The 144,179-nt window shown below is 44.5% G+C and overlaps 3 protein-coding genes and 1 pseudogene across 3 annotated transcripts in view; 2 read left to right on the top strand and 2 right to left on the bottom strand.

The window, feature by feature from the left end:
- Positions 1–15,236, bottom strand: part of COIL (coilin) — a 22,576-nt gene extending 7,340 nt beyond the window's left edge. Inside the window, exons 1-4 of the mRNA XM_070357275.1 lie at positions 14,952–15,236; positions 2,792–3,902; positions 2,587–2,673; positions 2,049–2,096 (exon numbers count right to left, since the gene is read on the bottom strand). Of these exons, the coding sequence (XP_070213376.1) occupies positions 2,049–2,096; positions 2,587–2,673; positions 2,792–3,902; positions 14,952–15,196 (1,491 nt within the window). The 5' untranslated portion in view covers positions 15,197–15,236. The remainder of the gene's footprint in view (positions 1–2,048; positions 2,097–2,586; positions 2,674–2,791; positions 3,903–14,951) is intronic.
- Positions 15,237–26,963: 11,727 nt separating this feature from the next.
- Positions 26,964–27,341, top strand: LOC102277056 (histone H2B type 1-H). The gene has a single exon (XM_005886938.3). It carries the CDS (start codon positions 26,964–26,966, stop codon positions 27,339–27,341), a length of 378 nt encoding a protein of 125 aa, XP_005887000.2.
- A 13,944-nt stretch (positions 27,342–41,285) lies between these two features.
- On the top strand, positions 41,286–75,352 carry SCPEP1 (serine carboxypeptidase 1). Its single transcript, XM_005886937.3, has 13 exons — positions 41,286–41,414; positions 44,331–44,479; positions 55,329–55,418; positions 57,394–57,549; positions 57,901–57,975; positions 62,200–62,272; positions 67,657–67,694; positions 68,199–68,327; positions 68,934–69,027; positions 69,771–69,884; positions 71,858–71,995; positions 73,656–73,819; positions 74,754–75,352. The coding sequence occupies exons 1-13, from the start codon at positions 41,351–41,353 to the stop codon at positions 74,814–74,816; spliced, it is 1,347 nt and encodes a 448-aa protein (XP_005886999.2). The 5' UTR covers positions 41,286–41,350; the 3' UTR covers positions 74,817–75,352.
- Positions 75,353–92,618: 17,266 nt separating this feature from the next.
- Positions 92,619–135,733, bottom strand: LOC102278193 (eukaryotic translation initiation factor 3 subunit F-like; annotated as a pseudogene).
- Positions 135,734–144,179: the final 8,446 nt, after the last annotated feature.

Here is a 144,179-nt window from a genome sequence, read left to right as displayed (position 1 = left end):
TAATCATCTGTAGTAGGGTGAAAAAACATCCTGGTCTGCCCAAGACAGGTCCATTTATGTTTCCCTTCAGTATAAATTGTCAATACAATAGTAATCCTTTTCATTTGCAAGTGTTCTGATGTAGATGATAAGTTATGTGGTCACCTATATTAAGGGACTAAGATGAAAAGACGGAAATACACAAATTACCCAGAACTAACCAACCAAATCTCTCCGTGAACTGATTCTTCTTCTAGCCTGCTTTTGAACAAAGATTCTTAACACGATTTTAAAAGACTTCCAAGGTATCAATTCAGATTGATTCACCGTTGTACCTTATCTATATTACTATGTTAACATTATCGATTATTTCCTTTAAAAATGGACTTACATTCTGAATCGCACATCAAAATAAGAAAGTATGCATTTTAACAAGATTTTAACAAAATTTTGAATGGGTAAGAAAGGGAAGAAAACATGTAATTCTATAATCCCACTGAGTCACACTTTTGCTGAACTGTGATGAAGTTCATATGACAGTATGAAGTCCCACACAAATATTAAATGAGGAAATTCCAAGGATAATATGTGTGAATTACCTGTGGTCAACTGGTAAGGCAAAAGAAACCATATTAGATCATAGGAACCAATAGGAATGCTGGGCTGGATGAAGCACAAGCTGGAATCAAGACTGCCAGGAGAAATATCAATAACCTCATATACGCAGATGACACCACCCTTATGGCAGAAAGTAAAGAGGAACTAAAGAGCCTCCTGATGAAAGTGAAAGAGGAGAGTGAAAAAGTTGGCTTAAACTCAACATTCAGAAAACGAAGATCATGGCATCTGGTCTCATCACTTCATGGCAAATAGATGGGGAAACAATGGCCAATAGATAGGGAAACAATGTTTTCTTGGGCTCCAAAATCACTGCAGATGGTGACTGCAGCCATGAAATTAAAAGACGCTTGCTCCTTGGAAGAAAAGCTATGACCAACCTAGACAGCATATTAAAAAGCAGAGACATTACTTTGCTGTCAAAGGTCCATCTAGTCAAAGCTGTGGTTTTTCCAGTAGTCACGTATGGATGTGAGAGTTAGACTATAAAGAAAGCTGAGCACCAAAGAATTGATGCTTTTGAACTGTGGTGTTGGAGAAGACTCTTTCTTGAGAGTCCCTTGGACTGTAAGATCCAACCACTCCATCCTAAAGGAAATCAGTCCTAAATATTTATTGCAACTCCAATACTTTGGCCACCTGATGCGAAGAACTGACTCATTGGAAAAGACCCTGATGCTGGGAAAGATTGAAGGCAGAAGAAGGGGACAAGAGAGGATGAAATGGTTGGATGGCATCACCGACTCAAGGGACATGAGTTTGAGCAAGATCCAGGAGCTGATGATGGACAGGGAAGCCCTGGCATGCTGCAGTCCATGCATGGGATTGCAGAGTCGGACACGACTGAGGCATTGAACTGACTGAACCAATAGGAATTCATAAATATACGAAATAGATTCCCATGCCGAAAATAATCAAATTTTCTGGCTGAGTCTGTGCGTGCGTGCTCACCCGGCAGGCTCCGCTGTCCACAGGATTCTCCAGGCAAGAATACCGGAGTGGATTTCCATTTCCTACTCCAGGGGATCTTCCCGACCCAGGGATTGAACCCATATTACCTGCATCTCCTACACTGGCAGATAGATTCTTTACCACTGAGCCATCTGGGAAGCCCTTTCTGACTAAGAGCTATTTTATTTCCTTTCAAAGATGAGGATCATGGGGAGGGATACTCAAATAACTTTGTGTATCTAAGCTGATTAGAAAAAACTGAGTAAAAAAAAAAATTTGTTATTCTCATTCTATATTCCTCCTGGGTATTAAGAAAAGTAACACTGGGAGACTTCAAAGTGATATTATTAAAAAGTTTACATTTTGATAATATTTTTATTTTCTACTTTATGGCACTGTTTACTCCGTAAAAATCTGTTATCTGTAATTAGCAGTATCAAACATGATTTTAGCTTCTTTAATGTACTGACATTTGATTATTTGTAAATAAAGACCCTTACCTTGTAGTCAGAGACATCAGGAGAATAATTGGATGTTAGTTCCAAAAGCTAAAAAAGAAGAAAAAAACTCACAAATACAGATACCCCGTGTTTCCTTTTCCTTACTCCTGAGAAAACAAAGCATGCCATGTTTGGGTGCTTACTCCACCACTCAGGAAGCCCTACCAAGGGCCTGTAGCAAAGCAGGGGTTCAAGTAGGAAAGGTTCTTTGGGGGGTTTTGGGAGGTTTGGAGGTGACATGTAGAGCCTTTTTTTATTGAGCACTTGCTGTGTTCCAGACATCAGGCTGAGCCATTTTTATTCACTCGGAAAATAATTACTGGGCACCTACTACATGCTTGGCAAGAGAACATGAAAGATAATGATTCAGGAAGAGTTTTTATAAATATAAATTAGTTTAATAATTCATTAAATTTTATTAACATAAATTATATTAATTTATAAATACAAATGTAATCTAATGTGCTAATGAATAAGTTTATTGGGAAGACGAATAAACTCTTTTGTTGTTAACTGTTGTTGTTTTTTAAATATATACCTTAAATGCAATCTTTTCTCCGACTTGAGGGGCAGCTGCTAACAGTGGTAAGAGACTGTAGTCCTTCTTTTGTGTCTCTATGGGATTCTGAAAAACAGTATTAGTCATGAGATTTTGTTACTGGTGAGAAAACGTGAACCCCGACATCAACTCCAGACACACAACACGAGGAAAGGGGAAGACATGAGCTCACAGTAATACTTACCTGGATGATGGTAGATGAGTTTGTCACCATTTCATTCAACTGCTGTTGCTTCTGATAGTCGGCGTTTCTATTTAAAACATAGGGAACAGCATGCCCTCGTCCTCGACCTCTCCCCCGCATACCCCGGCCCCTCGCTCCCTTCCAGGAAAGAAGGTCCTCTCCTCTACCCCAACCTCTTCCCAAACTGGCGGGGAGAGTCACGTTGGGAGGAGGACAGAGGACTGTTTGGGTCCGACTGCCACTGTTTGGGTCCGACTGCTTCCATCCAGCGGTGTTTGGAGCCTGTGATGATGGCCCTGGACAATTTCTTCCCACAAAAAGGCCTACAGTTTTTAAGAACTCTGCAGTACACTCTGGGGTGCTTTTTGGCATCACGCATTGATCGTCTGACTCTGAACTAGAGTCTGAACTAGATGATGATGTTCTGGAGGTCTTGCCCTTGACAGGGACAGAAGTAAAACCAGTTTTTGGAGCCACTTTGTTTGCAGCTGTGGTTTTCACAGAGGATCCCTCCTTTGACACGTCAGTCGAGATTTTCTCTGAGGAATGTCTGACCTCCAAGATGACGTTGCTGAGACCATCACTGGTTGATTCGTGGTAAGACTCAGACTCTGAGGAGGAATCAGGACTGTCTTTTGTACGGACGACCATGCCACCTTTCCTTTTGGCTTTCACAAGGCTGTTTCTAGCAGGAAGAGCTTTAGGGCTGCACTTCTGGATGGTCCACTCTTTCACAGACTGTGCTTTAGAAGACTTGGGAGTCTTGGCATGTTTTTTATATTCACGTTTCTCCTTTTTCTTTGGCAGTTTTTTTTCAGTCTCTCCATCATCAACCTCCACTGCATCACACATGGCTTTGTTTTTCCTCTTGTTTTTTTTACTCACACTCTGGTCTGTGGTGGCTTTCGGTTCTAAATCCAAGGTCTTCTCACTGTTATTGTTCTCATGCCTCTTCCAATGCTTCTTTGAATTTCTGTAATCTAGTTCAGTTTCTTCATCTTCGTCCAACTTAAATGCCCGCTTCTTTGCTTTTCTAGGTGATAAACGAATACTATCCCCATTACTAACTGTTACAGGACTCTCAGCAATTCCTCTCTCTTCTAATTTAACTCTGTTAAAAGAACAAGAGAGAAAGCTTTAGTAATTCATAAGCATGTCTCCAGGACATAGTTATACTCTAACATGACTACATCAGGCAATGAAAAAAAGGTCAAATCACTTCAAGATAAAAGGCTCTTTTTAACAAAATGATCTATGGTGTCACTTATGGTCAACTTTCAAATAACTAGTTTTATTTATTGATCATCTACTGCATCCTAACATTAGATTTTCTTTCATCTAAACACCATCATGAAGTAGGTTTCTTTTCATTTTAAAACTGATCACAAAATTACAGTTCATACAAGTAACTGCCCAGGATCCACAGCCAGTAAGTCACAGAAATGTAACTCAAGCTTGTTTGTCTAATCCCAAAGTTCACAACCTTTCCACTATGTTATGTGCCTACCCTAAATGGTGACAATGCTGATTACCCGTTGTGTTTTTAGTTGTAAGCTATTTTTTTAAATCAGATTTCATTCTTATTTTGTTTGAATTTAGGAAAACACTGAACATGTTTTAAACTGTACTGACAGCCATTATAAAATTCTATAACATTTGGTGATTATTAATTTCATGTATCAACCTGGCTTCCCTGGATAGCTCAGTCAGTAAAGAATCTGCCTGCAATGCAGGAGACCCCGATTCAATTCCTGGGTCAGGAAGATCCCCTAGAGAAGGGATAGGCTACCCACTCCAGTATTCCTGGGGTTCCCTCTTGGCTCAGCTGGTAAAGTATCCACCTGCAATGTGGGAGAACTGGGTTCAATCCCTGGGTTGGAAAGATCTGCTGGAGAAGGGAACAGGTATCCACTTCAGTATTCTGGCCTAGAGAATTACATGAACTATATATAGTCCATGGGGTTGCAAAGAGTCAGACATGACTGAGTGACTTTCACTTTCAATCTGACCCTATTGACCCCAGATTGGTCAATAGGCCCTGGGGTACCCAGATATTTGGTTAAACACTGTTCTGGGTGTGTGTGGAGGGGTGTTTCAGAATGAGATTAACATCTGAATTTGTACACTAAATAGACTGACTGCCTTTGTGAGCATGTGTGTGTGCTAAGTCGCTTCAGTCGTGCCCAACCCTTCGTGACCCTACAGACTGTAGCCCACCAGGCTGCTATGTCCATGGGATTCTCCAGGCAAGAATACTGGAATGGGTTGCTGTGCCCTCCTCCAGGGGATCTTCCCAGCCTAGGGATCGAACTCCCATCTCTAAGTCTCCTGCACTGGGAGGCGGATTCTTCACCACCAGTGCCACTGGGAAGCCCGCCTTTGTGAGCAGACGCTCCCAATATGAATGGGACTCAGAATAAAAGGCTGAGCAAGAGGAATTGCCACCCCCTGCCTATCTTTCAGCTGGGACATCAGAAGAATGTCTCTTCGTTTAGACTAGGAATCAGACTGAAATATACCATCAGCTTTCCTGGTTCTCAGGCCTTTGCACTTGGGCTGGAACTTTATCATCAGCTTTCCCCGGTTTCCAGATTGCCAACTGCAGATCTTGGGACTTCTCAGTTTCCATAATCTCATGAGCCAAGTCCTTACTGAAAACCTCATTTCTACATCTACAGCTCATGTCTGTGTCAGCTCGTATTGTTTCTGTTTCTCTGGAGAACTCTAATACACAGTTCACCCAACAGCACTTTACTGTAGTAAAGGAATTCTGTTCCTCCATGGACTGGCGACAGTTAATTCTAATATGCACAGCCAGAGTGACAGAAACCTCAGTGAGCGTCACCAATGTCAAGCACACAGTGGGTGTTTAAAAATGCCTGCTAAAAACAAACATTATTCTTTCAATATATTTACATACAGCTATACCTTTCATCAAGTACTTTTAGTGACCAGGGAACAATGCAGACAATCATATTTGAAAATAAAGTACAACCAGTGAGTAATAAAATAGATTATAAGCATTCTTTATATTTTTGAAGGTACATTAATCCTATGGATTTATCTCAATGTGGTAGTTGAAAAAAATCCTCCGTTATTCTTCAGAATGCACAAATATACAGACACATACACATAAAGATAAAATAAAAGCTACTGACACCAGAAGGAGGACACAGAGAGAAATAAAACTCTGAAATAGCAGGGACTTACATAATAAAAACTCATTGCCTGCTGTTCTCAGCTGTGGACGTCAGCACCTAGCAGCAAGGAAGTAACCCTTAAACTGGCAAAAGCTAGTCTGGCATACTGTGAATCTAAGAACAACTGAGGAACTTGACGGATACGGAACTTTCCATCACATCTTTGATCGATTTGTTTTCACTTGTAGCAATGCAATGATTCAGGTTTGAATTCTGAGATGATAATTAGTACCAAACTTTTCATCACACTTTGAAAATAGATGAAGTCCACGCACCTATGGACACCTTATCTTTGACAAAGGAGGCAAAAAAACATATCATGGAGAAAACACAATCTCGTCAACAAGTGGTGCTGGGAAAGTGGTCAACTACATGTAAAAGAGTGAAACGAGAACACTTTCTGACACCACACACAAAAATAAGCTCAAAATGGATTAAGGACCTAAATGTAAGACCAGAAACTATAAAACTCTTACAGGAAAACATAGGCAGAACGCTCTATGACATAAATCACAGCAAGATGCTACATGACCCACCTCCTGGAGTAATGGAAAGAAAAACAAAAATGAACACATGGGACCCAGTTGAACTTAAAAGCTTTTGCACAACGAAGGAAACTATAAGCAAGGTGAAAAGACAGACCTCAGAGTGGGAGAAAATAACAGCAAATGAAACAACTGACAAAGAATTAATCTCCAAAATATACACGCAGCTCATGCAGCTCAATACCAGAAAAACAAACAACCCAATCAAAAAGTGGGCAGAAGACCTAAACAGACATCTCTCCAAAGAAGCCACACAGATGGCCAAAGGACACGTGAAAAGGTACTCAGCATCGCTCATTATCAGAGAAATGCGAATCAAAACCACAGTGAGGTATCATCTCAGACCGGTCAGAATGGCCATCATCACAAAGTCTACAAACAATAAACGCTGGAGAGGCTACAGAGAAAAGGGAATGCTCTTACATCACTGGTGGGAATGCAAACTGGTACAGCCACTATGGAGAACAGTGTGGAGATTCCTTAAAAAAAAACTGGGAATACAACTGCCATACGACCCAGTAATCCCACTGCTGAGGATACAACCCGAGGAAACCAGAAGTGAAAGAGACACGTGTATCCCAGTGTTCATCGCAGCACCATTTACAATAGCCAGGACATGGAAAAACCTAGATGTCCACTGGCAGATGAGTGGATAAGGAAGCTGTCATACATACCGCAGTGGAATATCACTCAGCTATAAAAAGGAACACATCTGAGTCAGTTCAAATGAGGTGGATGAACTCGGAGCCTATTATACAAAGTGAAGTAAGTCAGAAAGAGAAAGACAAATACCGTATATTAACGTATATATATGGAATTTAGAAAGACGCTACCAACGATCCTACATGCAGGGCAGCAAAGGAGACACAGATGTAAAGAACAGACTTTTGGACTCAGTGGGAGAAAGAGAGGGTGGGATATTTGAGAGAACAGCACTGAAACATATACATTACCGTATGTAAAATAGATGCCCAGTGCAAGTTCGATGCGTGAAGCAGGGCACGCAAAGCCGGTGCTCTGGGACAACCCAGAGGGTAGGGTGGGGAGAGAGGTGGGAGGGGGGTTCAAGGTGGAGGGGGACAAATGTACGGGACACATGTATGGGACACATGTATACCTGTGGCCAATTTAAACTGATGTATGGCAAAAACCGTCATAATACTGTAACTATCCTCCAATTAAAATAAATAAGTAAATGAAAAGAAAACAGATGTAAGACTTTCTGTTCAGTCACTGCGGCTCATTAATTCACTGAAACTCCACACGTGCTGTATCCACTGCAGGCAGGACCCCTGGCTTTCAGAGGAGCCTTCCAGAGCAGCTTGAGCGTCCCCTCACCCATTCCCAAGACCAAGGATCTGTGGGTACTCAACCTGTGACTGCTGCAGACTTGCTATCTGCTGCTACTGAAGATAATTTCAGTTTGGAACAAAGATTGAGAAACTAAATGCCAGCCAGGGAACGAGAAACGGCTCACTTGCCTGCTACCCTTCTTATTAGGGTGGGCACTTTTCTGGCAATGCTCTTCATTTCTCCACTTGGATCACAGACAACAAATGTAACTGTCCGCTTACAAACAGAAGTGAATGAAGCTGTCCTTTTACAAAGAAAAGTGAACGACCTGTATAATTACCAGTGAAAACAGACTACCTGTATAGTTACCTGTCTTTGATTCCAAGAAATTTTTAAGACAGACTCCCTGTTCACTAAACTCTTTGCCAGGCAAACTGGGTAAAACGTATTAAAATGTAAGGGATTCCCTTTAAATCTGCAAGTTCACTCTGAGGATTCTATCATATATAAATAAAGACATGACCATGTGTACTGCCCGACACCTCCCCACTCCCCCCAGTCATTGCCTGCCAAGGCCAAAGGGACTGAATTCAAATCTTCTTCTGCCTTCGGTTAAGTTTAAAATATCATTATTTCAACTTTTCTCATCTGTGAAAATGAGGGTAATAACTATAGTACTCAATGAGCTACCATATATGTTTACAGCAGTGCTGGGCTAAGAGCAAGAGCTATCTAAATGTCAGCTTTAATTTTTGTTAATACAATGAATGTATTAATAAAATGAATGTCTTCTGGGGACAGGAGTTGGTGGGTTTTTAGTGAACTTGTCCCATCAAATGGAGGTGAATTCAAAAAAGTGGGTGTACGCAGGAATCTGCAATCTCTTGGGGTTCCATCTGTCCCCGGCATCACCACCTACAGAGAAGTCTGTCATCTGAGCAAGGGCACACAGTTAATGAGTCGTAGAGCCAAAATTCGAATCCAGAGCTCTGAATCCAGACCCTGATCTCTTAATCACTCTGCTGTCTTATCTTTCACACAATATTGAACAGAGGTAATCCACATATTCTTGGCATAAATACAGACCTGTACAACTTTTTCGGAGGCCAACCTGACAGTACTCATCAAATTTTAACATTTGACCAAACAGCACCCCTTCTAGGAATGATCTTACTGAGTCATTGCTCACGTACACAAAGATACAGAAGAACATCCACCACAGCAGTATGTCCAGGGAAAACCCGAGGGCATTAGACAAGCACGCGCCTCGATATGACAGACAAGAGCACCCGGCGTTCTATACTCCTCGAACCATCAGCATGCCACAAAATGAGATTTGGCATCAAGAGACCCAGAGCTGCACAAGGAGCAGCAGCCTTAATGGCAAGGGCCTTCTCTGGCATCCAAGATTTCCGGAAACCAGACTGCTCTCAGTCTGGCTCAAACACTGTCTTCTTCACGCTCACTGCCAGCCTCACAGACATGTCAGAGGGGCTTGGCTGGCCATCCAAGGAGCTACTGATCACAGCAATATGAAATGAGAACTCGTCTCTAACGTTCTGTATTTAATAATAAGCATCAAATGTCACAGGGTCAAAGAGTGACAGAGGAGAGAAGGCACTTTGTTTCCTCACAGAATGACTCTTCAACAGAGAGATCTCACCTCACCTGGTCACAGGCAGGTGCCTGTGAAGCTCTCTTCAGGGAGTATAATAGGCTAAATCGTGTCCCCTTAAAATTCTTCTGTGAAGCCCTAACCCAGAGTACTCTAAAGTGACTGTATTTAGAGACAGAGCCTTTGAAGAGGTAATAAAATTAAGGTAAGGCCGTTAGAGTGGGCCCTAGTCCACTGTGACTGGTGTCCTGATGAGAGAGAAAATTTGGACACATAAGGAGACATCAGGTCATGTGCCTTTTTGTGACAACAGAGAAAAGGTCATGTGAAGACACAGCAAGAGAAATACCCACAAGCCAAGGACAGGGGCCTCAGTAAAAACCAAAACTTGCCAACATCTTAATCTTTTCAGGCTCCAGAATAGTGAGAGAGAACTTTCGGTTGCTTAAGCCTGTGGTATTTCATCAGAGCGGCCCTCGCAGACTAACGGGGCTCCAGGCCAACGGGAGTGCATCCTCTTCCCAGGGGAGATGGAGACCGCCTTCAGGAGGCCACTGTCAGCAGCCTGGGGGCAGAGGAGTCAGCTTCTGGGGGTTCAAAAGAAAGGGCTGTGAGGAAGTGACCGCAGCAGACAAGTGTGGAGATGCTCTTGAGCCTCCAGGCTTATTTCTCATGATTCCCACAACCAGGCCCCATGTTCCCTCATGAGAATTCTCTAAGCACTCCTGGCAATCCCAACAAAGCCCTTCTGCTGGTCAAATTCACCAAGTTAATATTGCTTCCGTCTCCACAGCTATACAGGGCCATCCAACATTTCCCCACCTACCCTTCAGTTACTGCTGAATTCCCTGATCATTCGTGTTCCATAATGATCTCTCCTTTCTCAACCATCTGCACTTAGCAGCAAAACGTGGAATAATTATCCAGTCCACATGACACAAGATAATATACAGAAACATAAAACTAGTTCGCTCTACTCCAAAAATATTAGGTACCGTTGAGAAAAGAGATTGTTTTCTTCTGTAGCTCTGAAGAAAAGTGAGTCTGTCTGAGGAAGATAAGCAAATGACTGGGGACATGAAACCACAAAAACATACAGGACTTTTCCAAATTCAACTTTTTCCTAAGGTCTGCCCCATTTACCACTGAAGCCAGCTGCAGAGATATTTCTTGACACATGCAACTGTGCATTTGGTGTTTAGGAAGAATTCTGCCTGCCATTGGTGCTGTACTTATTTCCTACAGGAGCTTTCATAGTTTGCTTTTGACATTGCTAACTTCATTATAAAGAGTTTAATTTTCAGATGCTTCATTAAATGAAGTACAACCGCAATTAGCTATCAGCAAGTTATTAATTCATGAAGCAGGAGAGAGATCAGAAAGTAAACGTAACAGGAGAGGATGCATTATTTGTAATAAACAGTCCCTGAATTGCAAAGAGAATAGAATTAATAAAAAAGAAAAACACTTTTTTTGAAACCTGGACTATTTCAAATTGTCATTGGAAATAAACATTATTAGTAAATCATAGTATTCCTGCTTTTATAAGAAAGACAGAAAGATACAAACATGCACTCAAAGATACAGCAACTATTCCAAATTACATTCCCTGATGCTATGAAAAAATCGTATGAATCTGACATACTCTGGGAAAACAAATATTCAACATTCAACAAAGAGCAAGCACAAGGAAGTAGCCTGGTTCACAACTCTAATTTTTTTTCACTGTAAATGAAGCTTTTAATAAGAAGCCTTGATTTTGTACATACAAAATTAATACACAGAAATCACTTGCATTCCTATATACTAACAATGAAAAATCAGAAAGAGAAATTAAGGAATCAATTCCATTTACTACTGCAACAAAAATAATGAAATACCTAGGAATATACCTGCCTAAGGAGATAAAAGAAAACTGCAAGACACCGATGAAGAAATCGAAGATGACACAGACAGATGGCGAGACGCTCCGTGCCCCTAGACTGGGGGGTGAGCACTGCGAAAGCGCCTGCACTACAAATGCAACCTACAGACGCAGTGTGGGCCCTAGTAAACTACAAATGGCAATCTCCACAGAACTAGAACAAAAGTCTCACAATTCACACGGAAACACAGACGATCCCAGGTAACCAAACAATCTTGAGAAGAAGAATGGAGCTGGAGGAATCAACCTTCCCGACTTCAGACTATCCTACAAATTTACAGTCATCAAGACAGTTTGGAACTGGCACAAAAACAGGAATATAGACCAATGGAACAACATAGAAAGCCCAGAAACAAACCCAGGCACCTATGGGTACCTTGTTTTTGACAAAAGAGGCAAGAATATACAATGGGGCAAAGATAGTCTTTTCAATAAGTGCTGCTGGGAAAACTGGACAGCTACATGTAAAAGAGTGAAATTACAACACCATACACAAAGATAAACTCAAAACAGATTAAAAACCTAAATGTAAGACCAGAAACTATAAAACCCTTAGAGGAAAACACAGGCAGAATACTCTATGACATATATCACAGCAAGATCCTATATGACCAACCTCTTGGAGTAATGGAAAGAAAAACAAAAATAAACAAATGGGACCTAATTAAACTTAAATGTTTTTTCACAGCAAAGGAAACTATAAACAGGGTGAAAACTCAATGCTCAGAATGGGAGAAAATAATAGCAAATGAAACAACAAAGGATTAATTTCTAAAATATACAAGCAACTCATAAATCAATACCAGAAAAACAAACAACCCAATCAAAAAGTGGGCAAAAGACCTAAACAGACATCTCTCCAAAGAAGCCACACATAAACATGTGAAAAGATGCTCAGCATCGCTCATTATTAGAGAAATGCAAATCAAAACTACAATGAGGTATCATCTCACACTGGTCAGAATGGCCATCATCAAAAAATCTACAAACAATAAATGCTGGAGAGGGTGTGGAGAAGAGAGAAACCTCTTGAACTGTTGGTGGGAATATAAACTGATACAGCCACTATGGAAGATGGTATGGAGAGTCCTTTAAAAACTAGGAATAAAACCACCATATGACCCAGCAATCCCATCACTAGGCATATACCCTGAGGAAACCAAAACTGAAACAGACCCATGTATCCCGATATTCACTGCAGCACTATTTACAAGAGCTAGGACATGGAAGCTCCCTAGATGTTCATCTGCATACACACAATGGACTATTACTCAGCCATAGAAAGGAACGCATTTGAGTCAGTTCTAAAGAGGTGGATGAACTAGAGCCTATTATACAGAGTGAAGTAAGTCAGAAAGAGAAAAACAAATATATATGAACGCAAATATATGGAATCTAGAAAGATGCTACTGATGAACCTATCTGCAGGGCAGCAGTGAAGATGCAGATATAAAGAGCAGACTTACGGACACGTCGGGTTGGGGAAGAAGGAGAGGGTGGGAGGCACGAAGAGAGGAGCATGGAAACATACACTCTACCATATGTAACACACCCAGCCAGGGGGAATTTGCTGTATGACAGGGAACTCAAACTGGGGCTCTGTAACAACCTAGAGGGGTAAGATGGGAGAGTGAGGTGGAGGAGGATTCAAGAGGGAGGGGACATAGGTATACCTATTGCCGATTCATGTTGATGTTTGGCAGAAAGCAACATAATATTGTAAAGCAATCATCCTTCAAAATAAATAAATCTAACATTAAAAAAAAAGAAGCCCTAAATAAATCATTCCAATATATGAATCCAAACTGAAACTGTTAGGGGAAGAACACTGATTGAAACCGCCCACCCTGGCCAGGCACCATAGTAACTATTTGCATGAGTTGTTTTAGGACAGGAGGTCCTGGTAAGGAACATGGAACTAATAAGCCTCCTGATGAAAGTGAAAGAGGAGAGTGGAAAAGTTAGCTTAAAGCTCAACATTCAGAAAACGAAGATCATAGCTTCTGGTCCCATCACTTCATGGGAAATAGATGGGTAAACAGTGGAAATAGTGTCAGACTTTATTTTGGGGCTCCAAAATCACTGCAGATGGTGACTGCAGCCATGAAATTAAGACGCTTACTCCTTGGAAGGAAAGTTATGACCAACCTAGACAGCATATTCAAAAGCAGAGATATTACTTTGCCAACAAAGGTCCATTTAGTCAAGGCTATGGTTTTTCCAGTGGTCATGTATGGATGTGAGTGTTGGACTGTGAAGAAAGCTGAGCGCCGAAGAATTGATGCTCTTGAACTGTGGTGTTGGAGAAGACTCTTGAGAGTCCCTTAGACTGCAAGGAGATCCAACCAGTCCATCCTAAGGGAGATCAGTCCTGGGTGTTCATTGGAAGGACTGATGCTGAAGCTGAAACTCCAATACTTTGGCCACCTCATGCGAAGAGTTGACTCAATGGAAAAGACCCTGATGCTGGGAGGGATTGTAGGCAGGAGGAGAAGGGGACAACAGAGGATGAGATGGCTGGATGGCATCACCAACTCGATGGACATGAGTTTAAGTGAACTCCGGGAGTTGATGATGGACAGGAAGGCCTGGTGTGCTGTGATTCATGGGGTCGCAAAGAGTTAGACACGACTGAGCAACTAAACTGAACCAGAAGAGTTTGGGAAAGGTCAAAAGGAGACACTACCTGTCCGCCCACCTCCCAGAATCCTCTCTGGCACCCTTCTTGGCTGAACAAGCCTGCACCACCAGGAAGGACTCTGAATGATTGGCTAAGGACAACCCAGAAACTAATCCCATCACCATAGAACTGCAAGCCCTGAGACAGAAATGTTCTCCTGGGTTCCCTTACCCTACTGCTCTCCACCGGGTGCCCTTTCCCAATAAAATCTCTTGCTTTGTCAGCACAAGTGTCTCCTTGGACAATTCATTTCCTACTGTTAGACAACAGCCCAGTTTCGGGCCCTGGAAGGGGGTCCTTCTTCCTGTAACAAAACGACTGTCTTACCATTTTACTGAGACATATGAGCCACAAGTGAGCAATTTACACGACTGCACCTTCACACTCATCTCAGTGCCGTTTTTTTTTTAAATTTCCAAAAGAATATTTAAAACTTTGGTTTCCCAATTCAAAGCCAAAAGATCCCAAACACCTATTTAACTGAACCCAAATGAGACAGAGAACTAGGCCCGCAGGCGGTATGGCAGGCGCTCCGAGACCGGAGAAACCGCACCTGGGGAAGAAGACACGCCTGTTGGTGTCTGCTCGGGGCCGCGAGCCGCCAGGGCAAGGCCGAGTCCGAGGCAGGCCCGCGCCGCGCACCTAACAACGGTGCCCGGCGGAGCAAGCGCTCGGCAAACCGAGGCTGGAAGAGACGCGGGCCCTGCCCAGACAGCAGGCCGGGGCTTTTCCACGTTCGGTCCCCCACCCTGACTAGACCGGCCAGAGGCCCCCGGGTTCACAGAAGAGCCGCTCGTCAGCCCCCCGCCAGCCGGCCCCTCAGCCCCGCGGCCTCCGGAGCCGGCGGCGCCCCGGCGTGCGCAGGCGCGCGCCCGGCCCCGCCGCGCCGCCCCGCCCGCGCACCTGAGGCAGTCGTTGTCTCGTACCAGGCGCGCGCTCTCGGCGGGGGGCAAGAGCGCCCCCTCCAAGTAGAGGCCCAGGAGGGCCCCAGAACTGAAGCCGAAGCGCTGGCGGATCAGACTGATGAGGTCTGTGACGACTCGGCATCCGTTCAGGTCGATGAGAAGCCAGAAAGACGTGCAGTGCGGGGCGCCGGGCGGCGGGTAATCGAATTGAAGCCGTAGCCTAACCGTCTCGGAGGCTGCCATCTTGCTCGATGCGCAACGGAAGCCGAGAGACTCGACCGGGCGAGCGAAAGGCGTGCTCGGGGCCCGCCCCCGGGAGCCTGTGAACGAGTGCCCCCTATTGGTGGGAGTGGCTGCGACAGAACTCTGAAGGGCAACGCGGAGCGGAGTAGATTCCATTCAGTTCAGGGCAGGACGGCGGAAGAGGATAACAGATAGGCGTTTATTCCTTTTCTCCTGAGCACTAGGTAGGGTCCGAATTTAGTCAACTGTCTAGACAAACACTGCTGAGCAGTGCTGTTTTTCTAAGATATTTGCTCATATACGTAAAATAACACAATCTGTTCTGGATTGAGTTGTTGTTATTTCTAGTGGGACATCGTTGATCAAAATAGCATGAAACACCACACATTTTGTCACATAATTATTAAACAGGAAAAATAAAATGGACATGGCAATATAGCTATTAATAAATGCAGCCATGTGTGTTTTTTTTTTTAATCTGAATCTTTGTGAATGAATATTACTAAATAAGACAGGGCTCGCCATCAATTTTGGACCTATGTTTTTGGTTTGTTTTTATAGATGTCAATCCCTGAGAAAACTTGCTGACTTATGTAAGTAGATAAGTATGGAGGGACTTATGTTACTGGCAGTATCAGTCAATTCCTTAAACTCCTTCCAAGGTACATGCTAAACTCAACTACAAATCATTCTTTAAAAACTATTTCCAGTATTCCATTAGCCCATCAACAGAAAGTTGGATTAAAGATTTACTGAGCATGGCCCTGCCCATCAGAACAATACCCAGGTTTCCCCTCAGTCAGCCTTTCCCATCAGGAAGCTTCCAATAAGCTCTCCATCAGAGGTAAGACAGAATGACAACCACAATCACAGAAAACTAATCAAACTGATCACATGGATCACAGCCTTGTCTAACTCAATGAAAGTATGAGCCATGGTGTGCAGGGCCACCCAAGACAGATGGGTCATGGTGGAGAATTCTGACAAAACGTGGCCCACTGGAGAAGGGAATAGAAAAACACTTCAGTATTCTTGCTTGGAGAACTCCATGAACAGTATGAAAAGGCAAAAAGATAGGACACTGAAAGATGAACAACCCAGGTCGGTAGGTGCCCAATATGCTACTGGAGATCAGTGGAGAAATAAGTCCAGAAAGAGTGAAGAGACAGAGCCAAAGCAAAAACAACACTCAGTGGTGGATGTGACTGGTGATGGAAGTAAAGTCCAATGCTGTAAAGAGCAGTATTGCACAGGAACCTGGAATTTTAGGTCCATGAATCAAGACAAATTCAATCAGTTCAGTCACTCAGTCATGTCCGACTCTTTGCCACCCCATGAATCGCAGCACGCCAGGCCTTCCTGTCCATCACCATCTCCCAGAGTTCACTCAGACTCACGTCCATCGAGTCGGTGATGCCATCCAGCCCTCTCATCCTCTGTCATCCCCTTTTCCTCCTGTCCCCAATCCCTCCCAGCATCAGAGTCTTTTCCAATGAGTCAATTCTTTGCATGAGGTGGTCAAAGTACTGGAGTTTCAGCTTCAGCACCAGTCCTTCCAATGAACACCCAGGACTGATCTCCCTTAGGATGGACTGACTGGATCTCCTTGCAGTCCAAGGGACTCTCAAGAGTTCTCCAACACCACAGTTCAAATGCATCAATTCTTGGGCACTCAGGTTTCTTCACCGTCCAACTCTCACATCCGTACATGACCACTGGAAAAACCATAGCCTTGACTAAATGGACCTTTGTTGGCAAAGTAATGTCTCTGCTTTTCAATATCCTATCTAGGTTGGACATAACTTTTCTTCCAAGGAGTAAGCGTCTTTTAATTTCATGGCTGCAATCACCATCTGCAGTGATTTTGGAGCCCAAAAAGATAAAGTCTGACACTGTTTCCACTGTTTCCCCATCTATTTCCCATGAAGTGATGGGACCAGATGCCATGATCTTCATTTTCTGAATGTTGAGCTTTAAGGCAAATTTTTCACTCTCCTCTTTCACTTTCATCAAGAGGCTTTTAAGTTCCTCTTCACTTTCTGCCATAAGGGTGGTGTCATCTGTATATCTGAGGTTGTTGATATTTCTCCTGGCAATCTTGATTCCAGCTTGTGCTTCTTCCAGCCCAGCGTTTCTCATGATGTACTCTGCATAGAAGTTAAATAAGCAGGGTGACAATACACAACCTTGACGTACTCCTTTTCCTATTTGGAACCAGTCTGTTGTTCCATGTCCAGTTCTAACTGTTGCTTCCTGACCTGCATACAGGTTTCTCAAGAGGCAGGTCAGGTGGTCTGGTATTCCCATCTCTTGAAGAATTTTCCACAGTTTATTGTGATCCACACAGTCAACGGCTTTGGCATAGTCAATAAAGCAGAAATAGATGTTTTTCTGGAACTCTCTTGCTTTTTCCATGATCCAGCGGATGTTGGCAATTTGGTCTCTGGTTCCTCTGCCTTTTCTAAAACCAGCTTGAACATCTGGAAGTTCACGGTTCATGTATTGCTGAAGCCTGGCTTGGAGAATTTTGAGCATTACTTTACTAGCATGTGAGATGAGTGCAATTGTGCAGTAGTTTGAGCATTCTTTGGCATTGCCTTTCTTTGGGATTGGAATGAAAACTGACCTTTTCCAGTTCTGTGGCCATTGCTGAGTTTTCCAAATTTGCTGGCATATTAAGTGCAGCACTTTCACAGCATCATCTTTAAGGATTTGAAATAGCTCAACTGTTATCCTTTCCTTTTCGCTTCTCTTCTTTTCATAGCTATTTGTAAAGCCTCCCCATACAGCCATACAGCCATTTTGCTTTTTTGCATTTCTTTCCATGGGGATGGTCTTGATCCCTGTCTCCTGTACAATGTCACGAACCTCAGTCCATAATTCATCAGGCACTCTATCAGACCTAGTCCCTTAAATCTGTTTCTCACTTCCACTGTATAATCATAAGTGATTTGATTTAGGTCATACCTGAGTGGTCTAGTGGTTTTCCCTACTTTCTTCAATTTAAGTCTGAATTTGGCAATAAGGAGCTCATGATCTGAGCCACAGTCAGCTCCCGGTCTTGTTTTTGCTGACTGTATAGAGCTTCTCCATCTTTGGCTGCAAAGAATATAATCAATCTGATTTTGGTGTTGACCGTCTGGTGATGTCCATGTGTAGAGTCTTCTCTTGTGTTGTTGGAAGAGGGTGTTTGCTATGACCAGTATGTTCTCTTGGCAAAACTCTATTAGCCTTTGCCCTGCTTCATTCCATATTCCAAGGCCAAATTTGCCTGTTACTCCAGGTGTTTCTTGACTTCCTACTTTTGCATTCCAGTCCCCTATAATGAAAAGGACATCTTTTTTGGGTGTTAGTTCTAAAAGTCTTGTAGGTCTTCATAGAACCGTTCAACTTCAGCTTCTTCAGCGTTACTGGTTGGGGCATAGACTTGGATTACTATGATATTGAATGGTTTGCCTTGGAAACGAACAGAGATCATTCTGTCGTTTTTGATATTGCATCCAAGTACTGCATTTGACTCTTTTGTTGACCATGATGGCTACTCCATTTCTTCTGAGGGATCCCTGCCCGCAGTAGTAGATATAATGGTCATCTGAGTTAAATTCACCCATTCCAGTCCATTTTAGTTCACTGATTCCTAGAATGTCCACATTCACTCTTGCCATCTCTTGTTTGGCCACTTCCAATTTGCCTTGATTCATGGACCTGACATTCCAGGTTCCTATGTAATATTGCTCTTTACAGCATTGGACCTTGCTTCTATCACCAGTCACATCCACAACTGGGTATTGTTTTTGCTTTGGCTCCATCCCTTCATTCTTTCTGGAGTTATTTCTCCACTGATCTCCAGTAGCATATTGGGCACCTACTGACCTGGGGAGTTTCTCTTTCAGTATCCTATCATTTTGCCTTTTCATACTGTTCATGGGATTCTCAATGCAAGAATACTGAAGTGGTTTGCCATTCCCTTCTCCAGTGGACCACATTCTGTCGGATCTCTCCACCAAGACCTGCCCATCTTGGGTTGCCCCACGGGCATGGCTTAGTTTCACTGAGTCAGACAAGGCTGTGGTCCTAGTGTGATTAGATTGACTAGTTTTCTGTGAGTATGGTTTCAGTGTGTCTGCCCTCTGATGCCGTCTTGCAACACCTACCGTCTTACTTGGGTTTCTCTTACCCTGGACGTGGGTTATCTCTTCACAGCTGCTCCAGCAAAGTGCAGCCGCTGCTCCTTACCTTGGACGAGGGGTATCTCCTCACCGCTGCCCCTCCTGACCTTGAACGTGGAGTAGCTCCTCTCGGCCCTCCTGCACCCACACAGCCACCGCTCTTTGGACGTGGAGTAGCTCCTCTCGGCCGCTGCCCTGACTTCAGGCGGGAGGTAGCTCCCCTTGGCCACCGCCCCTTGGGGCTGGGGTCCTCCTGGCTTCTGCCCCTGACCTCGGACGTGGGGTAGCTACTCTCGGCCGCACTTGTGCGCCATCGCAGCTGCCCGCGCCCAAGGCAAATTAGAAGTGGTCAAACAGGAGATGGCAAGAGCAAACATTGACATTTTAGGAATCAGTGGACTAAAATAGACTGGAATAGGCAAATTTAATTCAGATGACCATTATATTCAGGTATAACTTAAGTCAAATCCCTTATGACTATGTTAGGTAGTTAGAATAGGAAACGGGAGTCCAAAATGGCGGTGGCTAAAAGACAAGGAAGAGAAAAGCCTGAGAAAATAGAGCAAAGGAAGGTCAAAGGAAGGTCTGAGGATCGGAGTGAGGACATCAGGTAGAACAAACAGGACTCCTGGCTAGCCCAATTTACATAGGGCAGGCCCAGGAGGGGAGAAAAGAAACACAAAAAGAGGAGCCCTTGCACTCTTCAGGGTCTGGGCCATTGCTGAGGGCAAGGGCTCCGGCCAAGGAATGCAGCCTGGCTAGGTTTTGCCTTCGGGGTGAATTCCTATGCTGATGAGGGGGAGGCTCATCCCAACCACTGGGGAACCACCCACTCCTCCATCTTTTGACAGTGCCTGATGAACTATAGAATGAGGTTCGTGACATTGTACAGGAGACAGGGATCAAGACCATCCCCATGGAAAAGAAATGCAAAAAAGCAAAATGGCTGTCTGGGGAGGCCTTACAAATAGCTGTGAAAAGAAGAGAAGCAAAAAGCAAAGGAGAAAAAGAAAGATATAAACATCTGAATGCAGAGTTCCAAACAACAGACTGGTTCCAAATAGGAAAAGGAGTATGTCAAGGCTGTATATTGTCACCCTGCTTATTTAACTTATACGCAGAGTACATCATGAGAAACACTGGACTGGAAGAAACACAAGCTGGAATCAAGATTGCCAGGAGAAATATCAACAACCTCAGATATGCAGATGACACCACCCTTATGGCAGAAAGTGAAGAGGAACTAAAAAGCCTCTTGATGAAAGTGAAAGAGGAGAGTGAAAAATTTGCCTTAAAGCTCAACATTCAGAAAACGAATGGCATCCGGTCCCATCACTTCATGGGAAATAGATGGGGAAACAGTGAAACAGTGTCAGACTTTATTTTTGGGGGCTCCAAAATCACTGCAGATGGTGACTGCAGCCATGAAATTAAAAGATGCTTACTCCTTGGAAGGAAAGTTATGACCAAGCTAGATAGCATATTGAAAAGCAGAGACATTACTTTGCCAACAAAGGTCCGTCTAGTCAAGACTATGGTTTTTCCTGTGGTCATGTAATGATGTGAGAGTTGGACTGTGAAGGAGGCTGAGCACCGAAGAATTGATGCTTTTGAACTGTGGTGTTGGAGAAGACTCTTGAGAGTCCCTTGGACTGCAAGGAGATCCAACCAGTCCATTCTGAAGGAGATCAGCCCTGGGATTTCTTTGGAGGGAATGATGCGGAAGCTGAAGCTCCAGTACTTTGGCCACCTCATGCGAAGAGATGACTCATTGGAAAAGACTCTGATGCTGGGAGGGATTGGGGGCAGGAGGAGAAGGGGACGAAAGAGGATGAGATGGCTGGATGGCATCACCGACTCGATGGACGTGAGTCTGAGTGAACTCCGGGAGTTGGTGATGGACAGGGAGGCCTGGCATGCTGTGATTCATGGGGTGGCAAAGAGTCAGACACGACTGAGCGACTGAACTGAACTCAACTGAACTAGAGCTGTCCTGCCACTTCTGGGTGTGTCTTTTGGCTTATAGATTGAGGGTTAAGGTTTACTTGAATTTGACTTGTCATCCTGGACCCAACTGATTTTAATCGGTTTATGTTATGCCCTTGTGCTATGTCATTCTGTCAAAGGTTGTGCTCTGCCCCCTTCCCTCCTGTTTCATGCTCTTTTCCTCAGCCCCATCCGGGCCCACAATGTTGCCTCTACAATTTTCTTGAGGGACAACCAGAAAATAGATGGCCCTTGGGAGGGAAATACTGTATAATATCCAATCCCTCTAGATAGTCAAGCCTTCATCTTCTATGTTTCCTACAACATGTACAGCATCTCCCATCTCCCAGTGAACCCACTAGGGCGGGCGACAGGCATACAATGCTGGCTAGAAGTCCATCAGTTGGGCTTCCAGGGATAATGTTTGCCACTTTGGGAGTTAGCCCTGCAGGCTGTTTGGGCCCAAACCCTTACCACCCTTCTCCTAAAGTTACATACCCCTGGATCAAATCTCCACTCCACTTTTATGGAACATTTGGTCTGTTGCCTCTTAACAATTTGTTCTTAAGCCAATTACTAATTCCTACAATCAGGACCCTGGGCCCTTTTAGGCTCCACGGAGACTATTATTAACATACCTTAATGCCAGATAACCCACTCCTTGGTCATTACCTCTGTTATTACCTAAAGTGGGTCTATGACAATGAAACGTTTACCAGTGGAGACACCCTAACCTGCTCTTATGAAGGACTAGGGGAAGAAATCAATGACTTGCAATCCCTTAGAGCAGTAAGAGGACAAGGCTTATGACTGTTTCACCGTTTCCCAGCCTTAGGGCACAAGCTTGGATTGCTTTACATCATGATATCTATTCCCATCCACAGTGGACAAACCAGCAATGAGTTAAGATTACAACCTCTTAATCCTACCCAGCACTGGTCATGCTGGAGACCTTGGGGATGCCCAACTCCAGTCCGAGGGTCCCAGGAGGTCAACCTGCCTTGACCTGCCTAGGGATCTGGTCCTCAAAAGGTTGTCACGCCTCAACCTGCTTGGGGATTCCATCTTTAGGAGGCTGTCACGCCTCAGCCTGCCTGGAGATCTGCGCCCTGACCCGGGGACGCCTGGCTCTCAGGTTGCAACAGTACTGGGTAGGATAAGCTTCAGAAAGACTCACCCCTAAGGAAGTCCACCCGTGGAAATAGAAGGAAGCCTATTACTTATGGGACTGTGCCTAGTCTCAGCAATAACTCAGGAGCCCAACGAGAACCCCATTGCCTTTCTGGAAAGGCTAAAAGAGGCCCTCCTAAAGTTTACCAATCTGGACTTAGACTCTTACGAGGGACAGGTGATTTTAAAGGACAAATTCCTGTCCCAATGTGCATCAGATATCAGAATTAAGTTACAACAGCTACAGCAGCCGGACCCTGCTTCCTCTTTAGATGAGATGATCCAGACAGCCACCAATACCTTTTATAACAGAGAACAGGAGAAGGAGGCCAAGGCCCAGGAAAGGGAGAAAAGGAAAGAGACAAGGCATGCCCAGATGCTGGCCACCCTCCAGGGGAGCCCTATGGCAAACCCCGAGTCCTTAAAGGACAAGGCACAAGGCAAATGCCTAATCTGTAGACAGGGAGGGCATTGAGCCAAAGAGTGTCCAAACCATGACAAGTCTCCTAAAACAGCTTGCTACAAATGCCATCAACTGGGACATTGGGTGGCACTCTGCCCTTGGGACCCAAGAGCCTCAAGGTCAAGCGCCAAGCCTTCCCTCACGATGGTTCAACAGGACTGCAGCAGCCTGCTCCAGCCAGCCCGCCTGTCACAGATAACCATCATGGGGCTGGAGCCAAGGGTGCAATCTGGATGTGGCAGGTAGGTCCGAATTTCTTGGTTGACACGGGGGCTACCTACTCTGTCTTGATCTCCTACTCCGGAGCCTTCTCCTCCCACACCTGTACCATTTTGGGTGCTACAGGAAAAATAACAACTAAAAGATTGACCCAAGCACTTCTTTGTTGCTGGGATGGACAAATATTTTCCCACCAGCTTCTGGTGGTCCCTGAGTGTCCCTACTCCCTTACTGGGAAGAGACATACTTACTAAACTGGGGACCACCCTTGTGATGGGAAGCTTTTCAGCCCCAGAGCCCTATAGCTTCTGGTTACTACTGAAGAACCCATTACACCTTCTCTAATAGAGAGGGATCAAAAACTATAGGAGGACAAAATTAACCCCCAGGTGTGGGACCAGGGAATTCCTGGATGAGCCCACCAAGCTGAACTGGTCACCACTGTCCTCCAAGATCCCACTCGGTTTCCTAACGGGAAACAGTATCTCAGAAGAGAGGCTCGGGAGGGACTACAGCCTTTAATAAATAAATTCCTTGCTTGTAGGCTTTGGTCCCCACCAATTCACCATGTAACACCCCAATCCTCTCAGTAAAGAAAAAGTAAAGAAAAATTATTAATGGTTAATGGTTCAAGATTTCCAGATCATAAACAAAGCTGTAGTTCCCCTCCATCCCACAGTACCCAATCCCTATGTAATCTTGGGAGAAACTCCACCCAGTACCAAGTGGTTTACAGTCTTGAACCTCAAAGATGCTTTTTTTTTTTTTTTTGCATGCCACTGGCTAAAGAATCCCAATATCTTTTTGCCTTTGAGTGGGAGGCCCCAGGAGAAAAACACAAACAGATGACAGTATTACCTCAGGGGTTCAGAGATAGCCCCCACCTGTTTGGACAGGCCCTTAGCCGGGATCTCCTATATCTGGACGTAGATAACCTACTAATTTGCTCTCCAGATGAGAAAAATGCCCAACAACATGCAATTCAGGTTCTAAACCTTTTGGCAAAAAGGGGATATAAAGTCTCCCGTGCTAAGGCACAGATGGTTGAGACAAAGGTCACTCTCACCTGGGAGTTCAGATTACACACGGGTCTAGGAGGCTGTCCTCTGATCGGGTACAAGGAATCCTCCAGGTGCCCTCCCCCACGACTCAAAAACAATTGCAAGCTTTCCTGGGGCTAACTGGGTATTGTAGAATCTGGATACCCAATTGCCCAGCCCTGATATGAAAGTTTAAAGGGACGGGATGATTTGATCCCACTGATGTGGGGAACTCCTCAAAAGAAGGCAGAGACTACACTAAAACAGGCCTGAACTCAGGCACCTGCCTTGAGGTTGCCAGACCCATTCCAACTTTACATCCATGAAAGAGAGGGAAAATAGCCTTGGGAGTGTTAACTCAAAGGTGGGGTCTGGGCCCAGCCTGTAGTTTACTTATCTAAGAGGCTCGATCCAATGAACCGAGGCTGGCCCCACTGCCTTCGAAATCTTGCGGCTACTGCAATCATGGTAAAAGATACTTTAAAACTCTCCTTTGGGGGCAAACTATTTTTACCAGCCACCAAGTGAAACAATGCCTAAATGGGAGAAGCCATTTATGGATGTCTGATCAAAGAATCCTCAGATATCAAGTAGTACTGATGGAAAATCCAGGCCTCACTACATTCCCTTGTGAGGTTCTTAACCCAGCCACCCTCCTACCTACCCCCAAGGGCTCTGTCCCCTTTCACTCTTGCCTAGAAACCTTGGACCACTGGACAAAACCCTGAGAGGGATTGTCAGAAGATCCTCTGAACAATCCTGAGGAAATCTGGTACACTGATGGGAGCAGCTTTGTCTTAGATGGGAAAAGAAGAGCTGGGTATGCAGTAGTTTCCAATTTTGAGACCATAGAGGCTAAGCCTCTGCCACCAGGCACTTCAGCCCAATTAGCTGAGCTCATAGCCCTGACTCGAGCTTTAGAGCTGGGAAAAGGAAAAAGAATAGCCATTTACACTGACTCCAAGTATGCCTTTCTGGTGCTACATGCACATGCGGCTATCTGAAAAGAAAGGGGCCGCTTGACCACCCGAGGGTCCCCAATCAAATATGGTGATCAGATTCTTCGACTCTTGGAGGCAGTCCATCTGCCCACTGAGGTTTCAGTCTCCCACTGTAAAGGACACCAAAAAGGGAGCACGGAAGTGGCACGAGGGAACCAAGCAGCTGATCAGGCAGCTAGGGGAGCAGCATTACAGAACCATGAACTAATAGGGATTGCCACCCTAGTTCCACAGACTAATTTGCCAAAAGCTCCTTCATATACTGAAGGTGAGACTCTTAAAGCTAAGAGTGAGGGCTTTCAAGAAGATCATATGGGGTGGTTGCAAAAGGAGGGACTCCTTTTTCTGCCTGGGACCCTCCAATGGAAGCTGGTTAAGTCCTTACATGCCACTACTCATTTAGGAGAAAAGGCCCTCCAAAGAGTACTAGAAAGGTCCTTCAGAGGAACAGGCCTCCAAACAACTATAAGACAGGTTGTCTCCTCTTGTCGCACTTGCCAATTAAACAACCCCCAAGGAGCTCGAAGACCCCAGCTGGCCCAGCCCGTCCAACGACGTGAGACCTACCCAGGAGAGGACTGGCAGATGGACTTCACCCAGATGTCAGTTTCTCAAGGGTATAAATACCTATTAGTCATGATAGATACATTCACAGGATGCATTGAAGGCTTTCCCACCTGAACTGAGAAGGCTAAGGAGGTGGTAAAAAAACTGCTCCATGAAATCATCCCAAGACTTGGTCTGCCCGGGTCATTACAAAGTGACAATGGGACATCATTTACTTCTAAGGTCAACCAAGGGGTCTCTAAAGCATTGGGCATTACTTATTATCTCCATTGTGCCTGGAGGCCTCAGTCTTCAGGAAAAGTAGAAAGAGCCAACCAATTCTTAAAATCAGCGATAAAAAAGATAACCCAGGAGACCTCCATGGGGTGGAAGGAGGCTTTACCAATAGCTCTCCTCCACACCCATATTGCCCCTAAGGAACAGGTTGGTCTTGGTCCTTATGAGATGCTATATGGGAAACCTTTGGTTTATGTCAATGACCTCTTCCTAGATCCAGAGGCTCAGACGCTCCAGTCTTATACCATGGCCATTGGGCAACTCCAACAGGATATATGCTTTTGGGGTATGAACCAGGACCCAAAAGATTCTAAGGAGTCATCACTATATGCTCCAGGGACTCAAGTCCTAATTAAAGTCTGGAAAAATGGGTCCCCAAAGGCTCAACTCCAGCCCTCATGGAAGGGCCCCTACCCTGTAATACTTTCTACCCCCACAGCAGTTAAGGTACCAGAATGTGACTCCTGGATTCACTACTCACGAGTCAAGCCGTGGAAGAAAACAGAAGAGGACACTCAATACACCTGTGAGCCCCTGGGAGATCTCAGATACCTATTGAGGACTACAGATGAGTGCCATTCTAATGAACACCCCCAAAATCAATACACCTGTGAGCCCCTGGGAGATCTCAGATACCTATTCAGGACTACAGATGAGTGCCAGCCTAATGAACACCCCCAAAATCTAGTTTCTGGGGATAAGATTTCTCAGGACAGCTCTAAAGAGCCAACACAGCTTGGTAGGGACCGTACTCCAGAACAGGCAGGAAATAAATCTTCTGATCCCTGAACAAGGAGGGACTTGAGCCATCCTGGAGATGGGAATTTGGAATTGGCTAATGCCCCTACTGTGTTGTTGGGTGTCGTCATTATAGACATGCCTGATCCGGCCAAGTCTGCTCCTGCCCCTAAAAAGGGCTCTGAAAAAACTGTGACCAAGGCCCAGAAGAAGGACGGCAAGAAGCGCAAGCACAGCCCGAAGGAGAGCTGCTCCGTGTATGTGTACAAGGTGCTGAAGCGAGTCCATCCGGACACCGGCATCTCATCCAAGGCCATGGCAATCATGAACTCCTTCATCAACGACATTTTCGAGCGCAACGCTGGTGAGGCATCGCGCCTGGCGCATTACAAGTGCTCAACTATCACGTCCTGGGAGATCCAGACCGCTGTGCGCTTGCTGCTACTTGGGGAGCTGGCCAAGCACGCCGTATCCCAGGGCACTAAGGCTGTCACCAAGTATACCGGCTCCAAGTAAATATAATATGCCTAGCCGCTGTTAACGGAGAAGGCAATGGCACCCCACTCCAGTACTCTTGCCTGGAAAATCCCATGAATGGAGGGCTGTAGTCCATGCAGTCGCTAAGAGTCGGACACGACTGAGCGAGTTCTCTTCACTTTCACTTTCAATGCCCCTACTAGTCCTTGTTATACCATATTGATGCTGCTTATGATTGTTCCATGTATTATCAATTGTCTAACCTGTTTTGTCTCTGCCCAGGTCGACAAGCTACAACATGCAGTGCCAGTTCAACAAAGATATAAAACTACAGCTGACCATGGAAAATATCACTCACCCTTAAATGGACACCGCTATAAGGACTCTGAGGTCTGAGACTAGCAAGAAAGGGAGGCCCAATACCACTTGCCATCCCAGTTCAGCAGGAAGTAGGCAGAAAGACCTCAACACCCCTATTCCCAAAGAATTGTGCCTCCCATCTCTTGAGGGGGGAATGCTAGGTAGTTAGAATAGGAAACAGGAGTCCAGAATGGCAGTGGCTAAAAGACAAGGAAGGGAAAAGCCCACAAAAATAGAACAAAGAAAGGTCAAAGGAAGGTCCGAGGACCAGAGTGAGGACCTCAGGTAGAACAAACAGCACTCCTGGCCAGCCAAGGGGAGGAAAAAATATATAAAAGGAAGGGCCAAACGGCCAGGGCTCTCTCTCCCGCGTGCTAGCATGATCTCCCACTCTCTTCTCTTCACGTCTTTGGGTCCGCATGTCCTCACGCCTCGAGAATGGATTCTCCTGTTATTTTCTAAATAAAATAGAGCTGTAACATGGAGCTGTAACTCTGATTTGTCTGAGAGCTGTAAAACCATCTGTCCAAGACCTGAGAGCTGTGACGCGCCGAGGGCTTTAACGTCCGTCACTCCAAATCTTTGTTGTGATGAGACAAAACCGAGGAGCATACACTCGCCTGACAGTTATACACTGGAAGTGACAGATTCAAGGAATTAGATCTGATAGAGTGCCTGAAGAATTACAGACAGAGGTTCATGACCTTGTACAGGAGGCAGTGATCAAGACTGTCCCCAAGAAAAAGACATGCAAAAAGGCAAAATGGTTGACTGAGAAGGCCTTACAAATAGCTGAGAAAAAAAGAGAAGTGAAAGGCAAAGGAGAAAAGGAAAGATATACTCATTTGAATTCAGAGATCCAAAGAATAGCAAGGAGAGGTAAGAAAGCATTCCTCGGTGATCAATGCAAAGAAATAGAGGAAAACAATAGAATGGGAAACACTAGAGATCTCTTCAAGAAAACTAGAGATACCAAGTGAACATTTCATGCAAAGATGGGCTCGATAAAGGACAGAAACAGTATGGACCTAACAGAACCAGAAGATATTAAAAAAAGAAGTGGCAAAAATACACAGAACTATACAAAAAAGATTTTCATGACCCAGATAACCACGATGGTGTGATCACTCACCTAGAGCCAGACATCCTGGAAGGCAAAGTCAAGTGGGCCTTAGGAAGCATCACTATGAACAAGGCTAGAGGAGGCAATGGAATTCCAGTTGAGCTATTTCAAATCCTAAATGATGATGTTGTTAAAATGCTGCACTCAGTGTGCCAGCAAATTTGGAAAACTCAGCAGTGGCCACAGGACTGAAAAAGGCCCTTTTCATTCTAGTCCCAAAGGAAGCAAATACCAAAGAATGTTCAAACTACCGCACAATTGTACTTATCTCACACACTAGCAAAGTAATACTCAAAATTTTCCAAGCCAGGCTTCAACAGTAGGTGAACCATGAACTTTCAGATGTTCAAACTGGATTTAGAAAAGGCAGAGGAATCAGAGATCAAATTGCTGACATCCACTGGATCATTGAAAAAGCAAGAAAATTCCAGAAAAACATCTACTTGTGCTTTATTGATTCCACCAAAGCCTGTGACTGCGTAGATCACAACAAACTGTGGAAAATTCTTAAAGAGATGGGAATATCAGACCACCTTACCTGCCTCCTGAGAAATCTGTGTGCAGATCAAAAAGCAACAGTTAGAACTGGACATGGAGCAACAAACTGTTTCCAAATTGGGAAAGGAGTTCGCCAAGGCTGTATATTGTCACCCTCCTTATTTAACTCATATGCAGAATACATCATGTGAAATACCAGGCTGGATGAAGCTGAAGCTGAAATCAAGATTGCCAGGAGAAATATCAATAAACTCAGATATGTAGATGACATCACCCTAATGGCAGAAAGTGAAGAGGAACTGAAAAACCTCTTGATGAAGGTGAAAGAGGGGAGTGAAAAAGCTGGCTTAAAACTCAACATTCAGAAAACTAAGATCATGGCATCTGGTCCCATCACTTCATGGCAAACAGATGGGGAAACAGTGGAAACAGTGACAGACGTTATTTTCTTGAGCTCCAAAATCACTGCACATGATGACTGGAGCCATGAAATTAAAAGACACTTGTTCCTTGGAAGAAAAGCTATGACCAACCTAGACAGCATATTAAATAAAATGCAGAGACATTACTTTGGCAACAAAGGTCCGTCTAGTCAAAGCTATGGTTTTTCCAGTAGTCACGTATGGATGTGAGAGTTGGATCATAAAGAAAGCTGAGCACAAAAGAATTGATGCTTTTGAACTGTGGTGTTGGAGAAGACTCTTGAGAGTCCCTTGGACTGCAAGGAGATCCAATCAGTCCATTCTGAAGGAGATCAGCCCTGGGATTTCTTTGGAAGGACTGATGCTGAAACTGAAACTCCAACACTTTGGCCACCTGATGTGAAGTACTGACTCACTGGAAAGGACCCTGATGCTGGGAAAGATTGAAGGCAGGAGAAGAAGAGGACAACAGAGGATGAGATGGTTGGATGGCATCAGTGACTCAATGGACATGAGTTTGAGCAAGCTCCAGGAGTTAGTGATGGACAGGGAAGCCTGGCGTGCTGCCGTCCATAGGGTTACTTAGAGTCAGACACGACTGAGCGACTGAACTGGACTCCATCAGTCAACAATTCAGTTAGGTTAAATAACGTTAAGAACACAGAATTGGGAATTACCTGACTTGCAAAGAAAGTGTTTACCCAGTCATTAGAATTGCTCGCTTTCTCAACATCTGGGAAGGCACTACTAAGAGTTGAGTGATTATTATACCACTTGCTCTTGCATTTAGAGAGTACCTGGTCTATGGAGTTAAGATGAAGGGTAAAAATGACAATTCCATAAAAATAAAGATATGATCAAAGACCCGTGTATTGATGACAGGTGAAGAGAGAGATAAATGATTCTGAAATATTATATATAGGTTTGTTAGTAATTTAATCTTATATATGGATATGCATTTTACTTCTGAATATTTTTTGCTATAAATTGTGTAAAAATACATGCTCTAGATATTTTTTCCACTTTTTTCAACGAAATGTACTTCAATATATTAAGCAAAAGAAGACTTGAGTAGCCAAACAAAATTTATCATCTCTCTGGGGCTTCCCTGGTGGCTCAGATGGTAAAGAATCTACCTGCAATGCAGGAGACAACCTAGGTTCCATCCCTGGGTCAGAAGGATCCCCTGGAGAAGGGGATGACTACCCACTCCATTATTCTTGCCTGAAAAATCCCATGGACAGAGGAGCCTGATGGGCTACAGTTCATAGGATCGCAAACAGTTGGACATGACTGAGCAACTAAGCACTTATAATTTCAAATTGTATAGAAACACTGCATTCCAATTATGTTTATAAACATTGCACTGTTTCCCCATCTATTTCCCATGAAGTGATGGGACCAGATGCCATGATCTTCGTTTTCTGAAGGTTGAGCTTTAAGCCGATTTTTCCACTCTCCTCTTTCACTTTCATCAAGAGGCTTTTAGTTCCTCTTCACTTTCTGCCATAAGGGTGGTGTCATCTGCATATCTGAGGTTGTTGATATTTCTCCTGGCAATCTTGATTCCAGCTTGTGCTTCTTCCAGCCCAGCGTTTCTCATGATGTATTCTGCATAGAAGTTAAATAAGCAGGGTGACAATATACAGCCTTGACATACTCCTTTTCCTATTTGGAACCAGTCTGTTGTTCCATGTCCAGTTCTAACTGTTGCTTCCTGACCTGCATACAGATTTCTCAAGAGGCAGGTCAGGTGGTCTGGTATTCCCATTTCTTTCAGAATTTTCCACAGTTTATTGTGATCCACACAGTCAAAGGCTTTGGCATACTCAATAAAGCAGAAATAGATGTTTTTCTGGAACTCTCTTGCTTTTTCCATGATCCAGCAGATGTTGGCAATTTGATCTCTGGTTCTTCTGCCTTTTCTAAAACCAGCTTGAACATCTGGAAGTTCACGGTTTACATATTGCTGAAGCCTGGCTTGGAGAATTTTGAGCATTACTTTACTAGCATGTGAGATGAGTGCAATTGTGTGGTAGTTTGAGCATTCTTTGGCATTTCCTTTCTTTGGGATTGGAATGAAAACTGACCTTTCCCATCACTTCATGGGAAATAGATGGGGAAACAGTGGAAACAGTGTCAAACTTAATCTTTTTGGGCTCCAAAATCACTGCAGATGGTGACTGCAGCCATGAAATTAAAAGACGCTTACTCCTTGGAAGGAAAGTTATGACCAACCTAGATAGGATATTCAAAAGCAGAGACATTACTTTGCCAACAAAGGTCTGTCTAGTCAAGGCTATGGTTTTTCCAGTGGTCATGTATGGATGTGAGAGTTGTACTGTGAAGAAAGCTGAGTGCCGAAGAACTGATGCTTTTGACCTGTGGTGTTGGAGAAGACTCTTGAGAGTCCCTTGGACTGCAAAGAGATCCAACCAGTCCATTCTAAAGGAGATCAGTCCTGGGTGTTCTTTGGAAGGACTGATGCTAAAGCTGAAACTCCAATACTTTGGCCACCTCCTGCGAAGAGTTGATTCATTGGAAAAGACTTTGATGCTGGGAGGGATTGGGGGCATGAGGAGAAGGGGACGACAGAGCATGAGATGGCTGGATGGCATCACCAACTCGATGGACGTGAGTTTGAGTGAACTCCGGGAGCTGGTGATGGACAGGGAAGCCTGGCGTGCTGCGATTCATGGGGTCGCAAAGAGTCGGACAGGACTGAGTGACTGAACTGAACTGAACTGAAACATTCATTTGATAGACTTGGAATAGTATATCAACATCTCAGAAAGAAGAGTTACTCCCAACACAGTGAAGCTGTTTTCTCAAATTCAGGCATTACTATCTTTCACGTATCAATGCTGTTATGTGCTTGATTTACAGCAGAATCCACTACATGTTTTCCTAAAGTTAATCTACGTTTAATATTAGATGGTGAAAAAAGAAAACAAATATAGTATGTGCCATAAGGCTATGTAGATGGGGTCAGGAGGGAGAAAGATACTTTTCTGTGGGGAGAAAGAAAACAGTGCACAGGCTCATTGTCAGGGAATTGTATTTAGGAAGGTGTCCCAGTGAAAAAGGGAGATGAACTGAATTTTCTTAAAAGCACGCATCCTTTTAGGGGAAGAACACTGACTGAAACCGCCCACCCTGGTCAGGCACCATAGTAACCGTTTGCATGAGTTGTTTTAGGACAAAAGATCCTGGTAAAGAACATGGAGCTAACAAGCCACCACCATCCAGAAGAGATCAGGAAAGGTCAAAAAATCCTCCTTGCTGGCATCCATCTTGGCTGAGCAATGCGTGCACCACCAGGAAGGGCTCTGAGTCAGAATGATTGGTCAGAGACAACCTGGAAACTAATCCCACCACCATAAAATCCGAGACTGCGAACCACGTGGCAGAGCTGTTCTCCTGGATTCCCTTACCCTGCTGCTCTCCACCAAGGCACTCCTTCCTAATAAAATCTCTCGCTTTGTCAGCCCAAGTGTCTCCTTGGATAATTCATTTCCGAGTGTTAAAGCCCACTTTCGGGCCCTGGAAGGGGTCCCCTTTCCTGCAACATACCTACCTCTTAGTGTGTTATACCCCTTAGGACACTCCTCAGGACTCCAGTCTGAAAACTTGAGGCATTTTTCAGCCATGATTTCTTTGGGTACTTTTCCAGTCTCTCTTTCTAGGACTCTAATGGCTTAAATGTTAGAACTCTTTATTATAGTCCAGCAGATCTTTGTGGCCCTTTTTTTTTTTTCCCCTCAGTTCAGATTGGGTACTTTATATTGTTCTTTTAATCCACTGATTATTTCCTCTGTGACCTCCATTCTGCTGTGGAATCCTTCCACTGAGCTTCTTATTTTGCTAATTGTGTTTTTCAGTTCTAAAATTTCCTTTTAGTGACAACCTAGAGCAAATGAACAACTTTTTAGAAACAAAAAGCCCACCAAAACTGAATCAAGAAGAAACAGATGATTTGAACAGACCAGTCCCTAGAAGTGAAAGTGAATCTGTAATAATAATAATTTTTTTTTAAACTCCTAACAAAAGTCCAGACCAGGTGGTTTCACAGGCCAATTCTACCAAACAAACAAAAAAGAACTTACACCAATTCTTCTCAAACTTTTCCAAAAGACTGAAGAGGAGGGAATACTCTCAAAGACAGTCTGTGAAGCCACCATCAAACTGATACCAAAACTAGAACAAAGATACCACCAAAAAAAAAGAAAATTATAGGTTAATATCTTTGATGAATATAGATGTAAAAATTCTCAACAAAATACTAGCAAATCAAATCCAACAAGTCACAAAAAAGATCATATACTATGAACAAGTGGAATTCATCCCAAATCCACAAGGGTGGTTCAACATTTGCAAATCAATCAGTGTCACACACCACATTAACAAAAGTCAAAAACCACATGATCATCTCAATAGATGCAGAAAAAGCATTTGACTAAATTCAACATCCATTCACAATAAAAACAAAACAAACAAAAACAAAAAAAACACCTCTTACCAAAGTGGGACTAGAGGGAACATATCTCAACATAATAAAAACTATTTATGATAAACCCACAACTGGTATATTACTCAACTATGAAAAGCTAAAAACCTTCCTGCTAAAATCTGGAACAAGACTAGAATGTCCACTCTCACCACTTCTATTCAACATGGTATTGGAAGTCCTAGTCATAGCAATCAGAGAAGAAAAAGCAAGAAATGTATCCAAATTGGAAGAGAAGTAAAATTGTCACTATATGCAGTTGACATGATACTATATATAGAAAACCCCAAGAACTCCACACAAAACCTACTATATCTAATAAACGAATCCAGCAAAGTAGGAGGATACAAGATTAACATTCAAAAAATTGGTTGCATTTCTTTATAGTAACAGTGAAATATCAGAAAGGGAATGTTAAAAATTAATACCTTTTAAAAATAACACCAAGAAACAAAATCCTAGGAGTAAACCTGACCAAGGAGGTGAGAGATTTATGTGCTGAGACCTATAAAACAGTAAAGAAAATTAAAGAGGATTCAAAGAAACTGAAAGATATCCCATGCTCTTGGATTGGAAGAACTAACACTGTTAAAATGGCACTACTGCCCAAAGCAATCTACAGAGTGAATGTGATCCCTAACAAAACATCTATGATAATTTTCACAGAACTAGAACAAATAATCCAAATATTTATATGAAACCATAAAAGACCCAGAATTACCAAAGCAATCCTGGGGTAGCCGGGGGGAAAACAAAGCAGGAGGCATAACTCTCCCAGACATCAGAAAATACTGCAAAGCTAAGGTAATCCAAATTCAGACTTAAATTGAAGAAAGTAGGGAAAACCACTAGACCATTCAGGTATGACCTAAATCAAATCCCTTATGATTATACAGTGGAAGTGAGAAATAGATTTAAGTGACTAGGTCTGATAGATAGAGTGCCTGATGAACTACGGAATGAGGTTCGTGACATTGTACAGAAGGCAGGGATCAAGACCATTCCCATGGAAAAGAAATGCAAAAAAGCAAAATGGCTGTCTGGGGAGGCCTTACAAATAGCTGTGAAAAGAAGAGAAATGAAAAGCAAAGGAGAAAAGGAAAGATATAAGCATCTGAATGCAGAGTTCCAAAGAATAGCAAGAAGAGATAAGAAAGCCTTCCTCAGCGGTCAATGCAAAGAAATAGAGGAAAACAATAGAATGGGAAAGACTAGAGATCTCTTCAAGAAAATTAGAGATACCAAGGGAACATTTCATGCAAAGATGGGCTCAATAAAGGACAGAAATGGTATGGACCTAACAGAAGCAGAAGATATTAAGAAGAGGTGGTAAGAATAAACAGAAAACTGTACAAAAAAGATCTTCATGACCCAGATAATCACGATGGTGTGATCACTCACCTAGAGCCAGATATCCTGGAATGTGAAGTCAAGTGGGCCTTAGAAAGCATCACTACGAACAAAGCTGGTGGAGGTGATGGAATTCCAGTTGAGCTCTTTAAAATCCTGAAAGATGATGCTGTGAAAGTGCTGCACGCCATATGCCAGCAAATTTGGAAAACTCAGCAGTGTCCACAGGACTGGAAAAGGTCAGTTTTCATTCCCATCCCAAAGAAAGGCAGTGCCAAAGAATGCTCAAACTACTGCACAATTGCACTCATCTCACATGCTAGTAAAGTAATGCTCAAAATTCTCCAAGCCAGGCTTCAGCAATACATGAACCGTGAACTTCCTGATGTTCAAGCTGGTTTTAGAAAAGGCAGAAGAACCAGAGATCAAATTGCCAACATCCGCTGGATCATGGAAAAAGCAAGAGAGTTCCAGAAAAACATCTATTTCTTTTATTGACTGTGCCAAAGCCTTTGAGTGTGTGAATCACAATACACTGTGGAAAATTCTGAAAGAGATGGGAATACCAGACCACCTGACCTGCCTCTTGAGAAATCTGTATGCAGGTCAGGAAGCAACAGTTAGAACTGGACATGGAACAACAGACTGGTTCCAAATAGGAAAAGGAATACGTCAAGGCTGTATATTGTCACCCTGCTTATTTAACTTATATGCAGAGTACATCATGAGAAACGCTGGACTGGAAGAAACACAAGCTGGAATCAAGATTGCCAGGAGAAATATCAACAACCTCAGATATGCAGATGACACCACCCTTATGGCAGAAAGTGAAGAGGAACTTAAAAGCCTCTTGATGAAAGTGAAAGTGGAGAGTGAAAAAGTTGGCTTAAAGCTCAACATTCAGAAAACGAAGATCATGGCATCCGGTCCCATCACTTCATGGGAAATAGCTGGGTAAACAGTGGAAACAGTGTCAGACTTTATCTTTTTGGGCTCCAAAATCATTGCAGATGGTGACTGAAGCCATGAAATTAAAAGACGCTTACTCCTTGGAAGGAAAGTTATGACCAACCTAGATAGGATATTCAAAAGCAGAGACATTACTTTGCCAACAAAGGTCCGTCTAGTCAAGGCTATGGTTTTTCCTGTGGTCATGTATGGATGTGAGAGTTGGACTGTGAAGAAGGCTGAGCGCCGAAGAATTGATGCTTTTGAACTGTGGTGTTGGAGAAGCCTCTTGAGAGTCCCTTGGACTGCAAGGAGATCCAACCAGTCCATTCTGAAGGAGATCAGCCCTGGGATTTCTCTGGAAGGAATGATGCTAAAGCTGAAACTCCAGTACTTTGGCCACCTCATGAGAAGAGTTGACTCGTTGGAAAAGACTCTGATGCTGGGAGGGATTGGGGGCAGGAGGAAAAGGGGATGACAGAGGATGAGATGGTTGGATGGCATCACTGACTCGATGGACGTGAGTCTGGGTGAACTCCGGGAGTTGGTGATGGACAGGGAGGCCTGGCGTGCTGCGATTCATGGGGTCACAAAGAGTCGGACACGACTGAGCGACTGAACTGCATTGATGTATAACTGAGTCACTTTGCTGTACAGCAGAGATTGGCACAATATTGTAAATCAATTATACTTCAACAAAAAAATTTTTTTAAAGAAACAAAAATAAACACGAGAAAATTTCCTTTTGGTTTTTCTTTGCATCTTCTATTCCTTTGCTGGGACTTTCTATTTCCTTGCTGAGTCTTTCTATCCTTTCTTTCATCTCAAATGTGATAATCCTGTCTGCTTTAAAATGCTTGTCAGATAATTCTAACATCTCCCTTATCTTACTGTCAGCATTTATTAATGTTTTTTTTCAGTCTGATGTCTTACTGGTTCTGGGTATAAAATTGAAGAAGTTGGAATCTGCACATTTTCACATTACGGTCAGACATTCCAGATCTTATCCTGCTGGCTCTCTCTGATTCCGCTCTGGTGGGGAGGGGAGATACTGCCAGGTGGGGACTGAAGTCCAAGTTCCTTACTTGGGCTCTGTTAACACAGGTGGGGTGGCAGGGAGGCTTCATTGCTGCTGCCAATGGTGGGACTTCCTTATATAAGGCCCTGTCCTGGCTGACAAGTATAAATGGATTTAAGCTAGCTCATTTGTCTCTGGCTCCTAATTTATTTTTATATGAGTTTGGAAATTTGAAAAACAAGCTGCATTCTGATACATCCCACGTATAGAGGTAGCACCTACCGGACTTAAACTTAGAAACTGAAGCTGAAAATAGGGAGCATGAAAAATAGCTTTGGCTTCTCTGGGTTTTCCTCACTCCTAAGAATTATTTCCAATCCATTTCTTTTCCTATATTTTCCTGTCCTCATTCAGCTTTGTCATGCCCTCTATATATTCGCTCCTCCTTGACTTGTGGGCTTTGTTCTGGTTCCCTGCCTGCTATGATCCTGTTTGAGTTTTGGAAATCAGTTGCTGTGCCCTTCAGCCCTATTCCTTCAGGAAATTAGCCCTGAAGAAGAGAAAATACACTTTTGTTGCAATTATGCAACCAAATTGCATACAACACAGATCCAGTAATGAGACTGCCTGCCTACACCTCTTTCCAGATTCACACCACCGGCAGTGAATTGGTAGCTTGTCAGGGGCTTCCCTGGTGGCTCAGTGGTAAAGAATTCATCTGCCAACACCTGCCAATGCAGGAGATGCAGGTTTGATCCCTGGGTTGGAAAGATCCTCTGGAGAAGGAAATAGCAACCCACTCCAGTATTATTGCCTGCAAAGTCCCAGGGACAGAGGAGCCAGGAGGGCTAAATAACAGCAGCAGTAGTCAGGATTCCACCTTCTGATCCAGACTTACCCAAATCCCCTTATACTTTATTCTCCAACATTCCCCCCCATGACTGTGTGTGTTGTTGTATGCTTAGTTGCTCAGTTGTGTCCAACTGTTTTCGACCCCATAGACTGTAGCATGCCAGGCTCCTCTGTCCGTGGAGATTCTCCAGGTGAGAATACTGGAGTGGGTTGCATGCCCTCCTCCAGGGGATCTTCCCGACCCAGGGATCAAACCCAGGTCTCCCGCATTGCAGGCAGATTCTTTACCATCTGAGCCACCAGGGAGGCCCAGACTGTAGCTCCCTGAATATGCTGTGGCCTCTGAGGCCCTACATACAGTAAAAGTATAATTTATCCTAAACTTGGAAAAAGGAAAAATGCTGTTTGCCTCCCTGACATCATGGCAGAGTAGTTTCAATAGGCCCACGTGGCTCTCACAGGGTACTCTCAAATCTGACCTTGTGGTCCTATTTGGCCAACCACCCAGTACGGCCTGATCCCCAGTCTCATGGAGTCCACAGATTAGCGAGGAAAAGAAAATTAAAATAAATAACTGCACAAATGATTATTTTAAAACAATTACTATGAGTATCAGAAGGTAGTCAGTCAGTCCAGTCACTCAGTCGTGTCTGACTCTTTGTGACCCCATGGACTGCAGTACACCAGGCCTCCATGTCCGTTACCAACTCCCAGAGCGTACTCAAACTCACTTCCATTGAGTCGGTGATGCCATCCAACCATCTCACCCTCTGTCATCCCCTTCTCCTCCCACCTTCAATCTTTCCCAGCATCAGGGTCTTTTCCAATGAGTCCGTTCTTTGAATCAGGTGGCCAAAGTATTGGAGCTTCAGCTTCAGCATCAGTCCTTCCGATGAATATTCAGGGCTGATTTCCTTTAGGACTGACTCATTTGATCTCCTTGCAATCCAAGGGACTCTCAAGAGTCTTCTCCAACACCACATTTCAAAAGCATCAACTCTTCGGCGCTTACTTTTCTTTATGGTCCAAATCTCACATCCATACATGACTACTGGAAAAACCATAGCCTTGACGAGACAGACCTTTGTTGGCAAACTAATGTCTCTGCTTTTTAATATGTTGTCTAGGTTGGTCATAGCTTTCCTTCCAAGTAGCAAGCGTCTTTTAATTTCATGGCTGCAGTCACCATCTGCAGTGATTTTGGAGCCCCCCAAAATAAAGTCTGTCACTGTTTCCATTATTTAATTGCAGGGACAAATATCAATAACTTCAGATATGCAGATGACACCACCCTTAATGGCAGAAAGAAAAGAAGCACTAAAGAGCCTCTTGATGAAAGTGAAAGAGGAGAGTGAAAAATTTGGTTTAAAACAACATTCAGAAAACAAAGATCATGGCATCCAGTTCCATAACTTCATGGCAAATAGATGGGGAAACAATGGAAACAGTGACAGACTTTATTTTCCTGGGCTCCAAAATCACTGTAGATGGTGACTGCAGCCATGAAATTAAAAAACGCTTACTCCCTGGAAGAAAAGTTATGACCAACCTAGACAAAGAAAAGTAAACCGATGGGACAGCATATTAAAAAGCAGGGACATTACTTTGCCAACAAAGGTCCGTCTAGTCAAAGCTATGGTCTTTCCAGTGGTCATGTGTGGATGTGAGAGTTGGACCATAAAGAAAGGTGAGCACCAAAGAGTTGATGCTTTTGAACTGTGGTGTTGGAGAAGAGTCCCTTGGTCTGCAAGGAGATCCAACTAGTCCATCCTAAAGGAAATCAGTCCTGAATATTCATTGGAAGGACTGATGCTGAAGCTGAAACTCCAATACTTTGGCCACTTGATGCGAAGTACTGACTCATTGGAAAAGACCCAGATGCTGGGAAAGATTGAAGGCAGAAGAAAGGGATGACAAAGGATGAGATGGTTAGATGGCATCACTGACTCTATGGACATGAGTTTGAGCAAGCTCCAGGAATTGGCGATGGACAGGGAAGCCTGGCGTGCTGCAGTCCATGGGGTCACAAAGAGTTGGACAGGACTGAGCAACTGAACTGAACTGATTTAGGAGTAACCTGACCCTCACACAGCCCTGCAGTTTTGTTTCCTAGCTGTAAGAGGAGTTATTCAGTACACCCTAAGATAAAAATGACCTACACACACACACACACTTGCATCCATTTTTCCCTTCCCTTTCCCAAACCTCTAATTGCCTGTTTGAAACGACTGTTCTCATGTTAACAACACAGAATTAAGCTGATGACAAATTACCAAGAAAAAAAACAAAATAAAAAACATTTACTATTGTATTTTAAAGGATGACGTAAAGCGCTAGAGGGGGGAAAAATCTCAAATGCTAACAATATTTACGCAGTGTCTAAATTTTTTCCAAATTTCCAATATGTCTATAATATACGTAATTTTAAAGGAAAAATAATTTTAAGAACAAATCTGTGAAAATGGAAGCCCACAGCTTCCAATGACCATCTGACCGTTCTTAATCTGATTTGGGGCAGATGCAGCAGTCTGAAAGGCAAGGTCTTTTGTTGGGGAAGGAAGAGATGGGCGGGGCAGGAAGAGCAGTCCTCTGGTTATTTCTCTGTAGCGTCTCAGTCCTGTCGTACAATCCAAGTCAAATCAATGCATTAAGCGCCTCTTCCTTTCTGCTTGTCCCCAAAACGGAAAGACAGGCGTAGCGGGGCGAAACGGAACACCCCGGACGCGGCTCCAGGGATGCCGCTGGGGCCGATCTGCAGAGGGCGCCCGGAATGCTGCCAGCCGCTCAGCCCGCCCAAGCTTCTCCTCAAGCCCCGCCCTAGCTTCTCACAAGCCCCGCCCACCCGAATCCCCGCTCCGCCCCCGCTCAGACCCCCGCCCCCTCCCCCGCCCGGCTTTGCTCCGCCCGCCCCAGTCACGTGGTGAGGCGCCGAGACCAGCCGGTAGCTGATGCAGTCGCAGGGTATTCATCATGGAGCTGGCCCCGCGAAACTGTTCTGTGCCGCTGCTGCTGCTGCTTTTGGGCCTGAGCACGGGTAGGTTCGGGCAAAAGATGCTTCAGCGCCCGGTGCCTCCTTCTGTCCTCCAGGGATGAGAATCAGTTAGTGGGTTTGTGCTTTTTAAACCGTATTCCTTTCCCCCTGTTTCTACCTTGTGGAATTATTTTGCTTTTGAAACTCACTCAGTTTTTTAAATTCAGAGTTATTTTTCTACTTTTTTTCTGACTCTGGGTATTCTGATGCTTCCTTTCTTCCCTGCGCATAGTTAGAAGCAGTTTTGCAACATGTAAGGTTTGGAGAAGCTGATGATCAATGAAGTTTCCACTATCTAAGGGCCACCTCCCTCTTCCTGCCGTGATTGGCTGCAAAATGAGATTATAAATTGTTGTTGTTGTTGTTTTAAGCTGAAACACTGTCCAGAAGACTCTAAAAAATAATACCACAAATGGGACACTTTATTGAGAGTAAGACTTTCTCCCTGTACCTAATCAGAACAGGCAAGATAATATCTTCCCTCATTGCAGTCCTTTTTGACAAAAACCAGTTCGTGTTTAATATGATGACTTGCAAGTTGATTTTCAGTCTTTTCTTCAAGCAAAATGACTCCTGATCTGAATCAAGAACTGAGAATTACAACTGGCCACAGACTTGTCTTGTGATCTGAGTTGCTTAACTTGTTTGCCCTTCTGTAAAATGGGGATCATATGACCCTTCTGCTTGTGCCTGGGAACTGTCCAATAGGTTGCCCACCAGATTTTAAGTGGTCACTGGCAGGGAGGCTTCCCTGGTGGCTCAGCAGTAAAGGATCTGCCTGCAATGCAGGAGATGCGGGTTCGATCCCTGGGTTGAGAAAATTCCTGGAAAAGGAAATGGGAACCCACTCCAGTATTCTGGCGATGGCACCCCACTCCAGTACTCTTGCCTAGAAAATCCCACAGACAGAGGAGCCTGGAAGGCTGCAGTCCATGGGGTCGCTGAGGGTCCGACACAACTGAGCAACTTCACTTTCACTTTTCACTTTCATGCATTGGAGAAGAAAATGGCCACCCACTCCAGTGTTCCTGCCTGGAGAATCCCAGGGATGGGGAGCCTGTGGGCTGCTGTCTATGGGGTGGCACAGAGTCGGACACGACTGAAGTGACCTAGCAGCAGCAGCCAGTATTCTTGCCTGGGAAGTTCCGTGGACAGAGGAGCCTGGTGGGCTATAGTCCATGGGGTCCCAAAAGAGTTGGACCCAACTTAGGGTCTAAACAGCAACAACCAACACTATCAGGAAAGGGAGGAGTGCCAGAGTGTAAGTTAAAACAGACCAAGCCTTATCTGCCATTTTCAAGGAGACTGGAATTTTGTGTTACTTGGTGTGTACTATCTTACAGCTGAATCTATAATAAACATTCCAGCCTTTCTGTTTTGCTCATCAGACCACTTTCTGGTTGCCTTAATCTCCATCCTTATTAAGTTTCAAAACAACATTGTCTCCTCACCTACTCTTCTTATCTTGGGGACCAGTTTTTGTCCTTTTACTTGCCACAGAGGCATGAAATTCAAAAAAGAGGAAGTAGAGGCAGAAAACTCTGGTAACCCAGGATCATGCTTTCGTCACGGTTTAACATTAGCCTTTTTTACCCACAGAGTGGTATTTGAGAAAAGAAAAGGTGTCACAGCTTGGAAGTTGTTACGTTAGCAAAGGTGACATAGTTAATGTATTTAACCTACTCTTTTCTGATACATATTTTGCAAATGCTAAAAAAGTTAACTTTGGTTAACTCTAAATTGGAGGAAAATGGGAGTTGTGGGATTAAATAATATATGTATAGCTTCTATAAATTTTCTGCCAAGTTGCCTCCTCAGAAAATTTTGTGCCAGTACGCACTTTTGCGCACAGTGGTGAGGCCAGTCTCCTGACTCGTGCAAATAGAGCTGCTGCCATCTGTCAAATAAGCAAAGGTTTTTTAGTGACCTCATTATTGCTTTAATTTTCATATCTTTGAATATTAGTGATTTTTTTCATGTATTTATGACATTCGTATTTCTGTTTTCATGAATTATTTTCTTGTGGCATTTATCCATTTAATTATTAGGATCTTTTTTGTTGTTGTTATGACTACTGTTATTTATTGAATGCCTACTAAGTGCTAGGAATTGTCAACTATCTTGATTGTTGCAAAGATCATATTTTTTAATTGATCTAATGATTAAGGAAGTACCCTTCTTCATATTTATTTCTGATCTTTATTTGTTGTTTTGCCTTTTATTTTCATTGTATGGAAATGTAACAAGTTTCTGTCCTCAACGCTCGCTAATTTGCTCTATAGTCCCTGGGAGTCTGCTTAAATCGTTTCCCCATCCAGAGGTCAAAAAAACATTCAACTCTATTTTCATATTTTTTTCACATCTAAATTTTAAAAATGAAATATTTGATCCACTGGGAATTCATTTTAGTTAATAGTGTTAAGAGAGGATCTATATTTTTTTTTTTTTTTTTGCTTCAAGAAAGCTAACAGTTGCCCTGGCATAATATACTGAGTAATTTTGCCCCACTAACTTGTCGATGCCTCTTTAATTGTATACTAAATGAGAAACCAAAATCAATGTGATGCATTTTGAGATGTTTTTTCTTTTTTCCCCTAAATGTAAATCTCTCTCTCTCTTTTAAACAATTATGAGCATGTTTCATGCCTTCCTGTTAAAAATCCAAACATTACAGAGGGTGTAGAGGAAAATGTGAAAGCTTTCAGCCCCCTGGGCCTCTGTTAAGTTGGGTTTGTTTTTTCATAAGCTGAAAGTTTATTCAATCTAAGTTGATTTTTTTTTTTTTTTATCTCCACAATGTATTGAAGTAAATACATAAACATAAACCAAATGACCTGCAGCCTAGCCCAGCCATCCCTTCTAGGCTTGGCATTTACCTGGACATGGACATTCTTCAGGAAAACCATGTTTGTGTTTCAGGAGCTGTCATCAGCCAGCCCCCGGAAGACAGCAAGGAAGTCTGGGGTTATGTGACTGTCCGGAAGGATGCCCACATGTTCTGGTGGCTCTATTATGCCACCAGCTCCCACAAGAACTTCTCAGAGCTGCCCTTGATCATGTGGCTTCAGGTAAAAGTAGTTTTACTGCCTGACCTGAGGTTGAGGCCAGGTTTCCCCAACTTACCATCTTGCTCACCTTTAAAGGCTCACAGCTCAGCAGCGAAGAACTGATGTGGTTTAGCAGTGAGGTAGGGGTCTCCTAGACTTGAGGATTCAGCATCCTTCTGAGGCAGACAAAGGCAGTGTTATTGCCAAGGAAGCCAAATCAGAGAGTGAGAGGTTCTGGCCTTTTTCTGGGGTCCTTTTGTACTAAGCCCAAACCAGACAGGGGCAGGAACCCTTACCGGATGCTCTTAAAGTCACATTTGACAATATGTTGATACAAAGTGTTTCTGGAAGGTTCCAAAGCAAAAACTGAGCTACCCTGACCAGCCTTTCATCTCCCTACCTACCTAGTCCTTTCCTCGACCTGAATTCCTTGCCCTAGAAAAATTGATATTTTGAAAGAACTTAGCCTTTTGTATCAGTGTTGAGTGTTGGGCCCTCTCCTCCGTAAAGTGCATTTGCATTTTAATCTTGAGCTCTGGTGGTAGGATTGAAGACTAGAAACTGGTTGAAAGTTCTTTGAGGGGCAGGCAAAGGATCCTTCCTTCCATTTCTAAAATATCTCTCAGAAGTTGGCCTACACCCACCTGGAATCCACAATCTAGGGAGGGGTTGAGGAACGAAGTCTTGCTTCAACTTCTGGAAACTACAGGCTCGTCCTGGCTGGGATAACGGGTTGCTTACCAGTATGTGGGGGTGCCCTGGTACTCATCCCCATGAGATGTAAATGTCAATTCATCCCAAAATGTTGTTATTCCTAAGCAGCTTCCCAGTTCTCCCAGCTTTGCCAATGGATACAGACTTTTTTTTTAAATTGATTGATGATTCCTTTACAGTATTGTAAAGGTTTGATTTCTGTCATACCTAATATGAATTAACCATCAGTGTACATATGTCCCCTCTCTCATGAATCTCCCTCCCACCTCCTACCCATTCCCACCTCTCTAGGCTGCTACAGAGCCCCCGTTTGAGTTCTCTGAGTCTTATAGCAAATTCCCATTGGCCGCCTATTTACATACGTTAGCGTGTACGCATCCACGCTACTCTGTCCATTCATCTCACCCTCTCCCTCTTCTCCCCACCCTTGTCCATAAGTCTGTTCTCTATGTCTGCATCTCCATTCCTGCTCTGCAGACAGATTCGTCAGTGCCATCCTTCTAGATTCCATGTATATGCATTAATATATGATATTTGTCTTTCTCTTTCTGACTCACTTCACTCTGTATAATAGGCTCTAGGTTCATCCACCTCATTAGAACTGACTCAGATGTGTTCCCTTTTCTGGCAGAGTAGTATTCCGTTGCGGAGAAGGCAATGGCACCCCACTCCAGTACTCTTGCCTGGAAAATCCCATGGACAGAGGAGCCTGGTGGGCTGCAGTCCATGGGGTCGCTGAGAGTCGGACACGACTGAGCGACTTGACTTTCACTTTTCACTTTCATGCATTGGAGAAGGAAATGGCAACCCACTCCAGTGTTCTTGCCTGGAGAATCCCAGGGACGGAGGAGCCTAGTGGGCTGCCGTCTACGGGGTCGCACAGAGTCGGACACCACTGAAGCGACTTAGCAGCAGCAGCAGCAGTATTCCGTTGTGTATATGTAACACGGCTTCTTTATCCATCTTTATCCATCTGGCGACCAGGTCGCTTCCATGTCTTGGCTATTGTACACAGTGCTGCAGTGGACACTGGGGTACATGCGTCTTTTTCAGGTTTGGTTTCCTCAGGGTATATGCCCAGGAATGGTATTGCTGGGTCATATGGTGGTTTTATTCCTAGTTTTTTAAGGACTCTCCCTACTGTCTTCCATAGTGGTTTTATCAGTTTACATTCCCACCAGGAGTGCCGGAGGGTTCCCTTTTCTCCACACCCTCTCCAGCACTTGAGGTTTGTGAATTTTTTGTTGATGGCCATTCTGTCTGGAGTGAGGTGATATCTCATGGTAGTTTTGCTTTGCATTTCTCTGACAATGAGCGATGCTGAGCATCTCTTCATGTGTTTATTAGCCCTCTGGGATACACAGTTATTGATGAGATACTGAAGATGAACAGTTTGCAGGGAGGGGCCTTTCTCTCTTAGGATTATGGCAAGTATTCTCTCTGGGAGCTCAGCTGAGGGTGCAGGTAGAAAAATACCTCCAAAGAAGAAGGCATCTGTGTGGCCCGGGGGACTTCTGCGCCTCCCGGGGGGCTGGAGATGGAGACACGGCAGGGCTGTCAGCGAAGTCCATGCAGTGGGCACATCCAGGTCTGCCTTACTGCCCCTCATAGCCAAGGCAAAACACTTCCCTTTTTCTGGGCTTTGGTTTTCTAATCTGGGAGATTTCAGTGGTTTTCAAACGTTTTATTAATCAGCAGAACTGTTTCCACTCCAAGTGAAAGCTTACAGACCAGCCAAAGCAGAAGGAAGCAGTGCTGGGTGGAGGTGGGGGGCGGAGCGCCAAGCCCACCCACTCAGCCTCCCCTGGTCCTGCAGCCCCTCAGGCACTTTCTGGGCTTCCGGGAGCAGCGTGAAAACCACTGAATTTCAGAAACTGCAGACCTTTTCCTTTTGGTTGAGCGCAGAGTAGGGCAATTGTTTTATTTGAATGAGTTGCCAACATTTAAAAATCAGGACATTTCCTCCTTTTTTCCAAAAATGTAATGACCCGGGGGCTGAACTTGCCTTCCCAAAGCTGAGTGGTGGGGACCCCCCTTGCCGACCAGCAGGAGCTCCTGACGAGCGGCCACACCTGACCTCTCTGCTCCCTGAGGTGCGCCTCTGGCCCCTGGAAACCATCCGGTTTGTGACCTTTGATTACTGTGAGCTGAGATGCTATTTGATGGTTTTCAGCTGGCTAATGAACTGGCTCTCCATCCCCCAGAAACCCAAGGGAAGTCAAAAAGAGTAGGGATAAGAAAGAGATAATTAATGCAGGTTCAAAGAGGCTCTGTTTCAGCAGCCTGCTGAGAACGTGGACACTGGCTTCTCTGGGCGGGCCTTTGAGAACTGAGGTCGTGTCTTCTGAGTGGAGTAGCTCTGAGTGATGTCGGGCGCTGCTTTAAACACACTTTCAAGTCATTTAAAGTGTTTCAGTTTGTCCCCTGACACATTCGCCACAGAGTCATTGCACAGCCCTGGGCCGTGACAGTGCCCCATCGCAAAGTTCTAGGCAGAAACGATTTTGCAGTAGTACAGTCTTGAGTAAAACAAAACAGGAAAATGGGATTTCTCCCACAAAGACCACACCCCTAAGGTTCCAGCCTCCCTCCCTTTCACTATGGTTCTATCCCAGCCTAGCAAGTCCACCGGAGAAGGCGATGGCACCCCACTCCAGTACTCTTGCCTGGAAAGTCCCATGGATGGAGGAGCCTGGAAGGCTGCAGTCCATGGGGTCGCGAAAAGTTGGACACGACTGAGCGACTTCACTTTCACTTTTCACTTTCATGCATTGGAGAAGGAAATGGCAAACCACTCCAGTGTTCTTGCCTGGAGAATCCCAGGGATGGGGGAGCCTGGTGGGCTGCCGTCTATGGGGTCACACAGAGTTGGACACAACTGAAGCGACTTAGCAGAAGCAGCAGCAGCAGCAAGTCCACTAGGGAAAAGGGGCCCAGCTTTCACTCAAAGGACCCTTACTCTTTTTTTCCTGTGTGTGTGTAAATTGAAGTATAGTTGGTGTACAATATTATATAAGTTACAGGTATCAGTTCAGTTCAGTTCAGTCACGTCCGAGTCTTTGCGACCCCATGAATTGCAGCATGCCAGGCCTCCCTGTCCGTCACCAACTCCCAGAGTTCACTCAGACTCACGTCCATCGAGTCGGTGATGCCATCCAGCCATCTCATCCTCTGTCGTCCCCTTCTCCTCCTGCCCCCAATCCCTCCCAGCATCAGAGTCTTTTCCAATGAGTCAACTCTTCACATGAGGTAGCCAAAATACTGGAGTTTCAGCTTTAGCATCATTCCTTCCAAAGAACACCCAGGACTGATCTCCTTTAGAATGGACTGGTTGGATCTCTTTGCAGTCCAAGGGACTCTCAAGAGTCTTCTCCAACACCACAGGTCAAAAGCATCAGTTCTTCGGTACTCAGCTTTCTTCACAGTCCAACTCTCACATCCATACATGACCACAGGAAAAACCATAGCCTTGACTAAGACGGACCTTTGTTGGCAAAGTAATGTCTCTGCTTTTGAATATGCTCTCTAGGTTGGTCATAACTTTCCTTCCAAGGAGTAAGCGTCTTTTAATTTCATGGCTGCAGTCACCATCTGTAGTGATTTTGGAGCCCAGAAAAATAAAGTCTGACACTGTTTCCACTGTTTCCCCATCTATTTCCCATGAGGTGGTGGGACCGGATGCCATGATCTTCGTTTTCTGAATGTTGAGCTTTAAGCCAACTTTTTCACTCACTCACTTATACAATATCATAATTCACAACTTTTAAAGATTATGCTCGATTTATGGTTCTAGAAAATATTGGCTGCGTTCCCTATGTTCCACAGTGTATCCTTGTAACTTACTTATTTCACACGTGTCGTTTGTACCTCTTAATCCCCTTCCCCTGCATTGCCCCTCCCCTCTCCTCTTTCCCTACTGATAACCACTGGTTTGTCATCCATAGCTGTGAGTCTGGTTCTTTTTGTTATGTTCAGTAGTTTGTTGTATTATTTAGATTCCCCATTAAAGTGACATCATGCAGTATTTGTCTTTCTCTTTCTAACTTACTTCACTTAGCATAATACCCTCCAAGCCCATTCATGTTGCAGCAGATGGCAAATGTTTGTTCTTTTTGTGGCTGAGTAGTATTCCGTTGTATATATGTACCACATCTTCTTTATCCGTTCATCTGCTGATGGACACTTAGGCTGCTTCCATATCTTGGCTATTTATAAATAAGGCTGCCATGAACATTGGGTTGCATGTATTTTTTTGGATTCGTGTCTTTGTTGTTTTTAGATGTATACCTAGGAGTGGAATTGCTGGATCATGTGGTAGCTGTAGCTTTAGTTTTCTTGAGAAACCTCCATACTCTTTTCCACAGTGGCTGAACCCATTTATATTGCCACCAACAGAGTACAAGGACCCCTTTTTTCCATATTTGTTCTTTTTGCTCTTTTTGATGATTGCCATTGTGGCAGGTATGAAGTAATTTCTCATGAGGGTTTTGATTGGCATTGCCATGATTGTTAGCAATGCTGAGCATCTTTTCATGTGCCTACTGGCCATCTGCGTTTCCTCTTTGGAAAAATGTCTGTAACGTTCTTTTGCCCATTTTTAAATCAGTGTCGTTTTTGATATTGAGCTGCCATGAGCTGTTTATATATGTTGGGTATTAACCCCTTTTTGGTTATATCATTCACACGTATTTTCTCCCGTGCAGTAGTCTTTTCATTCTGTCAGTCGTGAGGACCCTCGCTCATTTCACTGTGTGTCGCATTCATTTTTCAATGCTGTCACATAGTTTCTCATGGTTTATGACCCTAGTGTCACATTCCATCGTTAGGTGATCGTGGTTTACTAACCCATTGCCCTGCTGGGGGACATTGGAGTTCCACCCTTTTGCTGTTCTAGATATGACTTTAATGAACAGCTCCCTCTGACTTGCGAGCTTTTTACTGCTGCATTAGGAAATCTTAAGATATAGAGTGCGTATAATTAGAGAGATTTATAGCCTCTCAGTTTTGTAATCGTTAGCTTGGCATAGTTTCAGCACATTAGGTAGTTTCATAACATCTTTCCCTGTCGGGGTCCTTTACATACCCCTGAGCCCTGACTCTGTGTTGTTCCTTTTTCTCCTTTCGATTTCCCTCTGTAGACTGGCCTGGCTTCTGTTTTGCTGAGCTGTTTCCTTCCATCTTTGCGTATCTCCCTTTCCTATCCATCTTGCACAGGGAGACAGTATCCTTTTACTTGAGGCTGGTTGTTGGGCCTCCCAGCCTCTGAGGTTTTATCCAGAAAAGCACCAACCATCCTTTTCCCCTCACTGTCTCCTGAAGGACCTCCTCCCTTCTCTTAGACCTGAGAACCTCTGCCTCTTATATTCTGAGGCTCTAGCCCTGAGCTTCTGCCCGGAATCCTGCCTCACCCCGGCCACCCAGGGGACTGAGTGCTTCCTGCCCTGGGACTTCTGTGTTTGCTGCATTGTATCCTGGGGATCATCCTGATCAAACTGCCCCTTGGTCTGGGTCCCTTGTAAATCCTCAGGGTCACAAGGCCAGTCCCAGTGGCAGCCCTAATTACATGTCCCCTCCACGGGCCCTACTGCTCATCTTCAACGGGAGAGTGTTTGGATGAGATGTCTTGAACTCAGCGAACCCCACATCAGGCCGTGGCTCAAGCTCAGAGAATCAAAGATAGGAAAGCACCCTCTGGGAACGCTTGACCTGGGCACTTCCTATCAGCAAAACTTCCAGCAGTTACCAGGGGGCTCAGTGAGTCCAGATGTCCCTGGTGACCCTGTGAGGGCCCTGTCGGGCTCCTGGGCACAAGGCTTTCCTGTGTTCCTCATTTCTTTGATTATAGGAAACTGCTTTCATTCAGCCTCCATACTCTGAGTTCCAGTGGGCAGATTCAAGCAGTTGATAGTTAGGGAAGGGAAGGGGTGCGAGACCAGGGAGAAACAAACCATCAAGAGCAGCCTTGGGGTAACACCCTGTTTCATCATCAAAGGATGTTGTTATATTTCAGTCACTAAGTCCTGTCCCACTCTTTGCGACCCCACGGGCTGCAGCACACTAGGCTCCTCTGTCCTTCACTATCTCCCGGAGTGTACTCCAATTCACGTCCATTGAGTCACTCATGCTATCAAACCATCTCATCCTCTGCTACCCCCTTCTCCTTTTGCCTTCAGTCTTTCCCAGCATCAGGGTCTTTTCCAATGAAATGCATCTTCACTTCAAGTGCCAAAGTATTGGAGCTTCAGCTCAGCATCAGTCCTTCCAGTGAATATTCAGGAGTGATTTCTTTTAGGATTGACTGGTTTGACTCCTTGCTGTCCAAGGGACTCTCAAGAGTCTTCTCCAGACCACAGTTTGAAAGCATCGATTCTTCAGTGCTCAGCCTTCTTTATGGTCCTGTTCTTACACTGTACATGACTACAAGAAAAACCATGGCTTTGAATCTACAGACCTTTGTTGGCGAAGTGATGTCTCTGCTTTTTAATACGCTGTCTGGGTTTGTCATAGCTTTTCTTTCAAGGAGTAAGCATCTTTTAATTTCATGGCTGCAGTCACCATCTGCAGTGATTTTGGAGTACAGGAAAATAAAATCTGTCACTGCTTCCATCTTTTCCCCTTCTATTTGCCATGAAGTGATGGGACAAAATGCCATGATCTTAGATTTTTTTAATACTGAGTTTTAAGCCTGGTTTTTCACTCTCTTCTTTCACCCTCATTAAGAGGTTCTTTAGTTCCTCTTTACTTTCTGCCATTGGAGTGGTATCATCTGCATTTCTGAGGTTGTTGATATTTTTCCCAGCAGTGTTAATTCCAGTTTGTGATTCATTCACCCTGGCATTTTGCGTAATGTACTCTGCATAGAAGTTAAATGAACAGGGTGACAGTATACAGCCTTGTCATACTCCTTTCCTAATTTTGAACAAGTCAGTTGTTCCGTGTCCAATTCTAACTGTTGCTTCTTGACCTGTGTACAGATTTCTCAGGAGACAGATAGTATGGTCTGGTATTCCCATCTCTTTAAGAATTTTCAACAGGTGGTTGTGATCCCCATAGTCAAAGGCTTTAGCATAGTCAATGAGGTAGAAGTAGATGTTTTTCTGAAACTCCCTTGCTTTCTCTGTGATCCAGTGAATGTTGGCAGTTAATCTCTGGTTCCTCTGCCTTTTCTAAATCCAACTTGTACATGTGGAAGTTCTTGATTGATGTACTGCTGAAGCCTAGCTTGAAGGATTTTGAGTATAACCTTGGTAGCATGTGAAATGAGTGCAATTGTGCAGTAGTTTGAACATTCTTTGGCATTGCCCTTCTTTGGGATTGGAATGAAAATTGACCTTTTCCAATCTTCTGGCCACTGCTGAGTTTTCCAAATTTGTTGATATATTGCATCATCTTTTAGGATTTCAAATAGCTCAGCTGAAATTCCATCTCCTCCACTAGCTTTGTTTGTAGTAATGCTTCCTGAGGCCCACTTGACTTCACACTCCAGGATGTCTGGCTCTAGGTTAGTGACCATACCATCATGGTTGTCTGGGTCATTAAGACCTTTTTTGCATTGTTCTTCTATGTATTCTTGACCTCTCTTCTTAATCTCTTTTGCTTCTGTTAGGTCCTTACTGTTTCTGTCCTTTATTGTGCCCAAACCTTGCACGAAATGTTCCCTGGATATCTCCAGTTTTCTGAAAGAGATCTCCAGTCTTTCCCATTCTGCTGTTTTCCTCTCTCTTTGCATTGATTGCCTAGGAAGGCTTTCTTCTCTCTCCTTGCTGCTCTTTGGAACTCTGCATTCAAATGGATATATCTTTCCTTTTCTCCTTTGCCTTTAGCTTCTCTTCTTTTCTCAGCTGTTTGTAAGGCCTCCTCAGACAACCACTTTGCCTTGTTGCATTTCTTCTTCTTGGGGATGATTTTGATCACTGCTTCCTGTACAATGTTATGAACCTCCATCTATAGTTCTTCAGGCACTCTGTTTACCAGATACAATCCCTTGAATCTATTCATTGCCTTCACTGTATAATCATAATGGATTTGATCTAGATCATTCCTGAATGGCCTAGTGGTTTTGCCTGCTTTCTTCAATTTAAGTCTGAATTTTACAGTAAGAAGCTCATGATGTGAGCCACAGTCAGCTCCCAGTCTTGTTTTTGCTGACTATATGGAGCTTCTCCATCTTTGGCTGCAAAGAATGTAATCAGTCTGATTAGGTTTTAACCTTTTGGTGATGTCCATGTGTAGTTAACTCTCATGTTGTTAGATAAAAATGTTTGCTCTTGGCAAAACTCTGCTAGCCTTTGCCCTGCTTCATTTTGTACTCCAAGGCTAAACTTGCCCATTACTCCAGGTATCTCTTGACTTCCTGCTTTTGCATTCCTGTCCCCTAAGATGCAAAGGACATCCTTGTTTGGTGTTAGTCCTAGAAGGTCTTGTAGATCTTTGTAGAACCAGTCAACTTCAGCTTCTTTGGCATCAGTGGTTGGGGCATAGACTTGAATTACCATGACTTTGAATGGTTTGCCTTGGAAATGAACTGAAGTCATTCTGCCTTTTTTTTTTTTTTTAATTTTTTTTATTTTTAAACTTTACAGTATTGTATTGGTTTTGCCAAATATCGAAATGAATCCACCACAGGTATACATGTGTTCCCCATCCTGAACCCTCCTCCCTCCTCCCTCCCCATACCATCCCTCTGGGTCGTCCCAGTGCACCAGCCCCAAGCATCCAGTATCGTGCATCGAACCTGGGCTGGCGACTTGTTTCATACATGATATTATACATGTTTCAATACCATTCTCCCAAATCTTCCCACCCTCTACCTCTCCCACCGAGTCCATAAGACTGCTCTATACATCAATGTCTCTTTTGCTGTCTCGTATACAGGGTTATTGTTACCATCTTTCTAAATTCCATATATATGTGTTAGTATACTGTATTGGTGTTTTTCTTTCTGGCTTACTTCACTCTGTATAATAGGCTCCTGCCTTTTTTGAGATTGCATCTAATTACCCCATTTTGGACTCTTCTGTTGACTATGAGAGCTGCTCCATTCTTTCTAAGGGATTCTTGCCCACCATCATAGATATAATGGTCTTCTGAATCAAATTCACCCATTCCCATTCATTTTGGTTTACTGATTCCTAAGATGTCCATGTTCACTCTTGCCATCTCCTATTTGACCACTTCTAATTTGCCTTGATTCATGGACCTAACACTCCAGGTTCATATGCAATATTCTTTACAGCATCAGACTTTATTTTCACCAGCAGGCACATCCACAGCTGAGCGTCATTTCCACTTTGGCCCAGTCTCGTCATTCTTTCTGGAGCTATTAGTAATTGCTTTCCACTTTTCCCCGGTAGCATATTGGACACCTTCTGACCTGGCAGGATCATCTTCCAGTGTGATATATTTTTGCCTTTTCATACTATCCATAAGTTTCTCAGCAAGAATACTGAAATGGTTTGCCATTTCCTCCTCCCATGAACCACATTTCATCAGAACTCTTCACTGTGAACCACCTGTCTTGGCCCTGCCTGGCATGGCTCATAGCTTCATTGAGTTACACAGGCCCCTTTGCCACGACAAGGCTGTGATCCATGAAGGCGTCATCAGAGATTACATACGACAGTACCTTTGAGCTATTTTGCTTATATTGAAACACCCTCCAGGTAGGAGAAGGTGATGATTAATGATAGTATGCCGCCCTCCAGCATGTAGACTCCAGACCAGTTGGACCTGAAGGTTGATGAGGTTGACTCCTTACCTTACCACCAACCCATGAGAAGAGTGTCCATGAGCTGATCACACCCTCTTTGAACAATTTCGGTTAATATAAAACTTGTCACTGTCTTCCCCAAGTTGGGATGCTTGGTTTTGAGGGCATTAGCCTGCTGTGTCCCCCATTACCTGGCGAAGTGATAAAGCTGCCCTGTTCTACTTCACCCACAACTCTGTCTCTGAGATGTGATTCAGCACTGGTGCACAGAGAAGCTGAGCTTTCAGCATCCCTTGCTCAGTGGACCAGCTGTGTCCTGTGTGTAAGGTTGACGCAGCCGTTGCTGGGTCATAAATCATTAACAGTGAGTGTGGTCATTGCTGTAATGATGAAGGTTTAACAGACATTTTCTCTGAGTTTATTTTTGGTTCTTTCTTTCTTCCACAGGGTGGTCCAGGTGGTTCCAGCACTGGCTTTGGAAACTTTGAGGAAATCGGGCCGCTTGATAGGAATCTCCAGCCACGAAAGACCACTTGGGTACAGTGAGGAAGGCCCAGAACTCTCAGTGTCACGTGGCCTCTCGCAGACTGAGCCCCACCTGATCCCATCCCATCCCCAGGTTGAGGGGCCCCACCCCGCCCCCGCCCTCTTCCTCTGTATGCAGGGGGGGCCTTGGGTGCTTGTCCACAGGCCTCCTCTCCACCAGCTGCTTCCATTTCTGAAGGCAGCTTGTCCTACACCGGTCACCTTCCCAACTCCATGACCTTTCTCTCCACTTCCCTGCAGAAAGCTCCGTCTGCTCTCGCAGACACCTGGACTTGGCATTACCCAGGCGCTAGACCTTGCTACAGTCTCAGACACCAGAGTCCCACCCTCTGGCCACGACCTCCAGTCCTTTCTTTCTTCTCCTCCTCTCCTATCTCAGTGCTTGTCTTCCTCCAGACCTCAGACCCCTTGTCTTCTGCCCTTTTGATGCCTCTCTGGTTCTCTGACTCTGCGCTGCGCCTTCATTCTCAGCTTCACCTCCTCACCCGCCCCTCTCTGACCAGATCCTGCCCCCCCGGCTCCGTTGTTCTTCTCCCTCCAGTCTGGGGTCCGTCCCGCTGTCCCCACGCTCGACCTCTGCCCCCAGGCTGCCGGATGCTGAGGGGCTCGGCGGGTGGGGGCTTTGCTCTGGGCTCGTGGCCACCCTCTGCTCTGTGCCTCTGCCCCTCCCCCATCTGCTGATGGACCCTTAGGTTATTTCCACCTTTTGGCTGTCGTGAGTAATGCAGGCAACATTAGCGTACAGATACTGGTTGCAGTTTCAGTTTAGCGGGGAATTTCTGGGTCCATTTGTAGCTCTGTGTTTAATACCCAAGGTTGTTAATATTTTTCATCCACCCCTCTTTCACTGCCTTTCAGGGGTGCGTTCAAAGGTCTCCCCCATTCCCACCCTGTAATCTACATGCCACACAAATGAAACTCTCCAATGCCAGTCCCTCCTTAGTTTACCATCTTTCAGGTTCCCAGAAGATCAGATCCAGTTTCCGACACAGAAATTGGCTCCTGCTGCCCCCAGTCACACCTCCCAGCTCCTCTCCAGTGCCCTCTTCCTTCAGGCCTTTGCAAGGGTGATTCCTGGGCCTCGACTTCATTCCTGGGGCCACCCAGTCACACCCAGCTCACCATGTTTACCTGAGACGCACTGCAGGAACACCCCTGTCTCCACACTGGTCTTCAAGTGGATTTACTTTAGACTCAGGGTCTTTGCACAGGCTCTTCCCTCAGCCTGAAACATTCTTACACATGCTTCCAGGTGAAATATCACTTCCATTTGCAGTAGCAGAGTGCCCCCTCTGGCTTGTCCCCAAGCCTCCCATGACAAAGAGAGTCACGTGACTGGGGCAGAGAGCTGGAACAGGAAGTGAGGAGATGCTGGCCTTGGTCCTGATGCTGCCATTACCTATCCAACTTTGTGACCCTGGACAGGTCCTGGGCCTTTTCTGGGCTTTGATTTCCTAAACTGTAAAGGACATGGCTGGACTGTGTTATTACTAGGGATCCTTCAGGATATAAAAGTCTAAACTTTTGTGGGAAAGGTAGTAGAATAAATTCTGTTTTTGTAGTGTTCAGCAAAGCCAGCCAATGTGGAAACTGGATCCATCTTAAAGAAAACACATGTGTGGTCCAGACCTCCTCCTGCCTCGAGCTGTTGCTCAGACCGACACCACAGGGTTCTCCCTGTGCTAGCGCGTTACGTCCAGGACGTTTGTATTGCGTCAGAGTGACAGCCTGGATGCCTCAGTCCCCACGCATACGTGACTTTTTCCTTCTTGGCTCTCCTTTTCTTTGCTGTACTAGTCCGTGTCCCTAGTCCAGATTTTTTTTAAAACCCATTTTAATAACAGACCATAACCACACTGATATCCTCACATGTGTGGCTTTTGTTGAGCTCACAAAAGATGATCAAAAGATGGTTGGGGACTGGCTGGCTGATTGCAACATCTGACTTTCCTGGGGTGGCGTGTAGCTCCAGTCGGCCAGCCTCCTGTTTGTGGATAACCCCGTGGGCGCCGGATTCAGTTATGTGAACAAGACTGATGCATACGCCAGAGACCTGGCCACCGTGGTATCAGACATGATATTTCTCCTGAAGAGCTTCTTTGATTTCCACAAAGAATTCGAGGTAAGTGGGGCCTCAGAAACAGCTCAGCGAGGGGCTCGCAGTCATAGCACTGGATCCATCAGGTGCAAACACCCGCAAAGAGTTACACGCCCAGCTCATTCCAGAGAAAACCTTTTTGTACCCAGGGATCAGGTTGTGGGTTTCTGTCGTCTGTAAAGATGGTTTTAGCTTGAAAGAATGACCCTGCACCCAGTATTCTCCTGACACATAAAAACCAGATATGGGAGGAAAGATCAACAGAAGCAGATTTGTTTTGCCTGGCCATTACATGCAGTAGAAATTTGAAATGGATTCATGTGAATTAAAAGGCATTCAGGATATTTAATTCTTTATAAATTCTTTTTCTTCTAGAGGATTCCATTCTACATTTTCTCAGAGTCTTATGGAGGAAAGATGGCTGCTGGCATCGCTCTAGAACTTTATAAGGTAACAGGGAAGATGACTTTGTTGTTTGGTTCCAGACCGAAACTGATTATTTTACTTGTTGTACTCACCTGATAATTAAATATACTTTGAATAGGACCTTGTACATGGAAAGTAAGAGAAAGTCTGTAGAGGATGAGATGGCTGGATGGCATCACTGACTCGATGGACATGAGTCTCAGTGAACTCCGGGAGTTGGTGATGGACAGGGAGGCCTGGCGTGCTGCGATTCATGGGGTCGCAAAGAGTCGGACATGACTGAGCGACTGATCTGATCTGAATGACCATAAAAAGTTTCAAAAAGAATAGTGAAGTTGGCACAGTTCCAATATTAAACAAGCTATTCCGCTGAGTGAAGCAATGTGGTGCTGGCATAGCAACAAATGCAGATAAATGTAGCAGGTTAGAGAGTCTGGAAGCATATTTTGTCTGTACTTGTATGTATGTGTGTATATGCATGTGACTATGTATATGATACATATATATCATACTTACATAAGATCTTATATAAATGATAGGGTGGTATTTCATATCACAGGGAAAGACAGAAGGTTCAGCAAATGGTTTGGAGACAGATGGCTATTACTTTGGAGGTTAGTAAAGTTAGATTCCTGCCTTGCGTGAAACATCGGTATTTTGCTTTGACTGCGCTGGGTCTCTGTGGCCGCACATGGGCTTTCTCTAGTTGCGGTGAGCAGACGCTGCTCTTCGTTGCGGTGCACAGGCTTCTCATTGTGCTGGCTTCTGTTGTGGAGCACGGGTCGAGGGTGTGCGGGCTTCAGGAGTTGCGGCTCCTGAGCTGCAGGGCTTAGGAGTTGTGGTTCATGGGCTTAGTTGCCCCGAGGCATGTGGAATCTTCCCAGGCCAGGGATGGAACCCGTGTCCCCTGCGTTGGCAGGGGAGTCTTAACCACTGGACCACGAGAGAAGTCCAGAACAGCAGTTCTTGATAGATTCAAAATTTTAATGTAAAAATCAGAACTATAAGAGTACTTGAAAATATAGAAGAAAAGATGTATAATCTTGGGTAGGAAAGCTTTCTTTCATAAGATGAAAAGCCAAAAAGAATAATTTTGGCATAATTTAGATCTAGAAATTTAAAACTTCTTAGAGTTCTATAAATAATTTTAAAAGATATGTGTACAGACTCACAAATATATAATAGAAAAGTCTTCGTATCAATAAATCCACTTAAAAAAGGGTAATATCATAATATAAATTTGCCAAAAGATATGAGGAAATGATTTATTGAAGAAATGCAAACAGCCTGTGAACATGTGAATGGTGTTCAATTTTTATTAGTAAATCAAAGCTGTGGGATTTGCAAATATTTTAGAAAATTGGTAACCCCCAGTTTTAGTAAGAAGTTTGTTTCTTGGCAAGAAAGCTATGACAAACCTAGGCAGTGTGTTGAAAAGCAGAGACGTTACTCTGCCACCAAAGGTCCAAATAGTCCAGGCGATGGTCTTCCCAGTGGTCATGTGTGGATGTGAGAGCTGGACTGAAAAGAAGGCGGAGGGCCCAAAAACTGATGCTTTCAAACTGTGAGAAAACTCCTGAAACTCCTGAGAGTCCCTTGGACAGCAAGGAGATCGAAGCAGTCAATCTTAAGGGAAATCAACCCTGAATTCTTGTTGGAAGGACTGGTGCTGAAGCTGGAACTCCAGTATCTGATGCAAACAGCTGACTCGGAAAAGTCTGTGATGCTGGGAAAGATTGAGGGCAGAAGGAGAAGGGGATGACAGAGGATGAGATGGTTGTATGGCATCACCAAAACAATGGACAGGACCTTGGGCAAACTTCGGAAGATAGGGAAGGACAGGGAGTCCTGGCGTGCCTCAGTTCATGGGGTCGCAAAGAGTTGGACGTGACTAGGAGACTGAATAACAAGGAAGTAAGTGCACTCATGAACCTTTGTTAGGAAGGAAAATTGGTAAATCATTTTTTAAAGGCAGTTTGGCTATCTGTCTGCTTATAAAATGTATGTGCCTTTTGAACCAATAATTTCACATCTAAGAGTCTGTCCTGTGGGAATACTTATACATGCATGTGTGTGAGAGGATGTTTAGTTCATCATCGTTTACAATGTCCATAAAAGGAAAACAAGCTCAGTGACTATCTGTTCAGTTCAGTTCAGTTCAGTCACTCAGTCCTGTCTGACTCTTTGCGACCCCATGGACTGCAGCATGCCAGGCTTCCCTGTCCATCCCCAACTCTCGGACCTTGCTCAAACTCATGTCCATTGAGTTGGTGATGCCATCCAACCATCTCATCCTCTCTCGTCCGCTTCTCCTCCTGCCGTCAATCATTCCCTGCATCAGGGTCTTTTCAAATGAGTCAGTTCTTCTCATCAGTTGGCCAAAGTATTGAAGTTTTAGCTTCAGCATCAGTCCTTCCAATGAATATTCAGGACTGATTTCCTTTAGGATGGACTGGTTGGATCTCCTTGCAGTCCAAGGGACTCTCAAGAGTCTTCTCCAACACCACAGTTCAAAACATCAGTGCTTCAGCCCTCAGCTTTCTTTATAGTCCAACTCTCACATCCATACATGACCACTGGAAAAACCAAAACTTTTGACTAGATGGACCTTTGACAGCAAAATATTGTCTCTGCTTTTTAATATGCTGTCTAGGTTGGTCATAACTTTTCTTCTAAGGAGCAAGCGTCTTTTAATTTCATGGCTGCAGTCACCATCTGCAGTGATTTTGGAGGCCAAAAAATAAAGTCTCTCAGTGTTTCCATTGTTTCCCTATCTATTTGCCATGAAGTGATGAGACCAGATGCCATGATCTTAGTTTTCTGAATGTTGAGTTTTAAGCCAGCTTTTTCACTCTCCTCTTTCACCTTCAAGAGGCTCTTTACTTCTTCTTCTGTTTCTGCCATAAGGGTGGTGTCATATCTGAGATTATTGATAAGCTTGGGCTTCATCCAGTCCTGCATTTCTCATGATGTACTCTGCATATAAGTTAAATAAGGAGGGTGACAGTATACAGCCTTGACGTACTCCTTTCCCAATTTGGAGCCAGTCTGTTGTTCCATGTCCAGTTCTAACTGTTGCTTCTTGACCTGCGTACAGATTTCTCAGGAGGCAGGTAAAGTGGTCTGGTATTCCCATCTCTTGAAGAATTTTCCACAGTTTGTTGTGATCCACACAGTCAAAGGCTTTGGCATAGTCAGTAAAGCAGAAGTAGATGTTTTTCTGCTTTTTCAGTAATCCAGTGGATGTTGGCAGTTTGATCTCTGGTTCCTCTGCCTTTTCTAAATCCAGCTTGAACATCTGGAAGTTCATGGTTCACCTACTGTTGAAGCCTGGGTTGGAGAATTTTGAGCATTATTATCTATAGAGGATTACTTAAGTGAAATACGTGGATCTTTCCATGATGGACAGTTTGCAGCCATCAGAAAGAATGGGTAGATCTGTGTGTATATACACATACAAATATATATATGCTTATGAAACCAAAGGAAGAAGTTAGAATAATATATACCATGTTAACTGTGGTTAACTCATGGGTGTGAGGATGTAGGTGGGGCAGAGGTAAAGTTTTTTTCACATCTTTCTCCTGTCTCCTTCAGTGAGTAAATATTTTACAGTGAACTTGTATGACCTTTTTTTCATTGAAGTATAATTGATGTTCAATATTATATGTTCCCTACGTACAATTTAGTAGTGGTAGTGTTAGTCGCTCAGTCGTGTCCGACTCTTTGTGATCCCACAGACGGTAGCCCCCCAGGCTCCTCTGTCCATGGGATTCTCCAGGCAGGAATACTGAAGTGGATTGCCATTCCATTCTGCAAAGGATCTTCCCGACCCAGGGATCGAAGCCAGGTCTCCTGCATTGCAGGCAGATTCTTTACCATTTGAGCCATAGGGAAGACTCTCATGTACAATATAATGATTTACAATTTGTAAAGGTTATACTCTGTGTATTCCATGTGTCCCTTCTAAAGAAGACAGGGGCTACACCAGAGCCCACACAAATCCTGCCAACACCCTTGGGAGAACTTCACAGTTCCCATTCATTTTGCAGATAGTGGGCGGCAGGACAGTTACCCTTGTCCTCTAGTGGATGTCTGAGGTCTTTGGGTACCCAGAGCATCCTGGGTGAGCAGAAGCACTCTGTGCTCAGGAAAGGCTGTGTGTTAAGGCCCGACTCCCTTCTGTTGAGGAAAGGAGGGAGGCCCCTGGGTCTTCTTGACAAGGATGTTTCTTGGCTTCTCTTTCAGGCTGTTCAGCAAAAGACCATCCAGTGCAACTTTGCTGGGGTTGCTCTGGGTGACGCTTGGATCTCTCCCATCGGTAAGTAGGACACTTTCGGATTTTTTTGGCAGGGGGCAGGGATGGGGGTTGGGGAAAGGTGTGTTGGCGGGGCTGAGCTGCACGATGTGCAGGATCTTAGTTCCCTGACCAGGCATCAAACCTGGGCCTCCTGCACTGGGAGCGACGGGGCTGGCAGGGACATCCTCAGTCCCCATTGTGAAAAGCACTGCCCTTTGTGTGTCCTTTCTGGATGAACCTCCTAGGACACTGTGACGCTGCAGAAGCCTTGACCCGAGACCTAAGGGGTTGGCGGGCATCCTGCCAACTGTCTCGCTCAGAGTGACAGAACTGGCCTCCCACACCCTTCAAGGGTCTCATCACAACTGCATTAACAATACTAAACACTTTATATGTGTTAACTTTGCTGAAGCTTAACGACATCTCCATGGGATGGTTGGTGTTACTATCCCAGGTTTGGAGGTGATGAAACTGAGACTCAGGTTAAGCAGTTTTCCTAAAGTCACACAGCTAAACCCAGGATGCACATGAAGGCAGCAGGCACTTAGCCGTCACCGTGCGTTCCTCCTTGAGACCAGTAGGTCAGCCTCCTCCTTTGCACGTGCTCTTTGTCTGGTCCAAAACCTCCCGAAGTCAGCTCGCATGACCCACCCGCCCTTAAGAGTCTGTCTGCCCAGCCCTGAACCCCTGTGTCCAGGTGCACCGTACGGATCGCTCTTCCACCCCAGAAGTACTCCCTTTTTGGAGGAGGATTACCGTTCACTTCCATGTGCGACTATTAATTGCTTGCCAGGGAGCACGTGTTGTGCCCAGTGCTGGGAAAGATACACAGACCTGCTTCATGCCTTCAAGAAGATCTGCACAGCTCAATGTGGTAACCATAGCCACAGTACCGAAATCAGATTGATTATATTCTTTGCAGCCAAAGATGGCGAAGCTCTATACAGTCAGCAAAAATAAGCCCCGGGAGCTGATTGGGGCTCAGATCATGAACTCCTTGTTGCAAAATTCAGACTTAAATTGAAGAAAAAAGGCAAAACCACTAGACCATTCAGGTATGACCTAAACCAAATCCCTTATGATGATACAGTAGAAGTGACAAATAGATTCAAGGGATTAGATCTGATGGACAGAGTGCCTGAAGAACTATGGACAGAGGTTTGTGACATCGTACAGGTGACAGGGATCAAGACCATCTCCAGCCAGTCCAGGTTCAATGCACGATACTGGATGCTTGGGGCTAGTGCACTGGGACGACCCAGAGGGATGGTATGGGGAGGGAGGAGGGAGGAGGGTTCAGGATGGGGAGCACATGTATACCTGTGATGGATTCATTTTGATATTTGGCAAAACTAATACAGTTATGTAAAGTTTAAAAATAAAATAAAATTAAAAAAAAAAAAGACCATCTCCAAGAAAAAGAAATGCGAAAAGGCAAAATGTCCGAGGAGGCCTTACAAATAGCTGAGAAAAGAAGAGAAGCTAAAGGCAAAGGAGAAAAGGACAGATAGACCCATCTGAATGCAGAGTTCCAAAGAAAGCAAGGAGAGATAAGAAAGCCTTCCTCAGTGATCAGTGCAAAGAAATAGAGGAAAACAATAGAATGGGAAATACTAGAGAGCTCTTCAAGAAAACTAGAGATACCAAGAGAACTTTTCATGCAAAGATGGGCACAATAAAGGACAGAAACAGTATGGACCTAACAGAAGCAGAAGATATTAAGAAGAGGTGGCAAGAATACACAGAACTATACAAAAAAGATATTCATGCCCCAGATAATGACGATTGTGTGATTGCTCACCTAGAGCCAGACATCCTGGAATGTGAAGTCAAATGGGCCTTAGGAAGCATCACTACAAACAGTGGAGGGAATGGAATTCCAGTTGAACTATTTCAAATCCTAAAAGATGATGCTGTTAAAGTGCTGCACTCAATATGCCAACATATTTGGAATACTCAGCAGTGGCCACAGGACTGGAAAAGGTCCATTTTCATTCCAATCCCAAAGAAAGGCAATGCCAAAAAATGTTCAAACTACCGCACAATTGCACTCATCTCACCCGCTAGTAAAGTAATGCTCAAAATTCTCCAATCCGGGCTTCAACAGCACATGAACCATAAAATTCCAGATCTTCAGGCTGGATTTAGAAAGGGCAGAGGAACCAGAGATCAAATTGCAATTGCAAGCATCCGTTGGATCATCAAAAAAGCAAGAGAGTTCCAGAATAACATCTACTTCTGCTTTATTGACTATGCCGAAGCCTTTGACTGTGTGGATCACAGCAAACTGTGGAAAATTCTTAAAGAGATAGGAATACCAGTCCACCTTACCTGCCTCCTGAGAAATCCATATGCAGGTCAAGAAGCAACAGTTAGAACTTGATATGGAACAACAGACTGGTTCCAAATTGGGAAAGGAGTATGTCAAGCCTGTATATTGTCACCCTGCTTATTATTTAACTTACATGCAGAGTACATCATGCAAAATGCCGGGCTGGATGAAGCACAAGCTGGAATCAAGATTGCCGGGAGAAATATCCGTAACCTCAGATAGGCAGATGACACCACCCTTATGGCAGAAACTGAAGAAGAGCCTCTTGATGAAAGTGAAAGAGGAAAGTGAAAAAGTTGGCTTAAAACTCAACATTCAGAAAGTTAAGATCATGGCATCTGGTCCCATCACTTCATGGCAAATAGATAGGGAAACAATGGAAACAGTGAGAAACTATTTTTTTTGGCCTCCAAAATCACTGCAGATGGTGACTGCAGCCATGAAATTAAAAGACACTTGCTCCTTGGAAGAAAAGCTATGACCAACCTAGACAGCATATTAAAAAGCAGAGACATTACTTTGCCATCAAAGGTCCATCTAGTCAAAGCTGTGGTTTATCCAGTAGTCATGTATGGATGTGAGAGTTGGACTATAAAGAAAGCTGAGCACTGAAGAACTGATGTTTTGAACTGTGGTGTTGGAGAAGACTCTTGAGAATCCCTTGGACTGCAAGGAGATCCAGCCAGTCCATCCTAAAGGAAATCAGTCCTGAATATTCATTGGAAGGACTGATGCTGAAGCTGAACCTCCAATACTTTGGCCACCTGATGAGAAGAACTGACTCATTTGAAAAGACCCTGATGCAGGGAATGATTCAAGGCAGGAGGAGAACGGGACAACCGAGGATGAGATGGTTGGATGACATCATTGACTCGATGGACATGAGTTTGAGCAAGCTCTGGGAGTTGGTGATGGACAGGGAGACCTGGTGTGCTGCAGTCCATGGGATCGCAGAGTCAGACACGACTGAGCGACTACACTGAACTGAGCCACATATGACTATTTAAATTTATATTATAAAATACAATAAAAATCAAATCTTTTGTCTGCACTACTATCATTTCAAAGTATCCAGTAGCCATAGGTGGCTGTGGACGTGTTGTGGATCACACAGATAGAGAACGTTTCCGTCACTGCAGAGGTGACCTCAGAGGTACACATCCAGGCTCAAACTACGGCTTCTAAGTCAAGTCTGTCCCACCACCCTGCTTTAGTAAATAAGCTTTTTGCTGGGACACTAGCGTGCCCATTCATTTGTAGAATACAGGTCATCTGTTTGGAGCCTGCAATAACAGAGTTGAGTAGTTGCAACAGAGACCAGCTGACCTGCAAAGCCAAACACATTTACTGTTTGTCCCTTTACAGAAAAGGTTTGCCAATCCCTGGTCTAGATAAAGCAGGAAATGGGATGCCTTGGAGGACTGCAGTTGATTCTTTATAAGAAACCGAGGCCCAGGCTTGATGGTTTAGCTGGAGAGGAGAATGACAGCTAGTTTCTGAAGGACCTGGTGTGTCTGCATTTCTCAGGGTGTGTCCTGAAGAATACCAGCCCAGTGAAGTGGTATGCAAAGGGCTCCATGGCCAAATAAGTTTTGCAAGTGCCAAATACTGGCCGTACCTCCTCAAGGTTCACAGGCACATTAAAGGCTCTGATAAGTCCTGCAGTTAAAAAAAAAAAGTGTTGTCTTTTGCATAACCCCAAAGGTATTTAGCTAACAAATCATATTTCTGTGTTAATACCTAGGGTAGCATCCTGCAGAAGTGAGGTTATTTGAAACAGACTTTGAGATGGTTGGGCTTTGGGGGAACTGTTGAAGGCTTTGTAGCAAAGGAGTGGTGCATTAGCCATTGCGTCATCTTAATGCCCTCTTGTAAGTTAAAAATGTTCCTGTTGCTCAACATCTCCAGTATGGTGGCTATCAGGGATATAAAAGAGAGACATTGAATAAATAAGGGCTGTGTTTTCATTTACTCTTTTCTCCTTTTGGAGAAGTTATTTTGTTACCCTACCCTAATGATTGGAGTAGGAAGTGGCAACCTGCTCCAGTATTCTTGCCTGGAAAATCCCATGTACAAAGGAGCCTGGTGGGCTGCAGTCCATGGGGTCACAGAGTCAGACATGACTGAGTTACTGAGCATGAGTGCCATGTATTCAAGTGTGCTCTGTAAGTTACGGTCCTTGATAGAAGTCAAAGTGTGTGTGAGTCACTCAGTCGTGTCCAGCTCTTTGTGACCCCATGGACTATAGACCGCCAGGCTCCTCTGTCCATGGAATTCTCCAGGCAAGAATACTGGAGTGGGTTGCCATTTCCTTCTCCATTGATATAAGTCAACTGTACTTCAATTTAAGAAAAATTACAGAAAACAAAAGAAAACCACATAAGCAAAAAAAAAAAGTTGTGCTTGCTACCTTCTTAGCACTTCTATCAATGGACTAGCCTTAGTTACGGTAACTGTGAACTTGTCCAAACCAAGCCCAACTGTTCTCTGTGAAGTTGGGTGTTGTCTTACTCACATTTGTCTCATAAAACTCATTATTGGCTTTACTCCAGTTCTCACGCCTTTACATTCTCAGTGTACTTTTGGAATTGAAATGAATTGATTGGCAGTATAGCCCCAGAAACTTGATGCAATCAGTATTCGTCCTTAATTAGCTCCTTGGTGGAAACTTGTGTCCTCAAATTGGAGGAGCGGGCAGGGTGCAGAGCAGAGCGAAGCAGAGGGCGGGGAAATACCTTATACCCTCACAGTCGAGAAGCGTGCAGATAAGCGCTGCCGCTGCACACGCACAGCCTGTCCGTGGAGCCATCCCTGGCGCTGACTCACTGGCTGGGCTGATATCAGGCCAGATTAATGTGGCCCTTTAGCCCTGACTTAACAGAAAGGTTCCACACCCTCACCCCACCTCCCAGCCACCAAGACATGATCCCTGGTGGGTTAAGGAGCCTTCACACCCAAAGCCACTGTGTTTCTTGCTTCTGTCTCTCTCTGCTTTGGGAGGAAAGCTGGTTAGGTGTTTTGAGGGGAGGACAATCACAGAAAACTCACTCTGTCCCTGCGTGGTGTCCTTTAGATTCGGTGCTCTCCTGGGGACCGTACCTGTACAGTGTGGTAAGTAGACGAGCCCAAACTCTCAGCCTGACAGCCCAGCTGACTTCCTCTGGCTGTGTCTGCAGGAGGGACCAAGCTAGTTGGGTTTGTCTGTGCGGTTGACACTGCCCCTTAGGGACCTATTTAATAATCCATATCAAGTTGAAAACCGTAAGCAACAGCCGGCCTTGGGGACAAATTTAAAGAAACATCAACACAGTTATCCCATTGCTCCAGGTACTAGACATGCACATTTTAAAATCTCCCCAGATTTTTATTATAGACATTTCCGGATATGCAGAAAGGTTGAACGATCATGGTGAATACCCATATAGCCATCACCTAGACTTGGTTGCTATTTTCTGGCATTTCCCTCATCAGTAAACACAGCGCTTGTTATGCTGTGCTTTTCTATGAACGTCCCCCTTGCTTCTGCCGCCCACTCTTTCTGTTACCCATGCCTACCCTGAGTGATGCCAGAGTTCTGTCTCTTGCCAAGTCAGAGTGTTCTTGTTTGCATTCCAGTCTCTTCTAGATGACCAGGGTTTGGCAGAGGTGTCTAATGTTGCAGAGGAAGTCCTGGATGCCCTGAGCAAGGAACTCTACCAAGAGGCCACCAGGCTCTGGGAGAAAGCAGAAATGGTCATTGAACAGGTAAGAGGGGATGCGTTTGGGCCAGCCTACTTGGCTTTTCCCTGGGGGTGAAGGGACCTTGGTTGGTATTGTCAGGGCTGGGGTCTATCCGGAGACTGCCCACAAGTCTGGAAATGATGTCAAGCTAAACAATATATCTGACCAGTCTGAGCAGCGACAAGGTCAGAAAGCCACCCAGCCTGCAAGACTTGCCTGTCCCTCAGCTGAAAGTATGGATTCTATAAGAAAGAATATGTTCCGCCAAGGTGAGTGTTTGGGTCCTTGCCAGGCAGTATTCTGGCCGAAGTGAGCCAGGAGGAAGAATCCACAGGTTGAGGACTTGAGTGTGTAGGACCCTCTGCAGATTCTTCCTGGAAATTAACACACAGGCTCTTGGTTTTCTCCTGTGGCATTGGAGCCATCCTTGGATGAGCTACCCCCAGGAGACCGAGTTGGCACTGCTGGTCTCTGGGCCACCAGAGCTTATTTCTTTCTGGTCTGAGCAAATGTACAAAATTAAAGCTGTCCTTGGACAAGATGGGGAGCCAGGTACCTTACTGTTTTGCAGCTCTGGTAATGGATAAACAAAGAAAAGAAATAACACAATTCATTTCTTGTGTATTTCAGAACACAGATGGGGTGAACTTTTATAACATCTTAACTAAGAGCTCGTCTGTGTCCAGAGTGGTGTCGAATCTAGAATTCACCCAGAAACACCTTGGTGAGTGGACCTTGACGTTGGGAGACCATGTCTCAGCTTCCCTGCGTCTACCAATTTTTTGAAAAGTTTTATTGACATATAGTTTACATACCATAACATTCACCCATGTTGTGTAATTCAGTGGGTTTTAGTGCATTTAGAACATTTCATCACCACAGTCCTGTTTTAGAACATTTCCATCACCCCAGAGAGATCCCACATGTCTGTCTGCAGTCAATTTCTTTTCCCACTTCCAGCCTCAGGCAACCACTAACCTGCTTTCTGTCTCTCTAGATTTGCCTTTTCAGGACATTTCACATAGATGGGATCATGCATGAGATAGTCTTGCACTTAACACGGTGTTTTTGAAATTTGGAAACCAGCTTCTACACGTTGAATTACAATGTTAAGCCTCCTAAAGGCTGGATTGAGTTGTTTTCACTGCGGGTGCTGAATGCCTGATAGCCTCCCTTTATACAGAAGCTGCCAGAGGCCTCTAGGTTCCACTCAGCTGATTTCCTTAGGCCGTGCTGGAGAACCTTACTGGCCCCAAAGGACATAAAATGCACCAGTCAAAGCCAATAAAGCCTCTCCACTTGGAAGACGTTCCTGACTTTCCCCCCATCTGGGGGAATCAGGGGACCACTTTTCATCTTCCAGGTGCAAGCCTCCCTCTCACAGCATCCCTGGCAGCTTAGAAAAGAGGGAGGGCCTCTTGGTCTTGTTTCCAGTCCTTTGACTCACCGTGTACCAGTTTGTTTTAGTTCATCTTTTCCAACGCCACGTGAGACAGCTCCAGCAGGATCCCTTAAGTCAGCTCATGAACGGTCCCATCAGGAAGAAGCTCAGAATTATTCCTGAAGACTGCATCTGGGGAGGTAACTTGTGTGACTTCATGAAGTGTTGTTTGTAGAGCCGGGGGTGAAAGAGGTGACGATTCAAAGCCTTAATTTGTAGAATGGGTGTTAGTGGTGGTGCTGAGTGTGTTCAGTTGCAGGTAGAATATTATTACCGTTCACATTTGATAGATGGGCAGACATACAGAGACAGTGAGTGGCATGCCAAAACTGGCTCAGAATAAAGGATTGGTGAGGGAAGTGGGCGGGGAAAGAAATGAAGCGGTGGGTTGTAAGTTGATCACTGTTGAAGCCAGGAGTGGGTCCATGAGAATCATCATCACCATCTCCTCGTTACTTTTATGTCAGTGTGAACTTTTCCGTAATAAAAACTTGAGATTTTAAAGAGCCATGCCCAAGGCCACGGTTGGTTATGAGTGTATTGAAAAAAAAAAAAAAATCATTTTTCGGCAGGGTTTGAGCAGATCGGCCTCTGCAGGTATCCTGATGTGGATGATGAGGTCTGTCATCTGTTGCCTTCTGGTCTGAAGGTCATGGGGGGAAATATGGGAGTCCCCAGGGACCAGGATGAGGGAGAAATAATCTAGCGAAAGTTCCTGCTCAATCGTACAGGGAAGCCATGAGCAAGCGGGACTCCCATGCTCCTGGAGGGGGAACCCGCCAAGCTGAGGAGGGTTTTTTTCATGTCCAAGAGCCCCAAAGCTATGTTCCGTGGGGTGGAACCTTGACAGCTGCAGAGAGACTGGGACTGGACCAGCCTCCCAACCCTCAGAGAGGTCAGCAGAGCACTCGTCCTAGACCTGGTATCTTCAAGTCCCCGTCACCCCCTGGAGTTCTTTAGAAATGAAGGGAAGGTTCGCTCAAATAAAAGAATGCAGTTTCAGAGCCGTGAGGGATGCAGACAGCTGTGGGGGGCTGTGGCGCTGAGGAAGAGCAGATGTGAGTATCCCCGGGAGGCCAGGTGCAGGCCAGGCTCACGAGAACACACCTTGTCAGCTCAGCCCCCTCCTCTTACCCTCATGGCTGTGTCGTCTGGCCCCAGCTTCTCTCGTTACAGGGACTTTTGCAGATGAAAACTGCTAAGGACAAACTCCCCCTGGCTCTGGGTGTGCCTGTGTAGGGTCTGGAAATGAGACTCCTTTCTGGGCACCCTCGGTGTCCTGAGCCCAGTCTGTAGTCTGCCGGCTGTGTGTTCCTATCCCAGCTCGCCACTCACTGTGTTGCCCAGGGCATGTTTCTCAGCCTCTCTGAGCATCATGTTCCTTGCACAGAGTTGATGAAGGAAGGAGGCCCTGGGATGTTGCTGACACAGGACGTACTTAGCACAGTGACTGGCAGATAAAATTCAGTGGTGGCTGTTGCCCTTGTTTTTCAACGTGGTCAGGGATCCAACAAGAATGCTGTGCAGACCGCCTCCCCTGTTGCCCGGGGCTGGTCATCCATGTGGCTGTACCAGGGACAAGCTCCAGCTATGTTCAGGGCCGGTTTGTTGATGATTTCAGTTAGCCCTACTTAACCTGGCCCTGGAGGAAAGCAAAAATCAGAAACCTTAGCCTTGGTGTTACTCAGTAAAGGAGGAAAACTCAGCTGACCCCAAAGCCGTGGTGGTGGAGAAGACTCTTGAGAGTCCCTTGGACTGTAAGGAGATCCAACCAGTCCATGCTAAAAGAGATCAGTCCTATTTCCTTGGGCACTGGCCTTCTCTCGGTTTCCAACCCTCATGACACACAGCATCTGCTCTCGTCACGAGCACCTGAGTGAACAGAGCGTGTGCACTGTTAGTGCTCGCCTTCTGCACGGCCAGCCTGGGGCACGGATTTCCGGGCCAGCAGGTTCTGGGCCGGCGGGTTCTGTTGGGGAAGCAGTGGTGTGTTCAGTCTTCCTCACATGGTGTGTGGCGGTCACTCTTGGGGTCCTGGAGGCTCTGGACTGAAGAGTGCCTCTTGTTCAGGCAGGTTCCAAGCCGCTCTCTCTTTCTCCTTCCGCTTGTACAGGCCAGGCCCCCATCGTCTTCCTGAACATGGAGGGGGACTTCATGAAGCCGGTCATCAGCATTGTGGACGAGCTGCTGGAAGCCGGGGTCAACGTGACGGTGTATAATGGACAGCTCGACCTCATCGTGGACACCATGGGTAGCAACCGGTCTGAGGGGAAAGAGGAGGCAGTGTTGTGGATGGAGCTGGCCCCTTGCTCGGGGGAGGGAAGTGACATTGATGTGGCAGGAGGAGGGCCATTTTCCGTTACCTGCATCCACCTCTGACCTTGGCTCTTTGAAGAGGGCAGGGCTGCCCGAGGTGGTGACCCCCTCAGAGAAGTCCGGCCTGTCCTTCTTTTGAGGTCTTCAGTCAGTCAGTTCAGTCGCTCAGTCGTATCTGACTCTTCACGACCCCATGAACTGCAGCACGCCAGGCCTCCTTGTCCATCACCAACTCCCAGAGCTTGCTCAAACTCATATCCATTGAGTCGGTGATGCCATCCAACCATCTCATCCTCTGTCGTCCCCTTCTCCCGCCTTCAATCTTTCCCAGCATCAGGGTCTTTTCCAATGAGTCAGTTCTTCTCATCAGTTGGCCAAAGTATAGGAGTTTCAGCTTTAGCATCAGTCCTTCCAATGAATATTCAGGACTGATTTCCTTTAGGATGGACTGGTTGGATCTCCTTGCAGTCCAAGGGACTCTCAAGAGTCTTCTTCAACACCACAGTTCAAAAGTGTCAATTCTTTGGCGCTCAGCTTTCTTTATCATCCAGCTCTCACATCCATACATGACTACTGGAAAAACCATAACTTCAACCAGATGGACCTTAGACAGCAAAGTAATGTCTCTGCTTTTTAATATGCTGTCTAGGTTAGTCATAGCTTTTCTTCCAAAGAGCAAGCGTCTTTTTTAATTTCATGGCTGCAGTCACCATCTGCAGTGATTTTGGAGCCCAAGAAAATAAAGTCTGTCACTGTTTCCGTTGTTGCCCCATTTATTTGCTATGAAGCGATGGGATCAGATGCCATCCATGATCTTAGTTTTCTGAATGTTGAGTTTTTCTGAATGTTGACCTTTAGAGGTATGATTAAAGAAAAGGTTAATTCCCACCCCCACCTCAGAATTTAGAAAGAAGATGTTTCCTTGACCATTGGACAAAGACACCAGTTAGCTAAGGGAAAGCCTCTCTTTTTGTGTCAAGGAGAAGGTAACACTGCAAGGGGAAGGCTGCTGACCCTATCCAGCTGAGGACCCAGGGGACGTGGTCTTTGTGGGGTCACTGCCGTGCTGCCTGCCACCCTGTGCCCACCTCCTGGTTTCAGGAGGGCCAGGGAGAGGCTCAGACTGAGGCATGTGATCTGGCGAGTGTGAGCAGCACTGAATATTTCTGCGACTTGTGAGCCAAGATCACTGAGGACATTTTGAAACGGTTCTGCATTTCTTCCATGTACTCCCCACGTGGTCCACCGTCTGCCTACCTGGGGCTTCTCTGTCCTCCTGGCAGCCCTGCCTGCCCCCAGAGGTCCCAAGGCTCCTTCCTTTGGAGCGGGGGAGCCATGGGAGGGTCATGGGCAAAAAGCACAGCTGTTAGGTTTGTCCTGGGCAGCCTGGCTGTGGCTGGGGCACCCAGTGCTACAAATGCAGAGTCTCAGGTCCCGCCCGATGTACTCCATTGGAATTTGCATTTTAGAAGGATCCCAAGTGCATTTTGTGTGCCTCCCCACTTTCAAATTCTGTGCCAAGTTATAGGACCCAGATTTCGGTTTCTGCTCTTCTCAGCTCTTCATGCTGGGCCATGCTTTGTTCCTCTTGCCAGGTCAGGAGAACTGGATGCGAAAACTGAAATGGAAAGAATTGCCCAAATTCAGGCAGCTGAAGTGGAAGCCCCTGCACAGTGACCCCAGATCTTCAGAAACATCTGCCTTTGTCAAGTCCTACAAGAACCTGGCTTTCTACTGGATTCTCAGAGCTGGACACATGGTGAGAGTCAGCGTCTGTCCCAGATTCACGGCTCTGGGGGTGGAGGGAGCCACACGCGCTGGTCTCATAGGTGCCTGGGGATCGGTGTGTTTGCTTCACTGGAGTAGTTCGTCTGCTGAGAGATTTAGTGCTGGGGTCTCTACCCTCTGCTCTTCAGGTTAAATGAGTTGAATGTTGCTTTCCTCTGGACAGTTTGTCCTGAATAGGAGAGAGGAAGGAATTGTCTTTCCCTAACATTTTTTGCTTTTTTTAAAATTTTTCTTTTAACGGCTATACTGTTTTATTTATTTATCTGATCTTTTGACTGCGCTAGGTTTTTCTCTAGTTGCGGTTCACAAGAGAAAAACAGTGGATTCTCTCATGGCAGAGCAGGGGCTCTAGGCACACAGGCTTCAGTCCTTGCAGGTCGTGGGCTCCAGAGCGCCAGCTCAGTAGCCTGGGCTACAAGGGCTGAGTTGCCCTGCGGCATGTGGCATCTTCCCAGACCAGGAATCGAAGCCATGTTCCCTGCTTTGGCAGGAGGATTTTTAACCACTGGACTACCAGGGAAGCCCTCCCTGACGCTTTGAGGGAGTGATATTAGAGCTCGGTCATCTGTAAGGCTGAGCGCAGTGCAGGGTGCAAGGCAGGGAGTGCATGGTAGCAGCAGTGGCTCTGGAAGTTACGGAAAAGGAGGCACGTTTCCTTCCTGAATGTTGAGTCCTCTGGACCCCTGCAGCCCAGCATCATGGGAGCTCGGGAAAGCGTGTGTCCAGCACAGGGGTCATTTCACAGAAGGGGTGCTCTCTTGAGGATGGCACCCAGGCACGGCTGTCCTCCAAGGGTGTTATCACAAAACTGGTCCCCTTCCCGGGAGCAGGGTCTCGGAGCCAGTCCTGACCCCAGGCCCAGGCAGAGAGCCGGGAGCACTAACGCAGATCCTCCTTGCTTCCAGGTTCCTTCCGACCAACCGGACATGGCCCTGAAAATGATGAGGCTGGTGACTCAGCAAGAATAGGATGGCCTGGGCTGGCTGCAGGTGAACTGCTTGGCCTCAGGGCACGGGAGCCCCTGGGAGCAGTCTGGTGCTGTAGGAACCACCCTTCTCCCCTCGAGTCTGACTCCCGGGGAGTGGCTGACTTGGGCTGATTGTGCAAGTTCCCGTCAGCTTTGGCAGAGAACAGAATCATTGCCTCTGTAGCAACTTGCAAATCATTTCTGCTTGGGAAGACTTTTTTTAAAAAATGGATTTGTTTTAATCAAAATGAAGAATTGAAATAGCTTAATGTTTTCTTATTATAAAAGCAAATTGTGTGACTTACAGAGAAAACTGGAGATGCAAACAAAGAACCAAATAAATATCTGTATGCTCCTTTCCCAGGGAAAAGCACTATTACCAGTTAAGTGTTCTCCCGACAACCCTTTTTTTGCTATATATACATACATATTTTTTTACAAAAACGCAATCATTGCTGTGTTATGTCATGGTCCATTTTGTTCACACATCAGTATGTCCTGAACACCTTTTCGTGTCAATAAATTGTTCTCCTGTAACATTTTAATGTGTGCTGAGCATCCAATTTTATAGCTGTACCATAATTTACCTACTAAATACTCAGTTGTTTCCCATAAGCAGTTTCTAGTTTGTTGCTTTTATAAACGGTGCTCTGGTGATATTTCCTGATAGTTACATTTTTACACACATCCTTATCATTTTATTACAAAAATTCCCCAAAAGTATACTGGTCAGGTCAAAAAATTGTAACATTTTTTAAATGCTGAGTTCGGGACTTTTAAGTGTAATTCATGGCTTATAATCTACAAAGGCTTCAATGATAGCCTTGAAACAAATACCACTTCTGGTAGTTGTGGGGCTAAGATTTTGAAAACCCAACACAGAGTCTTATCCTGCTGAGTGTGGGGAAAGAGTTACAATGGGTTACGCCTACGGTGACCAGCCCCTTCTGACCTGATGCTAAAACAGACTTCTTGGGCGGTGCTCCACACTTTCCCCCATGAGTTGGTTTGCTGTTGGGGAGAGAGCAACTCCTGTGTGTCTACTCCTGTGTGGACCAGGAAGAACTGAGAGTCTTCTACTGGGTCCCTCTAGACTCCACCAGTGAATGGCAGTCTCCTGTCGCTTCTGCTGGGAAAAAATTTCACTATGAGTATAACTAGTTACTGAGTCTTATGAGCCCTTGAGACATTGAAGTGGACAAGTTGAATTCCCAAGCACACAGGGTCTTTTTTGTTAGAAGTTAGGGTATGTTGGGGAAAGGAATGCAAGTTTGCGCATTAGAATATGTCATATGTGTGGCAGAGTCCAATGAAGCTGGGACTGCAAAGCTTTTTTGCCCCTGGAAGCCCTTCTATCGCCACCTGAGGAGGTTAGTCTCTTGCCCTGATATCCTATAACCAATTCCCAGACTTGCCTAAGGCCTCTGTTGCTGCTATATTATATCCTCTCTCAAGCTGTGCCCATGGTTTCATGGGGATTTTCTGCAAGTGGACTCAGGAAGAAGAGTCTCAGGTTGGTTTTCAGATGGTTCTGCGTGATTGCCATGCATCATCTGAATGTGAGCGGCTTTGCACTGAAGCTCCTCTCCGGGACAGCCCAGATGGTGGTGAAGGGGAGTCCTCCCGGTGGGCAGAACTTGGGGAACTTCGTTCATTTTGCCTGCAGGGAGAAGTGGCTGGAAGGAAGGGTCTGCACCAAATCATGGTTTGGTTGGAGAGTGGAACTGGAAGGAGCACAATGAAAAAATGGAAAGGTCTGAAGAAGAGGTCTGAGGATAGAGCCCTCTGAATGGCAGAGCAGGAAGATATTTCAGTTCCATGGCATGCTCATCACAGGGTAGAGGAAGGGCTTCATAATCGAGTGGTTGGGATGACCCATTTGGTAGACATCAGACAGCACCCCCCACCCCAGCAATTCCTGTGAGCTCGTGAACGAAGTGGCCCTGGCTATGATGGGGGCTATGTATGGCTCAGTACCAGGAGCGTGTGTCCATCAAGACTGACCTGGCTGCACCTACTGCTGAGTGCCCAATCTGCCAGCAGCAGAGGCGGCACCGAGCCCCTAACGTAACACCATTGTTACAAGGGCTCAGCCAGCCACCTGGCATCAGGTTGATTACCCTGAACCACTTTCATGATGGAAGAGGCAGCTCCTACTGGAACTGCCACTTATTCTGGATGTAGATTTCACTGCCTACAAAGCTTCTGCCAAAACTGCCATCTGTGGGCTTCCAGAACGCCTCATCCGCCATCGTGGAATTCACAGCAAATGAAATACAGCCGTGGGTTCTTGCTCTTTGAATTCACTGGTCCGTCCTTATTCCCCATCATCTTGAAGCAACCCCTTTGACAGATGATTGACTGTTGGCTTTTTGAAGATTCAGTTGTATTGCCAGGTAGGTGGTGACACCGGGCAGGACTGGGGCAGTGTCCACCGGTTTGTGGTGAATGCTTGAATGCTCTAAATCAAATACGAACGTCAGTCTTCTCAGGGTTAACAATCCAACAAACTTTTGCTTCCCATCTCTGCAGCTTTAGCATCTGCTGGTCTAGAGATCTTCATTACAAAGGGAAAAATGCTTTCACTGTGTCACTTTGAGAAACAGCAAAGACTGCATTAAATTGGAACTTGAAGCTGCCATCTGGCATCTTTGGGCACTGAATCAATAGGCAAAGTACTGGCTGGGTGATGGACCAGACTAGTAAGGGGAAAATGGGTTGCTGCTACACAGTGGAGGTGAGAAGGGATACTGCAGGAGACCCTTTGGGGTGCCTCTTAGTACTCCCATATCCTCTGATTAAGACCAATGGAAAAGGGCTAAACAATAAGATCCTACTGTACAGCACAGAGAACTATATTTGGTATCCAAAACGGATAAACTGATGGAAAAAAATTTTTAAGAATATATATATAACTGAATCTATATATAAATATAACTGAATCACTTTTCTGTACAGCAGAAATTAATACAACATTGTAAGTCAACTAAACACCAATTAAAAAACTAAAAAGATAAATGGAAAACTACAACAACCCAGTTTAGACAGTCAATGTCCCAGACTTCACAAAAGGCTGGAGTCATCCCACCAGACAAGAATCTAACAACTGAGGTGCTTGCTGAGGGCAAAAGAAATACGAAATGAATAAGGATAATAGTGGTTGTAAATACTAGCAGGTGGCCTTGTGACCAGCTCTGGAATGAGGCCTCTAATAGTTATAAATATTTCTTCCTTACTTTGATGTGAATATATTTTAATAAATATTAACCAAAATGGTTTTATCTCCTCTCTCTATCATTGAATCTCACATGACTCATAATCACTTTATATGTAAGTATTTTAAGTTACAAGAAGTCAAAACAGGAGTGTAAATCAGCTAGGAAAAGAATGAACATTCAGTTCAGTTCAGTTGCTCAGTCGTGTCCGACTCTTTGCCACCCCATGAATCGCAGCACGCCAGGCCTCCCTGTCCATCACCAACTCCCGGAGTTCACTTAGACTCAAGTCCATCGAGTCAGTGATGCCATCCAGACATCTCATCCTCTGTCGTCCCCTTCTCCTCTTGCCCCCAATCCCTCCCAGCATCAGAGTCTTTTCCAATGAGTCAACTCTTCGCATGAGGTGGCCAAAGTACTGGAGTTTCAGCTTTAGCATCATTCCTTCCGAAGAACACCCAGGGCTGATCTCCTTCAGAATGGACTGGTTGGATCTCCTTGCAGTCCAAGGGACTCTCAAGAGTCTTCTCCAACACCATAGTTCAAAAGCATCAATTCTTCAGCGCTTAGCTTTCTTCACAGTCCAACTCTCACATCCATACATGACCGCTGGAAAAACCATAGCCTTGACTAGACAGACCTTTGTTGGCAAAGTAATGTCTCTGCTTTTCAATATGCTATCTAGGTTGGTCATAGCTTTTCTTCCAAGGAGTAAGCGTCTTTTAATTTCATGGCTGCAGTCACCATCTGCAATGATTTTGGAGCCCCAAAAAATAAAGTCTGACACTGTTTCCACTGTTTCCCCATCTCTTTCCCATGAAGTGATGGGACCAGATGCCATGATCTTCGTTTTCTGAATGTTGAGTTTTAAGCCAACTTTTTCACTCTCCTCTTTCACTTTCATCAAGAGGCTTTTAAGTTCCTCTTCACTTTCTGCCATAAGGGTGGTGTCATCTGTATATCTGAGGTTATTGATATTTCTCCTGGCAATCTTGATTCCAGCTTGTGTTTCTTCCAGTCCAGCGTTTCTCATGATGTACTCTGCATAGAAGTTAAATAAGCAGGGTGACAATATACAGCCTTGACGTACTCCTTTTCCTATTTGGAACCAGTCTGTTGTTCTATGTCCAGTTCTAACTGTTGCTTCCTGACCTGCATACAGGTTTCTCAAGAGGCAGGTCAGGTGGTCTGGTATTCCCATCTCTTTCAGAATTTTCCACAGTTTATTGTGATCCACACAGTCAAAGGCTTTGGCATAGTCAATAAAGCAGAAATAGATGTTTTTCTGGAACTCTCTTGCTTTTTCCATGATCCAACGGATGTTGGCAATTTGATCTCTGGTTCCTCTGCCTTTTCTAAAACCAGCTTGAACATCTGGAAGTTCACAGTTCACGTATTGCTGAAGCCTGGCTTGGAGAATTTTGAGCATTACTTTACTAGCATGTGAGATGAGTGCAATTGTGCAGTAGTTTGAGCATTCTTTGGCATTGCCTTTCTTTGGGATTGGAATGAAAACGGACCTTTTCCAGTCCTGTGGCCACTGCTGAGTTTTCCAAATTTGCTGGCGTACTGAGTGCAGCACTTTCACAGCATCATCTTTCAGGATTTGAAATAGCTCAACTGGCATTCCATCACCTCCACTAGCTTTGTTCGTAGTGATGCTTTCTAAGGCCCACTTGACTTCACATTCCAGGATATCTGGCTCTAGGTGAGTGATCACACCATCGTGATTATCTGGGTCATGAAGATCTTTTTTGTACAGTTCTTCTGTGTATTCTTGCCACCTCTTCTTAACATCTTCTGCTTCTGTTACGTCCATACCATTTCTGTCCTTTATCGAGCCCATCTTTGCATGAAATGTTCCCTTGGTATCTCTAATTTTCTTGAAGAGATCTCTAGTCATTCCCATTCTGTTGTTTTCCTCTATTTCTTTGCATTGATCACTGAGGAAGGCTTTCTTATCTCTTCTTGCTATTCTTTGGAACCCTGCATTCAGATGCTTATATCTTTCCTTTTCTCCTTTGCTTTTCGTTTCTCTTCTTTTCACAGCTATTTGTAAGACCTCCCCAGACAGCCATTTTGCTTTTTTGCATTTCTTTTCCATGGGGATGGTCTTGATCCCTGTCTCCTGTACAATGTCATGAACCTCAGCCCATAGTTCATCAGGCACTCTATCTATCAGATCTAGTCCCTTAAATCTATTTCTCACTTCCACTGTATTATCATAAGGGATTTGATTTAGGTCATACCTGAATGGTCTAGTGGTTTCCCCTACTTTCTTCAATTTAAGTCTGAATTTGCCAATAAGGAGCTCATGATCTGAGCCACAGTCAGCTCCTGGTCTTGTTTTTGCTGACTGTATAGAGCTTCTCCATCTTTGGCTGCAAAGAATATAATCAATCTGATTTCCAAAGGCAAAAAAGGAATCCTGACCCTGATGCTCTCCTGGGGATGATGTGAGAATGGTTTTGGTTGTAAAAGGGATAGTGTGTCATATTAAACAGAAGCATGGTTTTGTTCTTGTCTCTATTTGAGAGTAAATGTGGTTTCAGGCAATGTGTGGGTACCAAGTTAAAAAGGGGTCAACCGTAGTCTTTGTAATGTTCCAACTTACTTCAGCCAAACTGTTTTCCAGAATTAAATTTCCTCTGTTTCTGATTAGAATGGCCCACAAGACTGGAGATTCTGTAACATTTGTAGGATGGAAATTGATTTTTCCCTACTTATGTGAGCTGCTGTTTCACCTTATTAACTCTTGTCTTCTCATCTGTTTCTTAATTTCTTGTTTCATGAACTCCGTGTTTGCTTTAATTTCCTTGAGTGGGAGCAAAGTATTTAGAATTGCCTAGTGCAAACCTTCCAAGGACTGTTCCTCATCTATTTCACCTGTCTTTTGTCTTTTGTGTTAATTTCCTCCATTTTAGTTGAGATTGGTTATGGGTATTTTTCATGCTTGCTTGTTTATGCATATGAATGAGGGTACCCTTTGAATGAGGGTAGTTATAGCATAATCTCATTCCCCATCCTGTTTGTTTGGTTAACTTTCAGATTGTTCCCTGAGTTTTTATTCTGGAAGATTGGATGTCATGGGTCCATATGGTCTGTTTAGTTGTTATCTGCCTAAGGGAGGTAGATGCTGGGATCTTGAGCAATAAGAACAGATCTTCATCAACTTTTAATGGGGTTGCTGCTGCTGCTGCTGCTAAGTTGCTTCAGTTGTGTCCGACTCTGTGCGACCCCATAGACGGCAGCCCACCACGCTCCGCCATCCCTGGGATTCTCCAGGCAAGAACACTGGAGTGGGTTGCCTTTTCCTTCTCCAATGCATGAAAGTGAAAAGTGAAAGTGAAGGCGCTCAGTCGTGTCCGACTCCTAGCCACCCCATGGACTGCAGCCCACCAGGCTCCTCCATCCATGGGATTCTCCAGGCAAGAGTACTGGAGTGGGCTGCCATCACCTTCTCCATTTGATGGGGTTACATCCTGACAAATCCATCACATGTTATAAAATAATAAGTTGAAATTGCATTTAATATACCTAACTTACCTATCTTATCTAGCATAGCCCCAGCCTATCCTAAACAAGCTTAGAACACTTACATTAGCCTGCAATTGGGCAAAATCATCTAACAATACAATAGAGCTATTGTATAATAAAGTACAGACTGTCTCATGTGATTTGTTGAATAGTGTACTGAAAGTGAAAACCAGAATGGTTGTCAGTGTCTCATGATCATGTGGCTGACTGGGAGCTGTGGCTGCTGCCACTGTCCAGCATCCCAAGAAAGCATTGTAGCAGGTATTGCTACTCAGGGAAAGAGCACAGTTCAGCATAGGATGGAACTTCCCTGGTGCAGTGGATAGGAATCCACCTGCCAGTGCAGGGGACATGGGTTCGACCCCGGTCCAGGAAGATTTTACCTGCCACGGAGCAAGTAAAGCCCACATTCTGCAACTGCTGGACCTACACTCCACAGCTATTGGAGCCTGCACACTCTCGGGCCTAGAGCCACAACTGCGGAGCCCACGAGAAAGGGTAGCTCCTGCTCACCGCAACTAGAGAAAGCCCGCGCACAGCAACAGAGACCCAGCGCAACTGAAAACAAGTCAATAAATAAGTAAATAATTTTTAAAAAGAAAGCAAAATCTGATGTAAGGTTTCTACTGAATGTAATTTGCTTTGCATCATCATCGGAAAATTGGAAGGCAAACTGTTGCAAGTCATGGGCTATCTGTATTGGGAACCTTCCTTAGGGCCCTATTCACTAATGGCAGAGGTGCCTAGATTTTGCTGTGGTCCCCTGCTGTAGGATGAACCAACCACTTTTTGCTTTTTGTTTGGGGTTTTGTTTTGTTTTTTTGGACCAATCACTTTGGCAAAAAGCAAAGTCCAGAGAGACCTAGGGACTCCTTATTTGCTTCATCAGAGCAAGTGAGAGAGAAGAGTCAGGGAGAGAAGGTGAGCAAGGTGGAGGTCACCTTCCTTCATAGCCTGATCCCAGAATGCTATCTTATCACCGGCTCTTAAGAAGAAAGTCAGTAGGTCCTGCCCTTGTGTAGGTGAAGGAAATTACACAAGGATGTGAATACAGGAAGCAGACATCCCTGGCAGCCATTGAGAGACTGTCTACCAGGTGGCTTAACACTCATTTTCTACTGCCTCCCTCTATCTTTTTTCACCTCGGAACTCTTCTTGTCAAGAGAAGGGGCAGAGGAGAAAACATGATGATGTACAGACTTTCAGGATCTCCTCAAGTCTCACACACCTGAGGTAGAAGGGGCTTCCCCGTGGCCTTAAGTTCAACTCCAAAATCCTTAGTTAGTTCAGTTCAGTCGCTCAGTCGTGTCCGACTCTGCAATCCCATGAATTGCAGCACGCCAGGTCTCCCTGTCCATCACCAACTCCCAGAGTTCACTCAAACTCACGTCCATCGAGTCGGTGGTGCCATCCCACCATCTCATCCTCTGTCGTCCCCTTCTCCTGCCCCCAATCCCTCCCAGCATCAGAGTCTTTTCCAATGAGTCAACTCTTCGCATGAGGTGGCCAAAGTACTGGAGTTTCAGCTTTAGCATCCTTCCTTCCAAAGAGCACCCAGGGCTGATCTCCTTTAGAATAGACTGGTTGGATCTCCTTGCAGTCCAAGGGACTCTGACCTAATAGAATCAGGGGCCTCTTCAGCCTCGTGTCTCTTTATCCCATCACTTTTCACTGCAGCCGTATTAGAAGATGTGTTCCTTGGGAGGGCCCTATAAATTTTATCCTGTTCCCACCCAAGTTCTGAAACAACTGAAAACAACACAATAAAGTCAGCAGATAAGAAAACCAAAATAGATTAGGGGACACAGCTTAGTGTTTGAATCAGAATGCACTTGCTAATTGACCTTGAACCAGCCCATCCAAGGGAACGATGCAGTGTGTAGGGCAGACCCCGCCTCTTGCTCATTCTAGTGAAAAACCATCTGGTGTTGTTTTGGGGGCTCTGAAGAGCTCCAGTACCATGGTCCTTTATGTCTCAGTGCAGAAAAGAGTTCAGCGAGAGACAAAGTGATAGCTAAGAAGTGATTTATTACAATAGGAGGCTTGTGAGGCTTACAAGCAGGTGGGCAAGGGGTGCTTCCCCAAGAACTTCCTGGGCTATGGTTTTGTAATCAGTGAAAGAGTGGGGAGCGGGAGAAGAACTTCTTGTTCTTTCTTGAGTGGACTTCACGCTTCCATCATCAGCTCCTCATCCAGGTTGACCTGAGCGTTTTCTTGTCGCTGCATGGCCAACCTAGGTCCACAAATCTTGTTTTTCGTGTGTGCAGAGAGCACGTCCTAGGGATTATGAACTTGCTGAGCTCACTGGGCAGGATATGGGTCTCCTGCCACCACTGTTGTATTGTTTGGGGGCACGTCTTCTGCTTCTGTTGCATGGTTTTGTTGCTAAGCAAGCCTCCCTGGTTTTGTGCCCAAGCAAACGTGCTTTCTTGAAAGATCATTAACTAACAGGGGTCTTGCGTGCTTTTTCTACTCCCAGTTCCCTGGTGGGGCCTGTAGGGGGATTTTTACTCACTTAGACTTTGTCTTCTTACTCTGGCTCTGTCACTGGTAGGGAGGAAAAAAGAAAACCAAATCCCCTAAGCCAGGATCCAGGCTACATACAAGAAATGTAGACCAGCATCTGTGCCCCACTGCGATGAACACCGTGAATCAGCTTTTGCCTCCCAGCGCACCCTCATAGGCACCTTCCTGAGAGCAGAGGTCAGAAAGCTAGCCTATACTCACAGAAGCCTTTGCACCTAGGGTTCTGGTTGTAAGTAACGTGGAAATTCGACGGTGGCCCTTATTTATTTATTTATCTGGCAAGCCGGGTTATGGAATCATGAGATTTTTCAGCAGTAATGTTCCAGCATCCATTTTTCCTGTGTGTATGAAGCATCTGTTGGGGTGGCAGCTTCTTCTTCTTCTTTTTTAAAAATTGTTTATTCAACTGCTTCAGGTCTTTAACTGCAGTACGTGGTATCTTCATTACATCATTCAGGGTCTTTCATTGCAGCACGTGGGCTCAGTAGTTGTGGGGCACGGGCTTCTCGTGAGTGGTTTTACTTGTGCCTCACTCAGCATGCGGGATCCTAGCTCCCTGACTAGGCATCGAATTCGTGTCCCCTGCATTGCAAGGCAGATTCTTAACGACTGAACCACCAGGGAATTCCCCTGGGGGGACAACTTCTTATCTGACGGCTCCTAGTCCCTGACTTCAACTATGGAGACCTCTGTGAAGTCAGTGGCTCCAGTGGTAGGAGCTGCACTTGTGGAGCAGTTCTCCCATGGTCTTAGACTCACCCATGGATGCCCTCTCCTTGAGCCAGCTCTTCCCTCCTTCCAGTCTTTCCAGTCAAGCGCTGGGCAGTGAAACCTGATAAACCCTTCCCTGCCCAAAATATCTACAGTGCTATTTCCTGCACTAAACTTTGAATGATACGGTAATGTAAGTGCCTGACAATTAGCTTATTTGTTTTATCGTAGGTGCCTGACATTAAACGTTTGACTGAGAAAGCACATTGCGAGCTACACGACTACATAAAGAGCCAGACCACCCAACCTGTGGATTTCCCCCTTTAGAAAGCTCTGGGTGACCTAGATAACTGACTGCTTGAGAGATCCTGCTTTTTCCCTTCCTGCTCCTGTGTCTCCTTCCCATTCCTATCTTTTAAATTCGCCAATTAAGAGTGAGACTTCCCTGATGGCTCAGGTGGTAAAAAAATTCTTGCAGGAGACCTGGGTTTGATTCTTGGGTCAGGAAGATCCCCTGGAGAAGGAAATGGCAACCCATTCCAGTGTTCTTGCCTGGAAAATTCCATGGACAGAGGAGCCTGGCGGGCTACAGTCCTTGGGGACAAAGAGACGGACACAACTGAGTGACTAACACTTGAACTTTTACTTTTCACTTTCAATGAAGAGTGAACTCATGAAACGCTAGGCACCCCAGCTTGACCCCCAGTAAAGGCAGAACCCAGGTTTGTGCTCTCTTTAACCATGGCCTCATAGTGTGGCCCCAGGCATGCCTGTACCCTCCAGGTCTTGTGAGTAATAAACCTTGTCTTTTCAAACATCCCTGAGTGTTGCTGTGAGGTTCAATCATGATCAGAACCATAGGAGCTGGTCCAGCCACAACAACTGGCTCCAGTATGGGGAGATGAGACTCACCACAAGCAGCAGGGGCCCAGGTGAGCGCTCCTAGGCACTCCTCACAGACAGATAGCATCAGGGTAGTAGGCTGAGACTGACACAAAACATACCCATCAGGGAACTCAGCCTTCCTCTTTGCAGAGGATTAAAGTAGGGCAAGACCTAAGAGAAAGTCTTCAGAGAAAACTTAAAGCCAGAAACAGGGAAGAGGCCTCCCCCTGCTCAGCACCCAGCACTGAACTTCTCCTGTCTGTCTTACTGAAAGGCCTCCTGCCCCTCCCCACCCTCTTACTCATCTTTCAGGTCTCAGCATAAGCATGACCTTCTCTCAGAAGCCTTCCCAGATTCCCCCAGGCTGGGTCCGTACTCACTCTTGCCTGACCTCTCCCTGCACTCTGTGATCCTCAGGCTCCTGGTGATGACTTCCTGTGGCCCCGGTACAGAGCAGGTCTTCAAGGTGCACCAGTGTGCTGGCCGACTGGCCGTCCCCGGGCGGGAATGAGGAACGAACACAGTGGACCTCCTCCAATTTGTGCGGCTCCTGAGTTTGCTGTTGCAGGCGCCTACCTATGTCACTGGTTCTGTCTGGTGTTGACTAAAGTATTATTCGTGACCTAAAAGTTGAGAGTTGTGTTTTATTGGGCAGCAATTTTTTAGGACTTCAAGCATGGGAGGCAGCATCTCAGGTAACCCTGAGAGAGAGAACCGCTCCGAGGAGGTGAGGTGGAGATGGGGGCAGAAGCCAGGTTATGTAGAAGTTTTGTAACAAAGGGCGGGTAGTCTGAACATCAAAAGATTATTGCTAATTAAAGAAAACCCAAGCTATGTATCAGTTCAGTTCAGTTCAGTCGCTCAGTCGTGTCCAACTCTTTAGGATCCCATGAATTGCAGCACACCAGGCCTCCCTGTCCGTCACCAACTCCCGGAGTTCACTCAAACTCATGTCCATTGAGTCGGTGATGCCATCCAGCCATCTCATCCTCTGTCGTCCCCTTCTCCTCTTGCCCCCAATCCCTCCCAGCATCAGAGTCTTTTCCAATGAGTCAACTCTTCCCATGAGGTGGCCAAAGTACTAGAGTTTCAGCTTTAGCATCATTCCTTCCAAAGAACACCCAGGGCTGATCTCCTTCAGAAGGGACTGGTTGGATCTCCTTGCAGTCCAAGGGACTCTCAAGAGTCTTCTCCAACACCACAGTTCAAAAGCATCAATTCTTGGCTCTCAGCCTTCTTCACAGTCCAACTCTCACATCCATACATGACCACAGGAAAAACCATAGCCTTGACTAGATGGACCTTTGTAGGCAAAGTATTGTCTCTGCTTTTGAATATGCTATCTAGGTTGGTCATAACTTTCCATCCAAGGAGTAAGCGTCTTTTAATTTCATGGCTGCAGTCACCATCTGCAGTGATTTTGGAGCCCAAAAAAAATAAAGTCTGACACTGTTTCCACTGTTTCCCCATCTATTTCCCATGAAGTGATGGGACCAGATGCCATGATCTTTGTTTTCTGAATGTTGAGCTTTAAGCCAACTTTTTCACTCTCCTCTTTCACTTTCATCAAGAGGTTTTTTAGTTCCTCTTCACTTTCTGCCATATGGGTGGTGTCATCTGCATATCTGAGGTTATTGATATTTCTCCCAGCAATCTTGATTCCAGCTTGTGCTTCTTCCAGCCCAGCGTTTCTCATGATGTACTCTGCATAGAAGTTAAATAAGCAGGGTGACAATATACAGCCTTGACGTACTCCTTTTCCTATTTGGAACCAGTCTGTTGTTCCATGTCCAGTTCTAACTGTTGCTTCCTGACCTGCATACAAATTTCTCAAGAGGCAGGTCAGGTAGTCTGGTATTCCCATCTCTAGGGAGACACAAAAGTATGGGCTCACAGAAGCACTCCCATGATATGCAGCTCAGCTATCTGGAGCGGGTATCCTGTGTTTTCACAGCCTGAGTTTCCTCAGGGCTCACCGTAGGGAGTGACTGCAGGCTGGTGGCTGATAGGCGTCAGGAATTCTTTTCATCCCTGTGTTCCCTCAGCGCTCACTGGCTCACTGCAATCAGAGATGAATTCGACATCCTCTGTCCACTGCTATGGCAGGAAACAGTCCATTTCTCTGGAATTTCAACCCTCAGCGATACTCACTTTTGACCTTGTCTGCACATGAAATTTGTCACGTTCTCTCTCTCTCTTTAGGCCATGCCATATGACCCGTGGGATCTTGGTTCCCGACTGAGGCTCAAATCCGGGCCCTCAGCAGAGAGAGGGCAGGGTCCTAAACCCTGGGACGCCAGGGAGTTTCCTGCCACATTTTCTCATTTCAGAAATGTGGTGTTTTCCTTTTGCTCTGTTCTCTTTTCAGGTTTCTTGGCAGATGTAGCAGTTCACTGTTGCAGAAGTCTTGGGAGCATCACCTTCAGCGATAGTGAGGAGAACTGCATTTCTCACAAGGAATTGTGACTTAGGGCCATCTGTTGCACAGTTAGCTGCACTTTATGGAGCCTATGCTGTAGGGTAGGTAATCAGGCAGATTGTAGGCTGAGTGTCCAATATGAGAAACTTTCTGAATGAGGAATCACCTGGCACTGATCAGAAGGGCCATTATCAAAAAGACTGCTGGAGAGAGTGTGGAGAAAAGGCAACTCTCCTACACCTACACTATTGGTGGAAACATAAATTTGTATGGCCACTTTGGAGAAGGATGGAGGTTTCTTTAAAAACTAAAAGTAGAACTATCAGATGATCCAGCAGTCCCATTCCTGGGCATACATCCAGAGAAAACCATAATTTGAAAGGAAACATGCACCCCAGTGTTCATTTACGATGGACAAGACATGGAAGCAACCTAAATGTTCATCAATAGAGGAATGGATAAAGAATATGTGATACATATATACAATGGAATATAAAAAAGAATGAAATAATGCCATTTGCAGCAACATGATGGACCTAGGGATTATTGTACTAAGTGAAATAAGTCAGACAAAGACAAATATCATATGATATCACTTACATGTGGAATCTAAAAGGATTATAAAAATGAATTTCTTTACAAAACAGAAACAGACTCATAGACTTCAAAAACAAAACTTATGGTTACCAAAGGGGAAAATTGTGGGCGGGGGTGGCGGGGGAGATCAATTAGGAGTTTGAGATCAATATACACACACTGCTGCTGCTGCTGCTGCTAAGTCGCTTCAGTCGTGTCTGACTCTGTGCAACCCCATGGACTGCAGCCCACCAGGCTCCTCCATCCCTGGGATTTTCCAGGCAAGAGTACTGGAGTGGGGTGCCATTGCCTTCTCCAATACACACAGTACTATATATAAAATAGATAATCAACAAGGATCTACTACACAGCAAAGGGAACTCTATTCAATACTCCAGTAATAACCTATTTGGGAAAAGAATGTAAAAAAATGGACATATGTATATATGTTAATATAACTGAATCACTTCACTATACACCTGACACTAATATAAAATGTAAATCAACTATTTTTAAGAAAAATTAAATTTAAAAGAGAAGTCCTCTGTCTTAAAATGAATCTGTCTTCTATTTTAGGCTACTTCAACCACCTGGGCAAGTCTTCCCTGACTGTAGCCCTCTCCCATCTTGTCCCCAGAGGACTAAGGCTCTTGCTGCTCAGAGACCGACTCCCTTGGATCGCCACTGCTGTCTCACGTGTTTGCCCCAGCAGACTGTAGAGCTCTTCTGGGAACAGAATGCATCTCACTCATCTTCAGATCCTGTAGCTTTCCCAGTACCTAAAAGCACAGGGCAAACCCTCGACAAACCAAAGTAAATTTGAGCATCACGCAGCAGCCTGGAACCTACCTGAGAAATGGAGAAGTGCATCTCCAGTTGAATGCTTCCATTTTCATTCGGGACTTAGGTGATGTCAGACTTCCCCTCACTGAGCAGCCCTTTCACCCGTCTCTCACATCGCTGGATAACCTTAGGGGGACTCTTGCCTGGGGCATGTTCATTGCATCATTTGTGTTATGTCTATTTGACATTTAGCATGGCCCAACTTGAAACCTAGCCTGGGTTGCATTTTTTTCTGTCATCTCCTTAGAGTCTTGATGAGTTTCTTGATATGCCAAGTCTTACTGGAGATATGTAGGACTCGGTCCATCAACAGATACGTGGTATTTTTTTAAGTTAAAAATGTTTTCTTACAATTATTTTCTTATCACTGGTTGATCTCGAAACCACTTTACAAAAAAGTATTTTGCCCTTCTTGACTCTCCATCTTACAACGATTTCCATTTCTTCATACACACTGCTAGTAACTAACCATTGCCATGTACAAAACGCTGGGGCAAGTGTTTACATGCCTCATCTCATTTATTCTTCACATCAACCCCGAGAAATGGGCACCTAAAAACACCACCCTATTTTATTTATGAGAAAATGGGTTTACTGAGATTAAGAATAATCTCTTCCGATCTTGATCCATATGGAATCTTTCCTCCCAGTTTTAAGGTAAAGGTCTGCAGCCTTTAATAATCTCTCTGTACCATGAAAAGATTACCACAGTGAGTTTGGTGAACATTCATCATCTCATATAGGTTTAAAATGAAAGAAGTAGAAAGCAGCTATATTTGCCTTGTGATGAAAACACTTAGGATTTACTTTCTTAACTGACGTGTAAAACGTTGTTCAGTCGCTAAGTTGTGTCTGACTCTTTTGCAGCCTCATGGATTGTAGCCGCCAGGCTCCTCTGTCCATGGGATTTCATGGGCAAGAATACTGGAGGGGGTTGCCATTCCCTTCTCCAGGGGATCTTCCTGACTAAGGGATCGAACCCACATCTCCTGCACTGCATGTGGGTTCTTTACTGCTGAGTCACCAGGGAACCCCCTACACCAGTGTTAATTATACTTACTATGTTGTACATTACATCCCGTGTACTTTTTTATTTTATAATTGGTCCAGTTTCCCCGACCCCATCTCCCACCTCTGCTGCTGCTGCTGTTAAGTCGCTTTAGTCGTGTCCGACTCTGTGCGACCCCATAGACGGCAGCCCACCAGGCTCCTCCGTCCCTGGGATTCTCCAGGCAAGAACACTGGAGTGGGTTGCCATTTCCTCCCACCTCCGGTAAACACCAATCTGATCTCTATTTCTATGAGATTGTTTGTTCATTGTTTGTGAAGTATAGTTACCCTACAACACAATGCTATGTTAGTTCATGTTATACAAAATAGTGATTGAAAATTTCTGTATGTTTCAAAATGATCATCACAATGTGTAGTTACCATCTGTCACCATACACAGATGTTATATAATTATTGATTATATTCCCCACACTATAATTTTCATACCCATGACTCATTTATCTTGCAACTGAAAGTATGAGCCTCTTAATCTTCCTCACCTATTTCTCTCTCCCCGCGCCACCTGCCCTGTGGCTACCACCTGTTTATCTCTATGTCTATTGTTCTCTTTTGTTAAGTTTGTTGACTTGTTTTGTTTTTTGGAATCCACATATAAGTGAAATCACGCAGTATTTGTCTTTCTCTGACTTGTTTCACTTAGCATAATACCCTCTAGGTTTGTCCATATTGTGGCAAATGGAAAGATTTCGTTCCTTTTTATGGAAAAGTAAAATTCCACCGTGTGTGTGTGTTTGCACTGACTCGATGGACATGAGTCTCTGTGAACTCTGGGAGTTGGTGATGGACAGGGAGGCCTGGCGTGCTGCGATTCATGGGGTTGCAAAGAGTCGGACACGACTGAGTGACTGATCTGATCTGATGTATATATATCATATCTCCTTTATTCATCAATTGATGGACACTCAGGTAGCTTCCGTATTTTGACTATTGTAAATAACGGCACAGTAAACATAGGGTCCACGTATCTTTTCTAATTATTCTTTTCATTTTCTTCAGATAAATTCCCAGTAGTGAAACTGATGGATCATTTGCTAGTTCAATTTTTAACTTTTTGAGGAACCTCTATACTACTGTCCTTGGTGACTACACAATTCACATGCTTATCCACAGGTTGTAAGAGTTGTCATTGCTCAGGACTTCCCTCCTGGGCCAGTGATTAAGAATCCACCTGCCAACGCAGGGGACTTTGATCCCTAGTCTGAGGACTAAGATCCCACATACCGCAGGGCAACCAAGCCCACGTGCCCTAGAGCCTGTGCTCCACAACAGGAGAACTCACTGCCCCGAGCCACTTGCGCACACAGCTGGAGAGTAGCTCCCGCGCACTGACGCTAGAGAAGGCACGTACACAGCAATAGAGAACCTATGTGCCACGATGAAAACCCGACATGGTCAAAAATAAATAAACAAAAATTAATTGACAATAAAAAAGAGTTCTCATTTCTCCACCCACACTTGGCATTTGTCTTTTTAATAATAGCCATTCTATATTTAAACAAACAAACAGTAGCCATTCTGACAGCTATGATGTGATATCTCACTGTGGATTTTTTTTTGAAGTACAGTTGATTTACAGTGTTCAAGTGATATATATGTGATATGTGTGTACACACATACACACACATACATTTAATGGTGAAAAGTTGAAAGTACTTCAACTTAAATATATACTTTTTCAGATTCTTTTTCCATACAAGTTATTACAAGACACTGACTATAGTTCCCTATGGTATACAGTAGGTCCTTGTTGCTTACGGTTTTCATTTACATTTTGCTGACGGTTAGTGATGTTGAGCATCTCTTCACATGCTGGTTGGCTATATGTATGTCTTCTTTGGGAAAATATTTAGATTATTTGCTCACTTTTTTTCTTTCACTTACAAAAGGTAGTCTGCTTTTCTTTAGAGTCACAAGCAGTTGACTGAGTCAGCGAGACTCAAACCACAAAGACACCATTTCTCCTTCGCTCCTTTCTGGGTCCCAGGGTTGGCTGGGGCCCAGCACCGCAGGAGGGCTGCCTTCACAGATTCACAGGCTCCTCATTGCGGGCAATGTGACTGCGAGAGGTTGACCAGATAGTTCACCATCCACAGGTCACTGATGTTGTTGTTGAGCATGGTCTGGAAGTCCTCGGGAACTCTACTGGGTACTTGGTTAACCAGACTTATCAAGAAGTGGCCCAGGGTATTGTTGGCTGACACCTTTCCAGACAGCGAGCCCTCCACACACTGCAACAGAGTGCTGGGGGTCGCTGACTTGCCACAGGTCACTGGAGAGGCCAACCACCCAGTAGGGAATAAAACAGGTCAGGTCAACTCCAGCGCGTCCAGTGTCTAACATGGGTCTTTCACCGTCAGAAGGTGACCATCGCCCCCAGGGCCCTCCGAGGAACATGCATTAAAGTGCTGACGAGGCCTGGACGCTGGTGTCCACCGTGAGGCGGATGGGGTTGGGGGCTTCTGGGCTGTAGTACCCACGGATCAGCACTGAGTGCTCTGTGATGCTGTGAGCCAAAGCGTGCCAGCCCAGGAGGAGCTCCTCTGGAGAGACTTTCCTGTGCACTTGATACATGTTCTTAGCGCATTCCACGTCAGCAGTCACCTCCTCTCCTGACTCACTGTGTGGCACTGAAAGGCCATTGGTGACTTCCACTGAGTGCGTGTCAACGGGTCCCAGCAGGGTCCAGATAACTCAGGCAGCTCCCTCGTTGTGTTGCTCGTAGCTGTCCACGATGGAGGCCAAGATGACCACGCGGCCGCCGGGGAAGGGGCCTGGGAGGGCAGGGCCAGACAGCAACTGTGAGGGGCGTCTGCGCTGGGGCCAGGGGTGAGGCCGCAGCGGGGGCTTTGGGTGGGGCGGCGGGGGGCACGCTCGCCCGTACTGCTGGTGTGTGACCATCTTGTAGAGATGGTATTTGCTTACTTTTTAATTGGGCTGTTTTTTGCGTTTTTCTTGTTGAGTTGTATGTATTATTTGCATATTTTAGATATTAACCCCATATAGGAAATACTGTTTGCAAAGATTTATATCCCCCTCTATAGGTGATCTCTTCATTTTGTTGACAGTTTCCTTCTCTGAAAAGCTTTTTAATTTGATGTAGCCCAGTTTATATATTTTTGCTTTTTTTCACCTGAGGCGATGTATATTAAAAATATTATTAAGACTCATGTAAAAGTATACTGGTTATGTTTTCTTCTAGGAGTTTTATGGTCTCAGATCTTACTTTTAAGTCTTTAATCCATTTTGAACTTATTTTTGTCCGTGGTTTGAGACATATTCAGCATGTAGCTGTCAAGTTTTTTCAACACCATTTACTGAAGAGGCTGTTTTTTTCCCATGATATATTCTTGCCTCTTTTGTCAGAGATTAATTGCCCGTATAAATGTAGGCTGATTTCTGGATCTATATTCTGTTCATTGATCTATATGTCTGTTTTTGTAAGAGTATGATACTGTTTTGATCACTTTAGCTTTGTAGTATAGTTTGAAATCAGGGTACATGATACCTCTAGCTTTGTTCTTTTTTCTCAAGATTGTTTTGACTATTCAAGATCTTTTGTGTTTCCCTACAAAGTATAGAATTATTTGTTCTAGTTCTGTAAAAAAAATAATGCCATTGGTATTTTGATAAGTATTGCATTGTATCTGTAGATGGCTTTGGGTAGTATGGTCATTTTAACAATATTCATTCTTCCAGTCCATGAGCACAGGATATCTGTCCATCTGTTTGTGTCATCTTTAATTTCTTTCATCAGCATCTTATAGTTTCCAACTATAGGTCTTTTACCTTCTTAATTAAATTTACTTCTAGGTATTTTATTATTTTTTGATGCAATTTGACTTTTTAAAGATTTAATTTCACTAATCGATTTATTTAAGTTTTGGTTGTGCTTGGTCTTGGTTCTGCCTGGGCTTTCCTCTAGCTGTGCTGAGCCGGGGCTACTCTCTAGTTGAGGTGCACAGGTTTCTTACTGCGGTGGCTTCTTTTCTCGGGAGTATGGGCTCTAGGCCGTGGGGGCCTCAGTAGTTACGGCCTGTGGGCTCAGTAGCTGTGGTTCCCAGGCTCTAGAGCACAGGCTCAATACTTACGGCCTACAAGCTTAGTTGCTCTGAAGCATGAGGGAATCTTCCCAAATCAGGGATTAAACCCCTGCATTGGCAGGCAAATTCTTTACCACTGAGCCACCTGAGAAGCCCTTTTTATGAGATTTTAATTGAGATTTTTCTTAACCTCTCTTTCTAATAGTTAAATAAACTATGAGTTTTTAGAAGCACAACAGATTTAGGTATATTAATTTTATATCCTGCAAATTTACCAAATTCATTGATGAGTTCTATCAGTTTTTTGATGGCATCTTTAGAATTTTCTGTGTATAGTAGCATGGCATCTGCAAACTGTGACAGTTTTACTTATTCTTTTCCAATTTGGATTCCTTTTCTTTCTTTTTCTTGTCTGATTTCTGTGACTAGGAGTTCCAACACTATGTTGAATGAAAGTGGAGAGAGGGGACATCTTTGTCTTGTTTCTGATCTTAGAGGAACTTTCGGCTTTTCACCATTTAAAGTTTATTTATTTATTTGATTTTGGCTGTTCTGGGTCTTCAGTGCTGTGCATGGGCTTTCTCTAGCTGTAGTGAGTTGGGGCTACTCTCTAACTGCAGTATGTGGTCTCCTCACTGTCGTGGTTTCTCTTGTTGCAGAGCTCTAGGGTGCACAGACTTCAGTAGTTGTGCTGCATGGGCTTAGTTGCTCCATGGCATATGGGATCTTCCCGGACCAGGGATCAAACCCACGTCCCTTGCCTTGGCAGGCGGATTCTTAACCACTGGACCACCAAGGAAGTTGCAGCTTTTCACTGGTCAGTATGGTGTTAAGCTGTAGGCTTGTCATATATCACCGTTATGATCCTGAGGTATGTTCCCTCTATATCCACTTTCTGGAGAGTTTTTAATCATAAATTTAAATCATAAATTATGAACTTATCAAAAGCTTTTTAATAAAATTTTTGTGTTTCTATTGAGATGAGTATATGATTTTTGTTCTTCAGTTTGTTAATATGATATGTCACATTGACTTGTGAATATTGATCCATCCTTACATCCCTGGGGTAAATCCCACTTGATCATTGTCTGTGATCTTTTTAATATATTGTTGAATTCAATTTGCTAATATTTTGTTGAGGAATTTTTTGTCTATGTTCATCAGTGGTATTGGCCTTTACTTTTTGTGTGTGTGATAGCTTTATCTGGTTTTGGTATCAGGGTGATGCTGGCCTTGTTGATTGGGTTCAGAAACATTTCTTCCTCTGCAATTGTTTGGAATTTTTGAGGAAGATAGATGTTAACTCTTCTCCAAGCATTTGGTAAAATTCACCTATGAAGCCATCTGGTCCTGGACTTTTGTTTGTTGGAAGTTTTAATATTACTGATTCAACTTCATTACTGGTAATTGGTCTGTCCACATTTTCTATTTCTTCTTGATTCAATCTTGAGAGGTTGTACATTTCTAGAAGTTTGTCCATTTCTTCTAGGTTGTCCATTTTATTGTTGTATAATTGTTCATAGTAATTTTGTTAATATGATCCTTTATATTTCTGTGGTGTTGCTTTTAACTTCTCATTTTTCATTTCTGGTTTTATTAATTTGGGCCTTCTCTATCTCTTTCTTGATGAGTCTGGCTAAAGATTTATCAATTTTGTTAACCAGCTCTTGGGCTTCCCTGGTGGCTCAGTGGTAAAGAATCTGCCTGTCAATGCAGGGGACATGGGTTCAATCCCTAGCCCAGGTAGAGTCCACTTGCCATGGAACAACTAAGCCCATGTGCAATAACTACTGAACCAGAGTTCTAGAAGCCTTGAGCTGCAACTTCTGAGCCCACACACTGGAACTACTGAAGCGCATGTGCCTGGAGCCCGTGCTCCACGAGAGAAGACGCTGCAGTGAGAAGCCTGCGCAGTGCAACAAAGAGCAGCCCCCACTTACAGCAACTAGAGAAAGCCCATGCATAGCACTGAAGACCCAGAACAGCCAAAAACAAATAAATAAATAAAATTTAAATGGTGAAAAGCCGAAAGTTCCTCTAAGATCGGAGCAGCCACAGACAAATAAGTCTTAATAAAATAAAAACAGTTGCTAACATACTTTAAAAAAGACTAAGCCCCGGAGCAGCCACAGACAAATAAGTCTTAATAAAATAAAAACAGTTGCTAACATACTTTAAAAAAGACTTAAAAAAAAAAAAAAAAAGAACCAACTCTTAGTTTCATTGATCCTTTTTTTCCTCTCCATTTCATTTATTTCTGCTCTGATGTTTTTATAGTTCCTTTAGGTGTAAAGTTAGGTTGTTTGTATGAGATTTTTCTTGTTTGCTGAGGTTAGCTTGTATCACTATAAACTTTCCCCTTAGAACTGTCTATGTTATATAGACTTCGGATTGCTATGTTTTCATTTTCACTTGTCTGTAGGTACTTTGTGATTTCCTCTTTGATTTCTTCATTAATCCATTAGTCACTTGAGCTGATTTTCTCTATCCTTGATGATCGTTATCTGAATACAGTTGTAAAAAATAGTTAACTCTCCAAATACTTTTTCTGGATTCATGGTACAGTTTCATACCTTCTTCTATGGTCAAGAAGAGAGAGTTCAAGCTCAGGAACCATATGGAAATTTAATTTTTTAATGTTTGTAATCATCATGTATTTATACTTTATGCTCTACCTTTTTTTTTTTTCATTTAATAGTATTTCAAATGAAACTTTCTAGTTATTGGAACTTCTGGATTGGTGAACACATCAAGGTGCTGGGAGAACCATGTGTTTAGAGAGGGCATGGAAACTGCCCTCTCTCACCCCATACTGTGCCCTATGCATGTCTTCTGTTTGTCTATCCTTGAGTGGTATCCTTTGTAATAAACCAGTAATAGTAAGAATGTTGTTTCCTGAGTTGTTCTAGTGAATTATTGAAACTTAGAGAGGTATTTGTAGGAACCCCCCCATTTGTAGACAATTTAGATAGAATTGTGGGTACCCTGACCACCCATTTGTAACTAATGTCTGAATTATGGGACTAAACCCTTAAACCTGCGGTTTCTGATGCTAACTCAGGTGGTTAGTGTCAGAATTATATTGAATTGTAAGACACCTAATTGGTGTTAGAGAAACAGAATTGGTTGTTGGTGAGGAAAAAAACCCCACACATTTGGTATGAGAAGTATTATGAGTTAAATCACTTCTTTCATTGTATGAAGAAAATATGGTATTTGCTAAAACAGTCTTTGCTCAGTGAAACATGGTTTGGGAAGAGGGAAAAATGAAAGAATTGGGTATGAGGAACATTTAATCCCTGGTGGTCACATGCTCACCCACAGTATGGAGCAGCTGCTGTGCTAGGATAAGTTATTGATACTAACAGTAAAAGTTAATAATTCATGGGGAGTTGGTCCACTAGATACACAGGAAATACAAACTAATAAGAAAAAAAAAGTCAAATACACAGTCCTTTGGTTATTACTACCTGTAAAGACTAAAATGAAATTAAAAGAGTGCTGAATCAGAACTTGATGCTGAACCAAACTCAGATATCTATCAGTCTGAGGTTCAGCCTCTAGACTCAAAGCTACTCCCAAAAGGAAGGATCGATTATGTGGGGAAACAGAGCAACTCTAATACCTCTGGTCACCACGGAGGTGGTCCACATTGGCGGAGGGCAAAATCAAGAAACTATTGAACCAAGAGGGTATAGAATGAAGAATCTGCCTTATTTTGTGGATTGGTGTATCAGCTCCCTGTAGAACCATTAGTAGAATGGATTACGAGAATAATTTAGGGGCACTGTCTTTGGTTTTGAAGGTTGCAAAGTGGAAGAGAATGTTTAGGTTGATGTAGGACCTACAGCTCACTATGGAACAATCACAGATGGCTACACAAGATCCAGACATGTTGTAGGTTATTTCCAAGGAAACAGTCTGGTGAATGAAAGCCAACATAAATTCTGTCTACCCTGAGAAGGGAGGCTATCTGACTCTCCCTATAAATTCCAAATGAACATCACACATGAGGCAGCTCGTATGTTCTGATGCAAGCTGTGTGGGACTGGCTTTATGATAACTGGTATGTTCACCTGCTGAATATGCCCGTGTTAATATAAAACAATAAGACAGCAGAAAAATGGGTTTGTTTGGGAACACCAAAGAACTTCAATTCTGGACATAAAATCCTTGATGAAGCACCAAGTCTTGAGAAAAAGAAAAAAAAAATTTTTTTTTTTAATACAGGAAAAGGGGAGTTGGGAACAGCTGTTGCAGATAGAGTCCATTGGTGGACTTGCCTGGTGGTCCAGTGGTTGAGACTCTGCCTGCCGATGCAGGGGACACAAATTCGATCCCTGCTCCAGGAAGACTCCACAGGGCAAGTGGCACCAAGCCCACGCACCACAGCTACTGAGCCTCTGCTCTGCAACCAGAGAAGCCACTGCGAAGAGAAACCCCACCTGCCTCAACAAACAGCGAAGAGTAGCCCCTGCTAGCCCCAAGCAGAGAAAGTCCCCACGCAGCAACACAGACCCCAGCACAGCCAAAAATCAATAAACAAAAGACTTGACCATCAGGGATTTAAAAACAAAAAAAAAGAGCCCATTGGAGGAACATGGAAGTTCCAAATATAGAGGCTTTTCATTGGCTGAGTTATGACAAGCTCTCATTGACTGGGCTGTTGCTGGGCAAGGAGAGATTCTTCCTCCTCTCGCTTGGTGTAAAGTATTAACCTTTTTCCCGTTGGATAGACAAGGGTAATATCTCTTCCTATAGGGCCTACAATTGACTTCAGGTGCTAGTGCCTGACAGCTCCCCCTTCTGGCCTCCTGACTCCATTTTAAATGAGGGTTCTGTTTATTAATTTTCAACCTGTTACCCAGGTCATGATAAAAGCCATGGTTAAGGGGGGTGCTGCTGCTGCTAAGTCGCTTCAGTCGTGTCCGACTCTGTGCGACCCCATAGACGGCAGCCCACCAGGCTCCCCCGTCCCTGGGATTCTCCAGGCAAGAACACTGGAGTGGGCTGCCATTTCCTTCTCCAATACATGAAAGTGAAAAGTGAAAGTGAAGTCGCTCAGTTGTGTCTGACTCTTAGCGACCCCACGGACTGCAGCCTACCAGGCTCCTCCATCCATGGGATTTTCCAGGCAAGAGTACTGGAGTGGGGTGCCATTGCCTTCTCCAAGGTGGGGTGGGGTGCAAGGAGATCCAACCAGTCCATTCTGAAGGAGATCAGCCCTGGGTGTTCTTTGGAAGGAATGATGCTAAAGCTGAAACTCCAGTACTTTGGCCACCTCATGCGAAGAGCTGACTCATTGGAAAAGACTCTGATGCTGGGAGGGGTTGGAAGCAGGAGGAGAAGGGGACAACAGGGGATGAGATGGCTGGATGGCATCACCGACTTGATGGACGTGAGTTTAGTGAACTCCGGGAGTTGGTGATGGACAGGGAGGCCTGGTGTGCTGCAATTCATGGGGTCGTAAAGAGTTGGACACGACTGAGCGACTGAACTTAACTGAACTGAACTGAAGGGGGGTGCCCTATTTCACTGGGCACCATTTGTAACTTTACTGCTGCAAAATCAGCAATAATCCCAGAAGCCTATTTGAATCTGCTGTCTCAGCTTCTCGTCATGGGCTTTGCAGTTGCTAATAAAAACACCAGGTTAATGAACAAGCGAATGTGGAAATGTTGAAGTTGGGGGAGGGTCAAGGAACACAACCCAGCAGGGTGGAAGTCTTTAGAAATGAGATAAATTAAACTGAACATCGATTGGATGGAAACAAAAGTCTTAATACAGCAGGATTGAAGGTTGGGTGGACAAAAGGGAACCCCCCACCCCCCGGTGGGCTCCAAATAAGTCCAAAAGGGACCCCCTGGTGGGACCCAAATAAGTTCCTTCTATTTACTTTCAGTTTGAAGAGCTTTTTTTTTTTTTTTAATTTATGAAGCTGGCATACAAAGAATTGCAATGAGAAACCTGACCTGGGATGGGGCAATAGCTAGGCAGTGAACCAGGATAAAGGCTGTTAAAGTAAGCAGATTAGGGCCAAGATGGAGTCATTCATGCTAAGCCACTTGTCAGCAAACCAAAACTGCACTGAGTGTTTATGCTGGGCTCTCCCAGGAAAGAAGAACCTAGGCAGACTGTCAGCTTTTGGCCGCTCAGCGCAAGTTACCTGGCCCAGCGCTTCTAAGACTTCCCTTTCCTCCATGCAAGGAAAGAAACCCTGCCTTAACCAGTCTGCAAATGCCCAGTGTAACTTCCTTCTTCCTGCTCCCTTCTGCCTATAATTCTTGCCTTGTACAGCTGTTTGAAGCTCCTATATATTGCTAGATTGATGCTCCCCAATTTATGGATTTCTGAAAAAAGCCAGTAAGATCTTTAAATTTTACTCGGCTGAATTTTTTTCTTTAACACACCTGAAAAAGGCCAGAGTCCCCAGGCTCATCCCCTTGCAGCAAAGGGGACCCAACACTTTATGTACTTGAGTGGGTGAAATAAGGGAATGAAGAAGAAAACCCTAGGACTCATTGACATGGAAGCCCCATGCTCTGTGGTACCAAAATGTATCAGTGAAGCCTGAGGCAGGCTTCAGTGAGATGGAGAGAATACAGTGATAAGTGGGCTGATAGGATGAAGATGAAGATTTGGGTGAAAATTGTAAGGCTGACGTGGACTTTATGTGAAAAGAGTGTGTCTTCTTTACATGACCGTTCTGAGGGATGGATATCATGTCTGAGTGGGGACCGCCTCCCTTACCTACAGTTAGAGATGTGAGGATTGATGGGGTTAACGTGAAAGTTGAGATGAAAATTTGTATATTTGAAGTGGTTGCATCCTTTTTATCTGAATGATTATGGGGCTGGATACTGTGTCTGACTAGGGAACTGTTTCTGAAAACAGAAAGTGCGTAAGTTGACCCTTCAGGCAGTATTAATTGGATGTGCTAAATTGGAACCAATAAGACTGCCTGAGCTCAAACAGTATAGAGTACAGACTGGAGTCCTGACGTGGACAAATTCTCTATGCAGTAGCTGTGTGTGGCACAGACTGGGACTTATTGCAAAAGCCTGTGAGCACCTCCCAGGGCTACGCACTAGGATTTTAATGAATTTCCATCTGAGGGGCAATACTAGCTGGCTATCAGACATTAATCAAAACTGCCCATAAGATTCAAGGATAGGAAAACATCTGGATACCTGAAATGCCTATGATGTCTTGGATGACATCAGAAAAATACTGTCAGGGAGGGCATTGCCCAGAAGAGTTCCATAATAAAATGGATATTTTAAAAAATCAACTATACTACAATTAAAATAGACTAAAATGAAATGGTTTTTTCCATTTGACTGTGTGGATCACAATAAACTGTGGAAAATTCTGAAGGAGATGGGAGTACCAGACCACCTGACCTGCCTCTTGAGAAACCTGTATGCAGGTCAGGAAGCAACAGTTAGAACTGAACATGGAACAACAGACTGGTTCCAAATAGGAAAAGGAGTATGTCAAGACTGTATACTGTCACCCTGCTTATTTAACTTATATGCAGAGTACATCATGAGAAATGCTGGGCTGGAAGAAGCACAAGCTGGAATCAAGACTGCCGGGAGAAATATCAATAACCTCAGATATGCAGATGACACCACCCATATGGCAGAAAGTGAAGAGGAACTAAAAAGCCTCTTGATGAAAGTGAAAGAGGAGAGTGAAAAAGTTGGCTTAAAGCTCAACATTCAGAAAACTAAGATCATAGCATCTGGTCCCATTACTTCATGGGAGATGGGGAAACAGTGGAAAGAGTGTCAGACTTTATTTTTTTGGGCTCCAAAATCACTGCAGATGGTGACTGCAGCCATGAAATTAAAAGATGCTTACTCCTTGAAAGGAAAGTTATGACCAACCTAGATAGCATATTGAAAAGCAGAGACATTACTTTGCCAACAAAGGTCCATCTAGTCATGTATGGATGTGAGTGTTGGACTGTGAAGAAAGCTGAGTGCCGAAGAATTGATCCTTTTGAACTGTGGTGTTGGAGAAGACTCTTGAGAGTCCCTTGGACTACAAGGAGATCCAACCAGTCCATTCTAAAGGAGATCAGTCCTGGGTGTTCATTGGAAGGACTGATACTGAAGCTAAAACTCCAATACTTTGGCCACCTGATGCGAAGAACTGACTCATTGGAAAAGACCCTGATGCTGGGAGGGATTGCGGGCAGGAGGAGAAGGGGACAACAGAGGATGAGATGGCTGGATGGCATCACAGACTCGATGGACATGAGTTTAAGTGAACTCTGGGAGTTGGTGATGGACAGGGAGGCCTGGCGTGCTGTGATTCATGGGGTCACAAAGAGTTGGACACGACTGAGTGACTGAACTGAACTGAAAGTGAAATGGTTTATACAGCATCATGCTATCAATGGAAAGCAAGGACTCACAAGCAAGGAGCCTCTTCTCCCCTAGCACTGACTTTGAAACTGTATGAGGAGCTGCCAGATTCTGCCATTACTTGGACAGTGCCCTGTAAATGCCTTGTAAACCATTCTCAACTGACCAACAAAAAGTTGCTTAGTTTATGAATCACAGTCATAAGGTGAACAGATAGCATCATGTTTGGAAGGCCACCGCTCTGATCTTCTTTGATCAGAGTGGTGTGAAGTGAAAGTTGCTCAATCGTGTCTGACTTTTTGTGACCCCATGGACTGTAGTCCATGGAATTTTCCAGGCCAGAATACCGGAGTGGGTAGCCATTCCCTTCTCTAGGGGATCTTCCCAACCCAGGGATTGAACCCAGGTCTCCCAGATTGCAGGTGGATTCTTTACCAGTGGAGCCACCAGAGAAGCCCCTGATCAAAGAAGACAAGAACAAGTCAGCAAGGTGAGCTGGACTGCGTGCTGTCTTCCTAGCAGTGGTGGGAGAATCGAACGGTAATATAAGCCCCTGTGTTTCGAGTTTCCCCTATTTGTGGGCAAAGACCTATGCCTTAAAAAAAAAAAAAAAAAGACCTATGCCTGTGTAATGAAACCTGCACAAAACCCGCATACAACAGGATCCTAAGAGCTTTCAGACTGGTGACCACATCATGGTGCTGAGAGGCTGATGCACCCGGAGCGGACGTGGAAGGTCTGTGCCCTTCACCCCCGCCTTGCCCTGTGCATGTTTTCCATCTGAAAGTGAAAGTGTTAGTTGCTCAGTCATGTCCTGACTGTGACCCTATGTTCTGTAGCCCGCCAGGTTCCTCTGTCCATGGCGTTCTCCAGGCAAGAATACTGTAGTGGGTAGCCATTTCCTTCTCCAGGGAATAATAAACCAGTAACAGTAAGTAAACAACAACAATAAACTTTCCTTTATTTATATAATTTATGTAATTTATTTGTTCATAGCACTTCTATGAAATTGATATATAATAGTTTATGTCATTCATCTCTTATTGGCTTCTCTTTATATTTATGGCCACAAGCATTCTGTACCTACAGCAAGATAATATTTTGAAATATTCATCTTTATGGTTTTCTTCTCTACTGGTCCAGAGACATCTTAAATGTCATAGGAAGAATTGCAGTTGTTAAAACAGGGATGCGGGCCGAAAGAAATAGTTAACTTTTGATTTTCCAACCTAAGGGCCCGAAGCCTACTTAAGAAACATTAGGAAACCACAGTCTTTGATTTTGCAATGGAAAATAAAGGACATTTGAGGATCAAAAGGATCCTGCAAAAAAAAAAAAAAGGGCAGGGAATGTGTGCCTGAACAACAGACGATATCAAAGATAAACAAAGCTGAATACTAGCTAAAGTGGTGAGGATAGATTTTATTCAGTAATACTATTGCAACAGGGAAGAGCGTTCAGCATAAACTCAACTTCAGTTTTGCAGGGGTTGAGATAGAATTATACATTTGGGATCAGTGACACATAAATGGCATATAAACTGGCTCCCCAATATAATTTCTCTTTTTCTCCCCAGTTGAGATGTAATTGACCTATGACCTGTGTAAGGTATGCAGTGTGTTATTTTGATAATTTGTATGTTGCAATATGATTACTACCGTAGTATTTGCTAACACCTCTATCATGTTACCTAATTGTCATTTCTTTTTTGTGACGAGAACTATTAAAATTTAATCTCCTAATAACTTTGAAGTTTACAGTACAGCATTGTTGATGATAATTACTTGCTGTGCGTTAGATCTCCAGAACATATTTACTAGTTGCGAATTTGCACCCTTAAACATCTTCCCAGTTCCCCCATCCACTCGGCTCCTCCCACCCGCAGCCCCTGGTAACCACCATTCTGCTCTGTTTTTCATGAGGTCACCTTCTTAGGTTCCACCAAGTGACACCACTCACTGTTTTTCTTTGTCTGTCTGGCTTGTCTCCCTTAGCACGAAGCCCACAGGCTCCATCCGTGTTGTTGCAAATGGCTGAATTTCCTTCTTTCTCTTGGCTAAACGGTATTCCACTGTGTGTGCATATATATAAAATTTCTTCATTCTATCAGAGTCTTAACTTTGATCAGGACACCATGTCCCAGGTAAAAGATACTTTCTCTGACTTCCTGGTTGCTGGAAATGACCAGTTCTGACCAATGACAGGTAAACAGAAGTAGCCAGGTAAGAGTTTCAGGAAACTTTATACAAAGTGATAGATTGGACTTTCGTGCATTTTTGTCATTCCCCCATATACCTGCTTTGGGATATGGATTTGAAGCTGGGGACAGAGCATCTATCTTGTTATTTAAGGCAAAAAGAGCTTGCAAATGAAAGCTACATGTGAGTGTGGTAGCGGGGAACAATCAAGGGCCCCTTGGACGCTGATGACTTGGCAGGCTGCTGTGCCAGCCCCAGATCGTGTATTTTTAATCTTACTAGAAAACAAGCCCCTCTTTGGTTGAGCTAGTACAGTCACTTTTTCGGCTGTACAGTTGTCCCTCTGTATCCGTGGGGAATTAGTTCTGTTGCAGGAAAGAGGACCCCTTCCAGGGCCTGAGAGCAAATTCTTGTCCAACACTTAGAAATCAATTGTCTAAGGAGACACAGGCTGACAAAGCAAGGGACTTTGTTGGGAAGGGGTGCCTGGATGGACGGTAGCTGGGGAAGGGAACCCAGGAGAACTCCAGCGCGTGGCTCGCAGTCTCAGGTCTTATGATAATGCGGTTGGTCTCCCGGCTGTCTCTGGCCAATCATTCTGACTCAGAGTCCTTCCTGATGGTGCGCTTCACTCACCCAAGGTGGACTCCAGTAAGAAGTCTGGGGGGTTGGTAGGACATCTGGACTGGAGTCTCATGTCTCCTTTTGACCTCGACCAAATTCTTCTGATTGGTGGTAGCTTGTTAGTTCTGCATTCCTTGCAGGACCTCCTGTTGTAAAACAACTCACACAAGTGGCCAGAGCAGGCAGTTTCAGTCACTGTTAGGTTCCCCTAACAGTTCCAGGACCCTGCCCACAAGGACACCAAAATCCAAGGATAGATCATACAAAGCTGGCCCTCCACACACCTGTGGGTTCCACATCTGTGGTACAGGTCAACGATATACAGGCAAATGCGGTCCTGATACTGATGGCAACTGAACCCAAGGGTCTTAATGCAATTGCACAGGAGTAGGTCTAGACTCAGAGAAGGCAATGGCACCCCACTCCAGTACTCTTGCCTGGAAAATCCCATGGACGGAGGAGCCTGGTAGGCTGCAGTCCATGGGGTTGCAAAGAGTCGGACACGACTGAGCGACTTCACTTTCACTTTTCACTTTCATGCACTGGAGAAGGAAATGGCAGCCCACTCCAGTGTTCTTGCCTGGAGAATCCCAGGGACGGGGGAGCCTGGTGGGCTGCCGTCTATGGAGTCGCACTGAGTCGGACACGACTGAAGCGACTTAGCAGCAGCAGCAGCAGGTCTAGACTGTAAGAGGAGGGCTTAGGAAGACTCCTGTGAGAACTTGTAACACTAACTGCCGGATACTGGAGGCTGACTTGCAAGGGAGAATGTTCAAAAGAGTGCTTAGAAGTATTGGCAAGACCAAGAAGCAAAGTAGGTAAAAGAACAAGCTCTGTCACCAGAATTCAATCCTGGCTCATGTCACTACTAGCCAGGTGATCAACAGCCATTGACTTAATTGTTCTGTGGTTCAACGTCCTTATTTGTAAAATGAGGTTAACATAATAATAGGGTTATTATGATGAAGAAATCATCATAATACTGTATAATACAGTAAGTCCTCAGTCAACACTAGCTGTTGTTATTGTCAATCATTCCACAGAAAGAGGATTTTCTTTTTTTTTTTTGGAAAGACATATCTCTTGGGAAGCCTGGCAAATGGTATTACCTGCCATGGGATTATCAGACATTGGTCATCAGAATAGTCTAAAGAAATTTCTCTCCATGGTGTCACAAAATTCCTTTTCCAAGTCTGCCTGGCTGGCCATGAAGTTGTACACTGGCAAAAAGTTTTCCGTTCAATAAAACATTTAAAAGTGTTTGTGGAACCCCTTTCACGCACATGGACGGTGTTGGGTGATGGTGGGATACAGAAATGAATGTAATATAGTGTGTGTGAGTGTGTGTATTTATGGGAGAGTGGGTGGCCACAGCAGCTGCTGCTCTCTTGTTTTTGCTGGACTTGAACCAGAGCAGGTGTGAGCCTGAGGAAGCACCGTGTGAAGTCCAGGGATAAAGCCAGCTTGGCAGAAGGCAGAGCCAAGAGCAGATGCAGTGCGCCAGTGCAATGGCACGTTTGAGCCCTGGGTCAAAGAGTACCTTGTGAAACCTAATAAAGGGAAACCCTACGAAAATGAGTCAGGAGAGCAGAAACAGGAGATCTCATGGGGTAGGAAATGGCAACCCACTCCAGGATTCTTACCTGGGAAATCCTGTGAACAGAGGTGTCAGAACGGCTACAGTCTGTGGGGTTGCAAAGAGTCAGACACCACTGAGCGAATGAGTATGAGTACATGCGCAAACAATTCAGATCCCAACAGGCGAGAGGTGTCTTGAACCTCCAGCAGGAAGTAACTCTGCTTTACCACCTGCAGAAAGAAGAAAAATGATTCTCCTTGCTTGGTAACAATATACAGCCTTGACGTACTCCTTTCCCTATTTGGAACCAGTCTGTTGTTCCATGTCCAGTTCTAACTGTTGCTTCCTGACCTGCATACAGATTTCTCAGGAGGCAGGTCCAGTGGCCTGGTATTCCCATCTCTTTAAGAATTTTCCACAATTTGTTGTGATCCACACAGTCAAAGGCTTTGACGTAGTCAATAAGCAAGAAATAGATGTTTCTCTGGAACTCTCTTGCTTTTTCGGTGATCCAACAGATGCTGGCAATTTGCTCTCTGGTTCCTCTGCCTTTTCTAAATCCAGCTTGAACATCTGGACGTTCACAGTTCACGTACTATTGAACCCTGGTTTGGAGAATTTTGAGCATTACTTTACTACTGTGTGAGATGAGTGCAATTGTGCAGTAGTTTAAACATTTTTTGGCATTTCCTTTCTTTGGGATTGGAATGAAAACTGACTTTTTCCAGACCTGTAGCTCCTGCTGAGTTTTCCAAATTTGCTGGCATATTGAGTGCAGCACTTTAACAGCATCATCTTTCAGGATTTGAAACAGCACAACTGGAATTCCATCCCCTCCACTAGCTTTGTTCGTAGTGATGCTTCCTAAGGCCCACTTGACTTCACATTCCAGGATGTCTGGCTCTAGCTGAGTGATCACACCATCGTGATTATCTTGGTCGTGAAGATCTTTTCTGTACAGTTCTTCTGTGTATTCTTGCCACCTCTTCTTAATATCTTTTTCTTTCCTTTATTGTACCCATATTTGTATGAAATATTCCCTTGGTGTCTCTAATTTTCTTGAAGAGATCTTTAGTCTTTCCCATTCTATTGTTTTCCTTTATTTCTTTGCATTGATCACTGAGGAAGGCTTTCTTATCTCTCCTTGCTATTCTTTGGAACTCTGCATTCAAATGGGTATATCTTTCCTTTTCTCCTTTGCCTTTCATTTCTCTTCTTTTCTCAGCTATTTGTAAGGCCTCCTCAGACAGCCATTTTGCCTGTTTGCATTTCTTTTTCTTGGGGATGGTCTTGCTCCCTGTCTCCTGTACAATGTCATGAACCTTCATCCGTAGTTCTTCAGGGACTCTGTCTATCAGATCTAATCCCTTGAATCTATTTGTCACTTCCACTGTATTATCATAAGGGATTTGATTTAGGTCATACCTGAATGGTCTAGTGGTTTTCCCTACTTTTTTCAATTTAAGTCTGAATTTGGCAATAAGGAGTTCATGATCTGAGCCACAGTCAGCTCCCGGTCTTGTTTTTGCTGACTGTATGGAGCTTCGCCATCTTTGGCCGCAAAGCATATAATCAATCTGATTTCAGTATTGACCATCTGGTGATGTCCATGTGTAGAGTCTTCTCTTGTGTTGTTGGAAGAGAGAGTGTTTATTATGACCAGTGCATTCTCTTGACAAAACTCTGCTAGCCTTTGCCCTGCTTCATTCTGTACTCCAAGGCCAAACTTGCCTGTTACTCCAAGTGTTTCTTGACTTCCTACTTTTGCATTCCAGTCTCCTATAATGAAAAGGACATCTTTTTTGGGTGTTAGTTCTAGAAGGTCTTGTAGGTCTGCAAAGAACCATTCAACTTCGGTTTCTTCAGCATTACTGGTAGGGGCATAGACTTGGATTACTGTGATATTGAATGGTTTGCCTTGGAAACGAACAGAGATCATTCGGTTGTTTTTGAGATTGTGTCCAAGTACTGCATTTTGGACTCTTGTTGACTATGATGGCTACTCCATTTCTTATAAGGGATTCTTGCCCACAGTCGTAGGCTGCACAGACCTTATTTTGGGGGGCTCCAAAATCACTGCAGATGGTGACTACAGCCATGAAATTAAAAGACACTTGCTCCTTGGAAGAAAAGTTATGACCAGCCTAGCCAGCATATCAAAAAGCAGAGACATTACTTTGCCAACAAAGATTTGTGTAGTCAAAGCTATGGTTTTTCCAGTCATCATGTATGGATGTGAGAGTTGGACTATAAAGAAAACTGAGCACCAAAGAATTGATGCTTTTGAATGGTGTTGGAGAAGACGCTTGAGAGTCCCTTGGACTGCAAGGAGATCCAACCAGTCCATCCTAAAGGAAATCAGTCCTGAATGTTCATTGGAAGGACTGATGCTGAAGCTGAAACTCCAGTCCTTTGGCCACGTGATGCAAAGAGCTGACTCATTGGAAAGGACCCTGATGCTGGGACAGATTGAAGGCAGGAGGAGAAGGGGACGACAGAGGATAAGATAGTTGATGGCATCACCGACTTGATGGACATGAGTTTGAGTAGGCTCCGGGAGTTGGTGATGGACAGGGAAGCCTCGCGTGCTGCAGTTCATTGGGTCGCAAAGAGTTGAACATGACTGAGTGACGGAACTGAACTATCTGGTAACATCTCAGCCAATGAGAGACTGTCACAACTCAGCCAATGAAAACCCTCTATTCTAGAAAACTCCCAGTTTTCCTCTAATGGACTTTTATAATAGTTCCTCTCAACTTCCCCTTCTCCTTTATAAAAGTTTTCTTCTCTTCTGCTTTACTGGGACTTGCATGTGGTTTTCCATAACTGCATGTCACAAACTATAATTTTTGCTGCCCCCAAATACACCTGTTTTTTTGCTGATAAAAATTACTGGCTGTTTATTGTTTTAGGTTAACAAGCTGAAGTGAGAAGTGTTTTCCAACTTCTCATATATGGGATCCAATAAATTGTTTAAACCATTTTGAATCAGATTTTCCTTCACTTACAATTGAAACAGCCCTTACTGAGGCAGGTGATAACACTTGCCTCCTGCCTTAAAATTTACTGATGGCCTTGTTCCCGGTTGTTAAAACCCTAATTAAATGAACTGTTGAAATTGCATAACTGGCCAGTTTTAGAACGTGGAGCAAATTCTAAGTATATATATTTTTTAAATGGAAAATTTCAAACAAAAGTAGAGGCAATGATATAACGAATCACCATGCATCTATCACTCTTTTCCAACAATTATCAACTCACGAACAAATTTATTTCACCTATTTTAGCCTCCATCCCCTGAAATGAACTATTTTAAAGCATATCCCATGCTTTGTGTCATCTGATTAGTGTGCCTGGACCATAGCAGTGCATCATATCTGCCAAGGAGCAGGGAGAGGGGACATCTAGCCCCCTTGAGACCCCAGCTCTTCCAGCAGAGAATTCCCCTTGATGATGGTGAGTCAAAAAAGCTGGCTGTCCATTTTAAGTGGTAATAATAGTAACACAAAAGAGACAGGGAGTGACCAGGAAAAGCTTTTGTGTAGGAGGAAGAATTAAACTGAGCTTGATGAGATGGGTAGAATGTAGGTACCAAGAGAGATGAAAGAATAGGATGGATTTATTACTTCTAATATAATATTAAAAAGTAAGAAAAATTGGAAAATAAAGAAATGCAGGAAAAACAGTCATTAAAATTCTCATTAACTAAAAAGCCACTGGGGTTTGGATTTTAATGTTTGATTTTTGTTTGCTTGTTTTCTGTTTCTTTTTTATATATAGGTTAGTTGTAACTGTACTGCAAGTCTACATCTCTATATTTTTATTTAACAGGGTAAGCAGTTTTCTAAGTTAGTATGAACTCATTGTAAACTTTTTTTTTTGCACAGCATGTGGTTCACTTATTTCCCTGACCAGAAATTGAACCTGGGCCCCAGTAGTGAAAACACCAGGTCTTCACCACTGGACCACAGGGGAATTCCCTGTAAACATAATTTTTTTAAGATGCATAATATTTCCTTAAGGACATGTTGCATGGTTTATTTGATCAATCTCTCATATTTTGGCATTCTGATTCCTTTTATTATGTGTGATTATATATAACTATGCAATGAGTATTATTTTCGTTTAAAATCTTTTCTGAAATTTTGAGTTAATTACTTAGTGTGAGGGACTACCAAAAGCAAAATTACTGCTAAAAGAGTGTGAATATTACAAAATAGGGCATTTCTAATACTGATTTTATACCGTCTCATATCATTATCTCAAAAGGTGATTCAAATTCCAGATAAAATTGATAAGAAACATTAAATTTAAGAACATAGGACTTAGAGTGTATGTCACAGAAATGTAATTGAAGGTTTTTTTGGTGGGGAGGGAGGGCTGCACCGCATGGCTCGTGGGCTCTTAGCTCCTCAACCAGGAATTAAACCCAGAGCCTGGGCAGTGAAAGCCCAGAATGATCACCACTGGACCACCAGGAAATTCCCCTAGAAATACAATTTTTAACTGTGCATGCAGCTATTCAGGAAAAAGAAAGACTATACTTTCCAACCCCCCTTGGAGCTAAGTGATGACATTCTGACCAGTGGGATATAAGCAGCACAAGAGTCTCTTGGGCTTTGCTGGTGGCCCAGTGATAAAGAATCCACTTGCAATGCCGGAGCTAGCCACAGGAAACTCAGGTTCAATCCCGGGGTCGGGAAGATACCCTGGAGTAGGGCACGGCAAGCCACTCCAGTGTTCTTGCCTGGAGAATCTCACGGTCAAAGGAGACTGGTGGGCTACAGTTCATAGGGTCAGATATGACTCTGACTTACCCCGTACACACACACACATTCTCTTGGCAGTAGCTGGAAACCTTCTTCAATGGGTGCCTTTTGCCCTATTTTAACTCTTTTTTTTTAACTTTGCAGGCTAGTAATATGGGTACAATCATTTGGGGTAATGAACATAAGGACAAGAGCCTAGGCTTGGTGGGGTGACAAGCTGGAAAAGGCCAGGGTCACTGAGAACTTTGAAGAGTGGACCCCCCTTTTCCACTGTTTCTCCTCTCTTTGCACAGGAGAGAGAAAGTTCATTGCAAGCCGCTGGTGGTTTGGGATTTCTACCAGAACAGCCAAACCTAATTCAAACACAGTGTGGTTTTAGAAACTGGAAACAACAGTGTTACAGATGCTTTTTTACCAGCCCAGAGAAGGGAAGAGTTACTGCCATGGGAAAAAGCATTTCAAGTGTACTTTGAGACCATGTTATGAGGTTTGGTTTAAATATTCCTGATTCTAACAAAAAAGAAAACCTCAGTGTCAATAGGAGGAAATTCCAAGTAAGACTATGGAATTCATGACATCCAACTTCCAATTTAGTTGCCTCAAGTGTAAAAGAAAAGAAAGGAGTAGGAGAATGATGAATATCTCCCAATTTATCTTGTTTCCAGAGATTACCATCCCTACTCTAAGAACTATTAAAAGGCCCTCTTGAGAGAACAGCAACCAAAAATAAAGTGGCATTTGGCATTTCTCTGGGAACACATTTAACTCTCCTCTGAGAAGAATAACCTGCTTTAATTTGCTAAAGCCCAAGTCTAGCCCTGTTTTCCTCTGAGCTGGGAAAAAGAAATCCCTGAGAAAATATTTTGAAACAACGTCGATCTGAAAAAAGAGAAGCAAAATGCCAAGTCAAAAGAAAGTTGTGTTAGAATGCGTTTTGGTGAAAACACAGATACTTGGGGGCTCAGATCTATGATATGTTGGGAATGGGGAATCAGGGATTTTGTTGTTGATCATCAAAAAAAGGGACTCATTTCTGGAAGCAACAAAGGGAGTGAAATATTTTGCTGAGATGTTTAGAAGCAATCCTGGCCCTTGCTCTTTCCTGCCAATGGAATTTGTCAGCAGTCAAAAACAGGATCAGATTCAAAAGCAAAGAGCAGCCTCTCCAGAACGAAACATCATCAGCAATGACATGGCGTCACTGGATGTCCTCTGGTATAAAGAATTCTCTCCAGGCCAGAGGTCTGGATCTCTGGATCTCCCCAGGCTCATGGTCCTTGCTGCCAAACCATGTGTGATAGGCCTGGCCAGTTCCTACAAGATCTACTTTTTCTCTCTAACTCATCCTGGTTGAAGTTTTGGCTGCTTGCAGTCACCTCTCAAGCAAACTGTAGAGGGTGTATCCAGTTTGTGTTTATATAAAGCAAAATGTTAATCTGAGCCAATTTCTTCTCACCAGTCTGCACACCTCTGAACTACTCCAATCAGGGTTAACCTGTGAAAAGCAAAGTGGAGTGTTGTCTTAGGCAAAGCCTAGCAGAGATAACAAATCTGTTTCCAAAAAAAAAAAAAACAAAACCACAGTGCATCTCAAAGCCAATAACATGAAAAAGAAATCTGTCACCATTCTCAGCCATTCTGTTATATGATTATTAACCTTCAGAAAATCAAAGTACCCATTTATGTATGGACTTTTGGAGGTTTCTGATGTCATCAGTCTTTTCTGAAATAGACATTTCACCTCTGGGGTAAAGGAAGGGGTTGTAGAACTAGGGAGTGAAATCTATAATCTCTTGGAGGGGAAAAGAAAAGGAGTGGGCATGCAACTTTAATCACTGATGGATTTTAGAATCACATTCCAGTGTGTTCCACCAGCAACACAGCTTGTTATTATCTTGGGCTTTTTCTTTAAAAGCCACCTGCCTGCTGTCCCAGAGGCCGGAAGTTTGCTCTTGCTCCTTGCTCACTTTCCCTTTAAGGACTGTTAGCATTTCAGCTGGTAAAGTTCCAAGTGCCCTCTGGACTCGTTGGCATGACATGTGCGTTTTCCAACTTGGAAGCAAAAGAACATGTTCTCCAGGGAGGGCTCTTCAAGGTAATTGCTCTCTGAGAGATTCCTGCCACTGCCTTAGGCAACCTTCACCGCAGACAAATCCCTCTCACTGTTAGAATGGGCTAGAAATCCAGAGATGGAAAGATAGGAACTCAGGACAGACTTGCTGAGACCCTTGAAACCAGTGACCTTTCCACACAGAGGAGATGGGGGAAAGGCCAGCCCAGGCCAAGGCAGCTGAATGCCTCCCCTGCCCTCCCCTCCCAGGCACAGCGGCTTTCCACTGCCTTCCTTTTTCGAAAGAGCGTCAGTGAAGGAGGTTGGTAGAGGAGCTACTGTGTTAACCGGGATTCCAAGCAGAAGGAGAACACCAGTTCTTTGGAATAAAGCCTTTAACAAATCACCGGGGCTGGAGGGCTGCACCCAGGGGATGTGGTTCGCCAACTCAAGCGAGAGGGGCTGCAAGAGGAATCTGGGTGTGTAGGGGGTGAGAAGGGGAGAGGAAGAAGGGAAAACCCAGAAAAGCGATAAGTCCTCCCTGGGCCATTACCTGCCACCTCAGGCAGGGAACGTGGTGGGGGGGAGGGGGCGGGGGAGGAGGTGGGGAGACTGGGGTGAGGAGTGATCAACAAGTGGGCTGTGGGCTGGAAAGAAATATGGAAGAATAAAAATGCAATTGTTGGGACTTCCCTGGTGGCCCAGTGGTTGAGAATCTGCCTTCCGATGCAGGAGACTTGGGTTTGATCCCTGGTTGGGGAACTAAGATCCCACATGCCTTGGGGCAACTAAGGCTTGGGGCAACTAACTAGGTCCACACCTAAGACCCAACGCAGCCAAATAAATATTCAATTAAAAGAAAAATGAAATTGTTTCCTGTGAGTCGTGGGCTCTGCTCTGAAATCTTCAGTAATGTTTCCATTGTTTCCCGTTGTGGCGAGTGCATCCTTTTAGGAGACACTGAGGAGCTGCTGAGGTCGGCAGTCTGCAGACCCTGGGTGAAAAGAGGGAGCAGCTGGACGCAGCAGACAGGAGACCCCCGGCTAGGTTACTTGTTCCTCTTGTGTATGCGCATCACCACCCTGGAAAACAACAGCCAGAGTTGTTTGGGGGTGCGGAAGGGATGCTGGAAGCCCCCAAGGTGAGGGTAGATGTGAACTTGAAACTGCCTGACTGCAAAGCTCATGCTTTCACTATCTGTATAGTCACATCCTCCCCAGCCACCTCCACACCCCAGCCCTGCCCAAAGCCCTGTGGTAGTTCATGTCTACCAGCTTCTGGCCCCTGTTTCTGGCGGGAGGGGCATAAATGGAGTGGGTTTTGGAGCCAGACCCTCTGGGTTTGAATCCTAGCTCAGCTGTTTGCTAGTAGTATGATGTTGGGCAAGGTATTCAGTCTCCCAATCTCAGTCTCCTTATCTGCAAAGGCAAGAAAATAACTGTGCCTGCTTTACAGAGTTTTTAGTGCACAATGCACTAAACATTATTTGTTATCGTGATTTCTGACGACAACACAGGATCGTGCCGTGGACAGCCCTGTAGATCCAGCTTCCTGAGCCACAGAAAGAATTCAGGTTTTGAGGCCAAACAGACTGGGTTCCAACCTCAGCTCTGCCCCTTCCGCTGAGTCACTCTGGGCAAATTACTTAACCTCCCTGTGAAAGGGGTGAAAAACACCTCTCCTGAGGTGCAGGGTTGTTGGGAAAGTGGACTAACTTGCAAAGGAGCTGGCCAGGGACTGTCCATCTGTTTTAATCGTGACACGGTCCGGAGGCTCCCATACCCTAACTCTGCTTTACCACACACATATTCTAAACAGCTCTGGGGGTTCCCAGGACATCAGACTGTCCCCTCGTCTGGTCCAGTTTTGTTACTGTTGCTGTGCTGGCTCTTCGTTACAGCACATGGGCTCTAGCTGTGGCGTGCAGGCTTCTCTTGTTGCCCAGCACAGGCTTAGTTGCCTTATAGCATGTGGGGTCTCAGTTCCCCGACCAGGGATCGAGCCGCATCCTCTGCGTTGCCAAGTGGATTCTTAATCCCTGGACCACCAGGGAAGTCCCTGGCTAAGTTTGATTGAGTCAAACTCATGTAGTGAGAATTGTTCCCTCTGTGTTGTCTGGAAACCCAGTTGGCCTCATTTTAGCATCTTGCTGGGCAGATTGGATGAACAATGACAAAGGCTGTTTTGAGACCGCTGGAAAAACCTCAATTGGCTGAGACAGAATAAACTAAGTCAAACACATTTATTTGTAGCTCAGCTGGTAAAGAATCCACCTGCAATGCAGGAGATTCTGTGTCAATTCCTGGGTGGGGAAGATCTGCTAGAGAAGGCATAGGCTACCCACTCCATTCTTCTTGGGCTTCCCTGGTGGCTCAGTTGGTAAACAATCTGCCTGCAATGCAGGAGACCTGGGTGTAGTCCCTGGGTTGGGAAGATCCCCTAGAGGAAGGCATGGCAACCCACCCCAGTATTCTGGCCTGAAGAATCCCATGGACAGAGGAGCCTGGCGGGCTACAGTCCATAGGGTCGCAAAGAGTTGGACTCGACTAAGTGACTTTCACTTCACACACATTTATTATGTATGAGTCAAATGTTCCCCCCTTTCCTCCAGCTTGGGGCTGTTCTCCATGTTAACTGCCTCTTCCTCCTCTTCCAAGGACCTCCCCAAAGGCTTTGGTCCCTGATGGCCACCATCACAACGCTTACTGCTCTAGGATGACAAGCCCATTATAGCCCCTCTAGAAGGCTTGAGTTCCCTTTGTCTGTTGCATGGGGACCAAGGCGTTTTGTTTGGCTATTGTAACTCCATAAAGTTGAAGGACTTAGAAACATATATACCATTATATATGTGGGTAGAGATGCATTGAAATCACCTAGAAGAATACCTCTGAAGACTAATGTGGCTTCCTCTAAATGTGAGATAACATGGTTATTTAGAAAATATTTGTTTTCTGTCGATCTATTTGGCTGTGCCAGGTCTTAGTCGTGACACATGGCATCTTTTAGTTGCAACATGTGGGATCTAGTTCCCTGACCAGGGATTGAAACCAGCCCTACCTGCTTTGGGAGCACAGAGTATTAGCCAACAGGAAAGACCCAATAATGTGTTTTTAATTTTGTAAAAAAACTGTACCTTCTAATCTTTTTTTACAATGAAAAGTGTGGCTTTTGCAACAGGGGGAAAAAATAATTAAGTGGTGTTCCTAACTAGAAAACCCATCCAATAGATATTTATCAAGGCTGTATTGTGGCCAGCACTAGGAATGGTACTGGATGAACAAAACAGATAAGACCTTTACACTCAGAGAAACTGTAACAGGCTGAGGGAAACCCTCAGTAAACAAATAAATACATCAAGACAACATGGGGCTTGTTGTTCACTTAAGAAGGTGCTATTCTCTGAAACTCTGCATTCAGCTGGCCATCTCTCTCTTTCTCCTTTGCCTTTTGCTTCTCTTCTTTTCTCAGCTATTGTAAGGCCTCCTCAGACAACCACTTTGCTTTCTTGCATTTCTCTTTCTTTGGGATGGTTTTGGTTACCACCTCCTATACACTGTTACAAACTTCTGTCCGTAGTTCTTCGGGCACTCTGTCTATCAGATCTAATCCCTTGAATCTGTTCATCACCTCCAATGTATAATCATAACTGATTATAGGTCATATCTGAATGGCCTAGTGATTTTCCCTACTTTCTTCAATTTAAGCCTGAATTTTGCAATAAAGAGATCATGATCTGAGCCACAGTCCGCTCCAAATCTTGTTTTTACTGACTGTATAGTGCTTCTCCACCTTCAACTGCAAAGAATATAAGGAGAGAAAAGAAAGCCTTTTCAGTGAACAATGCAAGGAAATTGTGGAAAACAATAGGAAAGACTAGAGATCTCTTCAAGAAAATTGGAGATACCAAGGGAGCATTTCATGCAAATAAAGGACAGAAATGGCAAGGATCTAACCAAAGAAGAAGAGATTAAGAAGAGGTAGCAAAAATATACAGAGAACTATACAAAGAAGGTATAATGACTGGGATAACCACGATGGTGTGGTCACTCACCTAGAGCCAGACATCCTGGAATGCGAAGTCAAGCAGGCCTTAGGATGCATCACTACAAACAAAGTTAATGGAGGTGATGGAATTCCAGGTGAGCTATTTCAAATCCTAAGAGATGATGCTGTGAAAGTGCTGTATTCAATATGCCAGCAAATTTGGAAAACTCAGCAATGGTCATAAGACTGGAAAATGTCAGTGTTCATTCCAATCCCAAAGAAAGGCAATGCCAAAGAATATTCAAACTACCACACAATTGCATTTATTTCACATGCTAGCAAGGTAATGCTCAAAATCCTTCAAGCTAGGCTTCAGTGGTATGTGGACCAAGAACTTTAAGATGTACAAACTGGATTTAGAAAAGGCAGAGGAACCAGAGATCAAATTGTTGGATCATAGGAAAAAATCAAGAGAATTCCAGAAAAACGTATACTTCTGCTTCATTGACTGCACTAAAGCCTTTGACTGTGTGGATCACAACAAACTGTGGGAAATTCTTAAAGAGATGGGAATACCAGACCACCTTACCTGTCTCCTGAGAAACGTGTATGCATAGCAAGAAGCAATAGTTAGAAATGGACATGGAACAATAGATTGGTTCCAAATTAGGAAAGGAGTATGTCAAAGCTGAATATTGTCACCCTGCTTATTTAACTTCTATACAGAGTACAATCATGTGAAATGCCAGGCTGGATGAATCATAAGCTGGAATCAAGATTCCCAGGAGAAATAGCAACAACCTGAGATATGCAGATAATGCCACTCTAATGGCAGAAAGTGAAGAGGAACTAAAGAGCCTCTTGACGAGGGTGAAAGAGGAGAGTGAAAAAGCTGGCTTAAAACTCAACATTCAAAAAACTAAGATCATGGCATCTGGTTCCCCTGTAAATAGATGGGGAAAAAATGGAAACAGTGACAGATTTTATTTTCTTGGGCTCCAAAATCACTGCAGACAGTGACTGCAGCCACAAAATTAAAAGACACTTGCTCCTTGGAAGAAAAGCAATGGCAAACCAAGACAGTATATTAAAAAACAGAGATATTACCTTGCCAACAAAGGTCCGTACAGGCAAAGCTATGTTTTTTTTCCTATAGTCATGTATGGATGTGAGAGCTGGACCATAAAGAAGGCTGAGCACCAGAGAATTGATCTTTTTGAACTGTGGTCTGGAGAAGACTCTTGAGAGTCCCTTGGACAGCAAGGAGATCAAACCAGTCAAACCTAAAAGAAAGCAACCCTGAATAGTCATTGGAAGGACTGATGCTGAAGCTGAAGTGACAATATTTTGGCCACCTGATGCGAAGAAGCCACTCATTGGAAAAACCCTGATGCTGGGAAAGATTGAGGGCAGGAGGAGAAGGGGATGACAGAGGATGAGATGGTTGGATGGCATCACCGACTCAGTGGACATGAGTTTGAGAAAACTCCGGGAGATGGTGAAGGCCAGAAAAGCCTGGTGTGCTGCAGTCCATGGGATCGAAAAGAGTTGGACATGACTTAGCAACTGAACAACAGCAGCAGCAGCAAAGTGGGATGCATGCAGCAGAAAACATGGCCTGAGTGCTGCAGTTGAGAGTGGTGGAACCTGCTTGAGAAGGTGGTTAACAGAGGATGTTTAGGCTCAGATTTTTTAGGAGGAAAAAGAGCCTGCAATGCACACAGTGCGTGGAGGACAGTTCTAGACACTGGAAGTGCCTGTGGGATGGTCCTAAGACAAGTGCAAACTTGACATAAAGGAGGGAGTCTTTGGAGAATGCAGATGAGATTTGGAGGGAGGAGCCAGTTCACGCAGAGCCTCTAAGCTTTGGTGAAGTGTTTGCTCTTTAGTCTGAATGCAAGAGGAAGACTGTTAAGAGGCTCTTGAAAGAAAGGAGGCTAGGGTGGTACTCATGAGATGGAAAGAGGTCCATGGATTGAGGGCATTTTGAAAGCAAAAACATGCTGTTGGATTGGAGGTGGGGAATGAGGAAGAGGGGAGTGCCACTGATGGCTTCCCATGCTGACTTGGAATTATCCATCAGAGTGAGACAGACTGTGGGAGGAACAGGTTCGGACAGGTTAAATTTCACAGGACTGGGTTTATTAAAAGGGCAGCATTCAAAGTGACTCAGCCCTCTGATGTAATCAAGTTCAATGTAAACAAAAGTTGCTTTGGCATAACTCAAGAGCTTTATAAAGGTTTGGTTCCTTATTTATAGACCTGTGAAGGACTTAAGTCATGTATTCCTTTGAGTTGTACTTGATTTCATTTTATGGATAACAATATGTGCTACAGGGGCAGTTGGTAGTTAGGGTTTCATAAAGATAGCAGGTGTAACCCTTGTGAAATAAATGTCATTTTTTATGGCAAGACTAGAAATTTAAGCAAAAAATTGTGTCTGCCCTGCGGCCTCCTCTCTGCCCTATTGTGACTGTGTGTCTGTGCGTTGACCAGACCTCTCCCATCAGCAAGAACACCTGCTTAAGAGCAGCATTCTCATAGTATCGATCAGTGCGTGTGAGCACAGGCGCTTCAGTCGTGTCTGATTATTTGCTACCCTATGGACTGTGGCCCACCGGGCTCCTCTGTCCATGGGATTCTCCAGGCAAGAGTACTGGAGTGGGTTGGCATGTCCCCTTCCAGGGGATCTTCTCAACCCAGGGATTGAACCAGTGTCTCCTGCACCTTCTGCTTCACAGGCAGATTCTTTATCGCTGAGCCACTGGGGAAACACAGTATCGACCAGACAACGCCTTAAAAGATAGCACTCCTTCCTGTTCTTGTAAGGGGTGATGGGACCCACCGTGATGACGTTTAGTTCTGGCTTATACAAACTGTCAATAATATGTCATTTGAAGTACCGCCCTCTGTCTCATAAAACTTAGGTAACTGAGTCTTGACTTCTAAGGGGTAGAGCAGTTCTCAGCATTCTGAGATGCTCTTCCCAGATTATGATCCTCAAATTAGGCTCAAATAAAATTTTCCATTTCTTTCTTAGATCGATTGACTAATTTTTTTGTCAACACCCTCATGAATAGCAAAGGTCTCCTATAGATAGATAAATACTAGACAATATGTTCTGGACAAATTATTGGAATAATTTCCAATAAAACTTTATGGAAAATATAAAGTGGCTGGTTTCTATGCAGTCTCTGGATAGAAAATAGCTGTCCTTTATCTAGCACTCACTAGTAATATGTGTTGCTCATTCTGTTATACATTGTAAATAAAAGTCCTGTTTGAGTCACATGTTATTTATCATGCAATTTACATATGAGAAAAAAAGGCTCAGGAAGGTTAAGTAACTTGCTCAGAGTCACGGAGCTAACAAGGGGCGGAATCTGCTTTGGACCCAGGTCTCGCCTGACTAGAAAGCTTGGGCTTCTATGAGGCAGATGTCTTTGGTCTGGCTGCATGGGATTTGGAACGAGGAAGGGTTTGCAGGGAGTGACATCCATGGGAAGGCATGACTGCTGAGCAGACCTGTCAAAGTCTCTGGAGCCCAGCGTGGCGCTCGTAAGCAGACTGCCCTTCAGAGGGCTCCTGAGTTGGGTGGAAATGGCCAGGTCCTGGCCCCCCTACTCCAGCTCACCCATGGGCTGGGAGGGCACCTAAGAAGAGCGTGATCTCAGCTCGAAAGCTGGGCTGGACCTCGATGACTGTCAGTTAGCTGTCCTCCGTGCGTCTGGGCAGGAGCCTGTCCTTCAGTGGGGATGTGAGCGCAGCATCTCCTTGTTTGCCACATGCTCTACACATTGCCAGTGCCCCTTCACCCAAGCAGAGTCAGCCTGCTGGTTATCCACTGTTGTGTAACAGATCGCCCCCACATGAGCAGCTTGAAACAGAAACCATTCATTATCTCAGAGCTCCTGCGGATCAAGAGTCCAAGCCTGGTTTGGCTGGGAGCCTCCAGCTAAAGGTCTCTCATGAGGTTGCAGTCCAGTGTCCTGGGGTCGCAGACTCAACTGAAGGTTCCTCTGAGGAGAATATGCCTCCGAGCTCACTCGTGTGTGGTTGGCAGGCCTTTGCCCCTCCTCACGGGGGCCTCTCCAGAGAACTACCCCATGGCATGGCAGCAGGCCTCCCCCAGGGACAGAGAGAAAGAGGACCCAGGGTGGAAGTCATGGCCCTTTAAAACTGAATCTTGGAGATGACATCCTATCACTTCTGCCACATTCTATTTGTCAGAAGAGAGTCAGTTAATCCAGTCTATAGTCAAGGGATGTGAGTACAAGACGGTCAGAAGGCAGGGTCACTGGCAGCCACTGTAGAGGCTGACCCCACAGGAAGGTGCATATTCAGACAAACACCAGTAATGACAATTATAATTTTTGCTGCCATGTTTTGATCATTTGCTATGAATTAGCCATGGAATTTGGCCCTGACATATATCACTTAATGATTCCTTCATTTGCTCAAGACTCATCAGGTCTCAGGTCCTGGGAGCCTCTGAGAACAGAATGATACATGAAGTGAATTCCTGCTCTGGACATGAGGTCCTTAAATTATAATTTGTTGTAATTTGACAAAGGAGGGAAAGAGCAGTCACAGAGATAGTAGGTAAGTGGCTGAGCCAGGAAGGCAAGACCGGTCAGTGTGTTTTCTGAAGACACGTCAGTAATTTTTCTGAAGACACTTCACTACTCCAGAAAACATGTTATTCTGAGATTGTTCTCAAGTGTGAGGAAGGAATAAGTCACAAAGAAGTCACGTAATGTAATTCCAGGTGTACCAAGTTCAAAAACAGGGGCTTGCTTAGCAGGATACATATAGTGGTGACACTGAAGATAAAAGAATGGAAATGAAGCCCACAGGTTAGGAAAGCAGCCTCTTTTGGAGGTGGAAGGGAAAGTGGCTTGGGGTGGGGGGTTCACAAGATAGTTCCGGGGGGAGGGTAGTGCGGCTGAGTGCCCTTCTAGACCTCACTGATGCTTAGATGGGTGTCCAATTTATAATGACGCATTAAACTGTACATGTGCTTTTATTTATTCCTCTGTACGTATCAGATGCTTGATAAGTTGCTTCAGTTGTGTCTGACTCTCAGCGACCCTATGGATCGTAGCCCACCAGGCTCCTCTGTCCCTGGGATTCTCCAGGCAAGAATACTGGAGTGGGTTGCCAGGCCCTCCTCCAGGGGGTCTTCTGAACCCAGGGATTGAACCCATGTGTGTTATGTCTCCTGCACTGGGAGGCGGGTTCTTTACCACTAGCGCCACCTGGGAAGCTCTCACAATAAATGAAATGACGATAAAAAAAACAATTGTGTTGGGACTTCCCTGGTAAGACTCCGTGCTTCCGCTGTACGGAGCACAGTTTTGATTCCCGGTTGGGGACCCAAGATCCCACCTGCCTCAAGGTGCAGCCAAAAACTTTGCATTGAGTGGAACGTTATTTGCCAGGTGCAGACACCTGTGATGGAAGGTAAAGCGCTCCCTGTTACAGACCAGGGGGCATAAAGCCTTTTTGCCTTTGGCACAGATGGGCCCACAGTCTTGAGACCTTTAGGTGTTGTTTCCAAGGCTCCAAAGAGCTCTGGCACCACAGCCCTTTATGGGTCAGTGCAGAAGGGAATTCAGTGAGAGGCGAAGGGATAGACAAGAAGTGATTTGCTAGAGTAGGATGCTTGTAAGGTTCACAGTCAGGCAGGCAAGCGTTGCACTACCCCAAGAATTCAGTGGGTTACATTTTTATAATCAGAGGAAGGGAGAGGAAAGGGAGAAGCTCCCCTTTGTCTTTCTTGAGTAGATATAACGTTTCCATCATCAGTTCCTCCCCTGGATAGGGAAGGGACGTCTACTGGTCCCTGTACAGTTGGGCCAGTACTGTCATAGCACTTCAGGAAAATATGTTCAGGTCTCGGTACAACGGCCGTCTTTCGTTTTGAAAAGTCACCTTTCGGTAAATGATTGATCTTTTGTGTGCCCAGGGCCTGTTTGGGGGATCATTAATTTGATGACCCTGGGTAGGTCGTAGGCCTTATTTTTCTACTATTGTTTTATTGTTTGGGGGGTGGGCACTGTGCAAAGAACATGTCTTAGGGGCCAAAGAGCATGTTTGTGGGGGGCTGGTTATTAACTCACTGAGCTTACTGGGCAGGATGTAGGTCTCACACCACCATTGTTTTATTGTTTTGGGGTGTCTCCTGCTTCTGTTGCACGGTTTTGTTGCTTAAGCAAGTTATCTTGATTCCATCGTTAAGCAACCCAATCTGACTTTGATGCTAAGTGACCTGTTTTGCTTTCAAACAAGCCCGCATTGTTTCAGAATTATCCCATTACTTTCTGGAGTGATCATTAGTCTTACTGTGATCTCTCAAAGCCCTCTGAAGTTCCCTCTCTATCTACAATTCCCTAATGGGGTTTCTAAGCTAACTATTTGATTATCCTATTCTAGCCCTATCAGCCTGGCTCACCACTATGTTCTTAACATGTGTTACACTCAAAATAAATGAGGAGAAAGACAGTGCCTGGTGAGATCATCTTGCCATTTGATACAACACGTCTGAGCAAGTGGGGTTTTCTATTTCTGAAAGGACTGCTGGAGACTGAAATGGGATTCCCATTATAACAATGGCCACTTAGATCATTACAAAGAAAAGAGCAACTTTGTATAAACGTGCCAGGGAAAGCTCACTCCCAGGGTGTGCAAGCCTGAATGCTAAGTCACTTCAGTGGTGTCAAACTCTTTGCAACCCTATGAACTGTAGCCCGCCAGGTTCCTCTGTCCATGGAATTCTCCAGGCAAGAATACTGGAGTGAGTGGGTTGCCATTTCCTACTCCAGGGGATCTTTCCAACTCAGGGATCAAACCCATGCCTCTTTGGTCTCCTGCACTGGCAGGCAGGTTCTTTACCTCCAGCCCCACCTTTGATGCCCCCATTCCCAGGGTGCCTCAGATTAAACTGGGCTTAAATTCACCTCTTTTCAGAACTGGTTGAAAAAGCAGAAGGGTCTTTTAAGTTGGGTTCTTTTTGAGGCTGCAAAGTCAGATCAGCTGGAAACACTTGAAAGGGATTTGTCCACCAGGAGGGATAGAGGGCTGGGGATGGAGAGCGGGGAGACGTCCTATCTCTTTGGGGGATTTTGAGTGCCTTCTACCCAGTCCCACTTTGGTTAGATGGAGCTTTGCTTTCTGAGTTACCAGTCTCCTAGATGCCCTCATGACAGTGGCCTTCTTTTATCAGCTGCAGGGGAGGTAGTGTTGCCAGATAAGTACTGGATGCCTGTTAAATCTGAATTTCAGAGAAACAGTGAGTCATTTTTTAGTGTTAAGTATGGCAATGGCACCCCACTCCAGTACTCTTGCCTGAAAAACCCCATGGATGGAGGAGCCTGGTAGGCTGTAGTCCACGGGGTCGCTAAGAGTTGGACACGACTGAGCGACTTCCCTTTCACTTTTCACTTTCATGCATTGGAGAAGGAAATGGCAACCCACTCCAGTGTTCTTGCCTGGAGAATCCCAGGGACGGGGAAGCCTGGTGGGCTGCCATCTATGGGGTCGCACAGAGTCAGACACAACTGAAGCGACTTAGCAGCAGCAGCAGCAGCATGCCCCAAGTATTGCATGGGATATAATTATTTTTACTTATTTATGTGGGCTTCCCTGGTGGCTTAGACAGTAAAGACCCCACCTGCAATGCTAGGAGACCGGGGTTTGGTCCCTGGGTCAGAAAGATCCCCTGGAGAAAGAAATAGCAACCCACTCCAGTATTCTTGCCTGGAGAATACCATGGACAGAGGAGCCTGGCAGACTACAGTCCATAGGGTCGCAAAGAGTCAGGCTCGACCGAGCAGCTAACACTTTCACTTTCAAGTATGCATTTACTTATTTTTGGTTGCACTGCGTCTTCATTGCTAAGTGCGAGTTGTCGGTCAGGGGCTACTCTTGGCTGTAGTGTGCGGGCTGCTTATTGCGGTGGCTTTTCTTGTTGTGAAGCATGGGCTCTAGCCACATGGGCTACAGCAGTCGCAGCACTCGGGCTCAGTAGTTGTGGCTCGTGGGTTCAATTGTGGCATGTGGGATCTTCCCAGACCAGGGATTGAACCCACGTCTCCTGCATTGACAGGTGAATTCCTGTCCACCGTACCACCAGGGAAGTCCAGGATATACTAAAAGAAAATTATTCGCTGCTTATTTGAAACTCAAATCCAACTATTCAACTGAGCATCCTAACATTTTCATTTGTATATTTATTTGGCAACTCCCAGCAGAGGGCATCCAGCATCTAGCAGAGGAAAGGACAACTGGGTGCAGGAAAACACTCCTGGGCTCCACACAGCCAGCAGTGCATTCTGCTTGCTCGATCTGCTCACATTTCTCTCCCTTTTGCCAACACTTGGAGGTTTCTACCTAGTGTGTAGGATGCACACCTGCTCTGCACAGGATATTTGATGATATTAAGGAATTATCATTAACTATGCAAGGAGATCCAACCAGTCCATTCTGAAGGAGATCAGTCCTTTGTTCTTTGGAAGTGTTCTTTGGTGTTCTTGGAAGGTGTTCTTTGGAAGGAATGATGCTGATGCTAAAGCTGAAACTCCAGTACTTTGGCCACCTCACGCGAAGACTTGACTCATTGGAAAAGACTCTGATGCTGGGAGGGGCTGGGGGCAGGAGGAGAAGGGGACGACAGAGGATGAGATGGCTGGATGGCATCACTGACTCGATGGATGTGAGTCTAAGTGAACTCCGGGAGTTGGTGATGGACAGGGAGGCCTGGCGTGCTGCGATTCATGGGGTCGCAAAGAGTCGGACACGACTGAGCGACTGAACTGAACTGATGAAGTATAATAATGACATTGTATATTTTTAAGATGGTCTTATCTCTTAGAAATGTATACTAAAATGTTTATAGATTAAGCAATGTCTGACATCAGCTTCAAAATAATATGAGGAAGACACATATGTTGTCAAAAAGGAGAAGGTAGATCATGCGACTCCCCTGGTGGTCCAGGGTTTAAGAATCCGCCTGCCATTGCAGGGCACACTGGTTTGAGCCCTGGTCCAGGAAGATTCCACGTGCCGCGGGGCAACTAAATCCGAATGCCACAACTACTGAGCCTATTGCTGCGACTACTGAAGACCCTGTGCCCTAGAGCCCCTGCCCTGCAATGAGAGAAGCCACCACAATGAAAAGCCCACACACAGGACAAAGCCCCAGCATGGCCGAAAAAATAAATAAATAATTTTTTTTTTTAAAGGTAAATCATGCATGCTGCTGCTAAGTCACTTCAGTCGTGTCTGACTCTCTGCGACCCCATAGATGGCAGCCCACCAGGCTTCCCCATCCCTGGGATTCTCCAGGCAAAAACACTGGAGTGGGTTGCCATTTCCTTCTCCAATGCATGAAAGTGAAAAGTGAAAGTGAAGTTGCTCAGTCGTATCCAACTCTTCACAACCCCATGGACTGCAGCCTACTAGGCTCCTCCATCCAGGGATTTTCCAGGCAAGAGTACTGGAGTGGGGTGCCATTGCCTTCTCAATGCAATCCCTATCAAGCTACCAATGGTATTTTTTTGCAGAACTAAAACAAATAATTTCACAATTTGTATGGAAACAGAAAAAACCTTGAATAGCTAAGGCAATCTTGAAAAAGAAGAATTGAACTGGAGGAATCAACCTGCCTGACTTCAGACTATACTACAGTCTACAGTATAGTCTTACAGTAGAATAGCTTTACAGTCTACTAAAGCTGCAGTCAGTAAGACAGTATGGTACTGGCACAAAGACAGAAATATAGATCAATGGAACAAGATAGAAAGCCCAGAAATAAATCCATGCATCTAAGGACACCTTATCTTTGACAAAAGAGGCAAAAATATACAATGGAGAAAAGACAATCTCATTAAGAAGTGGTGCTGGGAAAACTGGTCAACCACCTATAAAAGGGTGAAACTAGAACACTTCCTAATACCATACACAAAAATAAACTCGAAATGGATGATAGATCTAAATGTAAGACCAGAAATTATAAAACTCCTAGAGGAAAACATAGGCAGAACACTCTCCGATATAAATCACAGCAAGATCCTCTATGACCCACCTCCCAGAGTAATGGAAATAAAAGCAAAAATAAACAAACGGAGCTTAATTAAACTTAAAAGCTTTTGCACAATAAAGGAAACTATAAGCAAGGCGAAAAGACAGACTTCAGAATGAAGAAGATAAAATCAATTAAACAACTGACAAAGAATTAATCTCCAAAATATACAAGCAGCTCAATTCCAGAAGAATAAACAACCCAGTCAAAAAATGGGCCAAAGTAAACAGACATTTCTCCAAAGAAGACATACAGATGGCTAACGAACACATGAAAAGATGCTCAATATCACTCATTATCAGAGAAATGCAAATCAAAACCACAATGAGGTACCATCTCACACCAGTCAGAATGGCTGCCATCAAAAAGTCTACAAACAATAAATGCTGGAGAGGGTGTGGAGAAAAGGGAACCCTCTTACACTGTTGGTGGGAATGCAAACTAGTACAGCCACTATGGAGAACAGTGTGGAGATTCCTTAAAAAAACTGGAAAAAAAACTGCTATATGACCAAGCAATCCCACTGGGAATACACACTGAGGAAACCAGAATTGAAAGAGACACATGTTCCCCAATGTTCATCACAGCACTGTTCACAATAGCTAGGACATGGAAGCAACCTAGGTGTCCATCAACAGATGAAGGGATAAGAAAGCTGTGGTACCTATACACAATGGAATATTACTCAGCTGTAAAAAAAAAGAATGCGTTTGAGTCAGTTCTAATGAGGTGGGTCAACCTGGAGCCTATCATACAGAGTGAAGTAAGTCAGAAAGAAAAACACCAATACAGTATATTAACACACATATATGAAATTTAGAAAGATGGTAATGATCCTGTATGCAAGGCAGCAAAAGAGACACAGATGCAAAGAACAGACTTTTGGACTCTGTGAGAGAGGGCGAGGGTGGGATGATTTGAGAGAATAGCATTGAAACATGTATATTACCATATGTGAAATAGATCACCAGTCCAGGTTCAATGCATGAAACAGGGCGCTCAAAGCCTGTGCACTGGAATGACCCAGAGGGACGGGATGGGGTGAAGTTCGGGATGGTGGACACATGTACACTCATGGCTGATTCATGTCGATATATGGCAAAAACCACCACAATACTGTAAAGTAATTAGCCTCCAATTGAAATAAATTAATTCATTAAATAAAAAAATTTAAAACAGAAAAAAAAAAAAAGATCACGGTTGCCTGGGAATGGCAGTAGAGAGGGCCTGCAAAGCGGCATGAGAAAACTGAGGGATGATATAATGTATTGAGTTTTGCTTACGGCAGTAGTTTCAAGGCTATATACACCTGTTTTGTGCATGAGCAGCCGCTCAGTTGTGTCTGACTCTTTGTGGCCCCATGGACTGCAGCCCACCAGCCTCCTCTGTCCACGGAATTCTCTAGGCGAGAATACTGGAGTGGGTTGCCATCTCCCAACCAAGGGATTGAACCTGCATCTCCTGTGTCTCCTGCACTGGCAGGCAGGTTCTTCACCGCTGTGCCACCTGTACATCTGTTAAATCTCATCAAATTGTCCACTAACAAATGGATGTGGTTCATTGTATACAAAATTTACCTTAATAAAGGTATAACCTCAATAAAAGTACTAGTTGAAAACTAAAATATGGAGGGGACACGGCTAGGTGTGTGGATGAGACAGGATTGGTCATGGATTTCTGGCTTGGGGTGGTGGACGCTTACACACAGGGCTCGTTACACTGACCACCTGCTCTCTGAACTGTGTTCAGAATTCACCAAAATAAAAAGATTTCAAAAGATAATACACGAGGGGAAGAAAATTTCAAATTAGATGTTTGGGGATTTCTCAGAGAAATGTTAGTCGTTCATTCATGTCTGACTCTTTGAGATCCTATGGACTGTAGCCTGCCAGGCTCCTCTGTCCATGGAATTCTCCAGGTAAGAATACCGCAGTGGGTAGCTGTTCCCTTCTCCAGGGGATCCTCTCGACCCAGGAATCAAACCCAGGTCTCCTGTATTGCAGGTAAATTCTTTACCATCTCAATAAAAGAAAGTGGTTAAAAAAATAGAAACAGATTTGATTCATATAACTGCAAATGACTGAAAGATGGTTATTATCTGGAAGGAAGATATACTTGGATTTCCTCTAAGTGACTGAAAATTCTCATTACACATTAACGAAAAAAAATGAGAATCCAAAAGAGTGGGAATGTAAAATAATACAGTGACTTTGGAAGACAGTCTGGCAGTTTCTTAAAAACTAAACATAGTCCTACCATACGATCCAGCAATCACATTTCTTGATATTAACCCAAATGAGTTGGAAACTTATGTCCACACACAAACCCGCATACAAGTGTTTGCTGCTGCTAAGTCGCTCCAGTCGTGTCCGACTCTGTGCGACCCCAGAGACGGCAGCCCACCAGGCTCCCCCGTCCCTAGGATTCTCCAGGCAAGAACACTGGAGTGGGTTGCCATTTCCTTCTCCAATGCATGAAAGTGAAGTAGAGGCTTTATTCATAACTTCCAAAACTGCCAAGCCAGATGTACTTCAATAGGTGAATGGATAAACAAATTATGGTACATTCATACAATGTAATACTATTCAATGATAAAAAGAAGCAAGCCACTCGGGGGCGGGGGTGACGGAAGAGGGGAAAATATGGGTCAAAGGGTGTAAACTTCCGGTTAGGAGATGAACAAGTTTGGGGATCTGAGGTACAGTGTGGTGGTTATGACTGATAATACTGTTTAATTTACTTGAAAGTTGCTAAGAGAGTAGATCTTCAACAGTCTCATCATACACACACACAAGAAATGGTAACTACGTGATGGGTCAGAGGTGGTAGCTAATATTACAGTGGTTATCATTTTATAATATATAAATATGTCAGATCAACACATTGTACGCCTTAATGTTACACAATGCTTTGTGGAATGATACTGAAGCTGAAACTCCAGTACTTTGGCCACCTCATGCGAAGAGTTAACTCACTGGGAAAGACTCTGATGCTGGGAGGGATTGGGGGCAGGAGGAGAAGGGGACGACAGAGGATGAGATGGCTGGATGGCATCACTGACTCGATGGACGTGAGTCTGGGTGAACTCTGGGAGTTGGTGATGGACAGGGAGGCCTGGCGTGCTGCGATTCATGGGGTCGCAAAGAGTCGGACACGACTGAGCCACTGAACTGAACTGAACTGATACCTCCTCAAGGCTAGAAAGAAGGAAGGAAGGAAAGGAGCTTGGGAGGGGCCCACCAAGCCAGGCGAAGCCTTGGAGGAGGCATAAATGCATACTGCTGAATGAAAGCAGCCACTCTGAAAAGATCACAAACTGTATGATTCTAGATGTATGACATCCTGGAAAACGCAGAACTGCAGAGACAGTAAAAAGCTCCATGGTGGCCAGAGGTCTGGGGGAGAGGAGGTATAAGTGGAGCACGGGATTTTTCAGGCAGCGAAAGCATTGTCTGATATTCTGCATGATGTTACACGCTTGTCAAAACCCACGGAACTGTATGACACAAAGATGGAGATTTAGCATCAACTAGGGCCCTTCGTGAATAATAACGCATCAATACTGGTTCATTAATCGTAACAGGTATAATACACCAATGCCACATGTTAATAAGACAAGGAAGTGTGCACTTGGGGAGAGGGGCTGTATGGGAACTCTCTGTACTTTCTGCCCAGTTGTTCTATAAACCTAAAACTGCTCTAAAATATGTCTGCTAACTTTTCTAAAGATAAGGAAAATAGAAGAAGCAAATCCAAATGAGATATTTTGGAATTTTTCAATAAGGGAGACGTGCTTTTAAAAAAAAAATTGGAATTAGATTTGGTTAAGATAATTGTGACTGCCTGGAAGAAAATTATTACCATCTAAAGGGATTTTGCGGAGAAGGCAATGGCAACCCACTCCAGTAGTCTTGCCTGGAAAATCCCATGGATGGAGGAGCCTGGTGGGCTGCAGTCCATGGGGTCGCTAAGAGTCGGACTCGACTGAGCAACTTCACTTTCACTTTTTGCTTTCCTGCATTGGAGAAGGAAATGGCAACCCACTCCAGTGTTCTTGCCTGGAGAACCCCAGGGACGGCAGAGCCTGGTGGGCTGCCGTCTGTGGGGTCGCACAGAGTCGGACACGACTGAATGGATTTAGCAGCAGCAGCAGCAAAGGGATTGTGGTTTCCCAGGTGGCGCTAGTGGTAAAGAATCTGCCTGCTAATGCAGGAGACAGAAGAGACTCAGGTTGGATCCCTGGGTCGGGAAGATCCCCTGGAGGAGGAAGTGGCAACCCACTCCAGTATCCTTGCCTAGAGAATTCCATGGACAGAGGAGCCTGGTGGGCTACAGTCCACAGGGTCGCAAGAGTCGGACATGACTGAAGTGACTTAGCACACATGCACGCAGAGGGATTTACGCACAGATTTTCTCCACACATGTGCCCTCCGGTCTGTCTGTTTAGCCCATCAGCATCTTGTAACCGTCCAGTGTATGCACCATTGTTTTCTAATTCAGAAGGGTGACTTCTGCTTGCAAATTGGAAAATTGTGGGGGTGTGTGGGCGGGGGCTTCCAGAAATTTGATGAGAGTGAGGATATGCTTTGAAATATTAATCCAGGGACTTCCCTGGCGCTCCAGTGGGTAAGACTCCATGCCTCCGATGCAAGAGGTGGGGGTTCGATCCCTGATCAGGGAAATAAGATCCTACATGGCGTGGCTGAAAGGAAAGAAGGGAAGAAAGATTAATCCAGCCACACAAACCCTGCTGACAAGGCTGGGAAGTTGGGATACTGAGCTGCTATAAGCCTTCGCTTGGCACAGGTGGCCTCCCTTAACTGTTGGAAACCAGCCTCCCACCTCTGGTTCGGGAGACACACCCAGTTCCCAGGCTCTGACTAAAGGAGAGAGTGAAAAGCTCTGACTGAACGCTGCTGGCTGGGAACAGAGCCACCTATCAGGTGGAGAAACAGGTTGTCTAACTCGAGGGTGCTCCCAAGTGGCTGTGGACCAGCAATGGTCCCTGGCAGAGAGAAGCAAGAAGTGTGAGTTCAGCTCCATCACCACATGCAGAAGCTTGGAATACAGAACACTCGATGTAGCTTCCACTAGTGAGCTGGATACGCGAGCATCACAGGGGCTCAGAACAACTACCAGTGATAACTAACAGTTATTCAGCATTTGCTCTGTACAAGCATTGCGCTACGTGTTTATGTGAAATATCTCATTTAATCTTCACAACCATCACGAGGCAGGTACTATTTGCACCTCCATTTTAAGAGGAGGAGGCACACAGACATTAAATAATTTTCCCAGGTCACAAAGCTATTATGTGGTAGAGCTGGGATCTGAACTCTGCCTGCTAGACCCTCCCACCTGTCCTCTTAAACCCTGTCCTAGTGAAAAATGAAAGAGAAAGTGTTAGTTGCTCAGTCGTGTCTGACTCTTTGCACCCCCATGGATTATAGTCTGCTAGGCTCCTCTGTCCACGGAGTTCTCCAGGCATTCCTTTCACCAGGAGGTCTTCCTGACCCTGGGATCGAACCTGGGTCTCTTGCACTGCAGACAGATTCAGTACCACCGAGACACCAGGGAAGCCCTCTGTCCTAGCGAAGAAGAGAGCAGACAGATTAGAAGGAGGGAGAGCTCTCTTAATGGCTATAATGTCTTTGAGTCATTACTGCTTGATGAGGCTACAGTAATGTGGGTCTATCAGTAATGCAAGACCCTGAAGGGGAGGGGGCTGCTGAGGAAGGTGACCAGCTGTGATGAATGCTCTCTTGTTAGATGAAAGCTTTTCAAGGTCAGAAATGTGTCTCTTTCCCCCAACACCTGGAAAGGCATAGGCACATAGTAGATGCTCAGTAAAAGTCCGCTGAGTGAAGGCAAGAAAGACTGTCTTCTAGGCCACCAGAGCCATTTACATGGAATTATCCCCTGGGACCCTAATAAATACTTGATTGCTTGATGGTGATATTTTTTATTGTGATAAAAATATATCAACAGATAGAACACAATTGACCATTTTAAATTGACTTTTTTTTTTTTTTTTTCACGAAAAAATAAGCTGTCCTTTTAATGATACCTTCAGAGTTCTCATGGGTCATCATCATATAATATTTGAACAGGAGAGTGAAATTTTGAAATTCAATGTTTTTCATGATTACAGTCCAATCAGAAACCTCATATACATGCCCCTGCAATGTTCTCTGTGCTCCAATGGGATTGAGGATGGAGAGAAGTGGCTACCTCAGTCTGGTGCTGAGTGAGGTGGAAGTGAGCAATTTAAAAGCATAAAAGAAGCGGTCCTGTGGTTAAGACTCTGCACTTCCAATACAAGGGGTGCAGGTTCAGTTCCTGGTCAGGGAACAAAGGTCCCACAAGCCGTGCGGTACAGCCAAAGTATATATATAAAATGTATATGAAGAGCATTGTTCATGAAGGTGATTGATGTCCCAGATCCGGTACTTGGGATCATAGCCTGCCATGAAGTGCTGACAATACTCTAACCCCCTTAAAGGAGCTGTGCCATTTTAACCATTTTTAAGAGTACAGTGCAGTGACCTGAAGCACATTTACATTATTGTGCATGCCGATGATTTTAAATGATACACAGATTAACAAAGCAACGATCTCTTTCCTCTCTAAACTAGTCTGTATTAGTGTTGGTCAGGATGGCGTGGGTTATGTTCTAGTAACAAAAGCTCCGAAATCTCAGTGGCTGAAAAAAAAAAAAAAATAAAGCTTTGTATCTTGCTCATGCTGCATGTCCATTGCAGGTCAGCTGGGAGCTCTGTCCCACGTCACCCTCACTCTGGGAACCAGGCTGATGGGAAAGACGCTACCTGAAGTATTGCTGATTGCTACTGGCAGAGAGAAAAGAGTAGCAGACTTTGTGCTGGCTCTTAAAAAATCTACTCAGGGACTTCCTGGATGGTTCAGTGGTTAAGACTGCATGCTCCCGAAGCAGGGGGCCTGGATGCCTGGGTTCAATCCCTGGTCGGGGAACTAGATCCCATATGCTGCAACTAAAGATCCCGCACGTGGCAACGAAGACCTCTGCAGCCAAACTAATTTTTTTAAAAATCCGCTCACACGTAACTGGTCAAAGCAGGTCGCGTAACCACCCCTAACTTCAAAGAGAATGTGGGAGTACAGTCCTATCACGTCTCTCGGAAGAAAGTAGTAGAATCTTTGTGAAGAGCCCTGTGAATACTGAAGTCTGTTTCAGTTACAAAAAGCAAATCATATTTGAATTGGCCAGAGCAGAAAAGACTTTGCCGACTCACCTGAGCCTAGGGGTAGCTGGCTTCAGACACAGTTGGATTTAGGTACTCAAAGATGTCTTCAGGGATCCATCTCCCTTTTGTTTGGGCTTCATGCTCCCTACTTTGGTCTTCATCATCTCTACTCGGAGATGCCCACACTCATCCAGGGAAAGAACGAACGTCATCGCCTCTGACCTTACTCTCTCTTCTGGCTTTCCTTCTTCTGATGCTGGATTATACTGGTGTGTGTGTGTGCCTGCAAACACCCATGTATGTCCATGTATATGATGCTGTGAGCAACTATATTTACATGCTTCTGTATAACTTTTGATTGTTGCTCTACCTGCTACCTGTTGATCTATCCATGTTTCTAGCGAAAAGATTTTTAGAACCATCAATGCTGCTGGTCAGGATTATTATCATATTAGTTAAATACCCGAACTCTGTCAGCAAAGAGGACGGGGCTCCAACCTGTTATGCCATTTACTAACTCTGACGTATTTTATTTTATTTTTAAATTGATTAATTTATCTTTGGCTGTCCTGGTTCTTCCCGAATGGGTATGGGCGTTCTCTACTTATGGTTGCTGCTGCTGCTGCTAAGTCGCTTCAGTCGTGTCCGACTCAGTGCGACCCCATAGACAGCAGCCCACCAGGCTCCCCCGTCCCTGGGATTCTCCAGGCAAGAACACTGGAGTGGGTTGCCATTTCCTTCTCCAATGCAGGAAAGCAAAAAGTGAAAGTGAAGTTGCTCAGTCGCGTCCGACTCTTAGCGACCCTATGGACTGCAGCCCACCAGGCTCCTCCATCCATGGGATTTTCCAGGCAAGAGTACTGGAGTGGGGTGCCATTGCTTTCTCCGCTAGTCGTGGCAGGCAGGGGCTATTCTTCACTGCAGCAGGAGGGCTTCTCACTGTGGCGGTTTCTCTTGCTGTAGAGGATGAGCTGCAGGCTGCACGGGCTTCAGTACTTGCAGCATGTAGGCTCAGTAGCTGTGGCATGTGGGCTTCTATCCTCCGCACGTGAAATCTTCCTGGACCAGGAGTGGAACCCACGTCCCCTGTACCGGCAAGCGGATTCTTACCACTGCACCGCCAGCCAAGTCCTCTGACATATTTTAACTTACTCAGTCTGAGACTTAAATTTCCTAATCTGTGAAATGGGGACAATAATATTTACTTCCCAGGGTCACAGAAATGGTCAAATTACATAAGTGAAGTGCTTAGTATAGTACATGACACAAAAAAGTAGCTATCATATATTGAAAATTCATTCTTTAAAAAAAAATTTTTATTTATTTAAATTGGAGGCTAATTACTTTACAATATTGTGGTGGTTTTTGCCATACATTGACATGAATCAGCCATGGGTGTACATGTGTCCCCCATCCTGAACCCCCCTCCCACCTCCCTCCCCATCCCATCCCTCAGGGTCATCCCAGTGCACTAGCCCTGAGCACCCTGTCTCGAAATAAAAGCAAAAATAAACAAATGAAAATTCATTTTCAATAACAAGAACAATATCGAGCAGAAAATTTGAAGCCATGAAAAAACCTTTGTAATATAAAGAGGCAGATTGCTAAAACAGCATCTACAATGTGATCTCGTTTGTAATAAAAACACACACACACACACATAACTGAAAAGATACACACCAGAGTTTACCAATGATAGTGTGAGTAGGATACAGATTATTTTTAAAATTATGTTTTACTTGGCTCATACGCAATTGGCTGCACATTATTTTGCTGATCTGTAATTCCTCTAGTTTGTACAAGACATAGCTATTTTTATGGAATAGTAAAAAATTTCCCTATAAAAGAAACAGTGGGTGATTTTTCTGGAAGACCTAGCAAAACTGCATGATCAGATGCCAGGGGATGGATAAGGTACCAGCCTATCTTGGCAGGCTTCAGTTGTCTTATTTTTTGTCTGCTTGTTTTTTCACTCTCAGTCGTTTTTTTTTTTTTTTTTTTTTTTAATGAATACAAGCACTGCTATCAGGGAAAGCCTCCCACAGAGACTCAAGGCTGTCCCCGGCATCAAAGAGCCTGGGGCCGTCTGTTGCTTATCCGGATGTGGGCCCAAGTTGTCACTCAGTTCTTCTCTCTGCAGCTACTCTTGAGGATCTGTGATAACAGAAGGGAGCAGTGTTATAAAACACAAGGAGATGCTCTAAGTCATTGGTGATTGAACCCACGATGTTCATTTCTCATATGAAAAAGAAAGTGTGTTAGTCGCCTAATAGTGTCGACATTTTGTGACCCCATGCGCCTCTGTCCATGGGATTCTCCAGGCAAGAATACTGGGGTGGGTTGCTGTTCCCGTCTCCAGGGGATCTTCCCCACCCCGGAATCGAACCCTGGTCTCCTGCATTGCAGGCAGATTCTTTACCGTCTGAGCCGTCAGGGAAGCCGTCATCTATACATACTTAATTTTTAGTGTCTGAACCAGCAAATGTGCTGCTCTGACAAGTGGAAAGAGCTTGTGTCCCACAAGAGAGCGGCTGATAGAAGAGGAAAGCAGGCTGGGGACCCTGGGGGAAGGTAATTCGTACGGCAGACCAATGATTTGAATAATTAATACATGACTTCCCTAACTCTACACAGCCATTTGAGTTCACACAGATGAATGGCCATTACATAATTAGACTCTAGGTGAGGAAGATTAGTATAAATTTCCCTCAGGACGGGTACTCACAGTTATCAAATGCTTACTGAACACTGGTTATATGGGAGTCCAGAGGGTGGGAGATAGAAACAGGATCATTTCACCAGCTGAACATGTGTTTGACTCTGAGGCTGCTCCTCATACATTCTGGATTTAGTATGCTTCACACGTTAGGGGCTTTTATGGTAGTTACACATGAGCCCTTGTGCCTGAGACCTGATGTTACCTCAACAAAGGGCTATGTGGATCGTGGAAGAAGCTGGGAACTGGTGTGACGGGGAGTTGGCAAATTGGTGTGGCTGCAAGTTGGGTTCCTAAAGACTCTGAGGCTGCAGAGCTGAGAAAGTCAGATCTGGTGGGTGGCAACTGGGTCTACACCTAAAGTTGGTTGGTCCCAGGTAAGAATATAACTATTTGAATAATGTGCCATGTGTATCAGAGAAGGCAATGGCACCCCACTCCAGTACTCTTGCCTGGAAAATCCCATAGACAGAGGAGCCTGGTAGGCTGCAGTCCATGGGGTCACTGAGAGTCGGACGCGACTTCACTTTCACTTTCACTTTTCACTTTCCTGCATTGGAGAAGGAAATGGCAACCCACTCCAGTGTTCTTGCCTGGAGAATCCCAGGGACGGGGGAACCTGGTGGGCTGCTGTCTATGGGGTCACACAGAGTCGGACACGACTGAAGTGACTTAGCAGCCATGTGTATAAATAATAAGAATTTATAATCAAACCAGCTAAATGGTTAAATAATATATTTATATATTAATATATACTAATCAATATATTCTAGCTCGTTATTTCAATAAATGCAGCTTCATCACAACAAAACAAACACACTTCCGTGAAAATGTTTCTTGGCTGCATCAGATATCAGTTGCGGTGCACAGGCTCAGCAGGTGTGGCTTGTAGGCTTAGCGGCTCCGTAGCACATGGGATCTTAGTTCCCCAATCAGAGACCGAATCTGAATCCCCTGCATCGGAAAGTGAATTCTCAACCCCTAGACCACCAGGTAAGTCCCCATGACAACAAAATTGTTAAAAACATGCATACAGCTGTGGTTCTTAAGTTGACCTCAGGTCAGCAAAATAGCAAAAATAACTGAATGTAATTGTTACTGCAGTGAATATTAATTTCAATTTCCTTGGTGTTTTTTCCTTCTCGTGGTTAATCAATGTATATAATACACATTACTTATTTTCCATGACTTTTGAAATATATTCCTTCATAATAATGGCTCAGACAGTAAAACGTCTGCCCGCAATGTGGAAGACCTGGGTTTGATCCCCGGGTCGAGAAGATCCCCTAGAGAAGGAAATGGCAACCCACTCCAGTATTCTTGCATAGAAAATCCCATGGATGGTGGAGGCTGGTGGGCTATACAGTCCACGGGGTCGCAAAGAGTCAGACACGACTGAACAACTTCATGGATAATAATAAAGGAAAAGAAATATAATACTTTTGATTATATTTTGTAAGACAATCTATTAGTCAATTGAGTAACTAAATGAAATTTACTTCTAAATATGTTGTGTATGATTTTTCTTTTACTCTAAATCACATTAAATTATCTCATTTTGAGATTGCAGATTAGCTGCATTCTATATAATAATCATCTGATGCATTTTTTAAACCTACATTGCATGTTGAGCATTTTTCCCCGGCTTTTTTGTGGTTGTTTTCTCTTTTGTTTTTCACTTTTTAAATTTATTTTTTTTACTTATCTATTTATTTATTCCCTGCACTGGGTCTTCATTTCTGCGTGCAGGCTTTCTCCAGCTGCAGCAAGTAGGGGCTGCTCTCTAGTTGCAGTATGCGTGCTTCTTCTTATGATGGCTTCTCTTGTTCTGGTGACACTGACAGGTGAACTCCCCAGGTCGGTAGGTGCCCAATATTCTACTGGAGAAGAGTGGAGAAATAACACCAGAAAGAATGACGAGGAGGAGTCACAGTGAAAACAATGCCCAGTGGTGGATGTGACCGCTGATGGAAGTAAAATCTGATGCTGTAAATAACAATATTGCATAGGAACCTGGAATGTTAGTTTCCTGAATCAAAGTAAATTGGAAGTGGTCAAACAGGAGATGGCAAGAGTGAACGTCGACATTTTAGGAATCAGTGAACTAAAATGGATTGGAATGGGCGAATTTAACTCAGATGACCACTATATCTACTACTGTGGGCAAGAATCTCTTAGAAGAAATGGAGAAGCCCTCATAGTCAACAAAAGAGTCCGAAATGCAGTACTTGGGTGCAATCCCAAAAAGACAGAATGACCTCTGTTCGTTTCCAAGGCAAGCCATTCAATATCATGGTAATCCAAATCTATGTCCCAACCAGTAATGCTGAAGAAGCCGAAGTTGAACAGTTCTATGAAAACCGACAAGACCTTCTAGAACTAACACCAAAAATGATGTCCTTTTCATTATAGGAGACTGCAATACAAAAGTAGGAAGTCAAGAGATACCAGGAGTAACCGGCAAGTTTGGCCTTGGAGTACAAAATGAAGCAGGGCAAAGGCTAGCAGAGTTTTGTCAAGAGAACGCACTGGTCATAGCAAACACCCTCTTCCAACAACACAAGAGAAGACTCAACACGTGGACATCACCACATGGTCAATATTGAAATCAGACTGATTATATTCTTTGCAGTCAAAGATGGAGAGGCTCTATACAGTCAGCAAAAACAAGACTAGAAGCTGACTGTGGCTCAGATCATGAACTCCTTATTGCCAAATTCAGACTTAAATTGAAGAAAGTAGGGAAAACCACTAGACCATTCAGGTATGACCTAAATCAAATTCCTTATGATTATACAGTGGAAGTGAAAAATAGATTCAAGGGACTAGATCTGATAGATAGAGTGCCTGATGAACTATGAACAGAGGTTCCTGACATTGTACAGGAGACAGGGATCAAGACCATCCCCATGGAGGCCTTACAAATAGCTAAGAAAAGAAGAGAAGTGAAAGGCAAAGGAGACAAAGAAAGATATACCCATCATAGAGTTCCAAAGAATAGCAAGGAGAGATAAGAAAACCTTCCTCAACGATCAATGCAAAGAAATAGAGGAAAACAATAGAATGGGAAAGACTAGAGATCTCTTCAAGAAAATTAGAGATACCAAGGGAACATTTCATGCAAAGATGGGCTCGATAAAGGACAGAAATGGTATGGACCTAACAGAAGCAGAAGATATTAGAAGAGGTGCCAAGAATACACAGAAGAACTGTACAAAAAAGATCTTCACGACCCAGATAATCACGATGGTGTGATCACTCACCTAGAGCCAGACATCCTGAAATGTGACACCAAGTGGGCCTCAGGAAGAATCACTACTAACAAAGCTAGTGGAGGTGATGGAATTCCAGTTGAGCTATTTCAAATCCTGAAAGATGATGCTGCAAAAGTGCTGCACTCAATATGCCAGCAAATTTGGAAAACTCAGCAGTGGCCACAGGACTGGAAAAGGTCAGTTTTCATTCCAATCCCAAAGAAAGGAAATGCCAAAGAATGCTCAAACTACCACACAATTGCACTCATCTCACATGCTAGTAAAGTAATGCTCAAAATTCTCCAAGCCAGGGTTCAACAGTACATGAACTGTGAACTTCCAGATGTTCAAGCTGGATTTAGAAAAGGCAGAGGAACCAGAGATCAAAATGCCGACATCCATTGGATCATTGAAAAGGCAAGAGAGTTCCAGAAAAACATCTATTTGTGCTTTATTGACTTTGCCAAAGCCTTTGACTGTATGGATCACCACAAACTGAAAAATTCTTTAAGAGATGGGAATACCAGACCACCTGACCTGCCTCCTGAGAAACCTGTATGCAGGTCAGGAAGCAACAGTTAGAACTGGACATGGAACAACAGACTGGTTCCGAATAGGAAAAGGAGTACGTCAAGGCTGTATATTGTCACCCTGCTTATTTAACTTCTATGCAGAGTACATCATGAGAAACGCTGGGCTGGAAGAAGCACAAGCTGGAATCAAGATTGCGGGAGAAATATCAATAACCTCAGATATGCAGATGACACCACCCTTATGGCAGAAAGTGAAGAGGAATTAAAGAGCCTTTTGATGAGGGTGAAAGAGGAGAGTGAAAAAGCTGGCTTAAAACTCAACATTCAGAAATCTAAGATCATGGCATCTGGTCCCTTCAGTTCAGTTCAGTTCAGTCACTCAGTCGTGTGAACTCTTGGCAACCTCATGAATTGCAGCACACCAGGCCTCCCTGTCCATCACCAACTCCCAGAGTTGACCCAAACTCATGTCCATTGAGTCGGTGATGCCATCCTGCCATCTCATCCTCTGTTGTCCCCTTCTCCTCCTGCCCCCAATCCCTCCCAGCATCAGGGTCTTTTCCAGTGAGTCAACTCTTCGCATGAGGTGGCCAAAGTATTGGAGTTTCAGCTGTAGCATCAATCCTTCCAAAGAACACCCAGGGCTGATCTCCTTTAGAATGGACTGGTTGGATCTCCTTGCAGTCCAAGGGACTCTCAAGAGTCTTCTCCAACACCACAGTTCAAAAGCACCAATTCGTCAGCACTCAGCTTTCTTCACAGTCCAACTTTTACATCCATACATGACCACTGGAAAAACCAAGCCTTGACTAGATGAACCTTTGTTGGCAAAGTAATGTCTCTGCTTTTCAATATGCTATCTAGGTTGGCCATAACTTTCCTTCCAAGGAGTAAGCGTCTTTTAGTTTCATGGTTGCAATCACCATCTGCCATGATTTTGAAGCCCCCCAGAAATAAAATCTGATACTGTTTCCACTGTTTCCCATCTATTTCCCATGAAGTGATGGGACCAGATGCCATGATCTTCGTTTTCTGAACGTTGAGCTTTACACCAACTTTTTCACTCTCCTCTTTGACTTTCATCAAGAGGCTTTTTAGTTCCTCTTCACTTTCTGCCATAAGGGTGGCGTCATCTGTATATCTGAGGTTATTGATATTTCTCCCGGCAATCTTGATTCCAGCTTGTGCTTCTTCCAGCTCAGCATTTCTCATGATGTACTCTGCATATAAGTTAAATAAGCAGGGTGACAGTATACAGCCTTGACATACTCCTTTTCCTATTCGGAACCAGTCTGTTGTTCCATGTCCAGTTCTAAATGTTGCTTCCTGACCTGCATACAGGTTTCTCAGGAGGCAGGTCAGGTGGTCTGGTATTCCCATCTCTTAAAGAATTTTTCAGTTTGTGGTGATCCATACAGTCAAAGGCTTTGGCATAGTCAATAAAGCACAAATAGATGTTTTTCTGGACCTCTCTTGCTTTTTCAATGATCCAGTGGATGTCGGCATTTTGATCTCTGGTTCCTCTGCCTTTTCTAAATCCAGCTTGAACATCTGGAAGTTCACAGTTCATGTACTGTTGAACCCTGGCTTGGAGAATTTTGAGCATTACTTTACTAGCATGTGAGATGAGCGCAATTGTGCGGTAGTTTGAGGATTCTTTGGCATTTCCTTTCTTTGGGATTGGAATGAAAACTGACCTTTTCCAGTCCTGTGGCCACTGCTGAGTTTTCCAAATTTGCTGGCATATTGAGTGCAGCACTTTCGCAGCATCATCTTTCAGGATTTGAAATAGCTCAACTGGAATTCCATCACCTCCACTAGCTTTGTTAGTAGTGATTCTTCCTGAGGCCCACTTGGTGTCACATTTCAGAATGTCTGGCTCTAGGTGAGTGATCACACCATCGTGATTATCTTGGTCATGAAGATCTTTTTTGTACAGTTCTTCTGTGTATTCTTGGCACCTCTTCTTAATATCTTCTGCTTCTGTTAGGTCCATACCATTTCTGTCCTTTATCGAGCCCATCTTTGCATGAAATATTCCCTTGGTATCTCTAATTTTCTTGAAGAGATCTCTAGTCTTTCCCATTCTATTGTTTTCCTCTATTTCTTTGCATTGATCGTTGAGGAAGGCTTTCTTATCTCTCCTTGCTATTCT

This window comes from Bos mutus, chromosome 19 (assembly GCF_027580195.1).
Source record: "Bos mutus isolate GX-2022 chromosome 19, NWIPB_WYAK_1.1, whole genome shotgun sequence".
In the NCBI taxonomy this organism is placed as follows: domain Eukaryota; kingdom Metazoa; phylum Chordata; class Mammalia; order Artiodactyla; family Bovidae; genus Bos; species Bos mutus.
Note: the sequence above shows the minus strand (reverse complement) of the source record. Positions and strands in the feature narration are given on the sequence as shown.

Coding starts and splice junctions, on each gene's coding strand:
- SCPEP1 (XM_005886937.3), top strand. CDS start 41,351: ATGGAGCTGGCCCCGCGAAACTGTTCTGTGCCGCTGCTGCTGCTGCTT. Junction 68,328..68,933: donor CAGAAATGGTCATTGAACAG/GTAAGAGGGGAT, acceptor TGTGTATTTCAG/AACACAGATGGGGTGAACTT. Junction 71,996..73,655: donor CCTCATCGTGGACACCATGG/GTAGCAACCGGT, acceptor TCCTCTTGCCAG/GTCAGGAGAACTGGATGCGA.
- LOC102277056 (XM_005886938.3), top strand. CDS start 26,964: ATGCCTGATCCGGCCAAGTCTGCTCCTGCCCCTAAAAAGGGCTCTGAA.